Genomic DNA, 136,054 nt, shown 5'->3' on the forward strand with positions numbered 1-136,054 from the left:
AGGACACAGAAAAGTAGACAGTGATAGAACTAAACTAAAAAATTATAGAAGCCACATGGTAGAAACCAAGACTTGGGAGTCAGAAAGTTGTATGTTCAAATCTCTTGTTACTACTAATAGGAATATTTAACCATTCAAGCTTGTTGCCACATTTGAAATTAGGCATAGTAATAACCATAATGCTTACTTCATAGAGTTGCTGTGAGAATTAAATGAGATGATTTGTAGAATGTCTGACGCTTCAAAGTTTCTTTACGCACTACTGAATGGCCACATGGGTTTCTCTTGTCCCTTGGAAATGTTGAGTCATGTCTCCATTTACCCCCTTGCCCAGGAATGCATGAAGCATAGGACAGTATGTTCACTTTAAGGAAAAACATAATTTCAATTGCATACATGATACAAGTAAAAATTTCCTTTCTCAAAATTTCAAGGAAGAACCTGAATTAAAACCCAAAAGTCGTAGCTTGGGCAAATAATAGCAAGAATTTTATGAGATGGTAACAAGCTTTTTTTATAATGTTCTGGTGGTATATAGGACACAGAAAAGTAGACAGTGATAGAACTAAACTGTAAATAAAGAGTTACTGATTTTAACTTTATTTTTGAAAAGATTACTTCATGTAATTGTTTGTTTTTATCTATAAATAGTGATTCTGACCTAGGAGTAATGATCACTGTTAAAAAGGATTGGATTTTTTTTATGAACCTATAAGGTTTACCAGGCCCAATATGGACTATTCCACTGAGAGCAACTATTATTTTATTCGAGATCAGTTCATGAAACAAAACAAGGTCAGATCCCCCAACAGATTCACCTGTTAAAACTTATCAAGCTGTTCACAGTTTTGCTTCTGGGCAAAAGGGATAAGGGACTTTATATTTTCAGAAAGTTTTTCCTGAGGAAACTGAAAGTGCTTTATAGATTTTAAAGGTTGCAAACATTGTATGGAATCTCTTTCAAAATGCTCTTGGTTGTCTCAAAGAGATCATGGTTGCCTGACAATGGCCATCTCTGAGGTAGTTTGTGACTAAGTAGAAAGCATAGATGGTGACCTGGGCAGAAAAGAACAGCTTTGGTTGGAAGTGATGACCTTCCAGATATCTACATTTGATAAGAATTTTCTGCATCAAAACCTCACACCAAAGCCCCTGAGAAGGCTCCTTTCACCTCTAAAAACCACTTTCTGCTTTGCTCACATAGGGCTTTTCATACTTTACATTTATACAGGGTTCCTTAGTGGTCTGGCCTAATTTACTCTCTCTGAACCTGAACTCAGTGGTTAGAGAGCTGCTAGGAATATTACTTTTGGATCAACTTGAAAACTAGTCCACTGTTAACAATTAATTTAAAAGAGGAAATTAATTGTCATTAGCATATGCCTCATCATTTCCCCTTATTTTTAGTTACTGAACAAAAACCCTTTGGGGAAGAGTGTCTCCTCTACTATACCTTACCCCAACCCCTACCTTCTCCCCTTATGCTGTCTGTGGGTCTCAGATGTTTGCAAATTGGACACGGTTCCAGTGGATTGAGGGCTTAGACCTTATGTACCTTTTTAAAAAGGTAATTATCTTTTTTATGAGAATATAATCCATTTATACCAATCATTACATCCTTGTGTGATTTATTTTGAAGAGTTGTGAATAATGACAGAAAGAAAACTTTCTTTAAATTCTTTGGAATTTTGGAGGCAATTTTTAGCCCTAGCAAATAAAAAATTCTGGACCAAAAGCTTATGAAAACTTTAAACATGTGCACTATTGGCTTGACCTCTTAAAAGTATTCATCTTTTTTAAAATTTCAAACTTTATGTAGTTGCTTTTTAAAAAAACTTCACATAGTTTCTGACCAAGGCTAAATTTAACAAGATAATTTAAACTTAAAATTATGTATTTGTTCTTTTAAGGCCATGTCCAATTAAAAAAATAATTCAGAGAAATTTAAAGGTTGGTCTTGAGTCACTCTAAACACTTCGTTAGGCCTCCAGTTAGCTCATTTGGAACTGTGTAGAACTTTCTGGTAGGTAGTGGACATAATGATAGTCTACTACCAATAACATTTTCTGAATCTGGAAGTCAGTACTGTCTTTTGCCTCAGGCAACCAGGGTTTATTCCCTGGAGCCCCCATTTTAGAGGGCCCCCGTGCTGACTCTTGTAAGGCCTGTGACTCCCCATGGGCCAAGGAGTCCTCAGAGCCAAGGGAATGCCCAGATCTTGTTCTGTTATTTGTAGACCACATTTGGGTACCTGGGTTCCCAGAGTTTTCTGTCCAAATGGCCCTGAGCCCATTCCAAGGACATGATAAGCATTTGCCCGGAGTTGATACTCCTGATGGTGGACATACTTGGATGGACATGACTTAAATGTGCAAACTGGGTTGTCTAAGGATGGAGCTTGGGGAAGACAAAGGGGTGGAGCATAGGCGGGAGGTTCCCCCTGGGTTTCAGGATGAAAAAGGGTTTGAAAGCCTGCAGAAAGGTAGAGGGGGAAAGCAGTTCAAGCCTAAGGGTCTCTTCCAGTTTTGACAAAGAGGACTCTATGGTTATTCTCCCGATTTCCCACGTTCCTCTCCGCACCATTGAAAAGAATGTTCTTTAATTAATGAAATGTTGGTTAAGGAAAAGGAAAACCACATCGGTACACAGAGCTTTTCCAGCAGCTTGCTGTTCAGGGCTTGAATGGTTGTGAGTAGAGCAAAGACCCAAACAGATACGTCTTCCATAAAAATCATGAAGATTTCACCTCCCCAAGCTTTCTTTTACTTTTTATTATTATTGTTGTTAAGTTAGCTGTTTTCTTCTACTGTCAAAAGTCTTGGTCAAATTAAAGCAGAAAACTAATAGCCATGCATCTGTCTAAACAAGGCCTGCTAAAACCACAACTATCTCATCAGCCCTTCCTGTTTTGGCATTCTCTATTTTTAAGAGGAACTTTTTTTTTTGTACTTTCCCATTCTTTTTCTTACATTTTTTTACTCCTTTGTCTATTGTTTCAGAACACTTTGCCTAGCAGTTTTTAAAATACCTCTGCTGGTGCACCCAACTTCAGCAGTCCCAAATCGCTGAGAATTCTGGAGAAAGTTCTCATTTGTTAAGAACAGTATTACAAAAGGTAACTTTCTGACCTGGAGCTATTTAGAGAAAGTGCTTTCTAATACAGTAGATAAGAAGACAGAAAATAGTAGCAAAGCATAAGTCCCGTTCTTTATTTTAGATACCTAAAGAAACAATGTTTTGGGTGGGGTGTTTTCTAAACTGTTTTACTTTTCAGTACCAACTAGTGTTGATATGCTCACTTTTGTCAACAAGCATTCAGTTAACTGGATGAAACTGAACATGATTCATTTGATATTTCCAAAGGTAGAAACTAACTTTGTATTTTTTTTTCTTTTTGAATACCACACTGCTGAGGTAAAGAATGTTGTAGCTTATGAGTGAGCACAATAGGGCCAATTAAAACCTGACTGCTCTTCTATCATGTTGAAATACCTGACAGAACTTGCCGTGTCCTTGGATAATGGCATTTTTTTTCCTTCTTAGCAGACATCGAATCAAGGAGATTTCCTGTTTGGTAGTCAAGGAAGGATAAAAATGAAAACGAAAGTACCACATTGTTGATTCTCACCAAGGTATTGAAAATTTTCCAGCTGTTTACAATGTGATATTAATCTTAAGCCCTGCTTTTTTTTTAATGAAACATATCCCTTGTGAAAGAACAAGTATATGTTTGGTAGCAGGCAAACTATGTATAGAATGTAAGGAGTGTGTTTAGTCTACTTTGGTCATTCAAAACTAGATGTAGTATTCTGAGACATCTAATTGACATTGAAGCTTGTAACCCATTGATACTTTGGGGTTATAATTTAGTTTCTGTTGTGATAAGTACTTGTTGACGGTTCCTCCATAGTTTAAATGTTTGGTGGGAGGAATGTGCCGGAGATTTAAGTATTTAACCCACATGTTGGGGGCTGGGAGGAATTTCAGAAACCAGCTGTCCTTTCCCTCTAGAGGTATTGGGAGCAGAAGAAAAGGCCTGCTCCCTGCAGCCAGTTTGGCCCCAAGTGGAAAAAAGGAGGCACCAAGATGAGCCTGCCTGATTTAGTCTTTCCAAATTTATAAGATGTCACCCCACATCCCTGGTTCAGCATAATATGGAGGGTAATGGAGAAAGGCAAAGTGTGTTTCAGGACACTCCTACCCATTGGAAACCTGAGGAATGGGGAGGTAACCACTTTCTTCTGATAGGAGGTTGTGGTACCTTTTTCTCTAATTAGAAAGGCAGCTGATATGAAAGTGAAGCATATGAAATCGCTCTTTTTGTCAGTCAAAATTGTTGCATGATTTCTGATTTCAGAAATTAGATGACCATCTGTGGTAGTCCTTTTCCATCACCTTATGAAACTACCATTTGTCAACCTAGGGTTGGCCTGACGTTGAGGTAGAAGGAATGGGGAACAAAAAAAAGACTAAGGAGGTATGGGGTAAATCAGAGAATTTCTGGAGTCTCCCGCCTGGCCTAGCTATTTACATATCAATAGGTGTTTACCGCTGAAGCTTCCCACAGCTTCCAGGGCAAGGGGTGGATAGAGGACTGCTGTTCTCTCCTCCCCTCTGTTCCTGGTTCTTAATTGGTCTGGCATCTGTCAGTCACCAAGGACTCACCAATGGAGTTCCTCCCAGAAGGAGTGGGAGGGAAGTAGAGAGCACACTGAGTGGGTAGAGCGTGAGTGGAGACCAGAGGACACAGACTGGACTGGGCCTAGCTAGCAAATTCGTGCAAGCTGTGAGTAATAAAAAGCCTTTCCCCCAACCTACTCTATCTCTTGACTTATTTCAGTTTCACCAGTTTCATAGGGGATTCATACTGGGCTGGGAACACCCTTCCCCCTAGAGCTACAGGGGGCAAATATATAAGGGAGACAAATATAATCGAAGAAAGGGGAGACTTAAAGTGAAGAGAAGAAATGAAAAAGTATCAGAGAAGCTGTGGCAAATTATATTTTCTAAAAAAGTTTGCAAAGTTACTTCTGGCCCCAAATGCTCTTCCACAACCTTGCCACCCTCTATCAAGAGAATCTCCTTTACCTCACCTTGAATTTAGGTGGGCTTTTGCAGTTGCCTTGACAAAATAAATGTGGCCATCACTTCCAAGGCCAGGCCATCAAGGGTAATACATCTTCCTCTTGTATAAGATACATGGCTGTCTTTTGAGATGCTTGGCCTTGGAACTCAGCTGCAATGCTGTGAGGAAACCCAGGCCACATTGGAAGGCCACAACACGGTGGCCAGCTGACAGCCCCACTGAGGTCCCAACCAACAGCCAGCATCAAATTGCCAAACATGTGAACGAGCCTTCAGTTGATTCTAGCCCCAGCCTTTGAGCCACTCCAGCTGATGCCAAATGGAGCAGAGACAAGCTGTCCCCATCTAGCCTTGCCCAAATTGCAGACTTGTGTGCAAAATATTTTCATTCTTTTAAGCCACTAAGTGGTTTGTTACACAGCAATAGATAATTGGAACAGAGACCTTTTTCTGAATTTCATGGGGGATTGTAGAACTAAGTGAAGAACAATTGAAAATGGAATGTAATCTATGGAACATGGTCTATTTCATCACATTTACCTGAGTAACAGCTTCAAATAAACCCAGAACCTTCAGAAACATTCATCTGGTGGCTGGTGTCGAGCATAGAAGGATTAGAAGTGAGAGATGATTCGAGAGATGCTGTAAGAAACGTTTTTACAGTTCTTTAAAAGCTCTGCATGGAAGGCAGAATATTGGTCCCCCAAAGATGTTTCTGTCCTGATCCTTGAACCTGTGAATTTATCACCTTCCATGGCAAGGAGTGATTAAGGTTGAAGCTGGGATTAATATTGCTAATTACCTGACCTTCAGATGGAGAAATTATCCTGGATTATCTGGATGGGCCCAATGTAATCACAACGGTCTTTGAAAATGGAAGTCGGAGGCAGAAGAGTCAGTTAGAGTGATGCAGCATGGAAAAAACTGAATTTGTCCTTGGTGGCTTTGAAGATGAAGGGGAGGGCCATGAGCCAAAAAAATAATACAGGCAGCCTCTAAAAGCTGGAAAATGCAAGGAAACTGATTCTCCCTCAAGCCCCCAGAAGGCACACAGCCCTGCCAACACCTTGATTTTAGTGCAGTGAGACCCATTTCAGAATTCTGACTCCCAGAACTGTAAGATAATAATTATGCATTGTTTTAAGTCACCAAGTTTGTGGGATGTTGTCACAGAAGCAATAGAAAAAGTAAAACACTTGGCCTCTAGCATGTGACCAGGAAACGAAAAGGTTATATACTCTTGGTACTTAATCCATTGACTGTGTTTTGGCTGCCTAAAATATAGAAAGTGCAACAACTTGTTGAAAACAGTACGAAAAGTTTTTTTTTAATGTTCTCTTGTGCAAGAGACTTTCTCTTTTAAGCTCTAATCTTGGTGACAGTCATCCTGAATAAACAGACACTACTTAAGGCACCACCATTGTGTTACTAACAGGGCTTACTTCAAATAGAGCAGCGTTATTTATTATGTGTTCTTTGGTGAAGATCTTAAGACCCATCCTCTCTTCATTTTTATAATTTTTATTCTCACTTGTTTCCCTCCTAAAAATATTCTGTGAACTTAATGTGTAGCATTCATTTCTGCAGCCCCCATCTCATTATTGTTTTCACTTTTTTGAGATAAATCACATGCAATAAAATGTAGTGTTTAAGTGTATAGTTTGTTTCAACAAATGCATATGTGTATGTAACTGATGCCTCAATAGAAGTACAGCGCATTCCTACCACCCTAAGTTCCCCTGGGCTCCTTTTTGATCTTCTCCCTCTCCCCCACAACCCGGAGAACCACTAATCTGATTTTTTCCCCCATAGATTAGTTTTGCCTGTTTGTGAACTTCAATATAAATCGAATCATACAGTAGGTACTCTGTTGGGTCTGGCTTCCTTCACTTAACATAATATTTCTGTGCTTCACCTACACTCTTGTGTAAGTCAGTAGCTCATTCCTTTTTGTTGCTGAGAGGTATTCCATTTGATAAAATTCCACAATTTATCTGCTTTCTTGTTAATGGACACGGAGGTTATTTCCATTCTTTAAATGTATTTCCTTTAACTTTTATGAATGAAGCTATAATTAACCTTCTAGCTCAAGCCTTTTTTTTTTTGATAAATACATAGGGAGGGTTTTCTAGTTCCTAAGATAGGTATATATTTACCTTTAAAAGAAGCTGCCAAAGAGTTTTTCCACATTGGCTATGCTGTCCACCCTCTTACCAGCAATGTGTGAGAGATTGAGTTGTGCAGCCGCTTTTGATTAGTGATGTCTCTACCATGGCTATGTGGTATCCATAGCGCTCATTGAATGGCAGTCAGGTAGAGCTGGGATGAAACTGAAAGCTTTTCAATGGAGAGAAGCATATTAGATGGTCTTGGTGCACATGAGGGTCACAGTATGAGAGGTGCTGGTGGCCAGGGGAGATAGAAGGAAACATGGTACCCAATAGTAAAAAAAAACCCAGAATTTACAATCAGAGAATCCGGATGTAGCTCCAGTTCTGCCATTTCATTCTGTGTTTTCTGGGGGAGTTCGGTTCTTGGATTCCCAGTTCTCTCTTTTGCAAAATGGGGTTACTACCTTGCAGGTTTAATAATAATAGCAATGAACTACCACTTGGTGCACACTTATCATGTGTACTTCCCTCTTTTTAAGAAGAAGGAAGTCACTATTACTATGACTGGTACAAACCTCATGCATTATCCATTTTTTCCCTCACAAGGACCGTATGAAATAGGTATTAATATTATTCTCATTTTACAGATAAGTAAATTGTGTCAAACACTGCTTGTTGTTTCCCAATATGTGTTCTCTCACCATATTCCTCCAATTTTATTTGGGAACTTGGTCACCTCAAATAAAAGCTAGAATTCTCAGCTTTCCTTGAAACTAGGAGTGGCCATGTGCCAGAGTTCCAATCAATGAGCTGAAGGTGCAAGTTTCACATATGACTTACAGGAGGTGTTTTTAAAGGGTTGAAGAGTACCTTTGTTCCTTTCTCCTCCTTGTTGAATGGAATATGTGGGATGGCTGGAACTCCAGTAACCACCTTGGACAGTAAGGTTACAGCAACCTGTTTAGAACAGCAGAGCAGCAGGAGAGAAGGAACCTAGGTTTCTGATTATCATGGATGGCCTATCTCAGGACTTTGTTTTCAAAAGCCAGAAATAAACTACTATCTTGTGTAAGCCAGGGCCATTTCTGTTGCTCATGGCCAGATCTAATCCTAACTAATACTGAAATAAGGACTTAAGAAGTTGTTATAAGGAAAACTGTGTCCTCAAGATATTACAAAGATTAAATTGTAACTTGTAAGCCCTTGAAGTAAGTGTTTGCTAGTTGTTAATTAAATATGAGGGCCAGAGAAAGGAGAAAAAAGGAAACTCGTGAAGAAGGAGCTCTGTCTTTTCACCTGATTTGTTCTTTTAGGCTTTATAAGACAATGCAACCAAATTCTGGATTATTCTGAGTATTTAATCTGTGAATTTTCTTGGCCTCTTTTTCTGTCTTCTTTTTCCTTCCTTTACTTACTTCATTGCTTTTTAGTATATACACTGATGAGAAGTCACACTAGAAGCTTTAGGTTCTTATGAATAATGCTCATTAATAAAGACTTTTAAAGAGCATAAACTCTATCCCAAAGCAATCATGTGTGAATTAGGGCTGACAGGGAGTGAGAAGGCAGCTAAAGGAACTGGAATGGCTCTCACCCCACCCTCCAGCGTGATGTTGGAAGGCAGAGCAAACAGGAAGTGGGGTATCACAGGAGGAGGGGCTGGGAGAGACACTCCAAAATGATCTGCACCTGCTCAACACCAGCTCAGAAGGGACAAAGTTCCAAAACAAGAGGCCCAATCTCTTCCTTCCTCCCTCCCTCCCTTTCCTCTTTCTTTCTTCCCATGTTGGGGTGCCCTGGAATCAAATGCAAGAGCTCAATGCAGTCTAGCAGGAGAGATCAAATACAGACAAAGAAATAATGAAAGAGATAATGAAGTTGTACAGGGCTCTGGGGACACACAAGAGGAAGCTTGCCTGGAACTGACACTTCATTCAGTACATATTTATCAGGCACCTACCATGTGCCAGGCCCTGGGCTATGTGCTGGGGCTGATAGCATTACATAGTCCCTGCCCTCAAATGCTTATAGGCCAGAGGACAATACAGACCAGTTAACAGGCAATTACAATCACCTCTTAAATACTATGGTAGGTGGTACAGGGAGCTGTGGGAGCTCAGAGGAGAGCCCCTACACGAGGCTGGGGATTGAAGCATAGTCCCTTGGACAGAGCAACCTCTACACTGAGATCTGATGGAACAGTGTGGATTAGCCAGGTGAAAGTAGTGTGGGGATGGATTTTCAGGGCTACATCTGCAAGCCTCAGAGCAGGGATGAGTAGAAGGTGAGAGATGAAGATGAGACATAAGCAGAAGCAACATTACGAAGAGACATTTTAAAACGTGCTAAGGCTCTGCCTTCTGATATGATGCACTGAGAAGGACACATCACTTCTGTGGTCATCCTGCCCAACACGCAGAGCCTAAATCTAACCAGGAGGAAGCATCAGACAAATCCAAACTGAGAGGCGTTCTATAAAATAGCTGGTCTATTCTCTTCAACAGTATCAAGGCCATACAAGGCAAAGACTGAAGAGCCATTCCAGAATGAAAGAGACCAAAGAGACAGGAATAGTGAGTGATACATCTTGCTACAGTGCAGTGAATGGTTCAGCTGGAGTAGATTCATTGCCAGTTCAGAGGCGCTCATAATCATCCAGGTAAGTGATGATGGTGGCCTCAAATGGAGTGATGGCAATGGAGGAGAGAAGCGAATACATAAATGAGGTATCTAGGATGTAGAAACCAGGGGACATGGTGGTTTGTTATGGAGGTTATGGAGAAGGAAAGTCAGGGGTGCCCTTTGGGATTCTTCCTGGAATGGTTGAGTAGATCTGCACTGAGCTTGCAAGATAAGCACCAGAGGCAAAAAAACAGATTTCAGGGGAAGGATGATGTTAGGTTTAGACCCAACGACCAAACCAGCTCTAGCTACACTGATGGCAACCCGATCCTTCCAGTCTCTCAGGCCCCAGACTTTGGAGATACTCTTGACTCTTCTCTCACATCCCACATCCAGTTCGTCAGGAAGTCTTGTTGGCTCTGTCTTCATAAAATACCAAGTATCTGACCACTTCTCACTCCCTCCATTGATACTGTGCTGGTTCAAGCCACCATTATATCCCATTGGGTTATTTCATAGCTTCCCAACAGGTCTCTCTGCATCTACACTTCCTCTCTACAGTAGCCAGATGCACATCGTTGAAACAGAGGTCATGTCAGGCCACTCTTCTGCTCCATACTCTGCAATGATTCCTGTATCTCTCAGGTAAAAGCCAGTGTCCTTCCAAATGCCTATAAGACTCTTCATGAAATGGCTCCTAACACCACTCTGATCTCACCTCACACTCTTCCCCTTGTTCACTCTGTTCCAGGCACACCAGCCAGTTCCATTCTCCTTCAATTTGCAAGACACCCTTCAGCCTCAGGGCCCTTGCTCTTGCTGTCCTCTCTTCTGGAATGCTCTTTCCCCAGATAGCCATATAACAAACATAAAGCCCTGAAATGACAAGGACTTCAACAAGACAAAATGATTTCTCTCTCTGACATAAAGGAACTAGGAAGGTAAGGTGTTCAGTGGTGCTATGGTGACCCCACGGTGTGCCTTGAGACACTAGGCTCAGATATTTTTGCTTCCACAACTTCAGCCTCCTTTTTAAAGGATACTTTCATGGCATGAAATGGATGCTGGAGCCCCAGATATCATGTTCATATTTCACGCTGCCAGCAGGAGGGTAGGCGGAAAGAAACTCTCAGCTAATTCAGTTCCATTATAAGCAGCAATCCCAGCCCTTCCACAGATAATTCTGCATATAGATCTTTGGTTGCATCTTACTCACAACGTACAATCTGAAGGCTTTTGGAAGGATTTTGGCTCTTACACTGAAAGACCTTATTTGGTTGCTAGGAAGGCTGGAAAATGCAGTTGTTTATTTCAGGTGGCACCCTGCCCAGCTGAAAGAGTTCTGTTACTAAGAGACGGGGGAGAATGGGTACCGGCCTAGGTGGCCAGCAGACTGCCACAGATATCGTTTCTAATCTTGATGATGTCACCATCACCTTATCATTTGCCAGCACAGCCACAGGGCCTGATGCCACACTGCCCATGTTCACCATGCGAGGTGGGCAGTGGGGGGCCTGGGTTTCAAGCCATGCTGGTAAGGTGGTAGGAAGGAGGACCAGGCCAGAGGACAGAGTGTAGAAACCCTGGACCTGTAGGAAAGGGGCAAGGAAATCCACTCAGGAATCAGAGCCCTGGTCTTTGAGGAATCTAAGGCAGAACTGAGGTTTGAGCCTTAGTGTTGATGCTTTTCCTTGTTTCTCTTCCCCTTGTAATTGTTCACACTCAGGGTGGTTTGTGTGTGATTTGCCATGAGATGTAGGTATTCTGCTGGGCCTGGGTGAGAAATATGTCCGTGTTCTGAATTTCTCATATTTCCCATTCCTTTTTCATTTTCATTTCAGCACAGGACCCTTGTAATGCTTTTTAGCCACAGGTGATATTATCTTGGCAACTTTTACAAAGAGACACAAGTGGGGGTAAGCTTTGCCACAAAGAGGTAGAAAGGACTTAAAATTACAATAAACTACAATAAATAGATTTCCTGAGGTGCAAACTTCTTTGTGAAAGGAGTGTACATATACACTTATCTGTTTTAATAAACTAGCAGAATTGTTGAATAAACTAGCAGAATCGCAAGAGTTAAAAAAGAATTAAACATCAGGAGATGACGTCCTAGGATTTGACATGTTCACAAATGCCTTCTAAAACAAGGTGAGCAAAATATACATATTCTAATATATGCCAGAGAAAAAAGATTTCAGGGGAATCCAATATTCTCCAACTCCTGGTTATCTCTGCATGAATTTTACTTTTTGTGGTCTCTTTTTAAAATGATTGGTTTGTATAATTTTTGTAGTGTGCATAAACCCCACCCTCAAACCCAAGGCAGGACAAATACCCAAGGGGTGATTCGTATTACTCAGTGAGGAGGCATGAATGCTCCATGTGGCGTGAACACTGCAGCCTGTGTCACTGCAATGGTAGCACGTGTGTGGGAGGTGGGGGAGCCCCTACTTACGCCAACTCCAGCATTACCAGGAAACTCTGTTCTAACTTTGTCCAAACAAAAGTACCTTTGGGGGAGGTGTGGTGTGATTGGGTAGTTAGCCATTTTGTTGTAGGAATAATGTCTAAGCAGGATGCCCCTGGGTTTACTCTATTCAGAACCTAGGGCACAAGAACCAGACCATAGCAACACAAGTCTTTTGTTCTAGAATTTCCAACTCATATAGAGATCCACCATGCAAATACCTTTTTGGGGAAGATTGGGGCCAGGATAGGGATCTTGTAATGTGGAACTCTGGGCAGAGGAAATTGTTCCAAACTTTTAAGTCAACAGTGATACAGACACTTGGCAAAACGTTTCAATGTATATTGCATATACAACAAAAGAGGAAGGTAGAGGATGGGGGCTTGGATACAGAACAGTGGAGAAATGGAGCCAAAGAAGATGAGATAGCTTTACCAGCATGGAAGGCAGCTCTGATGGTGGCAAGGAGACCATGAGGAGCACAGCAGAGCTGGGCAGGACAAACCTGCTGTGGAGGACGAGCGCGTGGGAGACCACGTGCAAGGTCAAAGCCCAGGTCTATGAGAAGACAGGGTGGGGGGAGTCAGTCTCAACATTTTTCCTTTGGACAATGCCTCTCAGAAAGGTAGAAATAAGCATCTTGACATCTGTTTTGTAGGATCAAACTCATTCCCACCTCAGCAAGCTAACTCCTTCTCCAAAGATGTATTGGTAGAAACAGCCTAATTCTCTAATTTAATGCCCGATAGGATTTCTAGGCTTTTTTCCATAAAGGTCATTTTCTCACTAATGATTTTTCTCTCATGGAAACATACTATTGTCCAAAGTGGGTTACAGAAATCTGATGATTATCCCAAGATATCGTAATTGTCAACGCTTGTTGATTTAAACATTTTGCCGGAAGAAACCCCCTCTCAGCTTCTCATGATGGTTTCATACTGAGGTAGCATATAGTCCTTTCAAAGTTAATCCATTTGAACATACTTTCTTCCCAAAGCAATTACTTCCCATTTCAATAATCCAGGCTGCCTTTAAAACGTCTCCCGTGAGAGTTAACTTGCATATGATTCTTAACCACTTAGTAAACTTTCAAGTGTCATACGAATGCTTTACTTTACCACAGAGGGACATAAATCTACCTGAAAATAAAGATATAAAGTGCTAAATTTTCATCAGATTGGAACTAAAAAAAATTAATGAGACATTTTAGTATTCTAATTCTTGTAAGGTGAGTAGTAACTCTATACAAGAAAATAATTTATCAAGTGATTGTAATTGAATGCTTTCCATCCCAGATTACTTTGACGTTAGTTAAAACACTGTGATGAAAAGGTTGCTTATACAAATGTGTGTGGTCTATTATTTATGCATGTATTGAAAACCGGACAATGGAGTTCAAAAAAAGGTTAGAGTTGAAATGACCCTTTGGGATCATCTAGTATAGTTCCCATTAACTCCTCTGTGACAGAGGCAAGACTAGAATTTAGGTCTCTCAAGTTGAGATCTTCATTCCCTTCATTACACCGAGTTCTTTATTGTCCCTATTTAAATGATTAACTTTTTTGAGAAAATTAATAATTTCACCCATGCTTTTAAAAAATTTTTATCTTTGGATATGATTTTCTAAAACTTGGGGTATATCACTTACTAACTTCTATGGGAAAGGATCATTTCATGATGTATATTATAAATAATTTTTAGGCCTACAAAATAGCTTTTTCTTCCTCAAGAAGAATGCTTCTTGGCAAAGGAATTTTTTACTTTTAGTCTCAAAAAGATTTCACTTGTGTGAATTCTGTAAACTTTCTCTCCCTTGATGGTCACACAGAGCCCCTATTTAAATGAAAGATTAAATTCCCAAACTCAATCGTAGGAAAATAAACATTTAAAGTTTCAGTAGTACAACTTTAAGGAAAATCTAAAGTCCTTTCTTTGTTATTGTCTCTTTCAGATCATAATAAATATTTCATTCCCAATCTAATGGATTTGGCTTGGAGGTACCTTACATAGCCATATTGTGATGTTAGGGTTTGGTTTGTTTTAAAAATTTATAGCAGTTCCAAGCAGAAGTTAGATCTCTTCTCACAACTGCCAATACCGCAGGCCATTTTCTATAAACATCTTCTCAAAAAAAAAAAAAATCAAACACAGATTACCCAAAGAACTAGAGACACAGCTGTTTCTGGTTCTGATCTTAAGAGAAATCAACTTTTGCTTGGCAAAGTGCAAGTGAGAAGGGAATTGATGAAGTCTGATCACCTGTTCCAAGGAATTCTGCCTGGGGATGGAAAAAAACTAGAAAAGGATGTCTCTGACATCACTTTCTTATTTGATCCAAAACTTATTTCCTAGCTGAGATGAGAAAGTAGGAGTAGTGAGAGAATCTTTGTAGTCCAAAATAAGATAAAGAGCCATTTATTTTGTCTTTCTTATTTTAAAAATAGAAGCCTTTTGAATTAAATGTATACTTACCATATGACCTAGCAATTCCATTCCCGGTTATTCAAGAGAATGAAGAACATATGTCTGCACAAAGACTTCTACTTTTCTTTTATTCCTAAAATCCCTAGACTGGAACCAAACCAAATGCCATTAATAATGGGTGGTATAGCCACACAGTGGAATACAGTTCAATAAAAAGAAACGAACTACTGGTACATAAAACGGCGTGGATGAATCTCAACATGATGCTGAGTGAGAAGCCAGAGACAAAGGGAGAAGTAAAGTATGATTCCGTCTATTTGAAGTTCAAAAATAAGCAAAACGATGCTATGGTAGAAAAACATCCAAGTATGGTAGAAAGCAGGCTTCCAAGGGACAGGTATTGGGGGACTGGCTGAGAGAAGCACAAAAGCCTTTGGGGGAGCTGCTGTGTCTTGACTGGGAGCAGCAGTTATATAAGTAGATATCAGGGTTCCTCAACTTTGTTGCTACTGACATTTTAGGCTGGATGATTGTTTCTTGAGAACTGTCTTATGCATTATAGTTATTTAGCAGTGTCTCTGGCCTTCACCCACTAGATGCCAGTAGCACCTCCCCTTATTTCAGATGTGACAACCAAAAATGACTCTAAACATCGTCAAATGTCTTCTGGGTGACAAAACTACCCCTGGTTGAGAACCACTGATGTGGTTCGTCAATCCTCATCAAACTGTGCACTTAAAGTAGGCGCACTCATTTTATCATATATAAATTACATCTTACTAAAATAAATAAAAATAAACTCTTTGGGAAAAAAAAAGAGTAGCTTTATAGTGAGGAAACCTGACAAACACTGTCCCAGCCAGGAGATCAAGGTCAACACCATCAGTGATCAGTCGTATTGATGGTATGGACCCTTGATAGCATGTGATGAGAATTTCACTTTCTTTCTGTGGTCTTCCTCCCCAAAACACATAACCCCAGTCTAATCATGAGGAAAACATCAGAAAAATCCCCATAGAGGGCAGCCTGAGCAGTTCTCAAAACTGTCAAAAACAAGAGAAGTGTGAACAACTGTGACAACCACCAAGACAGTAAGGAGACATGACAGCTAATCTAATGTGGGATCCCAGATTGGATCCTGCACTCGAAAAAGGACAAAAGGTAAAAACTAAGGAAATCTGAATAAAGTATGGACTTTGGTTAATAATAATGTATCAGTAGTAGTTCATTAATTGTGAAAAATATATCTCACTAATGTCAGATGTTAACAATAGGAGAACCTGTATATGAGGCATATGGGAACTCTCTGTACTATATTCTCAAATTTTCTACAAATCTAAAGCTTTTCTAAAATAAAATGTTTACTGGACAGGAGGCCCTTTTAGCACTGACACTGAACTTAGAGCGCACTTGGAAATCTACAGACTTAACGTTTCTTTGTTGGTTTTGTCTGTGTGTTGCCAAAGACATTTCGTTAAGTCATTGCCATCTACCCTAGACCTAGTCTCATAAATGACCTTAAATTCTGCTTGGGACACACTGGGGTAAATAAGATTAAATTTAAATTTGATGAATGTTTTTGGAGCACTTACTATAAGCCACACATTGAACTAATTATTGGGGGCATGAAGAGGAATGGGATCTAGTCCCTGCTCTCCAGGAGCTGCGGGTCCTGAGGGAGGGCACTGTCTGGTGTAATGGTGGAGTGATTTATTACAGGAATACCAAGGTAGAAAACATTATTTTAAAATGGCGGGGCTTTTTATTCTCTCACAAAACAGATCATAGTAATTTTGGCCTAGGAGGACCCAAGCCTGGATTAAGGTGGTAAAGGGCTATTTTGAAGAAGAGAGAAAATACAGGTCAATGGGAGGTAGGAATAGTTCTTCAATATGCCCATCATCCTTATTACTCTTTCAGTGCTGGCCTGTGGGAGCAGTTGGGAGAGCTGTGTGAGCCATGATACTTCCTCTCTGTATGAACAGCAGAAGGACAGTTGAATTCTGCCAGGTAGGCTTTTCTGCATGACTGTGGGCTGTTCTCCAAGTCTTCCTCTGTCTGTGCTTATGCCCAGGTCTCCACATCTGGACAGATCTGTGGAAGATTTGAGTAGATGTAGGTTAAACTCCTGAAACGTCCTGCATCTCCATTGTCTCCCCTGCAAGGAAAAGAAAACCCCAAACCTCCCAGTATGGTTGGGTCAGGGTAAATGAAAATTCTTCATAAATGGTTAGGTGCCTCACAGTTGCCTGGTGGTTTTTATTATCCAGATCTCTATCGTGACCTGGAATTTCCATGGACACTTTTATCCTGGGCTCCTTTGCAGATTTAGAACAGTACATGGCAGGAGGGAGGTGATGTAGCATGGTGATTAAGGGCACAGACTTTGGAGTCAGTGACAGCCTGGGTTTAAATCTCAGTTTGGTTGTTTACCAGCTGTGTGGATAGAAGCACTGCTTCCACTGGCGGTTCCTGCAAGGATTAGATGCAATATTGTAGAGTTAAGTGCCAAGTATAGTGCCTGGTGGGTAGCAAGCACTGGATAATGGAAGTTGGTGTTTTATCCCATTTCTTCATCTACATTCAACTAGAATGTAAGCTCCATGAAGACAGGAATTTTTATTGCATTCACTGATGTATCCCTAGTACCTGGAACAGTGGCTAGCCTATGGGACAAACTTATTAAATACTTACTGAATAAATGAATGAACCTGTGGGCTTCATTTCAGGTTCTGTCTGCCTTACACAGTACAGAAGACACTCTCATAGGGACAGAAAACTCTGTGGGTCAAGGATATGTATGCAAATTTCTACCAGCAGGTAGGTAATCCATTTAGGCTTGCTACTTGTGGCCAACTAAAGATGGCCACAAGTTTTTGACACTCTTCCTATAGGAAATGGGGTCCATGTTCCCTCTTGAATCTAGGCAGGCCCTGTGACTGCTTTGACCCATAGAATATAGCAGAAATGAGGTTTTCAGACCCAAAACTTAAGAGGTAACCCTCATTTTGTATCTCTTGGAAGCCACCATGTGAGAAGTGTGACTACCCTGAGACCACCAGGCTGTGAGAAGCTCCAGCTACATGGAGAGGCCTTGAAGAGTGGTGCACCATGTGGAGAGAATAGCTAGATGGAACACCAGCCATGGCAAAAGTTTCCAGCTCTGAAGAAAGTTTCTAGCTATGGAAAAAAAATCGTAAACTGTGTGGGTATCAGAGGGGTCAATTACTAATTTGCATCTTCCCCTCCCCTTCGTTCCCAGATATGAAACTGATGACCTTTCCACTCTTAGCAGAGAAGAGAAAGGGGCAACTTTCCTCCTCCAATCCCCGTTCGGGATGACATTATGAAACATATGAACCTAAAAGTTTACCATAATACTTATAATGGCCGCTGCAGTAGCCAGCCACCAAGGTACCCAGGTGATCCTCATTTCTTGGTATTCACACCCTTGCGTGGTCTTTTTCCAAATGAATAGGGCTGGGCTGAGTTACTAATAAGGTAGTGTGGGAATGATGGAGTGTGATTTCTGAGGCCAAGTCATGAATGATGTTGCAGCTCCCACCTTGCTTCTCTTCGATCACTTGCTCTCAGGGATGCGACCTTCCCTGTTGTGAGGACCCTCAAGCAGTCCCATGGAGAGGCCCTTGTGGTAAGGAACTGAGGCTTCCTATGGACCACCAGCATTAATGGGCTAGCTGGGTAAGTGAGCCATCTTGGCAGTGGAACCTCCTACCTCATTCAAGCCTTCAGGTTAATGCTGCCCAGGTTACCGACATCTTGATGGCAATTACATAAAAAGACCCTGACCCCAGATAACTTAGCCAAGCTGCTTCCGGCTTTTCAACTCACAGAAACTGTAAGATTATAGGTACTAATTTAAAGCTTTGGGGTAATGTAACAGACAGCAATAAATAATGTAGACACTCTACATTTCTCTGCTAGTTTGTTCACTCAGGTGTAACTTGAATTTGGGACTCAGAGCTTTAACAACCAAATTGTTTTCTAGCTCTAGGGTGTCTCAGGAAACTATATCCTGCTTTATTGATATTTTGTACTTCCTTTCATGGTAGGCAGACCCCACCTTGTCGTGTGCCCTACAAAAGCCAGGCTCTTAGAGGTGGTGAAACTCATAAATCATCCCAAAGTTGCTTAATGGACCCATGTTTTCTGAAATATATTGCTAATATTCCTATTTCAGCCTTGTGCAACTCTAGTGAAAAAAAAAGACATCCTTTATATGGGGAAATCCATGCGGAGGGCCAGCTAGGCCATATCTTCATATCTTGTCTCTTCCAAGCACAGGCATGCACAAACCTGCACAGACAAGGGATGACGAGGGAGTAAGAAAATTAGAAACTCTTAGCATCAGTAACTAGCAGTAAGAACTCTTAATATTGTGACTTCGACCCTGGTTCCCCTGCTTGCTTCCCAAATAGTATTTTGACAATCACACCAGAAACTTCTCACCTAGGTTTTCTTGGAAGTTACTTTTCTAGAAGAGTGCTACTCCAAGGGTTAGGAATTAATTCATTAGAGTAGGGGCAGTTGTCTACCCGGTAGGGAGGAGACCTTTCACATGGACTTCCTTACTCCCCATCTGTCTTCCTGGACCGCCTCAAGATAAAGCCATCAGGAAGTGGTGGAGAGGAGTCCAAAAAAAGTTCCACTCCATGCTTATGGAAGGACAAGAAGGAAGAGACTTTGATAACGCAGAGGGTAATTTCATCAAGTCTAAGGATTTGTTTGTCACCTGGGGCCAGAGAACCTAAGATTGGGTTTCTGAACTAGGAGCATGTTGTTATCATTCCAGAAAATTTTAAGAGGAGAATTAGCAATGATCTCACCTGAATGGTTTACATTTCTTGTCCTATAAGTAGGACACTGGATCATATGACCTCAAAAATATTTTGATCCAACTCTGGGACAAACAAACCTGGTACAGTTTCTTCTCTAGAAAACATACTACTTTCCAATTTGTATGAGAACCTAGGAGCTTTAATAGCTCCTACCTTTTTTGTTGTCTCATGTGGATGTTGTTATAGTACTACAAGTTGACTGTGCTTTTCTACATCTTCTTTCTCTTCATATAATTTCTCTAAGTAGGTTTGTGCCCAACTTGAATATCTCATGAATATGTAGGGAACAAGTAGTTAATTATGTTTGCATCAAATAAGTTCAATAAAGCTGAACAGGAGCAGCAATAGAGGTTAAAAGTAACTCCAATTCATGGACTAGGGACAGGATGAGGAGGGAGATAATTTATAGCCAAGTGGCAGCTGGAAGGGTAGTGAATTGATAAGGCCAGAGTCACAGGCCTTTAATTGATGGCTCTACCATGTGTATAGAAACCATGTGTAAATAAGAACGAATACTTTGGGCACAGAGCTCAATGTGACTCTGAGATCGAGTCACAGAAAAACACGATGGCAAAAAAAACAATGCAGTTTAATCCTCATAGTTTACGTTGCTCAGTCTCCTACTAGTTGACAATGTTTTCTCTGCCACGGCTTAATGAATGCCTTATTTTTATGACTCAAGTGGAGAAGCTTCCCCAACAATGTGATAACAACAAGACCACAAACCTCTACCTAACAATTATCCTTTGCTGGCATGTTCTGGTCAAATCTCTCAAGCAAGCAAATGAAATAACAACCATAAAAATGATCTGCGTGTATTTCGTGCGGACTTGGTTTCTGCCATGTGTCTCCATTTCTTTAGCTCAGGCTGTATTCTGGGTGTAGGTTCCAAAGGCCCTGTATTTTCAGGTGTCTTCCATGTGGCCTGTCTGCAATGATTCAGACTAAGAGTTATGATCTGCTTAATTTGGCCCTGTTTGTAAGGTCACCATGTGGATCCCTGACACGTGACGAGTGCAGAGAGTTGAGCATCTTCACAAGCACCAGAAGGTGTGTGACACCTGCTAATTTGAAGGAATGGAGACGAGGCATCTGGCTGCCTCCTGCAAACCCATGCAGCAAAGCAGGGTTATATGGAAAGTCTCCCTCGATCCATCCACAGGATGCTGAGCTCATAGAGGAAGATACAGAAACAAACAAACATACATTCCTTTGGGGCCCCAGCCAGGCACGTGTGGAGGTACTCTTACACAATCAGACTCTAGAGTCCGTGTGTATCTGGGGTATGGATGCCCTTCACAATTTGTGTTTCTTACCAACATTTCTGCTTTTCTTTTTATGAGAGTGATTTATTAATCATAGTAGAAAAGTAGGAAATACATCTAAATCAGTAGAAAATAGCAGTTCCCCGATAGAACATCCCTTCAGAAATAGCCACTTTTAATATTTAATATTTTAATATTTTAATATTAAAACTTCTTTCAGTGTGTGTGTATTATGCATTTAATATTAAATATGTACACTTTTCTATCCTATCTTCACACAAAATTAAGTTTTTACCTTCTCATTAAAATTTAAATTGGATGCATACTATTTTATAGTGTAGAGATGTGTGAGTAAGTGAAATGGAGTTGAAGAGATCCCACCCGATTCTGGTCCCGATTCCTTCAGTTCCAGTGGTATGAATGGGAAATAGATCCCAGTTTCACCATTTATGAAGTGGGGATAATATAAGCTACTTCATATAGTTTCTGTAAGGATTAAATGAGATAATATCTGCAAAGCCCTGACATAGTTTCTGTAGATAATAAATGTGAAATATATGTTAGCTAGTATTGAATCACTGCTCAGTTGTTGGAAATGGAGTCTGTTCCCAATATTTTTGCTCTTTATAATGTTGCCATATTTACCTACTTCAAAATTATTTCCTTGGGATAAATTCCTAGCAGTGGAATAAAGGGCATAAACATTTTAAAGGCTTGAGCTGAATGCCTTTCTAGACTGGCTGTATGGATTTGCACCCACACTAACATTGCATAACATTGGTCATCTGGCTCCACCCTTGAGAACACTATGTATTAACTTTTTTTAACTGTGCTCATGTAATAGACAAATAATGATACCTCATTTAAATATGAATTTTGCTGGTTACCTAGTGACACTGAATATTTTTCATACATTTGTCTTCTTTTGTGAACTGTCTGCCCACCAATCAATACCTATTATCACATACCACTTTTGTGCCAGACACTGCTAAATATATCATGGGAACACATTTGTGCCAAGGCAGTCATCATGCTCTGATAATACACCATTTATTGAAGGTGCTCCTCACGTCAGGGACTGGGCTAAGTGCTTAATTTGATAACGTGAAACACTGTGGGTTTCCTGGTTAATAATTAGCCTCCTTTGGCTACTCTGAAGTTTGTTTTGCCACTTCCCTATTTTGGTCACATTCTTCAGAATCAGAGTTGGGGATGCTATGTTTATATATTTGGGATAAGTAAACTGCTATGATATGAATTTAGATTTCATACACGTACATAAAACAGATGGGCAGATGGACTCACTACAGAAGGTATAGAGAAGAGATGTATAGTGATGAATTAATAACATTTGAGTGGCTAGAAGGAGATGAAAAATATATAAACCATATAAACCAAACCAAACAGTTTGAACATGTGTAAAGCTTAATGCAAATTAAGGTGGTGTTCTTTGAGAACGTAGGCTGAAAAGCCTGTCCTACACCTGGCAGCTCAAGTGAAGCATCTTGTGGTAACCACCCACCCATCTGCATACCCATTGTCCAGTTATATCCTAGATTAAAAGATCATCTTTGGTTTGACAACTGCACAGTGGCAGCTTTCTTGCCTATGTAGGTGAATTAGAAGAGTCCAATGACAGGTAAAGGTGGAAAAGTGTCTCCTTACTTCCAATGGTAGGTCCAGGAGTCCCAGGTATCTTGCAATACTTTCAGGGAGTTGTCATTCACCTGGGTGTTTCCATCCCCTCCTGGCATGCTGGCAGCTTCCAGTTTAGCAGGGTATTATTTATTGCCCTCTGCAAGGATATCACGCAGGGGAGAATGTGTGGTCATTCTGCCAGCACATAGTTTCATTGCCATTCATAGCATTCAAAGAATTTTCACATATATGATCACAACGATTCTGGGAGGTGTCAAAAAGCTGGCTCCGCAACTATCACCAACACATGGTAAGACAAAGCTGAGCTTCTTGCTTTGGCACTGTCTCAAAGGTGTGAAGGGAAGGGCAGAGTTTATAGAGAATTGGAAGTTTGGTTTAAGGCAAGTCTTTCAATGCAGGGGGATTTGATTAGGTTTGGGTGACAATATACATATGTCCAGGTTTGGTGAAAACAAGATGAAGATTTTGAGAAGAGGGATTCAAAGAATATCAGCGTGCAAATGGTCTGTTTGATGTTTTCCATTGATGAGTTGATGGTCTGCGGGTAAGATCCCATAATAAACAATGAAACCATTTACTTGGGCAGGGCAGTCCTAGAAAAGTAAAGTAACACTAATGAACACAGTGAAATAGGAAAGTCATGTTAGTGTAGCCAGGAAGGTGTGTGTTGGGTTTTCGGTGTCCAGGCTGAGTGTGGGGTAGACAGTTTGGTTTTCAGAGGAAACATGGTCATAACTCCACTTTATAGATGAGGAAACTGAGGATCAGGAATTTAAGTGGCTTTTCAAGGTCATACACCTAATTATTTCTAGAGAGAGAACTACCGTGAGCTTTTTCCCATCTTGTCCACTAACAACTTTCCCTCAGATGCCATTCATCTTGCCCTTTGTTTCAAGTCTCTGGGCATTGATGAGTTGATAGAGCAAAAGGAAGTTTCAAATTGGTTTTAAGGTTTAAGCCGCACAGTCTTACGTGAACAGATGATAAAATGCTTTGCTGAGAATGGGTTTGTCCAATGAGTCTAAGTGCACTCCACTCTATGTTTCAAAGATACTTTGTGGATGAAGAGTAGGGAATTGTGTCCTCTCTAGAAGTTTGATGTGACATAGTAATCATTAATACAGTACTGGCCACTGTATCTATAGTATGCAGGGAGTGGAAATCCTTCACTGTTTTCACTCTAAGATTTTTCGTGGAGATGTCTTCAACTGGGAGTCAAGGAGGAAGAAAGAGAAAAGGGGAAAACTGAGAGAGTGGGTCCTATTCTCTCTCTCTCACTTGTGCTATGTACATCTGGATTTTCTTTAGTTCATTTTACCTCCATGGCTCCTCTGTACTCCTAGCCCCCATTCCACCTCACCCCCAACTCCTATGTAGTTCAGAATCCAAGTCTTAGTGGGGTAAATGGGATACAGGGTTGTTTTTTTTATAAGTCCACTAGAATGTAAGCTTCAGATATGCAGAGGTACATTCACTTCAATTTTGGATCTCCAGTGCTAAGAGCATACTAAAGGTGCTCAAAGACATTTGTGGAAAGAACAAGTGAGCAGGTAGACGCCAACTACCATTTTCTTTTGAGCAAAATTCGCAATGCAATTCAAGGTGCCACTTTTGTTTCCTTAACTTTGATCCTCGATGTGCTGATTGGCAGTTCTCCTATTGCCCATGATGTGTGAGAAGTTAGGTCATAGGTAGGCAACCAGAGATTGGGTTTGGTGGCATCTCTGCCCTGCTGCTGTTGCTGAGAATGCCAAGTCCTTATCCAGGTGTGTGTGGACATGAAATGAGGGAAACAGAGGCCTGAATAAGAGGACTCCTGGATGATCCCAGGAATGAATACTTTAGCAGAGACTGGAGGGGCAAGCATAAGAGGTGAGGTGAGACTGTGGCAGTGGTACTAGTTTGACTGGAAAATGAATGCATCTTTGACAAGTCAGGTTCTAAGGTTTTCTATGACTTATACTGTAATGTTGTATCCCAAGAAATAAATTAGAACTAATCCCTGAAATTCAAGATCAGAGATTGAGGCACCAGGACCCTCCCAAGCTCACAGGAAACCAGCAAGCATAGTTGTAAGCACAATGCAGCTAACGCTTCTTGTTCTAAAAACTCATCTAAAGATACAAGCAGAAATACTATAGATTTCATAAAAAATGATTAGCCCCCTCAAAGTGATCTAAGAAATATGTTTACATTTTTCGGTAGGAAGTTATATATCTTGATACCTATGTTTCTATATACTTACCTCTATGTATATGTTGTACTAAAGACAATTGTGCTTAATATCTGCTGCATGGAAAAACAATTTTCCAGTGGATTGTAAATTCTATTTATTTATCTGTTCAATAATTAAATCTCAGATCTAATTATTAATTTAAGGGCACATCACTCAGAGTATTAGTAAGAAAAAGTATCTGTTGGATCTAGTTAATTTCAACAGTTGTAGGGCACCAAATTAGTTATGAAATGCAAATATACACAAAATGCAAACACATGAACTAACTGATCATTTTGCTAATTGCTCTGCCATTTTAAAAAAAGCTTCTGTGTGGCAAGTGTACATAAGAAAATAGTGCTACTAGTTATAAAGTTTCTTTGGTCCAAGCCTGATACAAGAAGATTAGGGATAAAATCTGTCACATATACACATGGTAAATTGAGTTTTTGGAGACAATGACTACAATGAGCATTTAAAAATATATATCTCTTTGGTATTGTACTTATATAAAAATAAAAAGTAAACTATTTTCATTTATTTTTTAAAAATAGAATCCCAAGATTAACAGAACAATGGAATGGCCAGTAGAATAGCATGATTTAAACCACTATTTGGTAGTCATGATGTCTTTGTTGGCAACACAGAAAAGTAAAGGCCAAATAGATCTTCATTTGGGGAATTTCAAGGTAACTTGAACATTTAAAATAAATTAGATCTGTGTCAACTTGGAACAAGGTTTTGGTTGTAGGTTCCAGACCTCTAACCTTGCCCTTTTCTTTTTTCACTTTTATCAGCTATTTGAATGCAGACCCAAGAGACACACGAAGGAAATTTAGAAATGAACCAAAGCTAAGAGAGAGAGTTAGGTTGGGAGTGGTACATAATATGTTAGATGATGAAATGAAGATTCAAAGATAATTGTCATAGGCTGGCACTAAGAAACAAAAGTAAACTAACAGATAAATACAAATTTTTCATTAAGGGTTCATAATTTAATCACATGGGCATAAAATGGAAGGGATCTCAGAAATTCTTATAAAAATGACCTGCGGGACTTAATTGGTCTCCATTTTAATACAAGCCAATAAGTCTAGAAAGCTGTCGATGAGCTTTGATTCCTTTGGCTGTATAAGTTAGTGAAAGAAGAATATCCTGTTTTCCCTCCTCCTTTCATCTACACCTCCCATCTACATCTCCTCCCAGTCTACCTCTGGGAGGAGTATTGTCTTGGATTTATCAGATTCTGGGACCTGATGATACCATGTTTGCCAGAGGGCATGGTCACTGTGTTAACAGGTCAGTGCTAGGGTTTGACTGTCTTGCTGCTCTCCATGAAACACGGCTGAAGTGCGAAGGAACAGGGCCTACTCCACAAGAGAGATTCTCTTCCTCTCTTCATTCTCTGCTATCCGTATGGCAGAAATGATAAGCTGACTCAGGTCCTACTGTCTTGGAGCATATCTAACCAACAGTACACTTTTCTTTTTTCCCTTACATGGGGCTGGAGTATGGTAAGATCTAAAACTTGGGGGCAGGTGAGGCATTAGGAGATCTCAATGACAACCTGCTTTGGGCTGAAGGCATTTAGGCTAAGTAACCTAGGGAAAAGTTATGTGCCACATGGCTACATGGTCCAGCCTAAACATCAGAGTATTGGAGGGGAGGCAGATGTTGGAGGTCTAAGACCAGAAAGTGATAAGGATTTATTTAATTTCCTATTTCTATTATTTTTTTGGCTTTGTGTCCCTTCTATGAACCTCTCAAGGGAAGATGGCAATGTCTAGAAGAGGATATACATTTTTTTCGATTCTTTGCTCATAATACTATTCAAAAGCCCAGAACCTTTATCCCTCCACTGTCTCTAACAGCTGGATTAAGAGGACAATATAGGAGTTACTGTCCCTCTATACTCCAGACATATATTTTTGACTCTTTATTGTATATGCCTATTTGAATATCCCATAGGAACCTCAAAACTTATTTTCAATTTCTTTTGTTTCTTTGCACTCTTTCCTCCTGATTCCCCACCACTACCCACTAATTTGCAAATGCACTTGTGCTGTTATTATAGTAGTCCCTGTTCAGTGAAGATATCAAAACCTACCTTGTTTCCTGGCTTCTTGATTCACCATATTTCTTGGTCACTGGATTCTGTCATTTAAAAAGAGTCTTTTGAACATGTCTACTGCTGCCCTTACCTAGCTTGCCTTTACTCTCTGTGTTACGTGGGTGATTTTAAGTCATGACCTATATCTTCATTCCTGCCACAATGCTTGGCACATAGTTTGTGACTGACTCTGGAAAGTAAAGCCTTTGTGATTATCCTCAAATGTTTAATGGAACACGATATTTGAAAGACAATAAATTGGTTTGTTTCAAATGTCAGGGAGGCAAATATTCATTAGTATAAGATAGAACTCAGAGTGACTCCAGCTACGAACTAAACTATTTTATGAAGCTCTGAGCTCTTCATTATAGGGATTATTATTATTCACGCTCGGCAGGCATCAAGGACAGTACTATTGAAGGGATTTTGACTTTGGTATAATGCTGGACGGTATGTCTCCTAGAGTCCCTTTCAACTCTAAGATTTGATAGTTTCTATGTTAATTTTACAGATTTGTGGAAAATCCAAAATGTTCAGCATTTGTTCTGACTGGTAGAATCAACGATAACTACATTTCTTCTCACTGCTTTTCTGTATTTTAAGTTTTCCAAAATAGAAGTGTATTACTCTCATAATCAGAAAAAAATTCATTATGAGTAAGCACAAAAACTTTACTTTTAAAGAGAAAATTTGATCTCCTTCAAATATGAATATAGCTTTTTGCTATAGATATCAAAGAAATATTTTTGCTCTTGGATATATGCCACCCATTGGCTTGTTGTAGGTTTGGCTGCATACAATAGAAAATAAAAAATTAACAGTGACTTAAAAACCTAGAACTCTAATTCTCTTTTATGTCAAAGAACTTCGGATGTAGACAGCAGAGGTGGTATAGTGGCTATGTCAGGCATCATCACTTCTTTATCTTGTTCAGCTGTATGTGGCTTCAATTCCCAAGGTCCTCATGGTCCAAAATGGCTGCTGAAAGCCAGCATTACTTATGTATTCTCAACAGCAGAAAAGAGGAAGGAAAAGATGATGGGCCTGCCTCTTCATTTTAAAGATCTTCCTAGAAATATAGATAACACTTCTACATAAATTTCACTGGTGAGAACTTGGCCATAAGGCCATACCTAGTCGCAAGGAATTCAGGGGGTGGGGTGGGGGAATCAGAGCTTTGTTCCTAATGAAGAACAGAATAGATATTGGAAAGCTAATAATTATCTTTGTTTCATCTAATGACTAAGAGTGAGCATAATACAGAATCATTTGAACGTGTCACTGGCCACAACTTCTTTGTTAATAATAGTTTTAGGAACTTTCTATTGAGTTCCATTTATTTAGATCAGTCAACAGTTATTTACTAAAAGCTTTCTATTTGTCTCATTTTTTAAATTTGTAAAATGGATCTGCACCTTCCCCATGGGGTTGTAGTGAGTTTTCAGTGGGATGGTACATATGAAGCACCTGGAAGAGTACCTTGGAACAGATACATATTAAGTGGTCAATAAATGTTCATAATTATCTGATTACTATGACTACCTGTGACCGAATACAAGTGAAATTGAAGGCATAGTTCCTGCCTTAGGTTCCTGCTTTTTCTGGTTGAGAAGACAAGCTTACATGGGCGTGAAATAACTTCAGTATGCAAATAAGAGCCAAACGTTATGGAGTGGAGTGTATGTTTCTGAGAATTCAAAAACTGAAAAAGTCCCAATAAGATGTGTGTGTATGTGTGTGTGTGTGTGTGTGTGTGTGTGTGTGTGTGTGTGTGTGTGTGACATAGAGAGAGAGGTGCAGGGAATATTTTTGAAGACTTAAGGCTTTAGCTTTCATGACAGTGACTTCTTAATTTCTTCCCTTGAGCGGCCATGTAATTTGGTGATGCCTCCCCGAGAAGCTAAGTGCTGGCCTACAGCATTGAAGGCTGGCAAGGGTCTTTCTAATTCTTAAAAGTTCCATGGGAGAAGCTACAGGCTCCCTCATTTTCTTTCATGCTCATTTGTAAAACTATTAGTATTAGCTTCTTCAGGGCAAAAACTCATGAATTAACGTAAACATTTTTTTTCTTAGTTTAAGAATATGCTACCTTACTAAAAACTGCATGAATTGGGTGAACAACAACATAAGTACGGGGGTGAGAATGGATAACCTATTAGACAGATAGTGCCTGCATTTTTGGCGGGGGGGAAGGGAAGTCTTTCCTAGTACTGCATTCTATTTTACGCAGTACATTTGCTAAGAGAATCCAAAAGGAGAAATCGGGCCTATTGTCCTTCATTCCAGCAGTATTGAAGTCCCAATTTCATCTTTTGAGGCTCTTAAGGCGCCTACTACATAAAAAGGAATGGACTGCTTGCTATTCAACCATAGCTGGAATAGCAATACCAATCATTATATTGTTATCTATTTGAAAAACGTGGATTTTACTTGGAGATGGTATTTATTGAAGCCTGCAAGAAATCCATTTTCTGTCTACCTGGCAAGAGCAATTTGAAATGGAAAATTCAAGCTCAGAGATCAGTTGAAATTTGACCTTCTCTGTATCGCCATGATTTTGGTATGATGATGTATGCAGGGGTGGGGGGAAGGGGTGTCCATTGGCTCCCATCCTGTGCTGGATTCATCTCCTGCTGCACAATAGGGCAATCTAAGAGAAACCATCTCCCGCTTTATTAAAATGGGGGAGCGTGTGGGATGCTGGGCTGATGCGCTTAAAATGCATTGTGAAGCATCATGGAAATTTTGCAAAAGACTTTTCTGTGGCAATAATTCTATTGATAGAGTCAATGAGAGTTTTGTCTGTGCAAGAACTGCAGGATGGGACCCCAAGTCACATGCTTTCAAAATTATTCTCCCTTTGTTGGCTATCACAAAGGATATTTTCCCATGAAAACAAGATCTTTTGTTTCTTATGAATTCATTCTAATTTTGAAGCAGGCTGCTAGGGTTATTGCGTGTTCTTCTTGCACTGGCAGGTGGCCTGAGGGAGCTGGCGAGATGGGCTCAATCATCTCTTAAGGCTTTTCCTGGTCTTAATGTCATTCACTTCTCATCTAAAACCATAGTCCTTGATGTTCATTTCCAAAGGAAATAACAGTGAGGTCACCCATGGTGATTTGTTTCTGTTTGCCTTTTAAAAAAGCAGGCAGGATATCTCTGCCTTCCTCGTTTCCCTACCTTTTTGCAAAAAAATATATGCATAGAAAATATAGTCAGGTAGTGAATGTTTAGACAAGTTAGAGCATCATTTTCCAAAGGAATTTATTACATTGTATGTGTGAAGTTTGGTATAGAAAACAAAACAGCTAAAGTTCCCTCATCCTGACTGCTCACACTTGATCCACCCAGGGTGCTGTGTGAAAACATTTAACAGCGATTTGGCAAACATTTATGTAAAAAATCTGTAGATCTATGCTAACCACTGAGGATTCACGATAGGTAGGGCTTAGGCTGGGCCCTCAAGGAAGTCCCACAGAAAATGCTCTGGCAGCACGACAGCAAAGAGATGAATTCGAAAGTGTTATAGGAGCTCAGATGAAAGGAAATTCAGCATACACACATGAAAGACTGCTGTCAAAAGTTCACAATATATTAAGCTGGCATAGGAAACCTCTGTTTAAGTTTCCTACATAGCCTATTGTAGAAAGCCTCTGCCAGGCCGTTTGCACTGAAGTTTTTAGTAAGCCCAATGTTACAGCAAGAAATGAGAGGGTGCAGGCTTGCTGTGCTACAGGATGGGGGTGCGGGCTATGGACATCCCTAAATAGTAACAGTAATCTTTGGGCCATGCCTGTGCACATGTGCACATGCATGCACGTGTGACCACCAGACTCCCAGAGGGCATCTATGTGGAGCAAAGGAAGCTGAGACGAGGGTGCCTGGTCCACTCACTTAGTATCTTTGATCTTGAGGACATCTATTGGACTTTCTGCTGGTTCCTCACCCAGCATGAGCTCTCATTTTCATCAGCCTTGGAATGTGCACTGGCCCTTGATATCCAGAAAAACTCATCTATGGTGGCTTTTAGGGGACAGGGTAGGGCAAGATACCATTGGAAGCAGAGATGACTTGGGAATATCATACACAAACAATACATGGTGTCACTTTGGGATCAAATACAGAAGACTTTGAATGGGTGGAATTTGAGTTGTTTACTTGGTTGGAGATCTTCCCCTTTTCTGTTGGAAGCAAGGATGGAAACCCTGGCCTATGGGGTAAACTGGGGAAGGAAGCGTTCTTGGCCTTAGCACAGGGGTCAGGTGGAACATAGGGATCAAGGCAGCGGGACATTTGGGCAGTCACAGAGCCCGGTTTGACTGCAAGTTCTTCAAGGGCAGGCCTGCAACATTAAGAGGGGAGGCAAAGGTGCTGAGCCAAGACTTGTTGCAATGGCAAGATGACCATGAATCGGAAAAGGGGACACATCATCTGCTGAGACACCCAATCCAAAGAAGAATAGAAAAGAGATAAGTGGTATAAGCAGGGCATGTGATTTTAGTAACGACAGGGCTGAAATAACCAGAGAGGGATTGCATTCAAAATAAGGCTTCTAGTGAAGTCCAGATTGCAGAGAGAAAACTGTGCTTTATATCCATAAAGCTGCCTGAGACATTCCAGGTCTTTGGCTTGCATTAGCTGCTTATAATACTGCTTTATCAGACTTCAGAACGCTCTGTTCACACACTAACCTATAAATGCATAAAAGTCAAATTCAGTGCTCCATATAGGGAAAGAAGGTTGTCCTTTTCATGTGTTGTTTTGAAGAGGGTGTTAATGAACTCCAAGTGGTTCATTCCAGGGGGACAAATCTACCACAGTTCCTTATGAGAGCCCCATTGAGAGCAAGGTAGCACCCACTATTTCCTGCAGCATAAAGGGCCTTCCATGTGAAGGGAAGCCCTGAGCAGGATCTTTAAAACTTTTCCTTCTCTATTCCTGTCCCCTCCCCTCTCCTCATCCTAACTCTGATGTCTTTAAGAAAAGCACTTCGGAAAATACACAATAAAAGCAGCCAGGGGGAAAAGCCTGCCTGGAATGTTCTTCATCAAAGCTGCAGGTGGCCAGTGGGCCAAGGCCTTGTGGAAAACGCTCTTGCTTGCTTAAGTGTCAAAGTCTTTGCTTTGGACCATTTATTTGAAAAATCTCCTTGACGGAACATGATGAGTCTTCTTTCTCTCAGGTGATATGCAGCTGCACCCGACCCTTATTTTGTAACGTGCAAGCTGGCACATGAGTCTTCCTAATTTCAGCTGTTTGAATGAGTGCCACCATAAATGGACTGCTATGGCTTTCGTAAAGAACAGAGCTCCACAGGCTTTAGGTCCAAAACTCCAGGGGGACAAATCTACCACAGTTCCTTATGAGAGCCCCATTGAGAGCAAGGTAGTACCCACTATTTCCTAGATGCCAAAGAGGCAAAGCACAGCAGACCTTCCAGAAACATGCATCCAAGCAGGGGCTGTTACAGGACAGGTCCTCTGTGTTTGACTGGCTGGAGGTACTGCTATCAAAAGCCCTTTTAGAAACTAACGATCTTGCAAACCACTTGGTTGCTACAGCACTGCGCAAACAAGATAATGAAATGAGGACTTAACTGGGCATTGGCAGATCACCACTGAAGGGTGCTCCTAGCTTGTGCAGTCAGCAGGGGGCTCGAGTCTGCTTGTACCGGGTCATGTGGGCCATTTGTGGAATTTTTGAAGGTATCTTGAAATTGGCAATGTTGGGAGTATTTACATCAGTACAAATAACAAATGCTACAAACCAGGGCTGTTTGTTCTTTCTTTCAGTGAGCTAAACATTTACCAGCACACCCCTGGCTTGCCTCCATTCCTGCAAACCACTAAGCTAACTAAAAGGCTATAGAAACAACATGGATAAATGTCACAGACATCCTTCTGAGTGAGCGAAGCCATACACAGATCATATACTGTATGATTCAATTTTATGAAGTTCTAGAACACCCCAACTAGTCTATGGTGAAAAATACCACCATGGAATTATCTCTGGAGGGGTGAATTGAGTGAAGGGGCATGAGGAATTTTCTGGGTGATGAAAATATTCTGTATCTTAACGTGGTCATGTGTTGTACAGGTTTATGCATTGATCATATGCTCATCATATTATCTACTTAATATCTGTGCAGTTTGTTGTATGTAAGTTTCACCTCAAAAGAAAAAAAACTGCAAATAAATACTGAAGGCTATTTAGTGACTTTGCTTTATACAACTGTATGGGTTAGTAATTTTGAAATTATTTGTGTGTTTTAGGTGTAGTAAATATACCGAGAATAGTGAGAGTCAGGCTTCTCACTGTTGGAGAGAAAAGGTCCCCAGGTAGGGATCCCAGGATAGAATGCAGACTGTGATAAAAAGAATTTAACTGTCTTACAAATGTACAAAACAACCTCACTGAAAGGGGATGGGAGAGGAGGTGCTGACATAGTAACTTAGGAGATGGTTGGCAAATGAAAGGCAAAAGGAACTACACATAAGCACTGTACCCACAGGGGTTCAGATGAACAATTCTGATTCTGGTACACATACATACTGGAACTGAGCAAGTGTGTAAAGGGATAGCACATGGTGGGAACCAGGTTCTCACTGCTGGAGGGAGAGTTTGCAGGTAAGCAAGGGAAGGGGCCTACAATGACCCATGTGTTAATGGATTTGAGTTGGAGACACAGGTATGAACTAATGTTTAGCTTTAATAAAAATACAAAAGTTACATAGAGCAATATCTGTATATTTGTATATACACCGGTTAGTATACACTTATATATATATCTTGTGTTAGCTGCAAAGGACTAGAAGCAGTGACACCCTAATTAGGGAACAAAAACACATCTAATGCCAAGATCTTGGTTTTTAATACAATATTCCAATAAGAGAAAATGCGTCAAAGGATTATGTCTAGGACTAAAGCAGGAAATATACAAGATAAGCCCAGAAGATCTTATAGTGCCAAAGAGTGAAGATATGCTAAAAAAAAAAATCCATTCTATGAGCATGTCAGAGGGACACAGGAGCCAACTGAAAGGGATCCCAATGGCCAAAGCTATAAAAATGTGTGCAATAGAACACAAGTAGTGCTGGATTAGAACCAAACATGTAAAATAAATATCCACAAGTCCATACTGATGTAAATAAGTTATTGAGTAAATAAATGAGAGAGAAGAGACAGTTTTCCCATGCGGAAGAATTCCAAATAATTTACGTAGACACTCCACCCTCTGGGAGGGGGAGCATAACTCCACATACTTTAAGTGTGGGCTGCACGTAGCAACATCCTTCCAAAGAGGACAGTGACGGAAAGGAGGAAAAACTGGAGAATCCTGACAAACACTCTCTCAGCCAAGTGATCAAGGCCAACATCAACAATGACAAACCCTGCTGATAATATGCACCCTTGATATGGTGTGATGAGAAAGCACTTCACCTCAGTGGTCTTCCTCCCCAAACCCCAAAACCCCAGTCCAATCATGAGAAAAACATCAGACAAATCCCAATTGAGGATCTTTCTGCAAAATACATCACCAGTATGCCTCAAAACCATCCAGGTCACTAAAAACAAGGAAAGCCGGAGACATTGTCACGGAGGAGGAGCTTAAAGAGTCATGATGACTAAATGGAATGTGGGGTCCTGGAGGCTATCCTGGAGAAGAAAAGGGACATTAGCTAAAAACCAAGGAATTATGAATCAAGTAGGGATGCTTGGTAACAATAGTGTATTAACATTGGTTCATTGCTTGTAACCACATGCATGCAAGATGTTAATGCTAAGGAGACTGGGGTGGGACATACGGAATTCTGTGTGCTATCTGTAACTCAATAGCTACAATTTTTCTGTAAGTCTTGAATAGTTTAAAAAAATAAAGTCTATTCAAAAAGAAAGCCCTCAGACACAGACTGCTGGCAATCAGCATGGGTGTGTCAAGGATGTGTGCAGGGCGCTAACAACACCAGGACTGTCCCAGGGGCCCGCCTGTGGGATTTTGAAAGTACACCTCTGTCCCAAAGGTCTTTTCTTAGAGAATCTGCGCTGAGCAACTTCTAGTTTGCCAGCAGAAAGTGGGCTCTGATTAGAGCTTTCATAGCAGTCTCAGGAGGACGGCAAGTCTGTGTAGACTCCCCAAAACCATGTGAGGCAGAGGCTGGGGTGCCTGCCTGTACTGAGTGCAGCCCACACAGCAGGTGGGGCAGCCTGCCTGAATGGAGGGGACAATGCTTATTCCTGGGAAACATAACGATGCTACCCAGTCTCTGGGCATTTTTCTTGGGGGCTTTATAAGCATCTAATTTGGATGAACCAAGAGGTTCTGCCTTGAGGGTTTCATTACATTCTCCCCATAGGCTATGATCTGGCAATTTCAGCCAAGAAAGTTCCTGAACTACAGAACTGAGGGAAATGTTAGCATGAGATTCGCCATCTTAACAGCGTCTCCATTTTTCCAAAGAATGGAAAATTCCTGCCTGAGCTGAAGCCATGAGAATACCCTGCTTGGCCCCTATCAACCCAAAGGTTATGTCCCTAGCAAACCCTAGCAATAGTACCTGAAAATTTTCCTGCCTCCCAAAGTACTTCCTCCCTCTGCCGCTTTATCTCCCCCAGCCTGTAAGCAGACAGGGGCTTCAGCCCTTTGCTGGAGACCCCCTCCACAGGCTTATCTCCAATGAACCTGTGTTGTCATCAAGCCTGCCTCCTCTATTTTCTTTCCTAACCTAAAAGCTTACAGGAAGCACCTCAGTTCTGCAGATCCTCAACAGGCTGTTGCTGCTGTTTGTGGAATTTGAATATCTGAACAAGGTACTGATTCTTTTAAGTGTCTGGAAGAATCATGAATGAACAAAGGTCTGTGTTTGCACTGCACAGGTGGCCAGGAGCATAGACCTCCCTGCTCATAACGGTCTGGTGTGTTTTGATCAAGACTGACTGAATGGTTAGGCAAGCTAACTGACCTCAACCTGGTCATTATGCCTTGAAGCAACCATGTTAAACACATGGTAAACTCTATGTTCCAGGGTACCAGTCATATATGGTCACTAGCTGGCACTATTTGAGAGGGGCATATAGGTCGTGAGTTTTCCAACTTCCTTTTTGAATTTTAAAATTGGTAGCCTGTTGTCTCCTTGCCAAAAGGTAAGATACGAGATGACAATTAACATAGGCCAAGGGTTACCTCCCTTTTACCTATTACTTCTGGGAAAAATACTATTTAGTTATGTGTTAGGCCTATATCAGACCAGTGTAAAATGAGAGTAATTAAGATGGACACAGAAGAACATTAGTACTTCTGACTCACCCGACAAGGATTGCCCTCACCAACAGAACTGGGCCTTGAAAAAAAATTTCTCTCTGACTCTTTGTCTAGTCCATTCTTGTGAGCAGGTATCATCAATAAAACTTCATTCCTAACTGACTTAGTGGCTCAGGTCTTTGTATACACATACATAAGTCCAGAAGAGTTGATAAGGGATGTCTGGCTCTATACCTATTGATCTATGATTGGGATTTACTGCTGCCTGGAAAGTTCTACCCAATTTCAGCTCCTGCACTGTACCCAGCTGAGGGAATGATAAATACCACTGTGCCTTTGGGGCTATCACTTTCAAGAGTGGCATGAATAATGATAAAAGACAAACATGAATTCCAGAAGAAACTTGAATTGGCTTTCCCGTCAACACTACTGAATTGTGAGATGGGGACCTACTGAGTGTGCCTGATAAAGTGTTGTATAACAATGACTATGCTGTGCAAAGGTATGTTTCACTGTGTCTGGAAAAACAGGAAGATGTCCTCCGGAGGAGCCTGCTTTTAGAAAAGATTCTTGAGTTTTCCTTCCAAGGGAAACAAAAGCAGAGAGAGAATCGAATTTGAGAGGTTTCAGAGAATGTTCAGAAACCATCACAAACTACAAGGTTATGTTTAGAAAATCCTCCGACTACTCTTATCTTCCTCACTACTCAAAAGAAATGACTTCATTTAGGCTTTTGGCAGAGTAGCTTGGGTTATTTTGACCCATCTAATAGGTGACTTGAGTCAAAGTCAAAGGCACTTCAGGACAAGGTACATTGGCATTCTTTTTACTAAACTGGTTAATATTTGTAAAGACAACAGCGCCTGGAACATAGTAAGTCCTCAGTATACAGCAGCTGTTGTAGTCGACCTTTTGATGCCCTTCCCCATGGCCAACCTCTGAGTAGGCCTGCAGCTGCCTGTGAGCTCCTGTGCACATCCACAGGGGTTTGTTGTCAGTGCTGCGCTTCCTTGGTTTCTGTGCCCATGAGCCTTGTCAGGCACATCCAGAGCTTATTCACTTCTGGCAGAGGAGCTCAAAAATTATGGGGGACTAATGGGCCCCAGGAGCAACCTTGACCAAAAAGAAATGGGACTGGGAGCATAAATAGCCCAGTTTCCCTGTCATTAGGTGGAACAGTTCTGAGGCGTGTTCTACAAGGTTCTTTAGGGGGTCACTGGCAGGACTGAGTGCCGGTTGCCCATGGCAGGAACCCATTCATTAAAGCATCCTTTTCTTGTCTTCTCTCCCTTTCTCCACCTTCTCAGTTGTGCTTTCTGGGATCATCTCCTAAATAAATAGCCTGAACCTAACTCCTTTCTCAGAGTCTATTTAATTGGGTAACCAGAACCAAGACAAGTATGCTTGGCCTTAACCACTGCTGAGCACGGGAAGCGGAACCTAAAGGATCATGGCACAAAACTCATTGTTTGTGGCTACATGATGATTTAGCGTATAAAGACAAATGGATGCATGCTGATTTTTGGATTCATAGGAAATAACCAATTACTCAAGCAGTAAGAAACAGGCTTTTGGGATAGTGGCTATAGCTAGAAACCAAAGAAAATGCACATATATACCAAAATGCAAGAAGTGGCGACTGCATGGTAACATGTAAGCAACTCTTGTGCTCATGGGCCATAAACTTTGTTACTTACATCATGTTCTAACACGGACAGCAAAACGTGTACAGTCTGTATTACTGTGGCCTGCAAAACTGCCGTTGCTGCATAGAAAAAAAATAGACAAGCGAGAAAAGCTGTTCAAGGCTTTTAGTTCAGTATAAATTCATTCCTCTAAAGGAAAATGCCATCCTAAACATTTTTTACTTGCAAAACAATCTTCAAGCTATAGAGCAATTTATTTCACATGACATTTACAGAAAATCAACAGAAGTAGCTTTTATAACGTGTGAATCCACAAATCATGTTTCTTCGCTCCAGTTATGCATTGAAATCTCTTGAGGTCTCCTCTGGAGCTGTCCCTGGGAGAGGGCCTTTAGAGATGATTGTTTCTGTTCTCATAAGTATCCTTTTCTCAATGGAAAATTTATATTATTCCCTACTGGGGCACCACTGCTTTCTCCATTCCCAGGCCCACAAAGAGCATCATTGACAAGGGTTTCTACATTCTGCCTTACTGCTTCCATTGTCTCCATTTCATATGGTGTTTTACTTGAAACAAAGAAACAGAAATTTTTAAAAAGAAATAAAGAAAGGCAAACTGAAGAAGTGGACTCAGTATTAACAGAATGTGGTTTAACTGATACAAAAATAACCTAAACATGAACCTTGGGGTGAGTTCAATGAATGCAATTATAACAAGATCTAGTAAAATTTGGAGACAGTATTAGTGCCCAACCTTAGCACATTGCTATTCCAAATGACCCTTTCACTCCTTCTCATTCACTCCCTTCAATACTTGGGGATGGCTTTCATAATGTCTGCTGGGCTCAGAGGTAGAGTGCACTCTCACCCAGGGATGCATAACCACAGCTTCGACTCTTCAGTCCAGATTATTGCTTTTTACCATTTAATGCTGGTCAGCAGAAAAGAGACTGTAAGCAATTACTTTCTGATGGCTTGTTCAGAAATAGCCATTATATTTAACAATTTAGTTTATTACAGATTTTATTCTAATTAAGCCAGATCCTTGATCAGAAGGATTTCTGGTTTTGAGCAGGGACACTTAGTTGCCAAAACAAAGGTATGTTAAAACAACATACTGAGCAAGGTTTCAGGCGAATAAGGTGGTATTGGAAGGGCAGGTGGCATGCTGCCAAGGAAATGTAGGTGAGGACAGGGCGTGGTTGTCTGCATGGATTAGGTACAGTGTCCAAGGCATCTGGATAATGGTCAGTAAGAATGCAGTTCCCATCTTGGTCAGTTCAGGCTGCTGTAAGACAATAACATAGACTAGGTGGCCTAAACAACAGATATTTATTTCTTATGGTTCTGGAGGCTGGAAGCCCAAGATCAAGGTGCTGGCCTGTTCTCATCCTGGTGGGCCCACTTTCTGGCTCACAGATGGTTATTTTATTGCTCTATCTTCACATGCTGGAAGCACGTCTCTGGTCTTTTCCTCTTCTTATAAGGGCACTAATCCCACTGTGGGGGCCCCACCTTCATAACCTCATCTAAACCTAATGACCTCCCAAAGCACGCCCCTCACTCCAAATACTGTCACATGCAGGGATTGGGGCTTCAACCTATGAATTTGGGGGAATGTGTTAATTGTAGAGCACCCCCAAAGACAGGTTTTAATTGAGTGTCCACCAGCCCCAAAGAGGCAAAGTTCCTCCAGCTCTACTCCCTCAGTTAAACTTTTCAGCCCTGTAATAGCCTTTAGCAAACAAAGCCACTCTGCAAGTGAGCTGGGACTGCTTTGAGTTCCTTGGGAAGAGTTTGGCCAGAAGAATTATGTGGAACCTTTCAAACTCAATTACAGGGAAAAGAAATGTTTATTGAAAGTCACCATGGCCTTCTCAGGAGCATGGGTCTCACTAAACCAGAGCCTGCTGCTGCTGCTTTTTTTGTGTGTGTGGAAAAATTCACATCAAATTATCCATTTTAAACCATTCTTAATCTTTTTTGTGCTATGGATCCCACTGGCAGTCTAGTAAAATCCACAGACCCCTTCTCAGAACCATGTTTTTAAGTGCCTAAAATAAAATATATAGAATCTCAAGGAAGCCAGTTATTCCAAAAGTTTGTTCTCAGAATTTTAAGATCAAATATGTGAAACTATAATATATGCCTTTCTTAATTAATACATTAATAGCAGGAGCTAGCAGGCAGGACTAATACCTGGTAGAATTTCAAAGTAGTGATGAATAAAGGTGGTGATTTAGCTGCAACAACTGTAATCTGGGGTAAAAATATCCGTGAGGTCTCTTGGTGGCAACAGTTTCAGGTACTGGAAATAAATGGCACGGTTTGTTGCCTAGATTCCTAAGAGAAGCAATTACTAAATGTTAGTTAGAGGTTAGTGAAAATAAAGTAACATTTTTTTATCCGAGTTTATGGACCCTCTGAACTCTTAACTCAAGATTAAGAAGCCCTGCATGAAATGCAAGCTCTTTTGTCCGGTTATCTAGATTAAGGAGCAGATTCTGCTAAAGGAAAGGAAAGCCGCTGGAGCCAAGAAGGGAGCAAGAAGCAAGCTGAGGCCGGTGCAGCCATGGTGGCAAGGTGGCCACAGGGCACCGTAAAGGAGCGATGCCTACTGTACTGCAGAATGTCGTTTGCAGCCTGTGATGCCATTCACTTCTCTGTCTCCCTCTGGGCTCTTCAGTAAAGTCTGGTATGTTCTGGAAAGTATTATGGGAGTGGACTTCTTGCAGCCCTTGAAGAAGGGCCTGATATACACACTTGAGAATTGAAGACTGCTGGCCACTGGAGAGAAGCGAGAGCCCGGGAACCTGTGGGCATCACGGCAGTCCTGCTGGCTTTGGACTCTGCACCTGGAGCTGGGGGCTTGGCTTACCTTGACTGCTGAGGAACAGAGGCCCCAGTTCTACGTGGTTTCTAGAGAATAGGTGGAACTACAGGAGGTGTGTCTGACCCAGGGAGACCCAGGCCCTCCCACCCTCTTCAGCAGCCCTCTGAAGACTGGAAGCGCTCTGCTTTGGATTGCTCTGCTCCAACTACCATTTGCTTACTGTCCTCTGTCACCATACTGCAGGCTGTCTGGGTAAAAGAAAGATGGTGACACTGCAGGTGGAGCACTGCCAAGGGTTCAAGAGCATGAGTGAGGTGATAGAGTGGGCAAGCAATCACACTTCAGCATCTGATCCCAGTTTGAGCTCTGGCACTGCTACTTAGCATGAACAAGGCCCTTCCCATCTGCAGGCGGCAATTCCCTCCTATGGCAAATGAGGAAACAGTTATACCTGATTCGTGTGGCTTGCATGAGGGAGGGTTCGACCTAATAACGTGGGTGAAGTTTTTAGTGCAGCTTGTGGCACATTAATAATGTAGATGTTACTATTATTATTATATCAAGCTTCCTCTTGTAAGAGAGGTCAGCCCCAGCTTTTTAAATTTTTCACAAAAAATTAACAAAATCCTTACATAAAAGACTTTAAATATTTCCAATAACACCTCTTTCTACTCTCTTCCCTATCCACACACACTCCCACTCTTTCCCTTGGCTTTCTCTTCTTTGCCTTCCTTTGGAATGACACAGGTTAAATTTTGTTCTGAAGGATGAAAGATTTCTTGAGAACATATCCTTACCCTTTGCCCCCCACTTGCTACCTCTGTAAACTCCCCCTCCTCCCCCAGTCCCACGTACCCATGCCTCTCTTTCTTCCTGCAGTAAAAGAACCAAATCCAGGCCTCCTGCTTGGAACTGCAGAACATTACCATCAGGCTGGTCCATTAAATATCATTTGAAAGTCAATTTTATCCCAGAGTGGTAAGTAGTGTGCGTGCTTATGTCTTCATCTACCTTAATTAGGAGAAGCAATTTGCTGCACATTTCTTCAAAAAAGGAAAAAACTGATCGAATTTGAGCTCCTGATAGATTGTAACACAGCGTATGTTGTGGTGGCACAAAGATGTGAAACCACTTCCCACATCTAAATTATGGCTTGGTCTAAAAACAGTCCAGCCTTATGACTTGCGTGTTTTCTAAGTAACTTGTGCAATTGCCCGTAATTATGGAAATCGGGGCTGTCTCCTGAAAGCCAGCCCCTCCTCATTTTGTTTCTCGGCCCAGAATAGAAAACTCCATTTTGAGTCTATCACTGGAGATGTTTCCATCTCATCATATTTTCTGTGATTCTGTACCATTAACAATCTCAAGACCATTTTCACACATCTCCTTTTGCCAAATGGTTGGAGTGTCTGAGAAGCTACCGTGCTGTTGAACGTAGGTGTCTGCTTTTCTCATTTGTTTCTTTTAACTAGGCCAGACCAATTTTAACTCACATGGGTGCCTCCGAGTTGAGTCCTCCTGAGACTGGCAGGTGCCAATGGCACTGAGCTGGCACTCAAATGGCCTGGGAGTGTCTGGAGGGCTGCAGGGACAAGCCCATCAGAAGTCTTTATATTTGAGGAACTAAGGAGCCTCTTAGGGAGGGTACAACTCCTAAGAGAAGGATGAGCCAGAAAGGAAGCAGCCACTCTTAAGGAGCCTGACCCAGTAAGAGAGCTGTGAACTTTAGGAGGAGGTGTAATTATGAGTACGTGCCTCATGGTCACTGGCACTCTAAGATGACCCCTGTCAGCCTCTGAACTCATGTCTGGGTCCTGCTGAGAGACAAGCGGTCATTCTTGTCTCCCCCTACCTCATTCCATTTGCCACAAAGAAGCCAGATAACTATTTTCAAATCATGTATCAGATCATGCCACTCCTCTGCTTAAAAACCTTCTGTGGCTTTCCACTCCACATAGTAGTAAATAAAACTACCCTTCTGAGAGCCCACAGGATCCTCACTAAGCAGCTTCTGCCTGCTTCTCCCATGACATCTTATACTTCTCTCCCCTTTATTTGTTTCATCCTACTCCTACTCCCTGTCTGGTCTCACTCTACAGTCTTTATGTTTGTTGTTGCTCCTGTTCTAAATACTCTTCCCTAGAGGGTATCTTCTCATCCTCCAGGTCTCAATTTAAATATCAGCTCCTTAAATAGTCCTGAGCCCTCTGTCTAAAGTAGTTGCCCTTCTCATGGCCTATAACTTTTTCACATCACCCTTTTTGTGCTATTTCTAGCCCTTATCGTAGGCCGACATGATCTTGTTTGGTTGCTGATTTATTGTTTGTCTCTTCCTTCTTGAGGACAGGGTCTGTCTTAGTTTGGCTTCTCTTTCAGGAGCAGAGCCTGAGACAAGGGTTTGGTACAGGTGGTTTATGTTGGAGGGCAGGGCTCCTATAAATATTATGGAAATAAAGGGGTTTAATATAGGAATCAGAGTTTGCATGAATATGGGAGGACATAAGAGAGTGAAGGTCATAGAGACCGAAGCCAGAAGGTCAGGGAGATAGTCACTGATGAGCTCAGCCTGGAGCAAAGCACCAAAATGGTTGGTTCTCAAAAAGTTCTTTGGGAAATTGTATCACATCTGGCTTCCACCACTTCTCATGAATAATAACCTCTTCTAATTTCTTCCTTTCCAATCTCACATAGGTTCCTGTCATTGGCAAATTCTAACCTATACTCAGGCAGGGAAAATGGGTTGAAGCCTGTGTAGAACTGTTCACTGTAGCCATGGCTGGGATCAGCAATGGGGCTGAATGGTTATGAAGTGCCTGGCACTGAGATGCTCCTTGTCTTTTCACTTCTCTGTCCCAGGCCCTAGAATAGTGCCTAGTGTATCATAGGTCCTCAAAATGTGCTTCCTGAGTGACACAGAAGGGCTGTAAGTAAAAATTAACAGAATTGTGACACTCAATCTGGGAACCCAGTGACACACAAACCACATTGCTCTGGGACCCCTCTAGTAGAGGGTATCTCAAAAATCTGAGTGGCATTCTCCATCTATTGCTCCAGACAGCTGGACTCTACTAGCTCTACAAGGTTCCAGGCCTTAATGGTGGTGCTCAGTGGGAAGTAATAGAACAAATATGGCTAGGAGTGGTAGCTAGACACAAGGATATCTGAGCAAACTTATCCAGGAACACGTGTGAGACAGCCCTAGGGTCTCCTAGAACTACTAGTATAGATAAGGGCAGAGGTGAGTAAAACCTTTATTGTTATTTGTGCCATAAGTCCACTAGTACCATTGTTTTAGCTGGGGAAACTCAAGTAATACCAATATCTTTGAGAGAACATGTCATGAACAGCACACATAAGGATGGGGCATATCACTTAAAAGTTCAGAAACTCCTAGAATATGTTGGCTACCCATGGGATTCCATAAGACAGTGAGAAGTCATACTGGCCAAGAGGAGGAGGAGGAGGAGGAGGAGGAAGAAATGAGTTTGTTTGTTTTAACAGTGTCATTCCTGTGTCTGTTGCTAGTGTGGCCATGGAAGTCAATGTGAGTTCATAGGCCTAGGCCCTGAAAGAAATCAAGTGGTGGAGAGACAAATTAGAATATAAATCAAACAAAAAGCATGAGTGATGTATAGGGCAATGCATTAAAAACCCCTATACCTAATGCAGTGAGTATGAGCCTGCTGAGGTCTGGTGATTAGCTGATGAGACAGATGAATTCTGTTCCATGGATTCCACAATAGAAATAGATGCTGTCCCAGAAGTTATTCAGATAAAATTTTTATAAACATCTCTGCAATGTCTAGGTAGTTTAATTCTCAGCTTATATTTGAGTCTTCCTTAGGCATGAAGACTTGTCTTCATAACTTTGAGTATGCTGATTTAATACTCATTCATTCCACAAATATTTATTGAGATCTTGCTATGCGCCAAACAATGAGCTAAGCACTAAGGATGTAGCAGAGAACCAAACAGAGTTAACGTTATGCAAAAGAAATGAAACTATATATCCACAGAAAGAGAGGTACACAAATAGTCATTGCATCTTATTCATAATAAACAAAACTAACCCAAATAATAAACAAAACTATCAATGGGAGAATGGATCAACAAACTGTGGTACATTCATATGATGGAGTACTACTCAGCAATGAAAAGGAACAAACTACTGATACAGGCAGCCTCATGGATGAATCTCAAAAAATATTATGCTAAGTGAAAGAAACCAGTCACAAAAGACTACATCCTGCATTACTTCACTTACAGCACATCATCCTGGAAAAGGCAATGTTGTAGGGACAGAAAGCAGATCAGTGGGTGCCGGTGGCTGTAGGGGATTGACTGCAAAGGAGCACAAAGTAGCTTTGAGGGGTATTAGAAATGTTTCATATTTTGATTTTGGTGGTAGCTATATGACTGAATACATCTGTCAAACTCATTGAGTTCTATACTTGCTAAGGCTGAATGTTACTCATGTAGATTGTACTTAATAAACCTGACTTTAAAAAACAAGAGCTTATATTCCAGTAGGAGAACAGATATTAAGGACTAACTATATGAGATGGAGCAGACCCATTTGGTGCCCCCAACAGTTCCCATCAGCCCACCTCTGATTTTACCCTGCCCTAGGGGACACTTCCTGCTAGCTCATGCTCCTCTCATGTCACAGTGTCTCTCCTCAGACATGCACTCCATATTATTTTTAATTTTTTCCTGAAGCTTGTCTGACACCTTGAGACTGTGCAGCCCTCAAGCAAGTTGCTTAGCTGTGGGGGTGAATTAACTCTTGGGGGTAAGCTCAAGGCTTCAGGCCAAAATTTTGGGAGGCATTCTCTACACTTTTCAGGGAGTTCTAGTGGAACTGAGCCTAAGTGACCCAAGTTCACGGTGGCCCAAGTGGCAACTTTGATAAAGCTCCCTTACCATTGACTTTTCCTTCTTGCACATTTCATGCTCCCCATCTCCTTACTCCTGCTTCATGGGACTACCTCCCAGATAAACTGCTTGTACCAGAGCCCTTGTCTCAGGCTCTGCTTTCATGGGGCCCAAACTAAGATATAGTATAATGTCAAATGATAGGAAGTAAAATAAAACAAGTAGAGGGATGAAGAGGTAGGAGTCCTACTACAGATAAGGTGAGGAAAATTTTCTATGAAATGGGGGCCTCTAAGAAGAAATCTGACCACAGTAAAGGAATGAGTCACGTGGCTATTTAGGGGAAGAGGAAACAGTAAGCCTAAATACGGAGCATTCTAGAAATGACAGGGAGCTCACTATAGCTGGGACTCAGTGAGGAAAAGATGAGGGCCTAGAGGTAGTAGGGCAAGATCATCCAGGATTGTGTAAGCCACAGAAAGGGCTATGGGTTTCCTTCTGAATGAGTTAAGAGGCCACAGGAGGGTTTTAAGCAGAGGAATAAAATGACCAGACTCAAGTGTTTAAAAGGACAAGTCTGGCTGTTGTGCTGAAGGGAGACCATAGGGATCAATCATAGAGAAAGGAAGAACAACCAGGAACCTGCTGCAACAGTGCAGGTACAAAAATGATGGTAGATGAGATCCTTGTGGTAGTGGGCAATTTCTGCCGAGGAGTGGTTAGATTCTGTACATATTGTGCAGGTATAACTGACAGGATTTGCAGGTGGATTGAATGTAGGATGGAAGACAAAGGAGAAGATTCAGGGTTGACTCAAAGATTTTTGTCCTGACCTATTTGAAGAGTGGTGTTTTTTTTTCACCACCCTGGACAAGACCCCAGGAGGAGCAGGTGTGGGTGAAGAGAAGAAAGCTTCCGGTTTAAGACATACTAAATTTGAAAAGACTAGTTGATACCCAAATAGAGTGGATATACAAGACTGGAGGTCAGGGAGTTATCTAGAGGTTTAAACTTTGGAGTGGTCAGCAAATAGATGATGCATGAGACCTTGAGGTTCAAGATGAGAGCAGCTAGGAAGTAAGTGTAGACAGAGAAGGGGTCCAAACACTGCATGCTAGTTCACTCCAAAATTGAGGGATCAGGAAGATGAGGAATAACTGGCAGAAGAAACAGAGAAGGAACATCAAGACAGGTAGGAAGAGATACAAGAAGGGGTGGTGTGGGCAAGGCCCAGAGAAGAAAACAGTTCCAGAAGGAGAAACAGTGCTGATGGGTCAAACTGGGGAGGGGGCTGAGAATTCGTCTTGGACTTGCTTGTGGGCGTTATTGGTGACCCTGCAAAGAGCAGTTTCAGTGGGATGGTGAGGAGGAAGGCCTTGCTAGAATGAGCTCAAAAAACACAAGAGGAGGAAGTAGAGGGAACAAATAGAATTAAGTCTTGAGTTTTGCTGGAGTGGGTGTGGAGAAATGGGGCAGTACCTGGAGAGGGATGTGGGGCCAAAGGAGGCGTTTGGGTTTTGTTTAGATTTCTGATATCTGAAGAAGCTTTTGTGCAGAAGGGAGGCTCTGTTAGGGTGAGCTACCTTAATGATGCAGGAGGAGGCAGGAGGGAGGTCTGGAGTGCCTGGAGGGGTGTGGGCTATCCAGTGTGTGCAAAGATTGCTTTGGTGTGAGGAGCATGGATCGTCCATCTGCTGTGATGGGAGGAAAGATGGAGTATATAGTCACAGAGGCAGAGAGCCTAGGAAATTTGGTAGGGGTATGGAAGTTCTCTTCTGATTACTTCTATTTTCTCAGTGAAATAATTAAGATAATCAGTGAGAGTGAAGATGAGAAAGGGAGTACTGGAGATTCGAGGAGAGATGAGAAAGAGTGGAATGGTTGTTTTAGAGACAGAAGGAACAGACTGACTTGGGAAAACATGTAGCATGCTGGCATCATCACAGACCTACTTGAAAATGTGTGGTCCTGAAAGTAAAGTGAGACCAGTCATCATGGCACTGCCTCCACTCCTTGTGTGCAGGTGTCAAGGAAGCAGAGAGCTGGATTTAATCCGTACTGGCGTGTGAAGGCAGGGGCGATCGGTGAGGGATGGAGGTGGTTGAAGTGGTGCAAAGGCGAGTGGGTGTTACGGTGGGATTAAAGCCAGGTGAGGAGAGAAGCAAGGCTACAGAGGTACTAAGGCGAGTGAAAAGCTGGTAAGATCGGTGGATGAGAACTCCCAGCAAGGGACAAGAATTGTTGGAGTTGGGAAATGAGAGAGAGTGATGTTGAAAGGCAAGAGCTGGTCACTGGAGAGCAGAAAACTTCAAAGTGAGATTATGTTGGGTTGCAGTCATGGGTAATGACCCTCTAGGATGTGACCATAGTTACAAGTAGCTGAGATACAGCAGAGACACAACTGTTGGCAGAGGAAAGGTCAAAGAGCTAAGAAGCTAGAGCTGGAAGGATCATCAGCGTTGGATATCGAAATCACCATGAATTATGATAGTTGCGGTGGTGGAGAGACAGGTGAGCCAGATGCTTAAATATTTAAGAAATGAGAAGGAGAGGGGCAGGGATGAGAGATAGTATAAGTGAGAGCAACAAGGCATTTTTCATCCTTCACTTGTGCTGCTCACTATGCTATATAGTGTTTTTGTTCCACCTCTCCCTACCCTGCTCCTAACTAAGAATGCTGTGAGCTCCTGGAAGGAAGAGCTCATGTTGTTACTGTTTTTGTAGCTAAGCCAGTGTTAAGCCTGGAGGTGTTGGTTACTTGATTGACAGAGAGAGCAGGACCTTCTTTCCTGAGCCCTCTTCTAGAATTTCTAAAATGCCAGACACATGTCTAGATGTGCTTCAGCCCTGGTAGCAACTGCACTGTGAATGATGGGATGTCCAGGTCAGCCCTCTGTTACCAGTTACTCTCAGGGCTGTCAGTGCAGGTGTCCAAGCAGAGGAGATGGTTTCCTCAAATCTACATAAGTACGGACCAAAGGTTAGGCCTGAGTAAAACTGGGGAACAGTCAGCATTGTTTCTGATGGTTTTTTGTTCCACTATGTGTAAATTCCAGCATGTAGCTCCCTACTCCTGGGATTGGACCACTGCATCATATTGTTTAATTTCTGCTCAAGCAGTGTGTTTCAAACTTAAATCAGTTACAATCACCTGGGGAAACTATGAAAACTATTAATTCCTGATCTTCACCCTGTAATTAAACCAAAATCACTGGGATAAAGCCCAGGGATCAGCATTTTTCAGTGCTTCTCAGGAGCTTTCCAGAGGTTCAAATTTGAGAAACCCTGCTTTAAAGTGGTGGTTGGCAACGTAGACTGTTCCCGAGTGTTTTTATTTTTTAACAGTGACCTCTTCATTGGGAGTCCACTGTCATGCCCAAAGGAGCTGATCTCTAGTAGTGGAATCTGGGGCACCTGGAAGGACCATATTATGATGCAGAGGGCTAGTCTGTAGCTGTTAAATTTTGCAAGTCAAGATGCAGTTGAGAACATGGTACCAGGTGTAGTCAGATTTTCATGGCTTAATGGTTCTCAACATAAGGTGGTCTCCAGAGTAGGAGCAGCAGGATCACCTAGGAACTCATGAGAAATGCAGATTCCCAGGCCTCATCCAGGCCTTCTGAATCAGAAAGTCTGGGGGTGGGGTCACCTGTGTATTCGCAAACCTGACAGGTGATTCTGATGCCCACTCACATTTGAGAACCATTGTTCTTCTAACCCATGAGCCCAAGGTAGAGCACACTCTTCCCATGTGACTGAGCTCAAGGTAGGTTGACCTTGTTAAGTCTCTGGATCCATGGCTCCTTATATCTGGTGCTCTGAGATGTTTTGAGTGTGAGAGATGTTTTGCTCTGATGAACTATGCCAGGGTGCAGGGCTGCAATGGCGTCTGTGTTCTCTGACTCTACTCTGATAAGTAGTGGAGCCAAAATCTTTGTATAGGGAGAGCTCTCCCTCTCCCCCAGATGCCCTAAACTCTCCTCAGTGGACAGTTACCCCCATGTTTGCGCTCAAAGCAGGTCTAGGATAATCCATTCTGACAATACAGCGAACCATTTATTTTGACAAGGAGGGTGGCCTTCTGATAAGCTTCATGAACGCTCACCTCTTGGTTTCGATTTCAATGCTAAAAGCCATAGGCGAATACCTCCCAGGTATTGCCTAGGCTATCCCATCACAGCTGTCCTTTCCTTAAAGAATCTCATTAATTTAAACACTTAAGTAACACAGAAGTAGGAGTGTCCATCGTATGCAGTCACATACAAATGATTTGGAATTACTTCCCTCACTGCCTCCTTCATTAGCCCAGAAAATAAGGGCTCGATTGAATTATACAGGAGTCTTACATTGGCTGTTGATTATTTTTAAACTTGTTCTATTATTTAAAAGTAATAGAGATTGTACAGTTTTATATGATCTGATTTTTATTCATATTTGAAAGTCATTCACATCAAATTAAAATTCCTTTGGGCCCTTTAAAATGCCTTAAATTAAAGTTTATGATTTAATAACTAAAGGGTACAGAGGGAATGCAAACTGCCTTTCTGAATCATCAGTGATATGGAAATTTCCAGAAGATTCACAGTCTCTCCAAATTACAGTTTCCTCTGTTTAGCAGACACAGTGGTGATGGGGAAGGACCCAGGACTGTGAGCCCAGATACCTGGGTTGCAGTCTAGGCTTTACTGAAATTGAGTTAGTGCAAAGAAAAGAGCTATGATACTTGGTCACTGTCCTTGAAGGACTTAGAAAACCAGAGGGCAAACATATAAGGGAGAAGAGGAAAAAAATAAATATATAAAAGGCTGGTAGTATCAAGCAAGTCACAGTGAACACAAACTGCTGTACTAACACAAATGATGTCTACTAGTTCTAGAGAAAGGCTCTTCCTTTTTCCCTTTTCTCTTCCTCCCTCCCTTCTTCCCCTCTTCCCAATTTCCTCCCTTTATCCCTCATCCAGTTCTTCCCTCCCTTCCTCACTCCTCCCTTTCCCTTGTCTTCCAACCCATATAACTGAGCAAGAACAATCATTAAAGATGTCTTGGTCCCAAAGGTATGGGAAGTACCATCCATCCTTAGACCAGAGCTAGAGCGGTGTCTGCCCTGGGTCCTGAGGCTTTAGATCCTTGCTAGCAAACGTCTGGTCTGTACACTAGCAATGAAAGCAGCACCTGGGAGCTGGGAGGAAGTGAGGACTCTTGGCCACCACCATTCTAGATGTAAAGGCTCAGAACCTGCATTTTAACAAGCTCCCCAGGTGGTTCGGCCACACATTACAGTTTGAGAAACATTTTAGAAGCTCTTGTCCTCTCCACCATGCAAGGGGATATGCCCACTCAGAACCTGCCCTCTTTCTAGAACACTCTGCAGATTCCTGGACCTCTAAATTCCCCGCTTTGGAGCGTGAGCTGCCTGCTGCATTAGGGCCTACGAGGGGCTGACTAGTCAGTGTGGGCCCCTAGGCCTGAGGGTGGCCTGGTGTGGTGTTTTGGAGGCAGGAAGCAGGGAGTCTACAGGAAGCTTGGGGGGGAGACTGAAAGATTCCCAGCTGCCCACGGCATCTCAGTGCAGAATGGATCCACAGGTGGAAAAAGGAGGGTAGCTGAGTGCCAGCTCCCTCTGCTTCTCCAAATGCCACTGTGGAACTCCCATGAGCCTGTGGAACTCTAAATTCACACCTGGCCTTCCAGGTTGTTATGACAGTTTATTTGTCAAGCTAGGAGGAAAGCAGCTTTTCACTTGCAGCCTTTGTTAGGTTGATACATTGCACTCAAAACATTCAAACTGGGCCATTTGTGCACTTGGCTCAGTCCTGCAGATGCTGGGGCGAATGTGCTGGTGATGGGTGAGAGGGATCTGAGGTCTCCAGCCCAGTGCGCCCTCCTTCTTTTCCGGAGATGCAAAGTTAGAGCGCACATCTGTGAGGCTCTCTTCCGGAAGCTGCATTCCTCTGTGAGCTTAGAGACCCTTCCTAAACCCGGAGGCCTTCTATTCAGGGCATTTCCTTTAGCGTTTCCTTATAGGAACTCTTTGTCCATCCTTTAATCAAACCTTCCTCTGGCCTCTCTTCAAATTCTCTCTCGCTCATTTTTAAAAAGAAATACAACAATCTTTACTTGGCATTGGGATTGGGTATCCTGACATTTGTTCATTACAGTTCCTTAGAAAACAAACCAAAAACATCAGAAAAAGTTAATGAGAAATCCAGACCCAGCAGCCCTATTTACATACTGCAAGGAGAACTCATGCAGGCATATCCCATGCACACATGCGGGCGCACGCACACCCCAGGAGACAGCTTTGTGGGGGTGTAGGGGCAGGTTCCACGTTTCAGCAATTTTAAGACCCGCCCCCCGCCTGAAGTAAGAGTGCCTCATACAGCCAGTGGGGTAGAAAGAGTGTGGTTGGCAGCTTTATTTTTAGCCTCAGGATGTCTCAGAAAAGATTCCTGCATCTGGCAGCTGATAGTGTCTTAGATTCAATGAGATTCACTTTTGGGGGGTTCCAGTTCATAACAGAAGTAACATTTTCTCAAAAGTGCCCGCTCAATGCAGGGTGTAGAGCACAAGTCTTGGGCCCCACCCCCAAAATTCTTATTTGCTACGAGGGAGGTCCAGGGATCTAAATTTTTAGCAAACACAGTGATTCTTATGCCAGTGATTGGCAGGCCGCACTTGGAGAAATCCTGGTGTGGAGAGAAGGGGCCTCACTGTCCCTTTGTGGCCTACTTCTGTTTATATCCCAGGTCATGCCTGTCAACTAGCCATACAGATACTGGTGACTCATGGTGTCTTGGAGCTCATGAAGTCCCCTGCATTCAATTTAATAAACACGTATCAGGCCTCAGCTGTGCATGGAGGAATGTAATAGGCACTCGGAATACACCAGAGTATAAGACGTGGTTCCACATACCAGGAGCTTGGACACCTCTTCTATTTACATAAGGTCAAAGCTCTCATTAATATAACTTAGGAATATTTGTTCTGTTTCATGGGTAGAGTCCTGCATTGGAGAGAAATAGGCCCAAAACAGAATACTGATGAATGATGCAGTATCTATTAACCACACTATTAAATGTATCTATAGTTACAAAATAAAACATTCTAACAATCCTGACTGTAATTACAATAAATCTTAGTCAAAACCCATCAATTTAAAGCATAGTGAAAAAAATTTCAGCCACCAAAAATGAACTTTTGAGCTCCTGTGAAAGAATTTTTAGAAGACTATCAAGGAGCCATCTATTACGAAAGACAAAGTCTGTAGAGCTACAGTTATGTGGTAATGGGGAAAATACCCATTTAGGCTATATTATCCAAATAAAGAAGGAAGCCTTCTTTCTTTCTTTCTAGCCTCAAATTACCCAACTCATTTATATGTGTTGTGCCCCAAATTCAGGGTAATCATTTGGCCTTGGTTTTCTTTGATCTAGCTAGGATGTGGAATTAGAGATGTAAGCAGTTCTTTTTGTGAAATTCCACTCATAGTTTCTGGATCTAGCTTGTGGCTGACATCCCTGGATAGAACATATAAACCTACCTGGACACTGTTGTCAAGGTTTCTCTCACACAGTTCACTGTGGAGGCTATGAGCCTTGGAGGAAGGCTGTTAGTTAAATCCCTTTTAGTCATAAGGTTTAATGAGACTGCTTTTAAGATATATTTGGGAAATTAATGGAATATCTATTTTCTTTTCACACCCTCCCCCACCACACACACACACACACACACACACCAATTTCTGATTCTATCTCAGAAAAAAACAAAGCTGTGTTTGTGATTTATTATCAGAGTGAAGCTAATGATTAAAAACCTCTCCCAGGCTAAAGTCTGGGGAGGAGGGATTCTGCCCCAGTTCACTGGGAGGACAAGGATAAATTTCTCATTTACAGAAATGCATCTAAACTGTGCAAGAGCTTCCACCCTTGTCTGAGAATAGCCTGACCCTCCGTTCTCCACTCTCTCCCTCCCCTCCTGCTGCTTTTCTCACCTCTAATCAACACTCAGAGGAGACCCAAGTGACCATAAGTTGAAATTCGGGGCCTCCAAAGCAGGCTCCAGCAATGGACGCCATCTTGCTTTTGGGATTGTGAAATCAAACTATGCTCTAGCCATCCCACCACAGAGAGCCTCACTTTAGAGCTCTCAGGGCATTGCACAGGCTCATTGCAGCAATCAATTTTAGGAGGATCTCAAGTGTGGGACCACTGAAAGCAGCCCCAAGCCTGGCATTTCTCTGCTCTTGCCTTGATGGGAGATCACTGTTGCACCAAAGCATTGTAGCCAGGAAGTCCCAGTCTCAGGTTACCTGGCTTGGTGTGGGAGCTCCCTGCACGCAGCCTATGACTGACTTGGGGAGGTAGTGGGGGCTGGTCTTCAACTTGCACCGCAAGCAGCCTTTACCAGTTCACACCTGCGAATGAGGCAGCCAAGAGGTGGTTTAGGAAGTAGAGAAAAGGTGAAAGGTAGCAGGGTGAGCCAGCTGTCCCACCTCTCCTCTTCTTCCTGCCCCTGATGACTTGCATTTTCTCCCAGATAACTGCCATTCTGGTCTGCCAGCCACTCTTAAGAATAGAAGCACATGGCTTTGGGCAAGAGAACTTCTCTGCACGTCAGAGGGGAGGGAAAATGAAAATGATGCTGGGACTAGGGGCTGCCTCTTTAAGAAGTAACTCAACCGTGTGGCCTGCCAATGGGGGAGAGGTGTGACTTGGGGGTGAGAGAGGGTCCAATCTCAAGTCAACAAAAATCCAAATTTTTCTCCCTCAGCTTTATACTCCCTCTTGTTTTCCTAGGCTGTGTATTACCTGCGCACACACACGCTTTCCCAGTGGAGGACTTCTCTCCCCAACACGCCTTATTGGTGGCCATTCAGACCCTGATTACATGCTTCCAATGATGGAGATCTCACTCTCTTGTGAGGTTGCCCGCTACAGCTCACTATACAAACACCCCAGGGCGATTTGTATACTTGCAGGCAATAGGTTTAGTGTCACGAGCTCAGCCAAGCTCGTCCCTCTGAGGACCATGGGCTTGGACCAGAAGGGCTTTGTCTACTTTAAGATGCAATCGCCCAGTTGTCTTCCAGGTCCACCACCCACTGGCCTCTGATAGCTGCTAGTTCCCAGGGAGTCTAATGTGATGGCCATTATGTGTTTAATGTAAACAACTCTACTTCTGTTACAACTCTGTTTGCTTTTTGTCTTTGCTGAGTGTCAGTTCTCCCGGTATTTCTTGGGGTCCAAATAGTCTAGGTGGGAAGTCATTAAGTAACTGAACAAAGAGGGGCATTTTCAAACGAAGGCAGATGGAGGCTGGAGTCATACAAAGGACATTTGATTTGGATTTTCCCAGAGAGTCTAATACCCATTTGCCATGTTTTATGTTTAATTTTCACAGGTGTGTCTTGAGGGAAGAGCCTTTGTTTTGCTCCATTCTCCTCTAAGCTTTCTTGGCTATTTTTCACTAATGGTTCCAAGGACATTTCTTTTGCAAGACTTTATCAGCTAGGGTGCTTTCCAGTGTCAAAAAATCCGAATTTGACTACCTTATGGGAAAATGAGGGAGAGTGCTGGTTTACATATCAGAGCAGTTCAAGGTAGAGGCTGGCTTTCGCTAAGGCTTGATTCAGAGGCTCCAGTACCATCGCTGAGACGATCTCTCTCCATCTGGAGGCTCTGCCCCACTCTTCTCCATGCACTGGCTTGTTTCTCAGATTTCACAAGATGGTAGGACACCAGAGGGAGCTTCTCGATATTTTGTCACTTCCAAATCTTGCTAATTCAATCAGAGGGAAGCTTGGGGCTTTGACAACAGCTACCAGAAAGTGATGCCCTTCCTTTCCTCTTTTCTACACCCTGGTGTGAGAGGTGGAGCCCTACCTAGAACATTTGGACTTAGGTTCTAGGGAGGAGTCTATGCCAAAGCAGAAATCTGGGGCATTGCTGGAAGAGGAGGTAACAGATATTGGGAAGCAAACTGAATGAGTTTGTAATGTGGACAGCTAACAATTTTCTTCTTGGATGCTTCCAGCCCCTCAGAGAGTCTCATACATACATACATATACATAGGAAACAGCCAGCACTGGCAGCTGCAGCTCAAATACAAGGGGATAAATCAGGAGATTTCTTGGAATAGAACACCAAGAAGAGTTTTGAAATCAGTGCCAAAACAAGGAGGATGAGAGAGGGCATTCCACTCTGCATGGAGGGAGAGGAGGAAAATGAGGAGAATCAGAGAATATAGTGTGAAAGTAGTTTGGCCACAGAATCCTTCAGAACTCTGTCATGATCACAATAGCAGTATTTTGCAATAATCTGTGTTGAGTATAATACCAGATGCTATCTAGGTATATTACAAGTATTAATTCATTTAACATACACCACAACCCTATGAAGTCAAAACAATTATCAACACCACACCCATTTTACAGATGAGGAAGTCTAAGCCCAGAGAAGCTGAGCAACTTGCTCAAGGTTACAGAGCCAGTAAGTGGCAGAGCTATTATTTAAACTCTGATAGCTCTTAACCCCCATATTATAGTGTCCCCAATGAATACACAGAAATGGCAGTATCCTGGTGACTCTAGAGACAGGAATATGGCTGAGGGAATGGCTGAGCCATTCTCTAGAGCTGGCAGCCTAGAGGACCTATGAGGACAGAAGAATAAGAGAAGGAAAACTCATTTCTTCATGACAGACATGAAAAGGGGACAGTTGTGCCCTGTAGGACACCATAAAGTATCAAGGTTGCTGTATAATAGGTGAAGTGTCAGGGAGTGAAGAGAGTGGATTAGCTCTGGGGGTTTTCCAGGCTAACCACTCAACTTGCAGTGTGACTGTGGATAAGCCACTTAACCTCTCTGTGCCTTGATTTCCTCCTCTGTGAAATAAAGATGACTGAACCTTGCCTCCCATGCTCTATTATTATGGAGCTTAGACAAGATAACTCAAGACAAAACACTTTGTATAGAGAGCCCTCCCTCCCCTGTCCTAGTCAATGCTTTATACAGGCAACAGAAAGCTTATTTGCGATAATTCACGGCATTGTCAATGGCATTGTCATTGAAGGACTTTTATTAAAGAAAAGCCTGTTTTTCTAAAGAATAGGATACCATATCTTCTGGAAATAACTTACATTCTAAAATTATATGTTCAATGTACACAATTTATAAAACAAAACTGAGTATGAAAAGAAGAAAACAATAAAATTGCCCAGAATAATCCACTCAACATTTTGGTTAATATTTTTTTCAGTTGGTTTTCTATGCCTGTCTCTGCTTTTTTTTAAAAAAGCTAATAATGTTCTGATTAAATATTTTATCTTACATCTATACCCTTTCCTTACCTCTTTTTGCAACCCACTGTTTTCCTTTTATTATGAATATAATCCATCCTATTAATCTTGTACAACAGTGGTTTCGAAATTTTTTGACCATGATCCATTGTAAAAAATATGTTTACATTACTACTCAGTAAACACACATACTCACTCATACATATAACTGAAACTTGCCCTTAAGCATATATGGCACTCTCTGATATTTTCTATGCCATATTATAATGCAATAGCATGTAACAACAGCATGTATTAGAATACTCTTCCAAGATTCCCTAGTGGATTACATGACCCACATATAGATCACAGTTTATAGTTTGAAAACACTAAGCTATAACATTAGTTTCATTGGATAGATGGCAGCCCATTTGTAGAAATACATAATTATTGAACAGATTTCTAAATGTTTGACTTTTATATTGTTTCTAACATTTTCCCATTCATTCTTTTGTCCGTTAAATTGTTCAAGAAATATGTATTGAGTATCTAATGTGTGCTAGGCACTGTTCTAGGTACTGGCAACCCAGCAGTGAACTAGACAGATGAGGTCCTCATGTTTTGCAATTACATTCTATAAGGGCCAGGGACACAGGCAATACACATATCTATAGACCAGGAAACATCAGGATAATGTGATGGGAGCTGTTTTAGGTGAGGGTCAGGAAAGTCCTGTCTGTGGGGTGGCATTTAAGCTGGTGTTTCAGTACCAAGAACATATTGTTGACCTACCTCTTGAGTAGATCTAGAATATGAGAATCAAGGTGGGAGGACAGCTAGCAGAAAGGCCGTAGTGGTCCAGAGCTTGGAATGTTTGAGGATCAGAGGATGGCCAGAAAGACTCCAGAACAGTGAGCAAAGTTGAAGAAGAGGGGGGGTCATAAGAGATGAGGTTAAAAAGGTTGGAAGGGGTCAGATCATCCAGGACCTTCTGAGACAATCATGTCTTTGCTTATATCCATTGGTATGTCTTGAGGGAAAACTCGAGAAGCCTCTTTGAATAGCAGCAGCTGTGAGCAGGGAACATTGGGTGGCAGGGAGACTGAGGAGTCCACAAAGTTTTTGGAATGAGGGCTTCTGTGCTAAAGAAGATCCAAGTTGTGCTGGAAGAGGAGGAGCATGGCCCAGGCACAGGACCTTGTTCTGTCCCCACAAGATCTTTCATGCAAGATTTTAAGCTCCCAGAAAATAGGGTCTTTGCCTAATTCACTGCCATGTTCTCAGCACTTAGTGCAATGCTTGGTCCATAGTAGGTGGTCAATAAATGTGTAAGCAAGGAAAGAGTAATTTGTGACAAATCACTACTGCACATTCAACTTTTCTCAAATATGACCCTCTGGCCTCATGCGAATGGGGGAGAAAGGCCTTCTGTATTCAGATGGGAGAGTATTTCTTTAGCTCCTCTCTGGGAGTCATAGATAATCTCTCAAAGGGCATTATTTATTTTACTTGGTCTTCTTTTTTTTAATGAAATGATGTGACTACTCAGCAGCTGCTTTTTGCAATGAAAAAAGATAACACATTGTGATTGCCAGAGACAGATGTTGAAGATGCCTCGAAATCTGATTTTTCCACATCAGGGACCCTATTGTGTACTGAAATAAATTGGCGGGGTTATTGGAACTTAGATCGTTGCTTTCTTTGAGGTGGAAGCAGGGGTGGTGAGGAGTGCCATTGAAACAGACGCCTCGGAGGAGGGCCCCGCCTTGCTCCTCCATCACGCTCATCCCGGCTGGCCCTGGGTAAACATGGATGTGGCCCGCAGAGACATTTCATTCTGGTGGTTAATGAATGCCTTTTTCCACTGTTTCCAAGTTTCTGAGTAAATGGTCTGGGCCCAGTGCTTTGGAATACAGAAAACATTCCAAAACTCAGTGCACAGTATGAGGAATAAGGAGAGATCAACTTAATACCGCCCTAAGGAATCTGTACTTACAAGCGTGGTCACTGGCTAAGAAAACTGCTTTAGTATTCATTGAAATAATTTTTCCTTCTGGAAAAAGAAAAACAAATGAACAGCCTCTCTATGGAGAGGAGGCTTTCTTCTTCTTTCGGCAAAATTGTCCTCTATTGTGTTTTGAGCTTTTTATTGAAGCATGGTATTCATACAGGAAGTGCACAAATCATAAATATACAACTTGGTGGATTTGTGTAAGGTCACCACACCCATGGACTCAGCACCCAGATCATGAACCTGAGCACGACTGCGCTCTAGAACATCCCCTCAAGCCCCGTTCCAGTCTCCTCCCACACGAAAGGTAACCATGATTTTGTGTTTAGCGCAATAAATCAGTTTTGTCTGTTTCTGAGCTTGATATAAACAGTGGAATCTGGTGGTATATGCTCTTTCGGATCTGACTTCTTTTGTGCGGCATTGTGTTTGTAAAATTCTTCCATATTTTCACACATATAGTTATAGATCAATTACTCCCATAGCCACAGTCATCCATTGTGTGCATTTATCCCAGTTTTTTTTCCTTTCTACTTTTGATGGGCATATGGGTAGCTTGCAGCTTGTTACTATTACAGCCAATGCTGCTTTAAACATGTCTTTTGGTGAATCTATGCACCCATTCCTTCGGGGTGTATTCCCAGCAGTGGAATGGCTGGTTCGTGTCTATCCCACTTTAGACGCTGCCAAACAGTTCTCCGCAGTAGTTGCACTAATTTACACTCCTATTAACAGCACAGGAGAGCTCTGGCCTCTGTCATTTTGCTGTCACATCATCCCTCCCTACCTCCTTACCTTGGGTTGCTTTCAGCTGCCACCACTGTGACTATCTGAAAGTGCTTTGACAGGATTTCACTTGAAAAAGGCTATACTCTGGGGTTGTCTTCCCTTCCCTGTCTCAAGCATATACTTTCTGTAGCCACAGCAGTGCAGAGCACCTGGCATCTGTTCAAGTATGAAATTAATCTTTACATAATGCTGGCTGGGAGTGGAGGGGGTGCAAATAGGGGAAACCATTCTGGTTATTGAGATTTGCTTTTCAGGATTATAGTTTCAAAATGTCCCTGATTCCCAGGATATTAAAGTTTACAGAAGGAATGAGTGAGAGCTAAACTTCCTTTCTGAAAAGGAACACAAGCAGTTATTAAAGAGAGTTATGAGAATCAGTATGAATTGTAATTGTGGTTAGACAGCATGGGTTCAAACCTGGCTCCATCACTTACTGTGTGATATTGGACAAATTATGTGACATCTCTGAGCCTCAGTTACCTCAATTGCCAAATGGAGATACTAGTATACTAGATAATAGATACTCATGGGGTAGATTTGTGGGGACTAAACAAAGTCACACGTGGGAAGCACTTAGAACTCCTGCACATGGTAAGTGCCCTGTGTTAGCCGTGTTAGTGCCTGTCTTCAGTCTTGAACCCTAGAAGCAGCTCCTGAGTTGGAGATTCTTGTTCAGGTTCAGTGGAGGGAGTATTCTCAGGAGAAGGGGGGGGCAGGGAGTAGGACAAGACAGGAACAGGAGCTAAACAAGGGTGTAGTCCAGCTGGAGTCCAGCTTTAGCTTAATCCCATGGTGGCTCTTGGAGTATAAATGGCACCAGAGTTGTCCCACCTTGAAGCAAGGGGGTGGGCTTTTTCTGCCCTTATTTCAGTCAGTCATTGGCTGTGAGCTGCCGGGGGTGGGCCTCGGCACCCAGCAGTGAGTGGGGGCCTCACTCTGCTCCAGTTAGCTGAGGCCAGTCCTCCGGAGAAGGGGGCAGCTGTGAGCCCTTAGCAGCCAACAGCTCACAGCAGCTGGCTGGGTGCACCTGCCAAAAAGCAGATCTGAGTCGGGGCACCAAGACGGTCTGTTCTTCCTAACCAGACTTTCATTTGTGGTAAAGTCAGAATAGCCAAAAGACCAGTGATAAAGTCTTTTAGAGGTAAAGCAGGTAGCTTCCTGGACAGTCTTTGAAGATGTCTACATGTGCCCATGAGCTCTAGAAGTCTGTGCCTGCGTGAGTGATGTGTGTATGTGCGTGTACGCACTCTCACACTAGTGCTTGCCTTGGTATAGGCTTAAAGCACTATGGCTCCCCTTGTGATCCTGTCCCTCCCACTCCACTGGCACCTCCCTTAGCCCTGTTTCTTGGGACACTTACCATTCTAGACCACCACTTTTAATCTAAGTTTTTCTCTGCCTTGTGGCTATCTCCATCCCTGTGGGAGAAATGAAAAGAAATGTACAGAAGGCATCATCTATTTGAGGCTCTCTGGATCTGTGATGCTTCATAGTGAAATGTCACCATACCAACAGCTCATGACTTAATCAGCATTTAGATAATGTGCCCCTCTCTGTGGGAGATGGAAGCAACTGAGCTCTGCCAGGCGCGTGTTTGATTTCTAGGAGGTGGCCCTGCCGGCCGTGGCTCTCTCTCGGTAGCCAGATTTCCACTCACGCAGGACGAGGCAACATTAGAGCAAGATGAATCACTGTGGACAAATAGGAAGCTGCTTACTTCTCAGGCTCTGCACCCAAGGAATGCAGGGGAAGCCTGGCAACACCCTGGTGCCAAAGGTGGGGGCTGGTTAGAGTATACAAGGAAGCCAGTCTCACACTAACATATGTGTTTCCTAATTTCAACCCAGTAAAGTGGGAGAGGTGCACCCAGACTGCTTGGGAGGTAAAATCGAAGAAAGGAAAAGATGTACAGTAGCATTAAGCTGAAATCTGGAACACATACCATCTCCAAGCATTGGTTTGTTAGATAGTCAGCAGTTTGGTCATTTGTTCATTCATTCGCTGGTTCATTCATTTGTTCATTCATGTATTCAGCGAATATCCTCTTTGTGCCACCTGTCGGGAAATCAGCTACAAAAGAAGTGATGAGCACTGAAAGGCCAAACCCAGCAGCAACTGGGAGCTCTAGCGTGTTTCTCACTAGGATCAGGAGCAGAGCTGACAAGTTTTTCTAGCAGAGGGCCTGCTGCTTCTGATATACATGAGGTCTGTGGACCAAACAGAAGGCCAAAGCTGAACAAAAATTAGGTTTTGTGTCCCAGTGCTTTGGCTGTAATAAATGACTGCACAAATATCTGCCAGCTTGTTCACATATTCATTTGACAAACATCTGAAACCCTCCAGGATGCACCAGCTGGACTCATTTCTGACTCTTCAAGATTATTTTCATAATCTGCATGTAGTGGTTGCTCTGCTTACATATACCAGAGTCCAGCTGGATTGGTGAGAAGTTAAAAGGAAAGCTTGATGGAAAAAATGAAATGATTCCATCAAGACAAATTGCTAATTGTTGTTTGTAAACCTTTCCCCAAGGAGGTTTTAAGTGAGGTAGTGAATTTTCATGCACTAAGCAGGAGGTTATGTTTATGTCTTTACCCCTGAGGAACAACAGAGAGCTGGCCAATGTTCCGTGTGATTGTTGGTCACTACGTGACTCAGTGGTCAAAACAAAACCCATGGGCCCTGACTCCTGAGGCCGGTGCTTCACCATCAGCTGTAACTTCCTCATTTCTTTTTATGGCTGGTGAATTTGGCTCTTTAGAATGGCATCAAATGAAGCTAGGGCAGCCATTGGTTCAGCATTAGAGTTAAATGGAGGCAGCATGAGCCAGAGAGGGAGTGTAATATACTAGTGCAGTGGAGGCAAGAACAGCAGTAGCTATAGTATGAGTAATAGTAGGAACAGGAGCAGTAACCATTTATTTTATGTATCAAGCAGTATTTACCGCTTACCTGGATTATCTCATTTAATTCTCTCCACAGTTCAGGATGTAGCGTCTGGCATAATTCTCCAGTATAGGCCAGCTCACTTGTGCAGGGTCACAGTGGTTTAAGTGGCAGACCCAGAACTGGAATCAAAGTCTGTCAAACTACAAAACCCAATTATCTTAATTATTTTGCTTGATCATCTCTCAAGAAAGTGAGCTTTGGCTTAAAAAAAAAAACTGCCAGTTACAACTCTACAACAGTGGTGAGGCTATTTTGACACTTTGTCCTTTGATTTTCTTCTCTGAAAAATGCACACAGCTCAGAGGGGTTGGGGGGATTAAGTGGATTAATTAATTTAAAGTCTCTGGCACACAGTAGGCACTCAAGACATGAGAGTTCCCTTTCTCTCTGCATAAACCATTTGGATTCCTTTGCAAGCTGGAAAGCAAGGAAACGTTAGCTCAAATGAAAGCTTTCCAGAGGTCTGAAACTCCCACTGCCTGTTTTCTCAGCTGCGGAAGGAGGCCAGTGAGGAGGCCAGCCCTCAGCTGGGTGCCGCTCCAGAGTAAGACCTGATGTCTGACAGGAAATGGTGGCAGGGGATAACTTCTGTTAAAGGGCCTAGCCCATGTGAAAACACAAACCAGCATATTGCCATCTGAAGATTTCGTCTATAACCATGTGATTCTGTAGTTACTTTGAGAGAAGAGAGCTAAAAAACTAAAGCTGTAGGCCAGTAGAAATCTGCTCTTTGGATAAAAGAGCTCCTGGCAGTTTGAGAGACTCTTTCCCTGATTGTTTGTTGAGGCTTCCAGAAACGGAGCCCAGGGACTTCTCATCTGCTGTGTTATGATTGGGTGCTCTGTCACACTCCCACCCTCAACCCCCTGTGACACTCCCCAGATGGCCTTCCTGCCAGCTTAGCAAACCAGGGCACAGTCACATCCCCACAAACCTGCTGAGAACTTCCTGTAACAGAGGCCACTTGAGGAATTCTTCGTAAAGTCCTGGGTTTAAGTCATGACTCTGCCTCAGGCTAAGCCAAACTCCCATCAGTCTTGACAATTGTATTTAATCTTTTCAAAGAAGTCTTTTTGCCTTTGTACAGTTTCTCTATTGTGTGTAAGGATCCTTTTGCTTGTCTTTGCTACTTCATTCCTTCTAATTTCTTTGTTTAATTTGCTGTATTTTCCCTTACTTCTTCATATGAATACTGAGATCACTGACTTTCAGTCTTAATTTCTAGTTTATGAATTTGAGGCTATACATTTCCCTGTAAACATGGCTTTAGCTACATCTCACAAGATTTGCTGTGCTATATCTTCATTATTACTCAACTCAAAGTGTTTCTAATTTTACTGTGATTTCTTCTTTTACCTAAGGTTTATTTAGGAATAATATTTAATTTCCAAATATTTGACGATTTTCTGGTTATACATATTTTTAAGTTGGTTTCTAACTTAATTCAACTGTGGTCAAGGAACATATTTAAAGGGATTTCAATTGTTTGAAATTTGTTTTGATGTGTTTTATGGCCCAGCATATATTTAATCTGATAAATATTTCATGTACACTTAAAATGTGTGTGTGCATGAATTTTGTTAATTGTGTGGTTTTAATCTCCCATACTGCTCCTGATATTTTGGCCTGTTTTTTCTCTCTGAGTTGTGGAAGGAAGTAACTAAAAGATAGAAATTGTAAAAACAATCCAAGTCTCAGAATGCATTACATATAATCACATTTTTCATTCCTTGGAATTCTTTTAGATAAATCCCTGCTTGCCAGAAGAATATTTGGGAAAGGGTGGTCCAAAGGCTTGCTGGTGGTCTTGGAGTTTTAAGAATAAGTGAGTTACATTAAAATTTCCCACCATGATTGTAGATTTGTCTGTTTTCTCTTTATTTCAGTTAATTTTTGCTTTATATTTTGAGGCTTTGTTATTATATACATATAGGATTGTTTTGTCTTCCTAGCAGACTGACCCTTTTCATTAGATGTCCTTCTTTATCTCTTTTACTGCATCTTGCCTTTAAGTCTACTTTTTTTTGCTATTATTACAGCTATACCAACTATAATGGGGGAAATTGGAAAGAGAGTGTCAGATTCTCCTCAGGGCACTTCTTTCTGGGATCCTGGCTGCTGTAGTTGGAATGCTTATGTCCCCCCAAATTCATATGTTGAAATCCTAACCCCCAATGTGATGGCATTAGGAGGTGGAAACTTTGGGAGGTGATTAGGTCATAAGGGCAGAGCCCTTGTAAATGGAACCAGTGTCCTGATAAAAAGAGACCCCAGAGAGCACCCTCACCCTATCTACTATGGGAGGTTGCAGCAAAAAGATGGCCATCTATGTGCCAGAAGTGGGCCAGATTCCTCACCAGAGGCCAAATTGGCCAATGCCTTGATTTTGGCCTTCCTAGCCTCCAGAATTGTGAGCAATAGATGTTTATTGTTAAATGTTTTTTGTTATAGCAGCCCAGGAGGACTAAAATACTGGTCTTTCAAGTCCTGGCTGCTTAGGAAGCTCTCAGGCCTTCAACCATGTTTTTTTGTATTTCTGTCCCACTCATTTAGTCCTTTCCTCTGGAGAGGCTAGGCTGCTAAAGACAACTCCAGCTGATTGGAAGTGGATGCCTAGGTGAACCTGGGTAAGGCTTAGTTTTCTTATTAGTAAAATGGGGGCATATGAGATACTCATGAGGCTGTTTTAAAGCTTATACATATGTTAAATAAATACAAAGCTAAAATATGTTAAAACTTATGCACAGGCTTACATATTTTGTAAACCTAAAACCTATTTGAATACAAGCTACTCTTATTAAATATTCACATGATTGCAGTCCCTGACAAAAACTGGGGGTAGGTATTCATATAGGGCAGTTTGTTTATGTGGCCAGGTCTACCTGGGGGTGTGAATAGAAGGTACTATGTTTCCTGGGAACTTTGGTTGTTATGACTGCAGAATTTATCACTGTTTAGTGTAACAGGTTACCTTCTTGTGGTGGTAGACAGTCCCAGAACACTGCTCCAAGGGTTTTCTCTGAGGGCTCACCTTTGAAAACCCTTGGCCATCGGCAAGGCTTTTGGACCACCCTTTCCCAAATGCACATCTTTTTGGCAAGCAGACATTTATCTAAAAGAATTCCAAGGAATAAAAAATGCAAGTCTATGTGCTTCATCCTGAGATCTAGGCCACTGTAATCATTTCTGCCCTGTTAGTTACAACCTTAGGGTTTATCTCTGACTTCCCTTCTGAGCAAGTCTTGCTCAGCTCAGGTGATATAAAAGTTGTACAATTTGCTGGTCTATTCTGAGTAAATATTTGCATCAGTTTCAATCCTAATTCTTATTGTCCTGACAGTTCTACATTTACCCACAAGTTGTGGAATTCTCTGGCTTTTCCTCCCTATGCAAGGCAGCACCATCCTTGCAACACCAAGATGATTTTGTCTGTCACTTGAACAGTGGTTTTGAGAAGACCACTTCACCTCTTCTTTGGTGAGTGGTGGATGATAAGACCTGTTTCCAGTCCATCCTGCCTAGCATTTGAAATATCCTACTTTATACCCATTATCATGTCCACTATTCTAGGAGTCCCAGAATCCTGATGTCTTTTTGTCTATAGGAAACCCACTGTGACTTGAATCTGCCATTAAGGTCTGCATAATGCAGCCACTGATCAGGCATCAAACACACTTGACCTACAAATGTTAGCTCAGAGGCATATTAGTGTGATTCAGGATCACCCATTAAAAACTAAGCTCCAACCAGCCTTTTAAGTTGGCTAACAAGCTCCTTGTCTGTCCTGATGAAATAGAACACCAGACACTACGGGGGTGAGTAGGAGGGAAAGTTCTAGATGCTAAAGCCACGATTCTCATTTGGGAGGTGTGGGGGTGGGGAAAACACTTTCAAAATGCAAATTCCACGCTATACCTTAGGCTTACTAAATCAGAACTCAGAGTGGAGGCAGCTCTCCCCCAGTCCTCCTGTCCCCTGTCCAAATAAAGACCATGGTGCCAAAGCCCAGGGGGGACTGAGGGCACTGGCATTTGTGGGTGGTGAGTTTGGCACCATTTTGATTTTCCTAGGGTTCAACAGATAGTCAAGAATGAAATTCTTGGACAATGAAATTCCTAGGTACGAGAGACCTGGTTCCCCTACACTATTCACTCTCTGACTGAAAGTTGTCGACTTAATCTCTTAAACAATTTCTTAAATAGGATATGTGGTAATGGGGATAGATGGTTGATAAAAGTTTAGTGCTTGACTGGGTGGTTTCTGTGGTTGATGCCGTTGATGTGATCAATGAAATGATGAAGAATTAGGTGTTATTATCTGTAGTGCCTTTGGAGATTCCAAATGAAAAGTGGCCGGCTGGTTTAAAGATGATTTATACCTAAACTTCCTCGTTATGCTGACCATGAACCTCATGGCTGAGTTGGCTTCTCTTTTACCCATTCTCAAAATTTTGGGAACGTATCTTTATAATTTTTTGACTCTGTTAGAAAGAAGTTTGGGCATACGTATAAATTGGCTTCAAATGTTCATTCCCTGGATCAAATACATTTTTAGACAGCTATTCCAAAGAAATCAATAAACTTCCCAATTTTGTTCTGTATCTGGGACACTTGTCAATACTAAAATATTATTTGGATGAGGTCAGAGATCTTTTCTCATTCACCATTAAATTCTCAGGACCCAGCACAATGCCTGACACAAAGAAGGTGCTCAATGAATGTTTGCTAAATGAATGGATTGATAATTAAATGTTACCTGCATGTCTCTGGATAAATCCTTAACTTGTCTTGCCCTCTGTTTTCTCTCCTATAAAATGGGATTAATAATACTTAACCTTTGGAATATTTGAAAGAAAATAGGTGTAGTGGATGCTGTGATTTGCCTCTTTTAAAGGACCGCCTTTAAAGAAGGAAGTACTCATGCCTCCAGCTGTTGGGAGGGTTGACAGCTGACAGTCCTTAGCTGAGTCCCTCTTTGTGATTTGTCTTAACTGCAGAGAGCCACCTAGCTCAAGGTCATGTCCTATTCTCAGGACATCCTACACACAATGGCTATCTGGCCCAATCTATAAAGGCTCACTGCCTTGTCCTAACTCAGGACAACTCTGATGAACTCCCTCTGAATCAATTGAGGCGTTCAGTGGAACTGCATTGCAGGCCAACTTCTTGGTCTCCTGCTTCTTGCGCCTCAACTCCCCAGGTGTTGATCCTAAGCCCTAATGCAGCTACTGCATGCTGATCTCTGTCTCAGAGTCTGCCTCTCCAGGAATCCAACCAGAGACAGTAGAACATAATATATGCTAAATAAAACGCTTACTGGGTTTGACAGTCAGAGAGAGGCAAGGATGTACTAGACACTTGACTGATTCTCTCAGCCCCAAAACACATGCTTTTGTGACCTCTGACTATCCTAATCAAAGTTTTTTCCATTAAAGCCTTGTGGGTGAAGGTCAGGGAAGGAGTAGTCGTCATGGGGTCCAGACCTCTATCTGGAGGTATCCTTCCTTCTTCAAAAGTTTACATTATGCCATTTTGGCATTTTTTACAAAAATACCTACATTCGTACCTGTTTTTGCTAACCAAAAGAAATCCAAAGAGGATTTTTGCTTTTGTGAAAAGAGGTGAAAAACGAAAATAGTGTTTGTTTTGCAGCAAGCCATTCAAGAGGCAAGTGTGCACCCTGAATGGCAGTGAGAATGGCCCCACCAAGCTCCTTCCCCAGAACTACACTCAGCCTCTCAGCATTAGGCTGCCACAGCTTTGAACTGTGTCTATGAGCATCTGTGTTTTATCTCCATTTTTTTGTCACATCTATTAGCAAGATGTGTAGTAAGGTATCGGAAAGGTTAGTTTTTGGCTCTGGGAATGCTCAAAAAATTTTCCGTATAAATTAATGGTACTTGCTTCTTCCTTTTACACCATTTCAGCTCATGAAAGTTTTCATAGGAACCTCTACTTTCATATAGTGGGGAAACCTGGAGTGTCAGAGTTAAGCAAGCAAACTTTGGAATCAGATAGCCCCTGAGTTCAGATGTCAACTCTGCCATTCACCAGTTATGTGACCTTTGATACATCATCCTTCTTGCCTTCAGTTTCTTCATCCACAAAATGGGGATTTTAAGAATATCTGCCTCTTAGGGTTGTTATGATCATTAATCAAATAAAGGAGGTGCAGCTCATCGCATAGGGCTGGTTAGTGCTTAATAGAAGGCGCTGTTATCATGATGTGATCAATGGAGATTTACAACATGATCTGGGCTGGGAAATGGCAGTAGAGATGTGGAGAGTTGGGCTACAGTCAGGTAGGTAATTGTGAATATCTCTGTGGTAGACACAGAGATGCATGGCCCAGGCCCCGGTCTGAGGAAGGCCTTTTGTACTCCAGCGGTCAGCTTGGTCAGGATTTGCGCCAGCTGCAGGGAGCCACCTCAGCCCAAGGGTACACCCTTGCCTTTGCAATGACTGAACAAAATGGTGGAATAAAATCCGGAGCATTTCAGCCGAACACAGGACCACTCCTGAGCTCCCCAGGGGAGAGAGCATTGGCTGAGACTTTGTCCAGCCTGCTTTACAGCCCGGCTTTTCCCTCTGCCCAATCCTGCTTCCTCCACCTCCCTTCTTCTCCCTCATAAATAGGCTTCATCCCAAACTCCATCTCAGGGTCTCCTTCGGAGAATCCGGCCTGTGCCAAAGTCTGAAAGCTACAGTTAAAGGGTCACTTCAGGCCCCACCCCATAACCTCCCACACTTCCTTTGTTCATCCTTTTATCTTTCCATCTTATCCCTTTGTCTGTATTTTGTACTCTCCATATTCAGAGCATTTCGTTTTAATGGCCTGTTGTACACAGCTTGTCCACGAGCTGTCAGGTCTTGGCAGAAGCCTATTTAGACAAGTTGTCAGGTTGAACAGGAGAGGAAAAAAATCCTAAATCAATGTGTTTTCCCATGCAATCACACGTGGGCTAATTTATCTGCAGCTGTGTTCTACCCTGCCAGTTTGGCATGAGGGCCCTCAGACAAGGGGGCTGCGAGTTGGCTGATTAACAGAGCGGTTTTTATTGGGAGAAGGACAACACAATTGTTTTATGGTAATTATCACCATTTGAACCTGCGCACACGCTCATGGGGAAGATTAAAGGAAAAGCTCTGTATGGATAATGAAGCAACTCGAAATGCGCACAGGCTAGAGGGCTGCAGCTATTAGAATATTAACACTCTCTACCTTGTGCAAAGCCCCTGGGAGGTGACAGACTGGCTAACTCTTTAAACAGTCCTTGTGCCTTATCTGTGGGACTGACGGAGTACATTCTGTTTCTCGAGTTGGGAAAACAGCAGGGTAGATTACTAGGGTGACTTAGAGATAACAGTCAAGCCCATTTCAAGGCTAAGAACAGAGCCAGTCTTTCTGGGGGTGCTGAATTAGGCCATGAAACACCCTCCTTTACACGTCACAAAATCAAAACCAAAACAAAACAAACAAAAAACACGCAAGCACACACACAGAAGAGAGATTTTTTTTTTTAGACAGCATTGTGGCTGCGGTGGTTTCAAACCTGAGACACACCACAAACTACAAAATGCTTCCCAGGTGAATTGAAAACTCCAGCTGAAGAAACACAGACTTTGGCTTTTTGTTCTTTGATATTTGCTAATTCTCTCTGCCTCTTTGTCCATTTGCACTGTCCTGAGTTTTGAACAAGGACAGAGTGAGATAAGTCTGTCACTGCAGGGCAAAACAGCCAAGCCGAGAGCTATAAAAATGGATTGCTGATTGGAGATGGCTGTTGTCAAGCCTTGTGGTCTATGATTAACTTGAAAGAATCTTGCTGAAATTGTTCAGAACAAACTCTTGGGTCTGCAGCTGTAACTGTGGCTAGAATTAGATATAATGGGGGCTATGACTTTTGGAGATCTTTCCAGTCATTCCTATGCCTTCCTCTGCTTTTTATTTTTATTCCCTTTGTAAGTAAGAACCATTAAATGATACCTCTCTCCTTGTGGCTGGAGCAAGAGAGTGGAAGGGCATGTGCATTTCTGACAATTATTTTGTTAAGAAAACCCAGGCTCAGGAATCAAAACAGCTCTCTGCCCCCCAAACGAAGAAGACAAAAGAGTGGGCATCCTGGAACTCCCACCCAATCGTGAAATGCTTACCCCAGAATGGAACATGAGAGAGCTGAGCTGCTGGAGGGCATTTTAGAGCCCACAGCCGGGCTTTCATTTTGCTGCCATTTCTAAAATGTCTTAGGAAGACAGATTTTATAATTGAAAAATCAAAACATTTGACTTGCAAATGTAAGAGTTCATTTTCCCCTTTGTAAGGCCACTGAAATTTTTTGCTAAGGGATAGAAAATCAATTCTTCATTAGAGGAAGATGCTCAAATTAAACAAGCATTACCATTTGTTTTGTAATTATGGACTCGGAAAGATGAAACTGGTTCTCTGATGGGATGCAGAACCAGATAACTCTCAGCTTTAGCTTTACACCTGAGCTGTTCTTTTTTAAAATCATCATCTGGTTTCTCCTGATTTGTTGTAAGTTTGTAGAAAACCAGTTTTGGTCTCCACTTGGTTTCTCTCAAAATCACAAAAGATCATTTATTTATTCACCAACTTATATGGTGTAGCCAACAAGTGTCAGGCACTGTGCTAGTCCCAGGAAAATATTGCTAAAAGGCACAACCTTTGCTCTTAGATTGCACACAGTCTAATGGGGGAGTCCACACACAAAAAAGGGCAACTACTGGGCACTGTGGGGGCCAACAGTGCCAGTACTCTGACAGGGCTTACTTTCTGCCAGCCACTAGCTTAAGTGCTTATGTGTATTAAGTCATTTAATCCTCACAACAATCCTACAAGGTAGGTAACATTGGTCCCAGATTTTACATGGGGAAACTGAGAGGCACAGAGAGGTTATTATTTGCCAAATATCACACAGCCAGTAAGTGGCAGAGTAAGAATTCAAACTCAGGCAGACAGGTTCAAAATGTGTGCTCTTCACTTTGACACTGAGTGTGTGACAGTCAGCTGGGGTTAGGTGGGATTATGGAGGGCATGGGATAGGAAAGAGTCAAGGAAAGCACTCGAGAAGAGATGACATAACAGCCTTAAAAATCCTTCCACTGGCCATGCCAGGATGCATGTGTGTGGCATCCTCATCAGCGTGCAGGTCAGAAAGCTGAGGGTAAGGAGAGAGATCTTCCAGGACCTGGTTCCAATGAAGCAGGGTCCCCACTGCCCTAGGATGGCAGTGCTGTGTGGCAGTGTTTCCATAGCTGTTGTCTTGCAAACTCCGTGCTCTCTGAGATGATCATGGAGAGTCTGCCAAACAGGTTTCCAGGATCAAGGAAGTTTGGGAAGGAAGTTTGGTTCAACAAAGGTAAATGGGTTTCTTTACTTCAAATGTGCAAGGCCCTTTAACACACTCATGTATACTGTGACACAAGAGGGGACAATGGAATCTGAGCACAAATTCTTTCTCTGTAAAAGGGTCTATGAAGATTTCATAGAACAGGAGGGGCCCAGAGAACAGTCTGGAAAATGATGTCTCCCAGGCGGCATGCAGGGGCTTGGGCTGGCTGGAACTCTGAGGCCTGCTCTCCTCCTTGACTGGATGGGTGGTTGACAATGGTGGGTTCCATGTTTAATGCCTTCCATTCTGTCAGTGGTTCAGATTCTCCTGCTGATTCCTTCTAACTAAACCTGCCCCTCCCTTCCTGCCTCCTTTCTTCCTTCCCTCCCTCCCTTCTCTGCTTCCCTCCTTGCACGTTTATTATCCGTATTCCATGGGGGTCACAGAGTTACAGGTTGTAGTGCAGTCATTCATGACTTCGAGTCCATATCAGAGTTCTGAACTGGCTGGCCAAACTCAGGTCACGTGCCTGCCCCTAGCTGGTGAGCTGAGGGGACATAGTTATTGTAAGGGACATGTGTGGGGGCCTTGTGAAAGACTAGGTAAGTCACATGTCCTGCACAGGTGTTTTTCAAATCCATGATGTTCTTGCTGTAATTAATAAAACATTGTGTGTAGATACTATTGGGATTCATAAAATATATCTTAATTTATACTGAATGAGCCCTGCTTTTGTCATTATGTATTTTGTAATCAATACACAGTATAAGTACTATTAGCTTGCTGGTGTCTCTGGATTTCTTGATGTTGGAAGGGGCTCTCGTATCCCACTGAAACCTCAGGCTTCAGAGTCAGCCAAACTTGGGTTCAAATCCCACGTGGGAAAAATGGAAGTTCCTCTGGCCAGGATCCTCACTTGACCCTAAACTACTTGATGATGTAATTGGCTTACTACTAGGCCACTGCTTCCATACCCGTTGGCAATGAGCTATAACTGACTGAGTCACAATAGGAAGCAGAGACAGAGGTGAATTACAGACCTGCATACTCCTGGATGCAGATGTGATTCTAGTGCTTGATCTGCCACTGTGAGAATAAAGCCAAGTATAAACCCTTTTACACCAAGAATGCTCCGTTGTCATTTCTCAGCATCACAGGATCGGCAGTAAACCTGCCCGGGGCTGAAACCCTCAGGCGAGACTTCCCGCTTCTGCCATGATTAGCTGGGTGACTTGGGGCAAGTTGCTTAACTCTTAAAACCTTAATTTCCTTTACTGAAAACGGGAATCATCATACCTGATTCATGGGTTTCTATGGAGATTAAATGGAGTAATGAATGCAAATCATCTAACAAATTGCACAATTGTTCCATAAATGATTATTAACACTTTTATGAAAAAGTAGAAGAAGAGGAGGAGAGGAGGGTGACAAAAAGACATTAGCCATGAGCTAATCAGGGGCAATAGGGGCGGGGAATACGAAGGAGATTAAAACCAGTCTACTCTGCTATTACATGCCCTCTGCCATATCTTCATTGCTGCTGAGATTTAACATAATGTCTTGCCAATGGGTTTCTGCCCCAGGCAAGTTCACTATGGATTCAGTGTGACCAAAGAAATGACAGTAGAATGTTCTTGGGATGAAAGGGTTATACCCAACTTTGTTCCCATGGTGGCAGGTCAATCACTAGAATCCTGTCCACTCAGAGGGAGTCTGCATGCAGCAAGCTGGTCTCTGCCTCTGGGCCTCTCTGCCTGCACAGCCGTCCTCTGGCCCTCTGTCCTTGGCGCTGCCACCACTCCAGCCTCTGCTCTGCTCTCCTGCAGCCTTGCAGCTGTGCCACTATGTCACCCAGAGCCCTGGATGGAGCTCTTTATATAGAGTCAATAGCAACATATCGCCCACACGTGTGTAGTGAGCTGGCTGACCAGGGCCAGGTGAGAATCCTGGCCACAGGAACTTTCATTTTATCCACATATAATAAACCCATTGACTGAAGGAATGACCAACATACTTCCAAGTGTGCTGACCAGGGTGTGGGAGACATTTGTTATATTTTGGCTACTCCGCATCTAAGTCCCCTTCTAGGTTCTGGATGCAGGTGGGAGATGAGGAGGTGGGTGGCGCCCATCGTTCAGTGGTGGCCTCCAGTGGCGATGGCAGTGTTCAGAGGCAGCAGCGTCAGGGTGCACTCACCAGCCCGCCCTGACCTGCACCGCTGGTCACCAGCTTCGTTTGCTCATCTCATCTTGCTTTTCTCTCAAGTTGCAAGTGAACCAACATCCTACCAATAAATTCCTCTTCAGCTTCAGTTATCTACAGTCAGTTTCTGGTGTTTGCAACCAGGAGAGCTGCCTGGTATACCCATGATGTAGACTCAATCTCATCTGGCTTGTCTTAGATGTGCAGGCTCCAGATTTGATGGCCAAACCAGAAACTTTCTGCATGGCCCCATTTACCTCACAGAGACTTTGTGAATGACCTTCTCTCCTGGCGCCACAGTCTGTCTGCCTGGGTAGCTGGTGGCAGAAAACCCATCATGCCACATTTCTTTTCTATCCCTCAATGTCTGTTTCTAGCTGTCATGGGGGAGGGCAGTGGAGAAACCACTGTGAAGTCTGCTTAGGGCAATATACAGCAAGGTCCTGCCTGGGCTGGTGGCTCTGAGCCACTGCTGAGTCATCTTCACAGGGCCACTTCCCCCTAGACAAGATGACAGCCGTCAAACCCATGCCTGGGCTGGGGTTAAGGCTGACTCTTGTTAGTCTGTCCTCTCCTCCCTCCCCACCCACATTGTACACCAGGGATCAGCCCTCTAGGGTGACCTATGGACATCCCCCACCCCACAGCTCATACTGCTGTTTGTTATGGGAAAAAACTAGGTAAGAGTGAGTGCGCTCTCAAATCCCCAGCTCCCTGAAAGTGCGCTATGGATCCCAGACGCCGGCAAAGCACTCTCGATTCGTTTTCGCATTTCAGCTGTTAATTATAAGGAGGAGAATTAGGCATATAAAACAAATTACATTGGCAGCGTTTGCTTCACTTGTGCACCACGGGGCCCAGGCGCCCCTAATGAGATGTGACTACAGATCATCGTGCTTCCTGCAAACAGCCAATTGCTTCTAATGTGGCAGAGCAGAGTCTTCCTTGTGTTGCCTGAGAATTAGCTACAGGTGTAGCATTTGGCTTCCATGAGCACCAGCAGGCCAGGCAAGTTGATTAGGTCAACAGTAGGATAAAGAAGGGGACGAGAGGCAGACACCCAAGGCTCTGGAGCTTCCTTATAATTTCCATTAGCTGCTCCTCCTCCGCCCACCACAGCCACCCACAATAAATGCATAATCTAAGCAAAAACAGTGTATCTCTGTCCTTTCTATAGAAAGCAATTCTGCGGCTGCCACAAGATGCAGGCAACGAATGTTGTCTTTTATCAGTGTTTAATAATTTTAATGTCCCAGCAATGAACAATCATGTCTCTACCATGGGTTGAAAATTGTGGGCTAATTGGAAAACATTAATGTTTTTCTTAATTAGAACTAATTATAAGACCCTCGTGACAAAATAAGTCCATGTGTGAGATTTAAGACTTCACACTGTGATGTTAAATTTCCCTAAGAAAGTTTGTCCTATCCGAAGTACCTCTGGTGACCTATAGAACATGTGTGCCAGAATAGCTGTGCCCCTTGTGAGCATGGGTCTTCCAACAGTACTGAGATCAGCACAGGTAAAACTGGCTTGTTGGCAAACAAAGAGGGCAAACATGATACAGGGCCTGAGGGTCTCTTCTGTGTGGAGAAGGGGCATGACCTCTTGGTCAGCCTGCTACTCATGGTTATGGGATCTTGAGCCTGAGTTCTTTCATCTGTAAATTGAAGGGGTTGGTTTAGAGTTTTCTAAAGTTCTTCAAGCTTGAGCACTCTGGGTTTCTCATTTCTCAGCCTTGAGATGCTGTCTTGAAACTAACTGTTGGACACCAAAATTGAAATAAAGCAAACTTTTTGAAATCAAAGAATGGAAAAGTCCCAGAGAAATGACCTTGATTGGACTTCCAACTTTGTTTCCAACTTTCAACTTTGAGATAGTCAGTGTATTTGATTTTTTTTAAGGAAGCAAGGAAGCAGTTCTTGAGCTAAGTCAAATACCCAGTTCCTTTGCAATCAACCAGTTAGCAACTCATGACTACATATAGCTTGGATAAATCAAGCTACAGTGTGTAAAACCAAAACCACACGTGCATGTAGACATAGCCATCATGTGCTGTGAGAGTACCCAGCCGTGCTCTGAGGCCTCTGTGTTCTGTGATCTCTAAGGATGGATGCAGTGGAGAAGAGGAGGGTCTGTGGTCAAGTAAGCTTTGGAAATGCAGAATCCAAGTTGCACAGGTTTCTTGATAAAGGCAACTTCAGAGCATTTGCCAAGGGAATTTGTAACTTTCCTGGAACATACAGTTTGCAGTGTCTGATCTTACTTGACTTTGGGATCCCTATTTATTGGCATATGAACAAATCATGTTAAGACTAGTGTCTGCAGAATTAGTTTGTGAATAATATGCTATGCCATTAGAACAGCGTATTTCAATATTTCACCTGAAAGCCCAAGCAAAACAAGTTGAGAAGAAGGAATAAACCAGAAAAATATGGGAAAATGTGGACTTTGGTAAGTTTCCTTAGTGACAGGGTTCAGACCAGTTTTTGAAAGAATTCACCATTAAGAATCAGAATAATTATTAAGTCACATTAAGTACAATCAAATGATTTCTTATAAGTGGTAAATGCAAACCCCAATGATATGTTAAGTAAATTTGAGATTTTTAGAAGAGGCAGAATCCTTTTTTACCCTTAGAAGACTTTCAAGTTGTTCTGATTGAGAGAGCTATAGAAAAGATAAATGATTGATAGTGATTTTATTTCTCCACTTTAATAGCTAGTAAATAAAAATCTATTAATGTAAACAAAGAGTCCTATTTTCTTTGTGCTGTGCAAGAGTGGGGGTAAATTTCTAAGTATCATGAAGGGAATTGTGGGTGTAACTTTCTTGTTACTACTATCATGAGCTGGGTAGCAAATCTGCTTTGTAAATGACCGTTAAGAAGGCTTGCTCTAGAGAACAAAGATGACCCCTGGAATGTAGTTAGCAAGACAATAAATAATTAAATCTTAGAAGTTGAAGTTCTCAGAATAAGGACATTTCTTAAGTGGGTAGTAAATTATTTTTTCCCAAAGTCCTGTGGTTACGTATGCCCATCAACAGAACAGATGCCTTGGGAAGATATGTTAAGTTGAATTCAAGATTTCATTCTACACATAAAGAATTTTTGTACTTATTTGTTACAAATACCGTACAAGACACAATTTATTATTTTTGATTTTGGTTAACAATAATGTCTTTGTTCCTCTTTCTTCTTCCCTTTCCCATGTTGCTTAGCACCCATTCTCAGTGATGTCAAAAGATGGCAGGAGGGAGAAAAAAGGGATTAAAAAGAATAGGATGGAATAATTTATCAGAAGGAGTACTTCCTGAATACACTGTAATTTTGTTCTCAAGTAGGAATTCTAAAACTTCACTGAGTGAATCTTTTGTCTCCTGGGAAAAGGAGGTTTTCCTTTCCTGGCTGGTCAGAGCTGGGCTCTGCCTCACACCAGACCATCCCTCATCAAAACTGCGACTGCTAGGCTTCTAGTTGAAAAGACACTGGATTTATGCTGTGCAGCATGCACAAATGGGACATCGGACTGTAAAAGCTGATGGATTGAATCTGTGGGAGGCTGCCGAATGCCAAACGAGGCGCGGCTGGGGCTCCTCAGTGCCCACAGCCAGCAGCGGCTGGGCTGAGCGGGTCCCCTTCGGGCAGGCTGCACTACTTAACCTCTCTCAGCTTAGCCGCGGTGACACAGGCCAGGGGCAGCCCAAGCTGTTCGGGGCTGTGCACTCACCATGTATGACAGACCCCTTTGCTACCTGCTCCTGCTTCCCCGCAGCAGAAATCTTAACTAGAAAGGGTGGAAAAACCACCCTTCTACTCTAACGGAGACAGCAGAGGTGAAACCTGACTTGTATTTCATATTGTAATGAAAGGATGGTTACATGCCAGCCGGATATTAAAACCATAAATACTATAAAAGATGAGTTCTCGAACACTGTTTCCTCAGAGCAGTCTTTTCTTATCCCCATCTTAACTAGGTGGGGGACCCTCTGTTATATAATGCCCTGACTTCCTCCTTCATGGCACTCACTGGTGTTGTCATGAATTAATGCACTATTTGAGGAATCATTTGTTTCTTATGGGTCCTCAAATGTTTAACGTTAATTCTTTAGGGGTAGAGACAACCTCTGTTTTTTTTCTCCCTAACACCAGAGTGCAATGCTGTTAGAGCCCTGCCCTGCCCTCCTCACCCCTCCTTTTCTCTTCATGAATGATTTAGTCCTAAAGCTATTAGTTGGCACAGATCAGGGTAGGTGTCAAGGGTGGAAATGCATGGTGGTGGGGGTTGGGGGTAGAGGCCTAGACCTGGATGCCAGAGCCCTGGCAGGGTGAGGAGAGCTAAGTGCCCTCATCCTACCTAAGGATGGGCTCAGTTAACTTGTGTCCCATGACAGGAAACTCCTAGCCTACTCAGCCATTTTAGGAAAGGGGGAGAGGACCATCAAATTATGGGTGCAATTAGACAACACATCTGCTGGATTGATTTTTTTCATTGTTTCAACCAGTTCTTGTGGCATTGTAGAGACAGATCACTAGTTAATTTAGTTTGATGGCCAGTAGTGTCTGTGCTAATTGAATTTTTGACTGGATGTTTGGGAGTCATAAAAAGATATGTATATTTGTGTGTGTGTATGTGTGTATGTGTATGAGTGTGATGTAGAGAAAGACCACAGCCTTTCAAATTGGACAGATTTTGCTTTAGGCCTTGGTTTCCTCATTCATAAAATAGGATTGATGATATTGCTTGTGAGGTTGTGACTTATATAAAATAAGCCGTCCTAGTCATACAGGCTCTTGTCAGAAGATGCTTGAAGACAGGGGTGCCTCATACTTTTTGTGCCATGGACCCCCCTTGGCAGTCATGTGAAGCCAATTTCCTCCTCAAAAGAGTGCTTTTAAAAATGTGTCAATTACATAAGATTAAAAAAGGAGCCAATATAGTTATCAAAATATTAATAAACACATTTGTGATGTAGTTATTTATGTATTTTATTGATATTCAACAGCAGTTTCTAGTGACAGGTCTAGTAACTACCAAAATTTTGAAGCAGAGATGGACATACATGGTATATTGAGATATTCTGGGCAACCATAATGATACAGACAAATCAGTGGCATTTACTGGTGACAAAGACCCAGCTACTACTAATCAAACCATAGTCTGTTTCCTACATTCATAAACAAAGAAAATACTAAATTTTAACTAGAGGTTAGTGAGTATAAAAATGCCAACGTTTTTCTATCTCAGTTCACAGACCTCTGAATTCTACCCTCCAGTCCTTCCATGGAGCGCCAGTTAAAACCTCTGCTCCAAAATGACATTGACTTATGCAAATCTTTCTATGCCTTTTACCTTCCCCGTAAGTTAGTAAATAGTATCTACATGATGGCTATGGAACTTTCTGTCCTCCAGGTGCCATCACGGGCCTGTCTTCACCTGGGGATTCCGGAGGCAATGCCTATGGCTGCCTGCATTGCCCTCTGTCATATATTTGATGTACAAGGGTGTGACCCAGAGGAGCCCGTGTCTGGTTAGGCATAGAGACCTTTGAAATGTCCAAAATAAGTTTCCTTTGCTTACTTATCAAGTATGTGTGTGTGCCAGTATCCTTTATGTTTCCTAATTGCCATCACTGACCATGCTCACCAGGCTTGCTTCTGAGAACATGCTGATGTTGCCATAGCCACTTGTGTTTAAAAAAAATGAGCTATCTGGCCTCCAGCAAGCTATTTGTCCTCTGAACTTTATTTATAAACACCCCCACGGTTAAAGCATCTGTTTCTTCCTGTTAATTTCTCCAGCCCCAGTCTTCCTAGCCTGGAAGTAGAGTTTCAACCTGTGGGTAGGCCAGGCGAGAGTAGCAGGTAGGCTGCAAGCTAGGCTGGGAAGGAAAAGCTCACCGCAGGCCCCACAGAACAAGCAGATGGAAATGCAGGGGGTGCTCGGTTTCCCGGCCTCATCTGGCAGTTTGGGGGAAAGGAAAACAGCGAAGCCCTGAAATGATTGTTCCTCAGCTCAGCCTGCAGGTGCAGAAATGAAGAATCCAGGAAGAAAATGAAGGCCAGTTTCTATGTGAGGAAAAAAAATCTACAAAAGTTGGAATAAAATGTCTTTTTGCTTTTATCATTGATAAGAATAAATAATATATGTAGCTTCTTCTGCATGAAAACTGGCCTCTCACATCAGCTCAGGTCACATGTTTAAGAAATACCATGGACCTTGCAACTTGGTGGCTACTGTTGTTATTCTACTCATTGCTGTGTCCACTTGCTGAGCTTTTCACAGACTCCTTCATGCCTCTGTTGGGGGTGAGGTGTGGGGAAAACTGGGTCGCTTGGAGCTGAAAACAAAGAAGAAAGGAGAGAAGTGTAGTTTTGTGCTGGCTTCTGCGGTGAGCTGGAAATCACCAATGAGATGCCAGAGTGAGGACTCCCTAAGGGCACTCCTTGATGGATCAGATTAACAGTGGAAATTGTCCACTGAGAGAGCAGAAAGAGCTGTTTGCAGGTAGAGATGGAAAAACATGGCATGCTGGAAGCTTCCATATATGTCTGAGGAAGGGATTTCCCCTGCTAAGGCTCCAAGAGCTCATAGCAGTTCCAGGCCTCTGGTTAGAAGAGGACAGAAGGATGAGAGCATGATGAATTAAAGTACACAGGTTGACCCTGAAATGATCAAATGAGGAGGAATGAAACCCATCAGCCTCCTTGGCAGAGAAAGAATTGTGCGAAATGCTTAGAGCCAGCATTAAGGACCCTGTCAGGCTAGTTTTCTTAGCTGTCTAGTTTGGCTAAAACCTTATGCCTGATTTTTGCCATACAATGTAGTCAAATTTCAGGGCTCCTGGAATGGCAGTGAGCTTATCCGGGCAATAAACTTTCCCTAACAATAAATTACAGCTACACTCAGTCAAGGGCATGTTATGCAACACAGTGTGGGCCTTCTGCAATAAAAGAATAGAGAGCAACAGATTCTGTACTAGTGACACTGGGACCTTGCCTCTACTTCTGTTTCTTTAAATAATGTTGTCCTTTCCTGTGGACAAAAGTCCTTCCTCACTGTAGATAATTACATACATAAAGAATAGAAGAGAGAAAGGGGCAAATTAGCCTGTAGTTTTACTCCTCATGCTTAACTGCCCATGTTCAACAGTTTATGTGGGTAAAATTGCAATATTTCCAGAATCTCTCACCTGGCTTTTGTGTATCTCCATATCAATAGGTGTTTCCAAGGGGTGGAGAGAGGTAACATCTCCATATCAATAGGTAATTACAAGAACCAGCTAGGCCATATCTGGACCGGAGAGGATGGGTGAGGTCCCTTCTTCTGCAGCTGGGTTGCAAGAGACACGGGAGAGCAGAAGTGGATGGCTGCTTGTAAGCAATAAACGGATTTCTCCCACTTTATTTCTCCCTTTGACTGATTTCGGTTTCAAAGGTATTTTGCCTGGGGATTTTCCCGCCGGAGTTACAGCTTATCTTGTTTATTTCTTCTCTTGTATTGGCTTCAGTTTCATCTGTAAAATTTCAGATTGGACGAGATTTGTTTAATAGCTATTTGTCGAAGGGAAGAGAGGCTGATGGAGGCCAAGCCTTTGGCTCCCAGTTGCTCACCCTTCGGGGGATCACACAGTGTTCTCAGGTGGTTACTTGCCTGCCCTCCCCCTACTGCCAGATGAGTTAAATTGATTGCCCCCAGCAGTTGGACCCTCCTGCTTGGTGCCCCCTTTCCACTTTGGATGGCCCTCTGTTCTCACCCTGCCAGTTCCCTAAGCTGAGCGCTCAGTACAGTTGTTTTCCATGATGATTCTTTTACCCAACAGTTTCGAATCCCTACTTTGGGTCAGGCCCAATGCCAGGTGCTTTAATATACATTATTTCACTTTGACCTATTATTCATTTGTATATTTTTAGGGTGGGATACACAGTGCCTGGTACACAGCAGGCTGGGTAGAAAAAAGATATTTTGCAAGGAACTGGAGCACTGGAGTTAGACTGGGTCTGGCTGTGTGACCTCTGGCCAGGGATTTAACCTCTCTAAGCCTCAATGTTCTCATTTATAAAATGGGTGGAATGAAATCTTTAATAGAGGCTTGTGATGAAGATGAAATGAAATGATATGTCAAAAATTCTGGCATATACTGTGTGTTCCATATAGAGAGAATGAATGAATAAATGAGCAGTTAGAGTCCAAGAAACCAATTCGAGGGCGATGGTGAGTGTTCAAGTGCAAGAGGATGAAACAAGACTCAGTCTCTGGACCTCCAGATTTTCTCCCTTCAAATCTGGTCTCAGGAGAGGTCCTAATGTGAGCCAGTGAATTCTAGGTATGAGTTTAAGTTGACATGCTTCCTCTCAGACAAACATTTGCATTTTAAATCAAAGTTTTAATCGTCTGGCTTAAGTAATATTTTGGATAATTTCAGAGAGTTCAGTTTCCCCTGGAGCCCATCTGTGAACTCCGTGCCACCCATTAAGAACCCCTTATTTCTCAACAAATCTTGATTGGGAGGTCACAAGGAAGTAGCTAAGAGACTTGCTGGGTACGATGCATTTTAAATGGAAGCAAATCAGGATATGATTTTAGTAATTGAGGCATGAAGCAATAATCGCCTGAACTCTGGTAGTGCCGGTATGAGTAGAAAGGAAAAACAAATCCTGGAGGCTTTAAATGGTGAGAATTGAGCATGGAGGCCCAGTCAGATGTAAGGAGAAAGAAAGAAAGAACAGTTCAGAGAGACTTCAAGCTTTGGCCCTGAACAGGGGAGGTAGTCACGCTTCCCTTGAGAACCACGAGGCAGCATAGAGAGGAGCTGACTCTCTGGGGAGTGGTTGAGAAGCAGCCAGGTTGGGGACAGGGATGTCCACCAGACAGTTGGTGTTGCAAAATCCTCCAGGAAAATGGCTCCTTCAGGCACTGACTCATGATTCTATGAGGATTGGAGGGAAAAAAAACTGGAAATTTGATTCAGGGATTTTTACCTTAGATGTAAAACTGGGGGAGTCAAGAAGGTGGATAAATTGCCAGAGGGAAACCTTGTAGAAAAAAGCACTGAATCTTGAAATAAACCCATATTTAGTGGCTAGGCTAAAAGAAGTCAAGAGACTTCAAGAGGTTGAGAGGTTGAATGAAAGGGAGAGAGAGACAGAGAGGGAGGAGGTAGAATACCAAACTGGGGGACATCTCAGCAGAGAGTGGACCACCCAGACAGGAAAGAAGGAGCATATAGACACATCCCAAAAGGCTTAGATGGAGACTGACAGAGGAAAAAAACCAGCAACTCTTCCCTCTCTTTCTGCTGATGTTCAGACAGCATTTGGGTAAGACACAAACTGAACGCCAGCCCAGGAGAAGGAGGGGGCACAACACAGGGAATTCTAAGTTTGCTTGAGTTTCAATCCAGATGACCAAGGAAATCGCTAACATGTCTGACAGCCTATTAGTGATCAGACTGTTTTCTGCATCAGACAGGTGGGAGCACCAGACAGAATTTAAGTCCAGTTTATAGAAAAAATTTAAAAATTACGATTCAGTATCCTTGAGTCAGTGACTGTAAAATTCATACTGTCCAAACCATAATTGTTTGAATGCACAAAATCATTTATTGTCTTGTCTTTTGTCAGGGGTATTGATAAAGAAATGTCTTATTTGACTCTCCTCATGAGCCAGGTAAGGCAGGTATCGTAATTCCCATTGTACAGATGAGGAAACAGAGGCTTAGTGAGACAAAGGAATATTCCCAAAGTCACAGGGTTAGTAAGTAGACATGCAGGAGCCACAACCCAGGGTTTTGAACTCCTGATTCTGTGCTTCAGCTATACCAGAGCTTCTTCCAAGGATAGACTCGAAGGTTCTTACCATCCCCTTAGGAGTCTGTTTAGGTTTATATCTTCCATGTTATATAACCCTGGTTATAGAATCTAATGGATCCTTTGGGTTAATGTGCTACTAATTATGCTTATTAATTGCAGTGAAATAGAGGTGTGCTCTGTGTGTATGTGTGTGTGCACATACATGCACATGTGCACCTGTGCACACACTCTGGGGAAGGGACAATTCAAAGATAATTTTGAACTGTGTGCCTTTTAGCATCCCTCAAAATTCAGGATAATGTTGCTGCCAAAAGCATCAACTCACTGTATGAGCTGGGGCAACCCCCCGCCCTTCCCCTTGCCTCAGTTCCTCACCTGTAAAATGAGGACGATATTATCTATTCTGTAGGGAGGCTGAGAAAATTAAACATGGTCATTTGTGTGAAGTACCCACTCTCTGATCATCCTGCTGTAAGTGCACAAGACACCGTGGCCACCGTCACCAACACAAGCAGTACCCTGTGGAGGGTGGCTCAACATGGTTGCTCTGCTTCCAGGTCCCAGAAAATGCCAGGGTTTTACTTAAGCCACTTGGCGATCAGCCGTAGCCTGGGGCTGGCCAGTCCTCTCCGTCCCTTCCGCAGCCTTGAGAAAAAGCCAGTCAGGGTAAATGGGAAGAGACAGATAGAAAAGCAAGGCTTGGGAAAGTTATCTGGCTGGATTCAGTGGAGAGCCTCACCTCACAAAAGGATTGTTCTGGGGAAATCTCGTACTATCTCCTAAGAAAGAAAGTGATCAGTGAGATTACTTTCACTTCACCCCTTTAGACCAGCCCTTTCCAAGGAGTGGCTACAATCCTACTGGCACAGAGTGCAGAAGGGCAGAGAGCCTAGGGAGATCCAAGAGGGCATAAAGAAGGAATCTGGAGGCTGCCAGGTAAGCCAGTGGGCAGGGAGCAGCCCCAGCCCTGGAGAAATAGGCCAGGAAAGGCAGGCATTTAAAGAAGGAGCTGGGAGGGAAAGACTGGTAAGAGGAGGGATGAGGGGTGGACGGGTGCCAGCAGCAGGGATAAGTGGTAACATTTTCATCAGCTTAAATAAAAATATAACAGATTTTCCTGCATGACCCTAGGTCTGGGTTTGGGAGGCAGTCTTCAAAAGATGAGCTTGGAAAATGGTTTGAGTAAAGCAAAGTGAAAGTGTGACCTTCCAAGGAGATACACCCAGAAAGAAGTCAGTTCCCGAGCTTCTGTCAAGATGTTGTTGGCTTTTCCACATCCTGGTCCATGGCAGGCGCAAAAATAACTCATTGTTGATGGAAGCAGTGAATTATGTACACACCTCGTACTGGCCATTGGCAGATAAAGCCTTGGTTTGGGTCACAGGTAGAATGAAAGACTGGGCCAGCCCTGCCAGTTCTGCTTGAGCTAAATGAAACCACGCCCCAGTGAAGAAGTGACTTAGACAAAGGTAAATCATTACCATGCCATTTGCATTGCACCTCCGTGTGTGAATTAAGTCTTCCAGCTCTCCAGATTTTGATAGGGGTGAGAAATAGGTGAGGTTTTTGGGAGGCACGGGGCAGACAGCATGACAGTGCCCTTCTTCTGTGAAAACCTCTGCAGAAAGAGTAAGCTCTTCTGATCAAATGTGGTGTTGTCGGTTTATATCTGTGATGCTTCTGGAGGTGTTTGCATTTCAAGCATCTTTTGGTGTGGAAAGAAAAGTGTGTCCCCTGCTAAAGAGATTTCTGATATCAGGGAGCAGCAGGTTGGGAAGGGTTTTGTAAGGAGGGTGGGAGATCCCAGATCCTTGGAGGATGAGCTGTTGCTGCCTCCTGCACCCCCATCACGGCTGGGCCTGGTAGCACCCCATGGTATTCACTAGGCCTTAGCAGCCCTGAGTACAGCACATGGATCTTTCTACCACCAGCTTTGGTTTAAGAAGACAGGTCATCTGCCTTTGTACTGGGTAGCTGGGTAAATATCACCGAGGATGTAATTCAGAAGGGGCCAGTTTGTCTGGAGCAGCCGAGGAGCTTTCCTAAGTGCCCGTAGGAGAACATGGTGCCTGTCCTGTGTCCCACTGGGTCCTATTCACCCTTCAGAAACCAGCCAGGCGTGTGCCTTCTTATTTCTCCCCAACGTCTGGCTTGCCCTAGTCCTTGTGGAGAGTGCCTTTTGTTTTCATTTACTGGTGTCTACAGTCCATCTCAGCAATTTTCACACTTCGTTAAATACCAGAATCACGCATGAAACTTATACCTATAGGCAATAACGCTGCATGGTTATTTCATACTGGGCATTATTCTAAGGAGTTTACATATATATATATATATATATATATATATATATTCATTAATTATCACAACAATCCTGTGAAATAGGAGTAAAATTATTATCTTGACTTGGCAGATTGGAAAACTGAGTCAGGGTGGTACAGTCACCTGCATGGGGTCCTACAGCTACAATGGGGTCAAGATTCAAAGTGTGGAGCCTGCCCCAGAGTCCATGCTTCCTCCTTACCAGGCCACTCCACCCCCAAGAGTCTGCTATGCAGAGTCCGCATACTGATCTCCCAAATCAGGAGCACCTGGGGTAGAGCCAGACATTCATATATTGTTAAGGCTTTACAAGAGACCAAGATGGGGACCAAAGGATGGGGGTCATCAGAAATCATGAGAACCAATTCAGCACTTGGCCAAGGAAGAATGTGTAGAATTTTCCAGGGAACTCATAAATGCCCTGTAAGTTTCAAACTTCTAGGACAGAGAAGACCCCATACTTGCTTTCTCCTGTAGGACAGAGAATGTGTCTTTGCTCATTTACCTGGTAATTCATTCAACAAATTGTTACTACTGTGTGCCAAGCACTATTCTAGATCCTAGGGAACATGGAGCTTATATTCTATATGTGGGGGGCAGATAATAAGCAAATGAGTATATAACATGCCAAGTAATGATAAATGCTAAGAAAAAAAATAATGTAGGGTAAAAATGTAGGTGGTAGGATTGGATGGAGTGGGGATGTGTGGATGAATTTAGATGGAGGGGTTTAGGGAAGACCTCTTGGGTAAGATGGTATTTGAGCATGCATGTGATGTGAAGTCAGGAAGGAAGAACTGTAGACACAGGGGAAGAATATTCTAAAAGAATAGCATGTGTAAAGGTCCTGAGGTGGGTGTAACTTGGCAGGTTTAAGGACCATCAAGGAGGTCAGAGCAGCTGGAGCCCAACAGTGGTAGGGAAACTGGTATGAGGTGAGATTCTAGAGGGAGCCAAGGTAGGGTGTTGCTGGATTTGCTGGTCTAGGTACAGATTTGTATGTTAGCCTATGTGAGATGGGACAACTTGAGGAGGTTTTGAGTAGAGAGAGAGAGTGATCTGATTTTCCTTTCAAAAGGACCAATTTAAAAGAGAATAGACCAGTTTTTCCGAGTACAGTGGTTGTCAAACTTGAATCCCCAGGAGGGCGGAGTGCTTGGGCCCTGCTCCCAGAGTTTCTGACTCAGGGTAGGTCTGGGACAGGCTCAAGAATCTGTGTTTCTGACAAGTTCCCAGGCGATGCTGCCGCTGCCTGTCTGGGGACCACGCTTTGAGCTCTACCTCCTTAATTGATTCTACCATATATTCTTTTCCTGTAATTTTTGAGGGAGGGCCAGGCAGCTAGAAGGCCTCTCTCTGAACCTGCAGGGGCATGGGGAGGGTGGTACAAATGAGGGCAGCTCACGAGCTTGCTCTGCTCCTCTGCCTTTCCATAGAAAGGCTGAAGCCACCCCTGACGGAGGGGGACCCTGGGCCAGGGGGACCTTTGGTCTCCCCTGCCAGCATCGCAGGTCATTCTTGCGTCTGTGCTTCTCCAAAGGCAGTGGTGTCCACCGCGTGGTGCCAGGACACTTTCATCATCCCAGTCCTGATCCCTAGTGCCCCTTCTCTCATCTGGATCTCCTTGCCCTGCTCAGAACCCTGATCTCCAGCTTTCCCCTGTCTGGATGGCCCTTCATGATAACCCTGGCAGGCAGCTGTGGGGCCAAGGCCTCCCCTTTGAGGCTGATGTGTCTTTGATTTCTTGACAGCCTACCAGCAGAACACAAGCAAAGCAGGGCAAAACCTGGAGTCCAAGGACCAGCTCTCCACATGACACATGCCTGTAGTACACGGTGACTGGCAGGTAAGGGGAAAAGCTGTTTGCAGTGCCCAGCAAGCTGGATGCTTGTTCTGAAAAGCCTGCCTGGCCTAAAAATATCACAAAGGGTGGGAGGGAGAGAAAGGAAACTTTGGCACAGAATATTTTCAAAAAATTAAAAATAGAAAGGCCTTTGGTCAGTGAGAGTCGCCAGTTGCTGTCTCGCTCACCACCTACAGGGCTTTTAGGATTCCCAGCAGCCAGCCACTAGCCAGCATGACAGGAACCATGAAATTATTTCGGGGAATGCAGTGAGGCCGCCAATAGATGGACAGCAGACGCAAGTGCAGAGAGCCGGAAGTGCCACGTGATGGGCTGAACTGACTGGGTTGACAATGAGCTGGTCTGGGAATTAATGAGATCCAATAGATGTGGGGTTCACCTCCAATCTGATGAACCACTTTGTCAGGCTTGCTTAACCATGTTCTCAAATCAGTGAGATTGTACAGTCTACAACAGGACTCTCACATGTTACTCCTCTTGTCTGGATACTATGATGCTGCCTTCTGTCTGTTGTCCTACCCACATCCCCCACCCCACTGCTTTTCCTGCAGCCTCTTCATGCATTCTAAGCTCTGGCAGATAAATGATTTGGTTTAGTTTCACTCTCATTGTTTCTTAGAAAATGCCTGGCTTAGCATGGCAAACCAATATCCTCCCCATGAATGAGTTGCCCTGATCAGGGACCTCAAACGTAGCTAGCTAGATCTGACCCAGCACTAGCAAGATCTTTGGGAGAAGGAAGCTGTCATGTTAGCAGAGTCCAAAAGGACTGTACCTCTGCCCAATTCTAGGAGAAAACATGGCACCTGAAAAAAGACCAGACTTATGCAGACGAGGAAACTGGATTTCTGCTCTCTAAAGGAGTTCAGTAATTCAGTCCATTAAGATGGGCACAGTTGGGACGGTCACATATTCTTAAAAAGGCATTTCCCTGCGGAGAGCCAGGCCAGAAACACAGGCAGGCTCTGAAGGCTGTCTGAATTATTTTCCAGGTCCCCTATAACAGATGAAGCACAGAGGACCCTCAATAAATGTTTGCTGATTTCAAGAAAATGGACTTTGGGCTTGGCTGGCATTCATGCCAAACTATGAGACTCACCATCAAGGCTGTTGCATTGTGCTGGAGTTTCATCAGTGAGGAGTGTGATGAATTGTCTTAGGGTACTCAGAGGACTGGCTGATTATACCCCCAACAGTGCCTGGGTCACAAATTCCCAGCTGTCAAATTACCAACTGCATGCCCAGGGTCAGGGCCAATCCCTCCCAGAGAGACAGTTGGCAGGGCCACTGTGTCAGTAATGTCACGTACCCAAGCATGACCTTAAGCTGCCCTCAGAGTCCAGCCCCATCCTGCTCAGCTCTTGAGCTCTGTTATCAGGCCTGTGCATGCTTGAACCCCTCCTCCCATAGATGAATTGGGTTGTATAAGTATTAAAGGTTGCTGGATTTCTATGGCGCTCTCTGAGAATTTCAGAAGGCTCCATATCACAGATATTCTTCAGATGTAAAATGTATCACAAAAGATGCATCAAAACCCACGAGGACTGTATGAAGGTACTTATATAAACGGATAACCTGGGCAACAAAATTTGCCTCTTAGGGAGTTGACTTTGGAGATGAAAGATATGGGAAATTCTAATGTCCTTTGAACAGCTGTGTTGGGAATTTAGAAAGATGGTATCTTGGGTACAGGCTTTTTAAAGGTACACTGAACCCTGGGAAGCATCTGATTCAATATATTCAATATCTAAGGTTCAGAGAAGTTAAGTGACTTTCTCAAGGATCATCACTAGCTTAAGGCATCTTAGTGTTAAAATTAGCAACCTGGGCTTAGAATGGAAGACAATTTCATAGGTCTTTCCATGGTACCATATTGCAGTTCCTTTTAATGGCTGGATATTCATGATTTCAAAAGCAGCAATGGGGACAAGATTATGAAAGAGAAGGTTTACTGAGAAATGTTTGTGTGCTTTGCATGATACTAAATACTTCATACATATGAGCATATCTAATTCTTAAAATGTTCCTTCGAGGTGGGTATTAAAAGCTAGATTTTGCAGGAAAGGAAATCAAGATCCATGGAAGTGGCTGGACCAGCATACTGATTTGGGGCACATTAATTTGCCTACAAAGACCATACTTAGTCTATGTTACCACACCCCCGACTGCCCATCAGATTAGCCCAGAGAACTCAGCAGGTAGGCCTCTGTGCTGGTAAACTGCCAGAGTAAAGGGCACTGAGTTAGGACCAGGGAGATGTCACCATGACTTCGATCCATTGTAGAAGCCTGCACAGTCCTTCTTTGATGATCAGTGAAGCCATAGCAAAGTTAAAAATAGAAAAGTTACTAGGAAAGAATAATGGATTATAAAACCTAAGCCATGAAACAGTGCTGGCCTCATCCTAAGCCCCTAGTTGCTGCTTCCATCCTTTTTAAATTCACCCACTGAATGACAACTTCTTTCTCCAATATTGAAAGGGCTCTTATAATATTTGCAAAATGGCTGAATGAAAAACAAACTTAATTTCAAGAGTCTCAGAGCGCAAGACAAGTACCAATAGGTAGAAAGTAAAAGAAGGCAGCTTCAAGGTAAAAGGAAGAACTTTCTAGCAAGTTGATCCGTGTGACCGTGTGATGGGTTACTTCAGAATGAACTAAGTTCTCTCCCTTGGATGTGCTTAAACAAAGGTTTGGAACTACACTGGGGATTTGACATTAGATAAATGTTGACTTGGATGGTCTCCAAGGTCCTTTAAGTATATGAGAGTCCATGACATGGCATCAACAATGAGAGAGGATCAATAGTTGATTGGACCCTTTGACTTTTCTAACCTGTCACTGCAGCACCTCTGCTTGGTTTGCATCATCACCATTAACGCTGATGAACGCTGTAGTGAATCTTAATCCATTTTCACTTGGAAACATTTCCCTTCCATCCGAGCCAACTCTGGTCTGCCATTCAGCACCAAAAGAAGGCTTTAGGAAAGAAGAGCCAAGCCCAAGAAGTACGTATGGTTGTGCTTGAGGGATGGGGGATCTGAAGGGTAGAGAAGGTGGAAGCCGCAAGGAGGCGGGACTGTCTGAGTCCTTTGCAGGTAGTGACTTCTGCTTGCTGAAAGTGGCCCAGCTGAGGTCTGCTATGACTAGAGCTAGGGAAGGACTCAGATGTCATGTGGGAATTCAGGTCATTGCCTCTTTCAGGTCCCTTCCAATCTAAGACTCTGTGTTTTTTAATGAGGAGCCATTTGGGCACAGGAACAGAGCCACCAGCCTTTCCAGGTGAGACACCCTTCTCACTTTCTCCAAAGTAGTGCATCTACTGAAGTAAACTATATGCCAATCCTATGACCTAGCAATCCACTTATTGGTATGTACAATAGATGTGGGATTTGATGTCCTCCAAAAGACATGATTAAGAATATTCATGGCCACTTTCTTCGTAAAAGCTCCAAGCTGGAAACAACCTGTCATGTACATCAACAGTAGAATGGGTAAGAAAATTGGGGTGTAGTCATACAATAAAATGCCATGCAGCAATGAAAAGGGGGTGAATACTGATACATACAACATTGATGTGTCTCATAGACATAATATGGAGCAAAAGAAGTTAGACATCAAAAAAATACATACCATCTGATTCCATTTATATGAACTCTCAAAGTCATTTACAGTGAGAGAAGTCTGAACAGTAATTATCTGGCAGGGTTGGTGGGGGTGGATAATGGACTGAGGTAGGTCATGAGGATGATTTGGGGATAGCTGGAAATATTCTGTGTCTTAATTTCATGGTGAATAAGTATAAAAATTCATGTAATGGTGATCTTTCTATTTTACTGTATATAAGTTATATCTCAATATAAAAAAAACTGGAAAAGAAAAAAAAAGAGAGATAGCACTTTCTTTCCCATGGAGACTGGGTTATGTTTTTGAATTCTGCCAGCATTCCAAGTTAAGGGAAATTATCCTATCCTGTTGCTTTGGTAAACTGGTCCTTGAGCAAAAGAAAGTATTGGACTGGTGCTACTGTGACCACTAATCATGGAAGATAATATAATGTTATTGTATAGATGTCAAAATGCCCTGAATTAAATTTTGGCTCCTAGTTCTGGGTTCTGTTTCTAGGTGTGTGTGCCTGATATTTTTATCTTCCAGAGCCTCAGTAATCTCATAAATAAAATGGTGATTCATTCATTCATTCATTCATTCATTCACTGAATTCCTACTATGTGCAAGGCACTGAGCTAAGTGTGTGGGGGAAACAGATACCTCAGACTCTCACAGAGCTGAGAGACTCATCTGAGCTACCACATGTAAAATCTCATCATGAAGGGAAAGAGCTGCAATAACACCAGAATTTATTAAGACATGACAATTATGGTAAATGCCTGATTCAGTACAATAAAGTAATTCTTTACCCCAGGAAATTAATACTTTTGCTAACTATTCTTCTCAGTCCTCTGTGTATACAAACATTTGCATCTAATTGGAAAATTTACTCTGTACTGAGATTTTTCAGGTTCAAAAGCACCGCTAGATGCTAATGTGATATGAATTGAGAAAGATTTAACATATAGTCTAGTGAGTTGGATATAATATAGTTCTTCAACATTTGGAAACCAAACATGTTTTGTGCCCGGTGACTTTTCCATGTGCTGAGAAGCTACTGAATGAGTAAGTCACAAATGCCAAAAGTAAGTATAGTATGATGTCATTTATATGGAGTTTAAAAACATGTAAAATAATGCTATACATTGTCTCTGGATGCATGCAAGCACATCAGTGATAGAACCATACCTACCTATGAGCAGGATAAATTCACAGGAGAGCCATGTCTTCAATGGTGTTGCCCCCAGCAGAGCCTGAGCCAGTACTTGGGTGCAGGGCACTTACTGAGTGGCATTTATTTCCCAAGGAGTAAGAGTAAAGGAGCAGGGAGACTGAGACAAGAAGAGGGGAAAATCCAGGAAAGGAGGTGTTATGAAACCACTGCTTTAGAGAAAAGGGCTCAACTCCACTGGGACCTCTGGGAACTGGCTGTCCTAAGGGCATTTATACAAGGCTCCATCCTCATTGACTGATGTTTCTCCTGGGGGTACTAATTCCCTCTACTTTCTCCAGGTGCCTGTGAAGGCTGAGTGCACATGAGGGTTTTGAGGAAAACCTTGGAGTAAAGTAGTAGAGAGCTGTGGTGGGTTCTGGGTACCACTGGTATGGCTGAAGGCTGAAACCAGGATTGGGCTGAGGGCAGGGGATGCATGGCCCCACTCACTTCTGTTTTCAGTGCTTACCTCTGGATAAAAAGGAAAAGGAATGGGAAGAGAAAGGGATATACAGGGGGTTTCAACTGGATCTCTAAGTATTATGTCTTGAGAAAATGTGTTAAGGAAATGTGGCAAAATGTGATTCTTCAAAAAAGTTGGATGGTAGGTGTATGGGTGTTCATTATATTCTTGATACTTTTCTGTACTTGAACTATTTCAAAATTTAAAAAATTAGGTTGCATCAGCATTAATTTGTTTCAGGGGAGCTCTGATTGAATAATTATGCAGAGCAGTAACATGTCAAATAGTAATATAATTTGCCACTAGTTCTTAAATTAAGTTAATGTACCTAAGGATAATTTTGATGGAATTTGACTAACAAAATATTGAGTTTTATCCAAAATGTCATGGTTTAATTTTTATTCTAGTTGAGAGATCTCATTTGATAAACTTTCGATTATATTTCCAGTTGTCTTGCCAGAGCCCTTTGTAAACAGGGGGTGATTTCTCCATTTTCTGGTTGGGGAAACTGTAACTCAGAGGAATTTAGTAATTCATTCAAGATCACTCAGCAGTAGAAAGACAGGAGAGCACAGCAGGAACCCTGCCCTTTTATTTCAATCTGTGACCGCCCCCCTCCCTGTCCAACCCAGATCTTAGCAAAATGATCAACAGAATCGTCTAGGGAACACATACTGGTGTGGGTGCAGCGTCGTTGTCTGGATTACACACGCATGTAATTTGGACAACACTGGGGAATATTGCAGAGGAGTGTAGGAATTACAGTCTCTGCATTCAAAGGTTTTGTAATCTATAGAAAACATGAATAAACATATCAGCTGTATCAGACTGTCCATGTCTCCCACATGTTAGGAAATGATCTCGGTGGGTTTTTTGCCTTCAGAATATCAACGGCAGCTGCCACCACACATATTCCCTGAATATCCACCTTGTGCTGTTGTTAGCAATGCTCGTTTCCAGACTATCCCAAGGTTACGGAGTTCCTCTTTCCCTTCCTTTAGGTTTGTATCCACTACATTTTGTCCCTTGAGGTCAACAGGCCCTTGTCCAAGGACAATTTGTTAGCAGCAGGTGTTTCAAGGAGCAAGCCAACTCAAAACCCAACAGCCACAGCACCACCAGCAAAACCAACAGAGCCCAAACCTGAGGAAATGCCCCCTTTGTGAGGCTGCTGTAGAGACTTCAGGGCTCCACTCAATGCAAGCAATTCAAGTGGTTGAACTTGGAACTTGGACTCAGAACCTTGTTTTCTGGAAGGAACTTGATCGACTGTTTAAATGGTCAACAAGGAACAACAGCTGCAGACCTCTGGGCTTTTGACATTTATGACTGATAGAAAATGCCATGTGCACCCCTTGATTTACATGAAAAAAAGCCCAGTGCAAAATTATAGCTGAAAGGCTTGTTTTTCTTTCTGCCACTTCTAACTGAATGGTGTCTTAATTGAGGCATTCTTGTGGCACAAAGGCAAGTGACTTGGCCTCCTCTCTATACTTTCCAGATCCATCACTGAACTTGAGTGTGATAAAATATCCCCTTCAGCCTTGTCCCCCACCCGGGAGCCGTACCCTAATTTCCCAAGCTGCTCTCCAGTAGTTGACAAGCCCAGCTTTCCATTTGGTCTTTGAGTTGTCATAACTGGGGAGTTCAGAGTTATAAGAGACAAGCCTGGCTCACTGATGGCAGTAAGTTCTCAGTGTCTCCAGTGGAGACCTGGTGGGAGGAATCTGGGCATCCTAGATGTCTGTGTGTCCTCATCACGTCCTACTATTGACATGATGCCGCCATGGTTAGATTTTTTTTCCTCTTCTCTGGTTACCCCTTCTGCCATCTTGGTGTTCCTTAGCCCTCTCTGGCAAAAATTCTTAACCAGGAATATGAGTCCCGTGGCAGATGTTGGTGTCCTAACTGTGGGCTCTTACTCTTGTCATTGGGACCACTCTGATGGTTCCTTACTGTACCTACCTGCATCTCTCTGCCCAAGGGTGTTCTTTGGCCATGGAACATGTTGTTCTTGGCCCTGCAGGGGTAGGGACAGGGTGGAGAGTGGGTCCGAGGTAACCAGAATGGCCAGAGAGTTAATGCCCCTGGGATGACCCTCAGCTGATGAGGGATGGGATATGGTAGATGAATTCCTCAGCTTCCTTGCTGGGTGAGTGGGACCATTCTAGGGTGTGCTCCACAGGGTTTTTCAGAGGGACCCCAGCTGACTTGAACCCCATTGCCCACCTGTCCCACACTAATGTATCTTTATTGGCTTTCTTCCTTCCCTGCTCATTTCTCCCCTCCCTCTCCATGTTTTCTGAGATCACCTCCCAGATGAACCTCTTGTATCCAAATCTTTGTCCCAGAGTCAGCCTTTGGAGGAACCCAAACTAAGACAAGTTCCTGAAATTTCATGCAAATTTTTCTTTAGAATTGTGAATGTGAAAAACCTTCATTAACTTTTCCAAAGGATCGATGACCCTAAAGAGACTAAGAACCAGTACCTAACCCTTGTGCCCCAGTCATCTCATCTACTCCTGAGATCTAGACACAGAGAACCAGGTGCTTCCTCTATGTTCCCCACTGCAAGTCCCACACGCACCTCACACTTACATGTTTGTGTCAGATGCTGGGCTGTGCCCCACTTTGGTGTTCCACAATGGGAGCATGTCCTAGGTTGAATTTCCCAGAAGTACACCCTGAAGTGAGAATTCCTGGGAAAGCAATTTACTCGGAAGTATTTCCAAGAATAATCAGTAGGGAAGTGGGGAAACAGGGGACAGAGGGAAAGAAGCTGATGCAAGCTCCATTATTAAGCCAAGTTCCCCAGAGAGTAGGTAAAATTATTCCAGTACCGATTCCAATGTGTGGAGGTTTCCCCCACACCACCAAGCAATTCTCTAGCACCAGCTGGGTGTCCTGTAATTCAGTTCAATTCTGACACTATCTACCCAGAGAGAGACCAGATCCCTCAGATTAAGGGTTCAGTCCTACAACTCTTCTCCCCTACCCCCAACTTCAGATGCCAATGGCAAGTCCAGGCTGTCACCTATGCTTCTGGCCCACCACTATAAACCAGAGGTTCCCACAACCCCCTCCTTGGATTTCATTAATTTGCTAGAGCAGCTCACAGAACTCAGAGAAACATTTTACTCACTGGATTACCTGTTTATTAAAAAAGGACATAACTCAGGAACAGCCAGATGGGAGGGATGCATGGGGCAGGGTATGGGTAAAGGGCGCAGAGCATTCATACCCTCTCCAGTTAACACACTCTCCCCAAATCTCCATGTGCTCACCAACCAAGAAAGCTCTACAAACCTCATTCCTTTGGGTTTTTATGGAGGCTCCGTTTACATAGGCATGATTGATGAAATCACTGGCCATTGGTCATTGAACTCAATCTCCAGCCCCTATCCCCTCCCCAGAGGTCAGGAGGTGGGACTTTAAGTTCTATCCCCTCTAATCACATGGCTGGTTCCCAGGGCAACCAGCCCCCATTCTTAGGTGGTTTTCAAAAACCAACTCATTAACATAACAAAAGACAAACTCTATGAACATTAGGAGATCTATGACAGAAATGAGGCCAGAGACCAAATACATATTTCTTACTATAAGTCACAATGTCACAATGGGTCACTTTGGCTCAACCCCAGAGGGGAGCTCTGGGGACAGTGAAGGCCACACCTCAGAACTGTCCCAAGCAGGGGACTCGAAAACTAGAGTAATTATACTTATTTATACTTTAAACTTATGGAGGTTTTATACGCTCATTAGTCATTGGTTAAGGGGAAGGGTGAGGAAAGTCCCCAGGTGCTTTGACTTTCTTTGATCCAGGCAAATCAGGCCCCAGCAGCCTGGCAGGCAGTCCTCTGCCAAAGGGACACCAGCAAGGGTGATCTCGGTGGGAGTGAACACACTTTGAAAGCAAGCATGTGAACCTGGGAAAAGATCCAAAGGGATGTGGGCAGAGCCTAGTAATGTCTGCTATGGGGCTCTTAGCACACTGGGCTGTAATGGCCTGTTAACTGCCTGTAGCCCCCTGCCCGACACTATGAGGCAGTGAGCTCCTTGCTGCCAGGGCCTATGTTTTCATCACGGTCAGTCTAGCACATAGCTGGTGCTCACTAGGTGTTTGTTGAGTAAATGAGTGAGTGGATGAATGGGTGAATGACTGAATGGGCTGCTGAATAACATCCACCTATAACAGTAGCCTTTGAAATGGGGACTTTCTACAGTGAGAGCCCCAGCAGATAGGTATAGTTTTCCTACATTTAAAAATAATTTGTCCTTCTTGTGAGAGAGATGTACATTTTTTTTCTGAAAAAAAGGAACTTTTTTTCAGGGACCCGGGAGGATTGGGATTTGGGCTCCAGGCGCACCACATACTTCACAGAGGTCTAGCTTTACCATCTAGAGAGCCCTGTGCCAGCAGGAAGCAGGAACATCAGACCCTGAAACAAGAAAGGGATAGATAGTTCTGGAAGTCTTCAGGTCCGAGGGCAGCCAGGAGCTGTGGTCTGTTAGTCCTGGAAAGGACAGCTGGAAATAAATCCACCGACTCTCATTGTTGCAGAGTGCAAGGAGTTCATTTCCTTGCCCACAGCTTCACAGACTGCCTGGAGCTCTCAGAATGACGAATGGCAGGGCCAGGTTCTCACCCAAGGCTGGAAGCCCCCACCTTTCCCCTCCACAACCCCATCACTTATTGCCACCGATTCACCAAAACTCCTTCCTGTGCTCTGAATTCCTGCCCTTTCTCAAAGCACTTTATTCAATAGTATTTTTCAAAATCAAGTTTATTGAGAGATAATAGACATGAAGCAAAATGTGCCAATTTTAAACATCCAGTTCAAAGGGTTTTGTCAAATTTATATACTCATAATTAATATATGGTATGTGTAATCACTGCAGTCAAGATATAGAACATTTCTAATGCCCCCTAAATTTCTCTTGTGTATATTTGCAGCAAAACCCACCACAATCCCCAGCTCCATACAGCCATTGATCTGCTTTCTGTCACTATAGATTAGTTTTGCCTATATCCAGATATCATATAAATAGAATCATAGAAGGATTTTTGTATGATTTTGTTATCTAGTTTTCTTCATCCAGCATAATTATTTTGAAATTCTTCCTTGGTGTTACATGCCTTAGTAGTTCATTCCATTTTGTTGCTAGTAGCATTTCATTGTATGGTGTACGCAAATGTGTTCATCCATTCCCCTGTGGATGGACGTTTGGGTTGTTACTAGTCTTTCACTATTGTGAAGAAAGTTGCTATGGATGTTCTTGTACAAGTGTTTGCATGGACATATATTTTCATTTCTTTGGGGCAAATACCTAGAAGTAGAATGGTTGAGTCACATAGCAGGTGTATGTTTAACTTTATAAGAAAGTGCCAAACTGTTATTCTAAAGTAGCTGCAATAATTTCACCATCTTAACAACAATGTAGGCAAATTCTACTACTTGATCCACACCCTTGTAAACACTTAATATTGTCAGACTTTTCATTTTTAGCCAATCTAGTGAGGATATAGTAATATCTCATGGTTTAATTTGCATTTCAACTAATGATGTTGAGTATTTTGTCATATACTTATTGGCCATTTCTATATGTCTTTGGGAAAGTGTCCATTAACATATTTTGTTCATTTTTTAATTGTTTGTCTTATTATTGAGTTATAAGAGTTCCATATTCTGGGTACCAGTTCATTATGTAGATCAATAGGTAGATAGATAGATATTAAAGTATACGTATAGCAAACATTTTCTCCAGTTTGTGGTTTGCTTTCTCATTTTCTTAAAGATGTCTTGTGAAAGGCAAAGTTTTACATTTCAATGAAGTCCATTACCTATTTGTTTTTGATCTATGCTTTATTGTTATCTAGGAATTTTTGACTACCTCAGTGCCACAAAGATGTTTTTATTTTTCTCCAGGACTTTTATTATTTTAGCTTTTATATGTAGGTCTATGAAATCCTTTACCCCCCAAAAGTGAGAGGGCAACAACTTGTTGCCCCTTAGCTCCTCAGTGCACCTGGGATCAATCTCCAGTAGCATAACTGCCATGTGCCTGGAAATGTAGAACTGCAGAGTAACCTTCAAGGACGTGCTCTCTAAAGGGAACCCTGCAACATTGTGGTGGGAATGTAAATAGGTGTAGCCACTGTGGAAAGCAGTATGGAGTTCTTCAAAAAACTAAAAATAGAAATACTGTATGACCCAGCAATTCTACTTCTAAGAATTTACCCAAAGGAAACAAAACCTCTGATTCAAAAAGGTATGTGGACCTCTATATTTATTTAGATTACCCAAGATATGGAAGTGATCAAAGCGTCCATCAGCAGATGAATGGATAAGGAAGATGTGGTATGTATGCACAATGGAATATTATTCAGCCATAAAAAAGAGAGATCCTGCCATTTGCGACAACATGGATGGACCTAGAGGATATTATGCTAAGTGAAATAAGCCAGGTGGAGAAAGACAAATACCATATGATTTCACTTTATTGTGGAATCTAAAAACAGAAAAAAGCCAAAATGAACAAAATAGCAGTAGACACATAGACACTGAGAAGTGATTGGTGGTTACCATGGGGGGGGGGGTTGGGGTGGATGGGTGAAATAGGTGAAGGGGATAAAGAGGCACAAAACTTCAATCATAATGTAAATGAGCCATGGGGATGAAAGCACAGCACAGAGAATATAGTCAGTAGTTCTGTTCCATCTTTCTATGTTGACATTAACTACACAGGTTGGGGTTTGGATTCAATACTGTATATAACTGTTGAACCACTATTATACATCTGAAACCAGTATATTATTATATATCAACTATACTCTAATAAAAAATATACTAAAAAATTAGATGCTCTCAAGAAGCAGTGTGGAGCACTGGCCATGTGAATGTAGAGCAGTCATTTGACCTTTCTGAGACTATACCTTCATCTGTAAAATGGGGATAATAAAACCTCGCATGCAGGTAGGTGCCAGCATGAAGTGGGAGCGTGAATATGAGAAAGCACTTAGCAGGGGCTGACCTACGGAGGCCCTCACTGAGCAGGGGCCATTCAGTTCGCCATCCTCGTTGCAACTCTGTTGCCTCAGCATTATTTGAATGCTATGCAGGTGGCCTGGCCGGGTTTTTGTAAAACTGTGCGGATGGCATGTGTTGATGGCTCTCTGCAAGCTCATTTGAAGCTTTGTAAAAATAGGGCCCCTGCTATATTTGGCAGCTCACTGCTCTGGTATGAAGGGACTTTCAGGGCCGCGCCGATGAAGCAGCTGAGCATGGCTCAGGAGTGGCCACCAGTGAGCGATGAGTCAGGACACCTTTGGCATGCTTCTTGCAATATTTTAAAAATGAGTCCGTGTGGGAACCTTCTGTTTGTTCTTGGGAGCAGGGACAGATGCGAATTATGGGAAGGCCTTACTCCTTGCTCTGACAGATTATGCGGTCACATCACTTCCTCCCCAGCCTTCCACAAAGTCAGAGACTGTGCCCCTAAGTGCAATTGAACAGAGGAAGCAGGACAGATGGGCTTATGGATATATTTTAAGGCTGTGGTTTTATGCTTTGGTCTTACTTTCTTTCCTCTTAAACTTTACCTGTGCAGCTGAATAAACTTTCTTTCCAGAACCGCTTCCAGAAAGTAGTGCTTTAATAGTAGGAATTCTGACTGGGTGCCTGGTTTAGTTAGTCCAGTGTACACGGTGGCAATACACAAACCCATTGGTCAAGCTGTGGCCCCTTCTGGGCCTCAGTTTTCTCATCTGTAAAATGGGGGTAATAATAATGCCTTATATGTGTGTGAGGATTCAGTTGGTTCTTACAAATAAAGAATTTTGAGGAGTGCCAGGCAGAAGGTGACAAACACTGTAAGTGCTACCTACTATTATTGTTTTATTCCACTTGAAATTGCCTTTTTTCCCTTCTGTGAGTATGTGTGCACACACATTGAGTATCTGGGTGACTGGGAGGGTCTTATCTGCACTTACAGTTTTCCCTTGATCAACTGAGTATCTATTTTGGAAGTCCTTAAGCAGTAGGCGATTAGCAATTAACAATAGGCAAGATTCCTCTTAACCTTTGTGTAATGTGCTGAAATTCTCCTTGCTTCAATGACGTTTTGCAGCTTCCCTCCCCCACCCCAAGCAATTTCTTGAGAGCTCCAGGAAGTTTGGGTTGAGTAGATCATAGAAACATTAATTCCTGTCATATCCTGGGGTAAAGGACCTCTCCTCCCTTCTCAGTCGTGTATGTCCTCCCACTGTGTGTACTTCCTTCCCTGGCCCCCTTCCCTCTACCGGGTCACGGCAGACTAGCCCTCCTCCTCTTTGTTCTCTAAAATGTTGTGCAAGCCGTGGTCCCATCAAAGTAGTTGGAGAGGTGGGGAAAGTTTAAGTGTGCCTGGGGGTGGGGGGACGGGAAGGGCAAGTTGTTCAGTTCCAAAGTGTCGGAAGAAAGTTCCTGAGTTATAAGCTGGAGAGGGCTTAGCCCCTGCCACCTTCAGGAAAACATGCTCACTGCAAAGAGGGGGTACAAGGGCTGAGGTCTGGGTTCTGAGCTTCAACCAGGGTCTGCTTACCCTAGGATGGTGAAGGCAGAGGCCGCTACCCCGCCCTGGTTCTGAAACCACAGGTCTCTCACCAAATACAAAGCCTGCAGCCAGGGCGGTAATTCCAGAGCCCCATGCTCAGAGGGGCTCACACTTGGGGTTTAGAGCTCTTGAAATTCTTAATCATTTTCTCACTGAATTTGTATTTTGAAAATGGAGTCCGATGGCACAGTGGAACACAATGCTGCTGGGGGCTTGGGGCCTCAGCTCACTGTGGGCCTGCCTCCCGCCTGGCTACTTCCCCAGGATGGATTCTTGGCCAATTGCCACCCTAACTCTACCCTGCGGCCACTGCCACCGTTTGACGTCTGCCCTTGTAGGAGGCCTGGCTACAGCTGCAGGAAGGCTGGAGCCAAGAGCATGTGGTCTGCCCAGCTCGGTGGGGCCACCAAAGTGGTTGTAGCCACCTCTGTGCTGCACTGGCAGTGCCATGGCACACTTGGGCAGGATGGTCTATGGGTTGGGGTAATGCATGCATGGGAAGAAGAGATGCCTGGCTCAACCTTCCCAGCCCCTGGCTGGGGCATAGCATGTTGGTCCCCATCTGGGATGAGGGGGATCTTGGCAGCCAGTGGGCCATGCACATGCATGTACACACATACAAAGTTATAAGGTGGGGCCCTCTGGCCCCCTGTGAGGGTCTGCATTCCCCCACAGCTACCCCTATTCCCAAGAGAGTGGGACATTAAATAGTAAATTAAAACCACCAGGACAGGTCATGAGAAAAACTACAAAAAAAAAAGGGAAAAGCTTCATATTTTAGGATCTTTAGTGACATTTGTTTTTCCTTCTTTTGAGCAAAGAGCCCTGTGTTTTCATTTTGCACTGAGCCCCACAAATTAGGTAGCCAGTCCTGGTGCCCAGATTTAAATGGTCTCTGGCCATTTGGGGCTCATTTTTTCCCCAAGTCCCAGCTGATGGAGAGGGAGAAGGGAGCACGGATGAGGTGCCACCACTGTGTGAAGTTGCCCACGGGGGAGGAATACACATCACTTCTATTCACAGTTCCCTGACCAGAACCCAGTGTCAAGGTCACATCTAACTGCAAGGGAGAGAAGAAGATCTAGTTGAGTGGGATGTCCAGGAGGAAGAAGTCAATACTCATGTTGGTGAGCACTGGTTGTCTCTGCCACATCTCCCAAACACGGGTCTCATCTTGGTAATGACACCATCTTCCATCTAATCATGGAGGCCAGTTGTCTCACAGGTCCTTGTCCTTCGTCACTTTGAAACCCACGTCTTCTCAAGTCCTGCACAAGTTTTATCATTTCCTTGATCTGTCCACTTCTCTCCATTCCCACCTCCACTGTCCTGGCAGGAGCTCTCCTAGTCCCTCAGAGATTTTCCAACACTTCAATCACACACCATTATAAGTAAACAAGTTTTGAGCACAGGCTTCAGGTAGAAGAAGTACCTTTCTTTAGAAATAATATCCATGCACCATTGTTTTTCTGAATTTTAGATACTAACAAAGCTTCATTTCTTTCTATTGCTTCAGAACAATACAGTTATATAGTTTCCCGCCTACCTCAGTAGATGACATCTTGGGTATTTCCTGGGATGTGGGTCCCTGTCATTGACATTCTCTGGCCCAGAAACCTGCTGTAGACTTAGACTTGTCCCTTTGTTCTCATACTCCCATCCCGTCATCTAATTTCCTCCCTGTAGCCATGCATTCATTCATGCACCACTAGTTCTTGAGAGACCACCATGTGCTCAGCACTGCTCTCAGCCGTGGGGTACACAAGACTGAGAAAGTTCCTGCTCACCTTGAGTTTATTCTGGCAGAGTTGGTTGGGAGACAGAAATAAACAAAATAAATGTGTCAGGTGCAGCAGAGAAAGGGGATAGAGAGTGACCCAGGGGTGGGGGTGACAGGGTGTTATTTTTGAAAAGGCTCTGATGAAGAGGTGACATTTGAGTCCCAAATGAGCAGAGGCTGAGAGCCACACAGCAATCTGGGAAGTGCAAATACTCAGCAGTGGGAACACACTCAGCTTAGGCAAGGGACAGCGAGGAGACCAGTAGGCTGGAGCAGAGTAAGCAAGATGGAACTGGCAGGAAAGGGGGTTGAGGAGCCAGGAAGGGACCACTTCCTGCACAACCTTGAAGACAGTGGTGCAGACGTTGTGTCGTGTTCTGAGAAGGGTAGGAAGACACTGGAGAGTTTGAGTAGAAGGAGGCCGTGGTCAGTTTTACACTTTAGAAGCATCGCTGTGGCTATTGTACAGACAACAGACTGTGTGAAGAGGGGGCAAGGGAGGAAACAGGGAGGCCACTTGGGAAGTGATTTCAGAGATCAGCTGAGAAGTGATGGTAGGTTGGAATAGGCTGGTGGCAGCGGGAGTGGGGAGGTGATCAGATTTGAATTGTATTTTGAGGGTAGGTTAATTCTGATAATGCCTCCTTTATACTCAGATCACTTTGTTGGCTTCCTAGTGCCCTTGCTCTTGGGATAAAGTCCAAAAATCATTAATGAGGTCTATGGGGCATCCCAGGGCCCAGTCCCTGCCCACATCTCCCTCCCAGGTTCTCTATTCACATACTGGTCCCTGCACCTGGAATGTTCACCCCGTCCCTTAGTGAACTCTTAACCTCTTTTCAGATCCTATGTCAATCCTCAGTCCCTCAGAAGACAGTTCTCCAGCTTCCCTTACTACCAGATGGCACATCTCTGGCCTCCCTAGTGCTGCTGTCTCCACCCCACTTCCTAGGGCTCCTTTACTGTCCTTTGTGTGACCGTATCTCCCCTGGCAGACTGCCAGCTACAAGCGGGCTGGAACTCTATTGTTTTTGTTATTGTACCTCTTGCCCCAATGCAGTGCCAGCACACAGTAAACTCAATAACTTTTGTTGAATAAAGATGTAAGTGAGGAAGTGTAGATGGATGAACCAGAGAGCTTTTTCAGAAGCATGCTTGAGTTGGTCACTTCCATGGGGATCTCTCCAGAAAGGCTTGGGGAAGTGGGAGCACTTTCAAGGCACTCATTCTAGCAACTGGTTTGGTACGGGCCTATGCCCTAATATTGAGTAAAAGTCAGAACTAAAGTCTCATGTGAAGTCACAAGCTAACAATGGCCTGTGGCATGCATTATAACTTCTGTTTTATTCGTATCTTGACTTGTGTAGGAACATAAGAAAATGGTTCATTCTTCTATCCACTGCCTTATGAAACATAATTTCTTAGCTCTTCTTCACTCCTAGGTGAAATCTCAGGCAGGTCCCAAAGGTTTTCAATCCCCTTCAGTCTCAAGTGCAATCTAATCTCAGTAAATAAAACATTCCATCCAGTCTAACCCCAAAACTTCAATATTTTATTCAATTTCAAGCACCTCCTCTTTCCATCCCCCACTCAGGCCTGCCTCCAACTGGGGCATGTGCGAAGGGGGAGGGAGGCAGAGTGATGTCCTTTGCCCTCTCTTTTCCTCCTTTCACTCATTGCCCCAGCCTTCCTGTGTTGCTGGGAATCTCTCACTAGCCAGGCCTCTGATGAGGGTGAGCTTCCTTGGGCTGGCTTCTCCCTCAGCCTTCTGGCTTTGGTACAGTCCATCCCTTGATGAGCTCAGCTGGCCTACAAGGGGTTCTCCTGGGCAGAGCCCTCTTGGGACTGCTCCGTCCAGATCCTTCCAGGGTCTATATCTGGTTCACAGAAATGTGTGTGCATTCTAGACCCTTCCAACACTGAAAGTGCTGGTGGTTCCCAGGGCAGCCACCTCTCCTCACTGCTTCCAGGGGTTTCCCCAGGAAGGAGTCAGACGGCTGCTTTTATGTCCCTTAAGCTCCAGGGAGTACATGTCAGAAACTCAGTGGTTGTCATCAAACCCTCCTCAGCTGGTTGAAGGTGAAGAGAAAGTACTCGATCCCCCTCACTCATGGCAATGTGGGGCACTAGCGCTCCAACCCCTCTCTCCTCACCTTCAGCTTCAGACAAATCACTTGGCCTCTCTCATATGGCCTGAAGTTGGGTAATGGACAGGGTGACATCCAGAAAGGGCCACCTGTGTTTGGTTTGTAGTCTTTTATTTTCCATTTATGTAAAAATTTTTTTGAACTGTAACATTCATTCAGCAAAATGGGCATATCACAAGTGTGCGACTTGATGAATTTCCACAAAATGAGCATACCTGTGTAACCAACAGAGAGATCCAAACAGAAAACATCCCCAGTGCCCCAGGGGCCCCTTCGTGTCCCTGCCAGTTATTACCCCTCCCTCAGGGGTGGTCGCTATCCTGACTTCTAGGACTGCAGATTTATTCTGTGAACCAGGAAAATTCTGAGAATGAGAGGGGCCGTGTGGTGCCTTGTCCCCTCAAATGGACACCATGAACTCCTTCTCCTCCTATAAACACATGCTGTGTTTCCATTCAGAGGAAGTAACCATTCTCATACTCCCTTGAATCTGGGCTCATCTGTGACTGCTTTGACCTGGGGCACTGGACATGTGAGTGAAGATGCCAATCCTGAGGATGGTCACCCAGTGAAACCTTCAGATGACTCCTGCCCTGCTGCCATCTGACTACAAAAGTGGGGATTCTTACCCTTGGATCTGTAAGCAGGAAGTCTCTTTGGTCTCCGGCTCCTCTAACCCATCCAAGTGCAGACAATGGGACTCCCTAGAGCAGAATTACTAACTGCTTTCTCCTTTCCCTCAGGTGTCTTTTGCCTCCTCAAATAAGCCTTGACTCTCATTTCATCTACAGGGCTTTGGCATGGAGACCATTCTGTTTCTCCCATGAAGCAAAGAGGCAAGTCTTATGAACTGATGGCAATTAACCATAATGAGGGTGCTTCAATTTGATTATAACATGGACACTGAACATAGGCTATCATCTGCTCAGAAACAGACAAAAGTCATCCGAATGACAGACTGGTATGAAGCCCAGTGATGCCAGGCTACCATAAAGAGACTCAGGGCAGCTTTTATGAGGTGAAGTGTAAAGTCATGGGAGAAGGGCAAATAAAGAGTGCCTGTTGGCTCTGCTCTGGCCCTACCACACTTCCCCTCCACACTCCCAAAGCAAATAGCTGATGGGCTGCCAGGCAACTGCCCCAGAGCACTCAAGGACAGAGGAAACTAAGAAAGTCTTAGCCAAGGCTGGATGGGAACCAATGGTCGAATCATTTGAACTCATCCCTTGGAGAAGAGCCATCTCTCCTTTCTGCAAACTAAGAGTTTGTCTTTTTCTTTTATGCTTTGATGTCAAGTAGCAACATCTCTAGGTTTTACTGTCGCTTTTTTACTTGGAATTGAGCCTTCCTCTCGTGTAACTATTTTTTTTCAAAATTGTATTTGAAAAAATGCAGGTTAATTGTAGGAGAAATATGCAAATAGAGAGCAAGATATAAGCAGTTATTGGGATCTATCCTTCGATGCTCAGATATGAGATGCCATATCAATCCTTATTCACTTTTGCCATTGCCATTTGGAACGATGACCATATCACTTGGAACTTTCTTTTATTTGAACTACAAAACTGGTCATTTATCAATACTTACATGCTTGCAGAATGTGTCTGTGACAGGTCATATCTTAGGAGGGGAGCAATTTATATCCAAAGTTCATTTGGCATTTTGTCTCTGGTTATACTTTTTACAAGGCAAATAAATACTTTGCTGACATTGCATCAATGATTTGAAGTATTGTGATTGCTTAGGGTTCCTGATGTGTCATGTGTATTTGTATTCTGTGATATGTTTCCCCTATTTTCCTATTTTCTAAAGTTATTTCTTCTGAGCCTTAGCTGGAAGAAATGCCAAAAATATGAAGAACGTGGAAGAGAGGACAGGGAAGTTAATACAATGTGTTTCAACTATCTGCTGCTAGGTAGTAGACCATTATGAAATTTAGTAGCCTAAGACAACAGTGATTTATTATATTCTATGATTCTGTGGACTGGCTGGACTTAGCTGGGTAATTCTGTTCTATGTGGTGTTGGCTGAAGTCACTCATGTGGCTGCATTCTGCTAACGGCAGGTCTGGAACTGTCAGTCTGGAGCTTAGTTCTTCTCCACATGTCCTCTTCATGTTAGTCTGGACTTCCTTACAGCAAAGTGGTCTCGGGGTTCCAAGAGCAGGAACATAGAAAGTGCTAACCACTTAGGGTTTCTGCTCAGTTCTGTGAAGCTAAACTATCAATTCTATAGCATGTTACTGGTTAAAACAAGGTCAGCATACGATTCAAAGGGAGAGAAAACAGATTCCTCTTCTAAATGAAAGAAACAGCATGTACATGGAAGATGGGAGGAATTGTTGATAGCCATCTTTAGTGACAGTTTACCAACATGAAAGGGAAAACAAAGAAATTGAAAACACCCATAGAAAATGAAGAAAGAAAATGCAAGAATATAATAGGGATATTCTTCAGATAGTCATCCAGTCACATGTATATTCCCAACATTTAGCATAGTGTCTGGCATTTAGAAGGCTCTTAGTTAATACCTGTTAAGTGAATGAATTTATAAAGCCTCAGTGGCAGAGACTAGCTAATTATCCACTAAACTGATTCCTCGTGTTCCTGGGCACATGGACAGACTTCACTCCCAGGTTCCCTTGTGGTTAGGATTGGCCTGTGAGTTCTACGTCATGAAAATTGAGTGGAAGCATCATTTTCAGGTTGGACCCATAGAAGCCTCTCAGATGGTATCCTGCATGTTCTTTACCTCTTCTGGATTCCTGGAATGGAGATGATTCTCCTGAGTGACCTTAGAAGCCATTTTAAAGATAGTTAAGCAACAAGATGGAAGGAGCCCAGGTCCCTAAATCACTACTTTGAGGAGACCCACCTGATTAGGAACACCCATATTACATGGTTATATTAGCAATAAATAATCTAATTTGTGTTAAGTTAGGGACATTTTAGCATTTATTTGTTACAGCAGCCAGTGTTATCTGAACTAACACATCTATATGTCCAAAATCTCCTACCATTTCGAGGGCTGCAATAAAGTTCAAATTCCTTAGAAGTGATGTTCGTAAGCTCTAGTTGGCATAGTGCAAAGTATATTTGGAACTACACTGGGGTAGGCAGACTTCTAAATGGCCTCCAGTGATTCCTGCCTCTTGGAGTTTATATCTTTGTATAATCTTCTTCCCTTGAATGTGGACAGACCTAACAACCTGTTTCTAACCAATAGAATATGGCAAAGATGATTGGAGGTCAAGCCCACGATTAGGTCACAAAAGACTGACTTCCCTCTTGCTAGCGGACTCCTTTGCTGGCTTTGATGAAGCAGACTGCCATCTTGGGGAGGCCCATGTGGGAAGGCACTGAGGATGGTTTTTACTCCACAGCCACTGAGAAACTGAGTCCCTCAGTCCAAAAACCCTCAAGGGACTGGAGCCTGTTGAGAACTACGTAAGTGAATTTGGTAATGGATCCTTCTCCAGTTGACCCTTGAGAGGAGACTACAGCCTTGGCCAATTATCTTGACTGCAGTCTTGTGAGAGACCCTGAAACAGAAGATTCCTGTCCAGATTCCTGACCCACAGAAAGAAGGAGACAATGAAAGTGTGTAGTTTTAAGTTTCTAAAATTCAGGGTTACTTGCACAGCAACAGACAACTAATATACTCACATACTTAGGTTTTTATCTGGGGTTTACCCACAATTTACTGACACTGGCAACCTTCTAATTTCAGACAGACAATCTTAGAGATAAATACATGTTGAAGTGTTTCTGGCTTCCATTTGCATTTTTAAACCATGAATTTTTAGAAAAATTGCCCTATCACAACACTCTGGTTACCTAACCCATTATTTACCATGAAGAATCTTCTACATAGTTGTTTAAAATCTGTTTGGTCTGGTGTTTGAAATGGTTGCAGAAAATGTCTGTGAGAAGTGAAAAACAGGGAGAGGCAGACAGAACTGAAACATGAGTGGTGTGTTCTAAATGACCTAGGCTGAAGAAATCTGGAACATTCCACATCCATGAAACACAGAAAAACCAATAGATGCTCAAAGAATAACAGGGAAACTCTAGGAAAGATATTTGTGCCTTCATCCTGATCAACAGCCTGGTTTCAAGAGATGAGTTAAGACCTGTGCAAAGAGCATGGAGCAGTCTGTAAACAAAAGAGAGAAAAAGAGAAGTCTAGCAGCAATGGGTCAGTCATTCAACACTATTGACTGAAGCTGGGGAGAAGTTGACCCTTCTGGATAGAACCTGTCCAGTTGGTTCCCTACTAACCCTGACACTGATGCCATATCCCTTATCCTGCTTGTGATAAGTGTTTCTTTTCTCTGTAATTAGAGATAGGATTTTGTTTCCACATCTCTGTTGAAAGTGTCACAGGGAGAGGATCTAGAACATGAGGGCCACATGATTTCAAGACAAAGAAGGGGGGCATATATCATACTGGAAATGAAAATCAGGTGTTTAAAAAGCAGATTCAGGGCCTGCTGTACCCACTGATGTTACCCACTTGGTCCTGGAAGGCATTTGATTGGCAACCTTTAATTTAACCTTTCTGCACTTGATTATCTTCATCTAAATAAAGGGATTAAGCAAGTTAAAACTTGTGGTATATGGTTTTCCTAAAGTTTTATTACTCAATGACTCTTACGGTAGAAATTTCAGGTCAGAAAGAAAACCCATTTGGGAGGTTTCTTTAAAAGGACAAAGATGCCTGATTGGAGGAAAACTTTGCAATTAACTTGAAACATGATGCTGCAGGGCAAGTTGAAATCATGCTAGAAGATGAGGATTTGCCTTAACTGTACCCTGATATCATTCTGGTTTGGCTAAGCAAAAGGGAACTTGCCCTGCTCTGACAGCTGAGTCTTGTCCTAAGAAAAGATCAACTGGAATCTACCTCATCCCCAGTGACTCGGCCTTTCTCAAGTGCTGAGTCACTTGGAAGAGACTGAGGGTGCTGAAAATATCCAGTCGGCCAGGCTTTGAACTATTCTTAATTTGACACTCATCTATGAGCAGATCCCAACATGAGCTCTCCTTCTACAGCGATGTTGTTGAAGTGTGTGTTGGACCTCTTTATTTGATCCTTTAAAAATGTGCTCCTTTAAAAAACAAGCTCGTCATCACACTAGTTGATTCTCCCCTCAATATTTGTTTTGACCTCTCCAACAGCCCATATTCACCTGATAGCCAAACATATAAAAGTCTTTTGGTGTCTCTACTGAGTTGGTTAACAAGGATCAAACTATTGACATTTACTCTAGGACTCATTCTTGTTTTTCTTCTCTCTTCCCTCAGCATACTTTCTATGATTTGTTCTACCCCAAGGTTTCATTTACACTCTGTATGCAGATATCTTCTAAATGTATCTTTCCTGTCACATATGTTAAACTCTAACCCCACTTTAATCACCTCCAAGCCTATAAGCTCAACATGCCCCAGAGCAGAACTCATCATCTTCCCATTCAAGCTCTTCTTCCTGACTTCTCTGTTTTGGTTAATGGCACCATCATTTACCAGGATGTCACCCATGACTTTTTCCTTCCCCTTATTCTCTATAACCAGTTACTATATGTCTTGCCAATGGGTTTCAGCCACGGGCAAGTTCACTATGGATTCAATGAGACCAAAGAAATGACAGGAGAATGTTCTTGGGGTGAAAGGGTTATACTCAACTTTATTCCCATGGTGGCAGGTCATTCACTAGAATCCCATCCACTCAGAGCGAGTCTACATGCAGCAAGCTGGTCTCTGCCTCTGAGCCTCTCTGTCCTTGCAGCCATCTTAGTCTCTATCCTCAACACTGTCACCACTCCAGCCTCTGCTCTGCTCTCCTGCAGCCTTGCAGCCCTGCCACCTTGTCACCCAGAGCACTGGGTGGAGCTCTTTCTATAGAGTCAATAACAACGTATTGCCCACACGTGTGTAGTGAGCTAGCCAACCAGGGCCAGGTGAGAATCCTGGCACAGGAACCTTCACTTTATCCACACCCTACTCTGGCAATTTTTCTTACAACCATTTCTTGTGTCTGTCACCTCCCCTCAGATCCCATTCTTCCTTCTTTGCTTCAATCCTTATAATCTCTTATCTATACCATTATAGTGGACCTTTGGATCTCCCCAAACCACATACTCTTAGGACAAGAATAAAAATCAGGGCCAGAATATCTGTTACAAAACTGCCTTTCTCTTGCTCTGCCCCTAACCAACTACTGGAGTTCCGGATCCCCTCAGATGGGTTCTAAATGGTTTTGGTACTCTCCAGGAAGTGTTTCACATCCAGTCTGAGATCCAATCTTCTTGGCCACTCCACAAGAGTTGCCATTTTTCTATTCTCCTACTTTGGCTTGCTCTAGTGATGTGACTGTCATCCTTGTCAAAAACAGTAGCTACTTTACTGCTGCTGATGTCTACCAATGCCCAAGGCTTTGCCCATTGAGCCCACTGAGGAGTTATTGCTGCTGATGCCAGAATCCAGGACATTGTTACCCATCCTTGTGGAGATTGTGGACATCAATGCTGCTAAAGGCTAAGTTCTTGCAGTCCAAGGGTATTTATGTCAATGAACTGCATCCTTTTTAAGATTTCATTTATATCTTATTGTAGCCCTCTCATCTGAGGACCTTGGGTATGAATCCAAAGGTCTGAAACAGAAGACAATCTGAGTGGCAAACTGAACTTTCCTTAGAATAATTACCCTTCCCTTGCAACTTTATCCTGTAGTCCTTGAATAAACATAGCACATGTATTCTTTTCTCCCTTAAGGAGATTTATTTCCCAGGATGCACTTCAATCCCTCAGATGTATCGTAAGTAAAGCAGTATCCACCCTCCAGCCCTCTAATAAAGCAGGCTTGAACCATGGGAAGAACACAGTGTATATGCTCAGGAGTGGTCCATTGAGAGCCAATAAACCAAACCACATTTTTCTATGAAGATTTTTTAGGTAAAGACAATGAACTTACTGACAAAGCGGAAAAAAGGCTTTGAGACACCTGTTCACACTGTCTTCAGAGTCATTGCTCTGAAAAGCAGAACAACCCATTTTTAAAGCTTCCCTGATTAAAATCTCCCTTGATTAAAATCCTCAGTGGTCTCCCAATGCCTAAAGAGCAGTCTAAGGCTTCAACAAAGCATGTAAAACTCTTCAGAGTCCAGTCATGGCCTCCTCCAGCATTGCTTCAGGAACCAGAAAAAGTTCCCCACCCTCAATGGGTTCCTGATTATTGTGTGTTTGTCCATGAACCACGCATGCAGTACAGCAAAAAGCATGTGCTGTAAGTTCAACAGGTCAAGACTCAATTCTACCTCTGCATTTACCAGCTGTGTGATTTTAAGAGAGTTACTTAACCTTGCTAAGCCTCAACTTACATATCTGTAAAACAGGGTTAATGATAGTTAATTCCCATGTTGTTGAATGATGGTCAGGAATAAATGAATTGTAAGTATTTTCAACCTGTCTCCTCCAGTATCTCCTAGTGGGGAAGTCTCCGTTGCTGACTTGGCTGTTGAGGCCTTTGCTGGCTACTCAGGGTAAGGAGGGAAGGAGATGGGAGCACCATTTGCAAGCACAGATTAAGTAGGGAGAGAAAGGGGGAGAAAGAGTCAGACAAACCAGCACAAGGATAGGGGCTAGATGGTGAGGAGAGAGGGAAAAAATAAAAGACCGATTTTGGAAAGAGCAGTGTGTGAATTACATTTTAATTAGTCTTCCTGCATGTTTCATGCTAAAGTTCCCTCCTAACCATCATCTCAAGAGATCTTCAGTGCTTTTAAAGTCTTTTGGTAAGTTGATTTTTGCTTCTTTTGGGTCAGCTGAGACAGAGACTGGCCTCAAGGCAACCCAATTTTATTTGGGTTACACTTAAAGCCATCAGGTTCCTCAGGACTACAGGGCAAATGACCAGTGTCTCTATAGGGGAGCCAAATGATGATGGAGGTGAGTATAATTCATACAATTTTCTCATTCAGCAGTTTTAGAAGTTGCCTTTATCTTTTAATGCCTTTATCTTTATCTTTTAACAGACTACCTGTGTTCAGATCCTTGCTCTTCCACTTAGTATGTGTGAAAACTTGAGCAAAGTACTCACATTCTCTGGGTCTCAATTTTTTCATCGGCACACTGAAAAAATAATAGCTTATCCCATAAAGGGTTGTCGTGGGAATTAAATGAGTTAAAACATTCAAAGAGCTTAGAACAGGTCTTCGTACACAGTAAGCACACTACAAAAGTTAGCTATTCGAGTATTCGAGTTCAGAGCATACAAAAAGCACTGGAAGTTTATATATACAAACACATCTCTGTATATACATATATGCATGCACTACATATATATCCATATACACACACATATATATGTATTATAAAGACAGAAAGAGAGATGGATGATACTTAAGTAATTAACGCCAAGAGCTATTTCCAACATTTATTTATTCATTCATTCAATAATTTTTGTTGCACTCTATGCGCCCAGCTAAAAAAAAGCAAGACTCTGAAGATGTGCCAACCAAGTGTTGCAGCTGCTGAGGCCAGCACCATCTCAGACCCTAGAAAACATTTGAGGTTAACAGAAAAATCAAGAAAGAGCAGGGGAGAGAATGAAGTGAAATCATTTGCCCAGAGTCATTTGTTTTTCCAGCATAGTTTCGAATAGAGCAGGCCAGTCTGCTAGCCTTTATTCTCTCTGCTTCTCCACCTGTGCAAGGGAAATAGTCACAGCTGCTTCATAAAGGGATTGTGAGGATTTGTGAGTTAAATATGAACTCTTGCTTGTACAAGGTTCATCCTGCACATTCCGTAAAACAACCCTGATTTTGAGGCAGAGGGCTAATGACAAAGGGCACATTCTCTATGTGCCTTGCCTAGGTGTTACAGTCATGTATTGTTTTCTATTGGCACTCATTCAGCAATGCCCTTGGGACTCCCCCTGGCTGGTTCTGTAGTTGAGGTGGGCTCGGTGAGGGGATGGGAAGGTAAAGTCACAACTCAAGGGTGGGGACAGGAAAGCAGGTCTGTGAGTTCTGCAAACTACCCATGTGTCTAGGGCCAGCCGCTTCAGTGACATATATGTGGAAGAAACCCAGTGCAATAGTCCTCTGGCACTTGAGCCCTTTGTTTATCAGCATCCTGTCTCTTGGCACGTTAGTGAAAATAAATGTGAGAGCCATGTGTACTCAGAATTCTTGCTTCTGCATAGTGAGATCTCTGTCAACTCCCAGCCCTGTTTCATTGGGAATTAGGTTCAATGCCATGATAGCACAGGTGGGAGTGAACAATGAGAACTGTTTTTAGAAAATCTTGACCATGGCATCCTCCTGGAAAGATCATGTCCAATACTGCTTTTGCAACTTCACACCTGTAATGTGTGTGCTGTATGGGAAAGGGTGGCAGCGTAGTAGTATGGACAGTAAAACAAACTCATGGTCTCTCCCCACTTTGAATCAACCCTCAAACTCTTGCCATTTGTCTCCCTAAAATGAAAATCTCATCTGTGTCATTGCCTTTCACATGAACCTTCAAGGCTCCCTTTTGCTTTTGGAGTTAGAACTTCTTCACATGGCTCAGTACAGCCTGTCTTTTCCATGTCATCTCCTGCTGTGCCCCCCCCCCCCATTCCCCATAATCTCACCTTCCAGCATGGTTTGGGGTTAAATGAGTCAGTCCCCCTGGTGGCTCGGGTCATACATTTTAGATCCAGACTCTTGGTTTGGATCTAGGATCTCACTGGCTGTATAGCCTCAGACAGTTATTTGCCTCTTTAGGTTTCAATTTCCCCCATCTGTAAAATGGGAGAAATAATAGTATCAAGAGGCCACTGTAGAGAGTAAATGAATTACAACAAATACAGTGTTTAAAGTAGTGCTAGACACAGCAAATGTCATAAAAGATCAGGCAGCGGTATTATTATTTACAATGATCTGAATGTGACATTCTCTTTGACACCTTTGTGCCTTTGCACATGCAGTTTCCACAGCCTGAAACACCCTCTCTGCCTTGTATGCCTAAACACTACCTTGCTTTCAACACCACTCTCAATGTCATAACCTTGCCCCTCCCTTTGCACATCCCACTGTCTGGCACTTACAGCAGATCATTGCAGCTTTTTAAAAACAAATCTGTCTTCCCCTGTAAGAGTATGACTTCTTTGAGGGCAATGGTTCTCTTCATTTTTGTATCTCTAGGTCCCAGAAGTTTTGGTGTGAAACAGGCTTCCAAAATTATTAATGGGTCTATACATAAAAAAACTTGTATACAAATGTCGATAGCAGCACTATACAGAATAACCAAAAAGTTGATACAACCCACATGTCTGTCAACTGATGAACAGATAAACAAATGTGGTCTGTCCATATAATGGAATATCACTCACGCATAAAAAGGAACAAAGCACTGATCCATGCTAAAATGCAGATGAACCTTGAACTCATTATGCGGAATGGAAGAAGTCAAGCACACAAGGCCACATGTTGTACGATTCCATTCACAAGTTATATGACATGTCAAGAAAAGGCACATCTAGAGAGGCAGAAAGTAGGTTGGTGGTTGCTTGGAACTGGGGGAAGGGATGCAAGGATTGGGGGGAATAGGTACAGAGTGGGGTCTTTATGGGTAATGAAAATGCTCTAAAATTGAGTGTGGTGGTGATTGCATAGCTCTGAATGCATGAAAACTATTGAATGGTACACATTAAATGGGTCGATTGTATGGATTGTATGGTATGTGAATTACATCTCAATAAAGCTGTTACAAAAAAAGAAAAAAGAGAGGTATTGATTGAATGAATGGGCAAATGTGGGGGGAGCTGTTTTGCATTTGTGTTCAATGCAAACACATCCAAGAGTGAAATCTCAAGTGTGTACCTGGGTGAGCAGGGGCTGCGTGAAGGCTCCTTGCCTTCCAGCCTGCCTGCTGCCTGTCCCCCTTCTCAAGCACTTGCCTGCTTGCTCCCCTTGGCTCCTCCTCACTCCTTTAATGTTTCCCCTTTGATCTCCTACTTAGATGTTCTCTTCCTCCTTCACATGCAACTAGTCCCTTAGGACAGTTTGTGCAAGACCTTCAAGGGGTGCAGCCTTCTGGGGGAAACTGGAAACATCCTCTTGTGGAAACACTGCTTTACAGATAAAGAAGTGGAGGCTCAGTGGGGCCAAGGACATTGTTTAACCTCACGCACTGAGTTGCTGCTGGAGCTGACAGTAGAATCCAGGTCTTTTGTCATCTACCTCTTCAGTGAAATTCCCACCATGCTGCCTGACCTCCTACGTACCTACATCTATTCCAGAATATTCTGGAAGCCAAAGCAGGTGGAAGCAAACCACATACTGAATGGCTCACTACATATTAGGCACTTTCTGTTCATTCTCCTCCAAGAATATCTCAAATAACAGCCCATCACATTGAATTCTAAGGGATTTCTAAGATTTCTTTCTTGTACTTTAGTTTTAATAGTATGGAATACATAATATGGTAGACTGCAGGACTGGAAGTCCAGAGATGTAGACCACAGTTCTCAAGTCTGTTACTAACTAGCTGTATGAGTCAGGCAAGACATTTGGCTCCCCTGGGCTCAAGTTCCTCACTGCACAATTCGGGGCTGGATTACATGACTTCTTTGCTCGCTCCCTCCCACCTTTCTCTACAGTTCTGTAATTTGGCAACTATAGGCTGAAGTAGAGAGACAATCAGTGAAGACTTAGAGCTCTTTTCAGTGTTGGGATATTCTTCCAGAGGTGTGTGTGGTAATTGAATCTGACTAGTATGAACAGTTGTTCAGCAGCATATGGAGACAGGAATAATTGAAGAAGTATTTTTTATTCAATCTGTGTATCATTATGCTATTTTGGGGTATGATTGCTGCGGTAATAAGGGATAGAACCAAGATACACTGAAACAAAGGCAAGAGATAGGCCAGGCACCTTCGTTTCTCATTTTAACTCCCATAGCAACCTTTTAAGGAAAGGGGTATTCACCCACTGCACAGATGTGAAAAATGAGGATTAGAGAGAGAGTCTAACTTTTGCAGAGTTGCAGTGAATTATGGGTGCTGCGGGGGGGGGGGGTGGCACTAGGTCCCCCTGACTCCCTGAGTTATGGTTTTCTTTGCCCTGTTGGCCTCCCAGACAGCAACTATCTGAACAAGGAGTCGGGGATGGAAAAGGCCTCTATTTTGGAGCCTAGGTCTCTGCTACTGTCATTACTTCTACCGCTTCAGTCTTTCCTATAAGATGATCGATTAGGTGCGTTCCTTGGTCCCAGCTAATTTCTATCTGAGATAATCTCTCTGTGGCATTGATTGACCTAGTTTGGCTAGGCAGAGTTTGTAGTTTAAATGGGAGTTGGAAGAAACCTACTGGGTCTAATCATGAAGTAGCATCTGGAGTCCTTCCTGCCACTTGAGGCTGTTGAGCTTGCTGCAATTGTAGACCTAGTATGAGAACTGCCAGTGGGAGACAGATCATCTTAATAAGAAGAACCCCTTTCCTGGGGAATTTTCTGAAATTCGAAAATTCTTTGTGTAAGTGCCCCAAATTGCAATACACACAATCCAAGTAATTCCCGCCACCTTGTGGCTTAATCCAAAACTCACAGAGGGGCTTTAGGTGACTGAGGCTCTTGAAATAATAGGCACTATTTTGTGTGTATGAGTTTGTTTTGGGGGGAAGAGAATCCACAGTTTTTATCAGATTCTTAAAGGGCTCCATCAACTAAGAAAGGCTAAGCCCCTGGCTGGTTTCATAAAGCCTTTTCTGACCCCCCTGTCTCTTAGGGCCATTCCTCTTGCAGAATTTGTGACCTCTTTCCCCTCTGAGAAGGGAAACCTGGACCTCCACCAGCCACAGCCCTCCCAGAGGCAGCCTGGTGGAGAAGGGATGATTGAAGTCAGTAGACACATGCTCCAGTCCCCACTGCCCTACTTCTGTGTGTGTGTCTATAGATAAGCTGCTGAAATCAGGGCCAATGGTCAGCAGATAAACACAGGTACAGCCTTCCAGGCTGTTAAAGCATTGAAACGCTTTATCTCTGGTTATGAATAGCTACGTTCCCACCCTCCTGGGCAACCTGGCCCCTTCCAGGACTCCCACCTCATCTAGAGAACTAAGAAGGTTTTGTAATTGAAGTGTGATTCTAAGTGTGGTTCAAAAGAACATATGGTGGTTTAGACACATGGATGTCTTTGTAAGATACAGCCTAACATATAACTCTTCTCATTGACACATAGATTTAAAATACATCCTTTATAGCACACAGTGTTGGTGGCTGGCCTGTGTCCCCTTAGCACTCACTGTCCGGTCCACACCAATGACATCCTTGCATGGACCAGAGGCTCTTCAACTGAAGGTTTGCTCTTGGGCCTTGTTGGGGGGCAGCCTGGAGGTACTGGGGAGCTAACCCCCTCGGGAGCATCTGTCCACCAATTTTGGATGGGAGTTCATTGTAAGTCCCCTAGCTTTCCCCCCTCAGGTAGGACAAATCCATGCCATCTCCCAGAGGGCCCCACCAGGGCTGAACCCCGACTTCCCACTGTGATCATTCATGAGCCCCATATTGGCCCTTTACCCCTCCCTGTCTCCCTACCTCCCGGCCAGGGCTTCTTGGGGTCACTTTCCAAATCAACTACCTGCACCCAAATCCTTGTTTCAGGGTCAGTTTCTGAGGGAACCCAGCCAAAGACACACTTGAAAATAAATATTTACACATCTGTTAATGCATACATAATATTTTATAAATGTTGGCAGAAGAAAATTTTTCTTATACAATCTCCTTCCCTACATCAATAAAATGGCAAATTGAGAAATGTGGGATTTAATATTCCACAGTGGGCTGTCAGCAATTTCAAAGCCCAAAGATGTCTGATAAAACATGTAATTTATTCAACCTCATTTCCTATGATCCTCCAATATTTGCTTAACGGTATTAATACTGTGGGACTCATCTGCCTTAGTTGGAAACCCTCTCCTTAAATTCTTTTTAAAATTAACTAACAAAAACTTCTAACACAAACCTCTGCCTCAGAAATGTGTGTCACCCGATATTGTTCTATGCTGTGGAAGGAACCTAGGGAAGGAGATAGACTCTTTACCACTTTTCTCACCATCGTGCCTGCCCTTTATGAACTCTCCCCAGCCTTCCCTCAGCACCAACCTACTTGTCAGGAGAGATATCAAAGTTAACATTTTTCATCCATGACTTCAGTTTCACGTTATCCATGGTTGCTGGACACTTCCCAAAATTGGGCCACAGCAACCCAAACCGGCTCACTCCTTGATCCTCACTCTTTTAACACTGGAAATATCCAGGAAGGGTTAACACATGGGCCCTGACACAATGCAAACGAACATCTAGTTTACAGGCTCAGCATGGTGAGAATACCTACGGCTCTTCTCTGGGATGCGTGCTTGTGCATCCATGGAGGGAGTGCTGGGAGAAAAATGGGTAGTATGCTGGCAGAGAAGAGCCACTATCAAGCTCTGTTGCTGTCCATCCCTGTCATGTCTGCCATATCTCAAACAGCTATTGCCACATGCTGCATAACAAATCACCCTAAAACTCGATGGCTTGAAACAATACTTTCTTTCTTGCTTCGTTGTCTGTTCATTGGCTGGAGGTTAGCTGACCCAGGCTGGGTTCAGCTGGGCTTGATTCCAGGCTGCAGGTTGGAACTGGGTCTTGCTCCTCTCATCGCTTATCCTCCTTGGATCAGCAGAATATATGTGTTATGTTCTTTTCATGGTACTGAGAAGCACAAGAGGGAAGCCTCATTTCAAGCCTCTGCCTATGTCACATCCGTTAATCTCATTGGTCCAAGTCAGTCACACAGTAAACAAAGTCAAGGGCAGGGAAGTACTCCACCCACAGTAAGGCCATGGCAAGGTTGTGTGTGCAGGTATATAGTAACAGAGTACTGGAAAACTGGAGGCAATGATTTGGTTTACCACATGTCCTCGCCTGGGCACCCAGCACTTTAGACAGGCCGCCTAATACCACTGCAGTAGCTTGGCATTGTGTGTTCTCATTTCTGAATCAGCCACTAGACTGAGAGGCCAGGGATGGGCATTTTAATCTTTGAGTCCCTGGGACCTAGCAAAATACTTAGCACATAGGACCAAAGCAATCCAATGTGAGCACGTGGATGCTTAATAAATGGGTTCTTCAGAATAGAAGAGAATAGAATTGAAATGACTTGAGGAAAGCCTTACAAAATGTGCCTTTTATCCACCCATTAGACATTTTTCCCTTAATACAGTATGCATAAAGTCCCTACAAGTTTCATTTGAATCTTCTTACATTCACAGTAAGATACAACTTCAAATCATCTATCAACTAATCTTTCTTTTAAACATGAGATTTTTGAATGGCAACATAAAAGAGTAATTGTGAATGTTGACTTTCCCAGTCTAATCTCATTGTTCAGTTAGGCCCCCAGTCTCTTTTTATTCCCCTTTGGTAAGAACTATCATTCCTCACTCCTTAAGAGTCAAAATTCTATAGTTTATTCTTTTTTGTTGAATTCTTTCATTATGTCAAATTTGTTTCTAAACCATGCACCATTATCTATCCCAGAATGCTTTGGGACCTAGAATGATGATAATGTATAATTCAGCGACTCCTATCTATCTATCTATCTATCTATCTATCTATCTATCTATCTATCATCTATATTGGTTTATATAATCCATATACCCTTAAAACTGCGATGGCAACCTTTAATGAGAGCTGAATATATGCCGAGCACTGAGCTTCGTCATATGTGTTACCTCACTGTGTGATGACGAGGCTGAGGATGGGGTATACCAGCTACTGCCCCAGTCCGGCTGTCTGATTCCAAGCCCTCACACTTAACTGCTAGGCTATATTGCCTCTGGATCTTTGATCTTCAGAGTGTTGGCAAGAACATAGACCATGGGCAGGAGACCTTAGCTCAAGTCCTTCTCCCTTTCTGACTCCCTGTGTGACCACAGCAAAATCATTAGACCTTTGTGAGCCTTGGTTCCTTCTTTTGTAAGTGGGAGCTCACAATTACCTTATTTACCAAGCAACAGAGTGGTAGGTGGAATTATTTTAGAAATGTAGCATCTTGCTTAAATCCTAAGGGATCCTTTACTGTCTTCTCTTCTAGTGTCCCCTAAACTCCTGCACTGGCCATCCTTCCATCAGAAGTGATTTCCTTGCTTTGTGTCCTCTCCCCATTTGCTGACAAGGTGCATTCAGTCTTCTGTCCTGAGAAATTTCATTTCCCTTGAGCCTTCCTATTTGTTTGTTGAACAAATCACAGATCACTAGCAATGTCATATTCCCAGGCTTTCTCAGTATTTCTTGATTCATTTCCCCCTCGTCCTTGTGGCTTCACTATGTTCCCAGGCTCTCCCCTCAGAATAGCTGCAGATTGTGTCTGATTGTGTCTGTACTTGCCAAAGGCCAAATGGGAATTTGAGAGCCTCATTTTTTTTTAAAGTCCGTATTTTGTCTACTTGACTCCAAATATTTGATTATTTTGAAAAGATTAACAGTCTTATTAAAATAAATTCTTTGACCTAGTTATTCAACCTTATCATTTCTGTTTGGGACTTTCATGCCTCTCTCCATCCCTCAACACTGGGGATACAGTGGTGAGACCAAACAACATCGTCCCTGCCCCCTATGTATTACAGCTCACAGTGTGTGTGTGTGTGTGTGTGTGTGTGTGTGTGTGTGTGTGTGTGTGTGTGTGTTTATGATCGAACTGGTGCTAAGTAGTTCCAATTAACTTGTGTTGGTCTAATAAGAAAACCACAAAGGCAGACCTTATATGTTAATGGAGCATTTGTGCCAAATGCACATTGCTTGAGCCAAGGTTTCCTAGTAATTTGAAAGTAATGTGCAAAGCACTGGGAAGATTGAGCCATTGTTTGACCTGTGCTGGTGTAGGCACACTGTCCTCTCTCAGACTCAGTGCTGGTTGCACTTTAGTTTCAGCGAGACAATATTACCCATTGTTTTAAATCAATGTCATTAATTACAATTGTACTGGTGTTATAGTCCTAGTTACATTAATTTGTGTTTAAGGGCTTCAAAGATGTAGACACGCTGAAATGTAAGGAATCTGTGGTCTTATGGTTGTATGTAAGGAGCAGTACTTTAATTAAATACTTTTATTTGAGTGAACGTCCAAAAGAAAATGTTTTTCTTCAAAAAGTCTGGACATTACTCACATTTGAAAAACATAAAAGTCTGAGATTTTTCTCTGAACCACCACCAACAGCAGATAACAGTGGAGATCTGTCCCTCCTCCACCTCTGCCATCTCTAGCTTTTACTATATAGAGTTATATTGTATATAACATAGTCACCTATTACTATGAAGAATATGTACACACATGTGTTAGTGTATATGCAATATGCATGCATACCTCATGCTACATCCATAGTTCATATCCAACGCATGTGTATGGTGCCCTGGACGATACCTTAAGAGATGTTTTCTGGGAAATAGGCTATAGCTTACATACTGGATTAAGAATCCCCATATGTGATGTGGCTCAACTTCAGTGGCATTTGTTTTAGTATAAATTCTTGCTAGTGGGAATGTAAAATGGCAGAACCATTTTGGAAAAGTTTGCAGTTTCTTATAAAATTAAGTTGAACCTAAGACCCGGCAATCCTGCTCTGAAATATTTACCAAAGGGAAATGGAAACATGTCCACAGAGAGACTGGCAGACAAATATTCATAGTGGCTTTATTCATATCAGCCCAAACATAAGACAGTCTGAATGTTCACAAACAGGAGAATGGTTAAAAAATTCTCCGATGTGCATACGATGGAATACTACCTTGCAATAAAAAGAAATGAACTGATGCACAAAACATGAATGAATCTCAAAGCGATTTTGCTGAGCAAAAGAAACCAGACACAAAAAAGCACATACCATATAAGTCCATTTATATGAACCTCTAAAAAAACACAGATCTAAAGTGTAGTGACAGCAAGCAGATCAGTGGTTTCCTGGAGCTAGAGGTAGTATTAATTATGAAACAGCACGAGGAAAATTTGGAAGATGGTGAAAGTATTCTGTATCTTGACTGGTGGTGTTTACATGGGTATAGACATTTGCTAAAACTCATGAACTATCCGTTTAAACTTTTGTTTTTTGTTACTTCCATCGCACATGGTTGATTACAAAAATGGAAAACAGTTTCCAAATTAAAAATGAACAATATAGTACTCATTACCAAGACGATGTCTTTGAAAGATATGCCATGCTGAGCCCTGTGGTTCAGGTGCTGCTAACATCCCACCGCCTTCCCTTGTTTCAGAAGCACACACCTGGTGCTTACCTGTCTTTTCTCAAGTGACAAAACCAGGGGCTGAAGTCAGTCTAGGAACCCTGCCACTTTGCGTCCAGCCTGGTTCCAGGATTTCTTATCGCTACCTTTGTAAATGTTTCCCTGCTTTCTCAACTGAGATCAAAACAGACCTGCAGGTGGCTGCCTTTGTGACTAAGGCTGAAATGTCTGCCATCTCAATTCAGAGCTGGCACCGCAAAGGGTGCTTATATGTATGTATATGAGTAAGCCTAGATTTTTCATTAGACTAATAATGAATCTCAGTTCATTTCCTAGAGCTGCCATTCTATACCTGCCTTGTTTGGCAGGAGTCCTTGGGCCCAGAGTAAGTTACTTTCGTGTTCCTTGTTGCTGGGTTTGTCTGTGAGCCCAGCTATAATGGAAGCTACTCTGATGTTTGTGTCCCACGGTATGGGAAGGTAAGCTGCTGGGAGTGTCGCCTGCCATCTTTTTCCTTGCTTGCTAACTCCTTCAGCAGGGAGAACTGCTGACAGCTGAGCAGGCTGCTGCCTCATTAGGATTCAATGGGTGAGCTGGTTCTGTTTAACTGATGAGGGAATTCTTGCACCAGGGAGGTGGGGGAGAGGTTCATTCTGTCAGAGAGCTGTTTTCTTCCTGCTTTGCGCATAAGGGGAGGGGATGGCTGGTAGACAATCGAAAATGGCCTGTATGGGAGATACCAGAGAATACCAAACCACTCTTCCACCAAGAAACAGTAAAAATCATTTCCAAAGACCTGCTTAATTTAGCATGTCACACACACCATGTCTTCCTTTTTGAAAAATGACAACTATACTTGATTCCTCTCAGAGAATGGAAAGTCTACAGCAAGTTGGCATTCCTTTACTCCTAAAAGCTCCTTAGGCACAGGAATTTTGGTCCTTCACTGAAAAGGATGGAGGAAGAAGAGCCTGTTCCATTAGAGCCCACTGAAGCCTGTGGTCACACCAGAGGAAACCCCTTTCCACCATTGATTTGTCTGACTGTTGCAGAGCAAGACCTGGGTTTCTATTTTCACTTCAAGCATTAAACCATATAACTACAAGATGTCTTCAAGACCATCAAGACAAACCAAGTTGTTTTGTGAAAGCTGAAGCCAAGAACTGACATGAAGAGTCCCCCGGGTGCGGAACAGAAGACTCTCTGAGATCCCTTCCGATCTGAGATCCCGAAGGGTGTACATTCTTAATAGGGAAGGTTGGGCCTTTCTGAAGTTGCACCATGATGACACCAGATTATAGGCTCTAAAGCAATTGCTCCTCTCTTCTGAGCTAGATTTGAGCCAAGTCACTTTACGATGATGGTATGGCAAACCCAAAAGGGTGGACACATGCAAAATGATCTTATCAGTCCCAAAGGAGGTTGAGCTCTTACTTCTGAGTCTCTGAAAGGCTTTGTGCTGCGCTTGCAGCTGTTTGGGAGAGGATCTATTTTCCACAAGATGACAGGATGCATCAAATGGTGGTTTTGTTCAGAAGAGGGAGCTGAGTAGCTACGACAATCCGAGTGAAGTATAGTGTAAGGGAAGGTTGTTGGCCAGGCTGGTGATATGGAGAGAGTATAGGAGATATCCTCTCTCTTTTTAAAAAGACTTCCTTCTCCTTTAACTTTCTCTTTCATTTTTCCCTTTTCTTTTCAAACTAAAAAAGAAATACGTGTTGGTTGTGAGAGATTCAGACAATACAAAAATGCATTTTCTACCAGCGTGTATTGCTACATAACAAACCACCCCAAAACTTAGTGTCTATAAAGAACAACATATAGTTTGCTTTTGAATCTGCAATTTAGGCAGAGACACCCTGACTCTCCACCTGAAGATGCCTGGGACCTCAGCTGGGAAGGACTGGGAAGGACTGGAAAGCCTGGGGTTTGGCTGGGCCTTTCTCTTTCATGTAGTCCCAAGGTCACTTCATGCGGGCTTTCCAGCATGGTAGCGTCAGGGTGGTGAGTCTCCTCACATGGCTACTGGCTTCCCCCTGCAAGCATCCTAACAGGCCTGCTGAAGTTGCGAGGCTTCTGCTGACTCAGCCTTGGAAATCCCAGAACATCACTTGCCCTGCATGCCATTTGCCCGCCAAGTCACTAAGGCGGGCCCAGGTGCAACAAGTGGGGCATAGAGGCCACCTTTCGATGGGAGGAAAGGCAATGAATTTTTGACCATCATCAATCTACCACATGGTTCTACTTACAAATGCTTAATCCCACACCCTAGAGGTAACTTCTGTTAACACTTCAGTGTGCAGTGAGCATGTGTAGTCTCTGAGAGTGTAGGTACTGCTATTTCACATGTAGGAATCTGTGCCTTGGGATCTGGGTTCAATTTTGGTTTGGTTTTGTTGCGATGTGGTAAGGGATGGAAGTAGGGCATACATAGGCTGTAAGTACTACAGTTCTGCCATGGGCTTTTGCTTCTCCCAACCCTAAAGCCGTGCTTTAACAGTACTGTTCTCTGGATAGTTGAATTTCTGCTGAGCACCAAAACATCCATGACTATTCTCAGTGGTCTCTGTGCTGGTTTGAGTAACTCAAAGAGTTACAATTACATATATCATCTTGTTTTGTCTTCCCCGTTGCCCTACGAGGTCAATACAGCAGAACTGCATTGTACCATTATTACCAACTGGTAATACTTCTAGCCCCATTTTTCAGAGGAGTTCAGAAAGGTTAAGTAACTCACTGAGGTCACTTTACTAGTAACTGGCAAAGCTCAGCTTCAAATTCTAGTCAGCCTGATACCCGAACCCATGCCCGGAACCCCTTCCACTCACCCTAATGTTATAAAGGGAAATACCAAAGTCCTCTGGCAAGTTATGTTTCCCAGGGTGAACGCAGCAGGCACAGAAACATGACCGTCTGATTCTGATATTCTGAAATGTTAACCTCCCCTGGTGTGTTTTGTGTTGCCTATAGCAACAGTCTGTTGCTGCTTCCACTTGTGGAAACTACTTCCTCAGGCTTGGCATTTTGCATAATCTAAGAGCAGTGGGAACATTACCGAGTGAAGGAGGCTGGAAAAGTCCAGTGGATTTTCTTGCATACTACAAGATAAACTGAGAACAACTGGATCCTAAATTTGGACTGGAATATAAATACTTCAAGAAATGGTTAAATTAAGTATAGACACAAATATAATTTCAAGCCATCGTGACAGGGTGGTTTTTTTGTATGAATTACTACCTCCCTCCCATTAGAGCTATGAGGATGCTATGGGTGCTTCATTGGGCTGATTCTGGAGCAGTTTCACTTTATCTTTTGTCATCTGTTTCTTCCTTATGCTCTGACTTGATTCAATATTCACATGCCACCAGTTCCATCCAGGTAGAACCTGGTCACATTCCTACTGAGAAGTTGAACCATTGAGATCAGGGAGCTTTCCCGCCGTCTGTTAGCAACTGTGCAATGTTCAGAGCAGAGACCTTCTGCTTTCTTCTATGTGGACTTGCCCAGCTGTGTTTCTGTTGCTCTAGCTCTTTCTGTCCTCAGGCAGTATTGCTTAAATCCATGTGGTGCTGGAGTGTAGCTCTCAGGGCTGCCACAGTCTACAGAATAATGAACTCAGCTGGGGCCAGCTGCACAATGCTTTCTGCAAAAATGTCTGCTGCCCCTGGATGTCTATAAATGGCCTTGCCCAATGAATGTCTGCCATTGCTAAGAAGGAATGAATTTGGGTATATAGCTAGGGTTCAAAGAGAGAAAAGAAAAGCTTTAGTATAGAATGTTGCCTGGAAGATTTGCTCCCATTATTTATTAATCCTTTTACCTGTAGCTCATTCTTTTGTTACTGTATTCATTCAACAAACATTTTTTAAGGTCTTCTTCTGTGCCAGGGACTGGGTGAATAGATATTGGACATGAAAGTTCAAATAGAAAATGAACTCTGGGCCTATGCTCTGCTTGCGTACAATGCACTGTGAGGCTACAATATCCATATAGCAGGAACGTTTTCTTTTATTAAGTGTTCCTTGTTCATTTCCCTTTCTCTCTCCTAGTCTCTTCGTGCTGCCCAGTTTTACAGAAATTGCATCATTTAGGTTTTGCTGTTAAATTATTAAATTCACTCTAAATTTCTATGACTGTTCCTGTGAGTTAACATTATTATTTCAAATCAAGTTGCCCTTTATTATGGCTACTTACTCTTTGATCTCTAATCATTTTCAGGATCTCTATTTTATATTCTCCTTCAGATTTTTCTAGCATTTCCAGTGGTCAAGCTGTAGGCTTCCTCTTTGTTGCATCTACCAGCTATCCCCTATGGTAGTTCATTTCCTTGTGTGGCTAGTTATTTTTTTTATTGTGCATCTAACTTTAGCTTTTCCTTCCCTCTGTGGGTGTCCCTGTAGTCTTCAGACTGATTTCACGCTTACTTTTGCCAAGGTTTTAGGGACCCCACATCCTGGACTCATTTTTATGTAAATTTCTCAGCTTGAGTTTTCTACATCCACAGGTAGAATCGACTCAAAATTTGCAGACCCGAGGCCACAGCTACTACATGTGGAAAGGTGTTAAAGCCCTGGCTCATCCCTGGAGCCTATATGTGGGCTGAAGCTTCTGGGGAATCCATGGCATCAGTGTGCTTTTACTGCTTAGCTTTTATTTCCCTCTTCTCATCTGGAATTTGAGGGTTTCTCTTTCAAGCCAAGCTTTGTGGTTTTTTTTTAATCTGGGGAGGGATAAAGCTATACTTTATCCAGACTTCCTATGTGTTATAGCAGGAACATTTTCTTTTATTTAGTTCATAACATATTTAAACATATTTTGAGTACCTATAATATTCTGGGCACTGTGCCTATTTCTGTATTGTCATTGTTTGGAACCTATGTACGTTTTCCAACATGTTTCATTAGAAATAACATTTTAGAAGATGGGGTGGCCAGTGCTGCTGGAGACTGGTACAATGACAGCAGCAAATAGAGCTGATAGCTGATAATAGCAAAGAAATGAGACAATGAGCTACTAGAAACAAATACAGAACCAGAAAACATGATGTTCTGGAGTCAAATGGTGTGAACAAACCAAAAGACACACCTATATTGGACATCTGCATCATCTTACAACATAATGATATGATAGCTGATGTTCACAATAATGTCCTGTTGAGGAATCTTCCCCTAGAGGAAACTTGAGCTGCTGTCACTGCCCATGTGTTGAGCACATTTTGGTATCGTGTATTAGCCACCTAAGGAATGTGAGAGCTCATACAACTACAGGTGTGGAGATGGGATCTTGTGTAGCAGTGGTGGAGAAACTTGAATGAGTCATCAGGGGGAACATGGCTGGGAGAAAATCTGTTGATCATCCAATGGACTTGGGTTATGTTAATCGTATCTGTCCTACAAATGAACTGAGAACTAGGCGTTTCCCACTGCCTGGAAACTGGAGTTGAGTGGGAGGCCCAATAGGAACACTGGCTTTTAAAATGAAAGAGATGGAATTCAGAGTGGTGGAATTATTAGTGCTGTAAGAAGGAGCTGAAGGTAGTCTCACAGATTCCAGGGAACATGGCAAAGCTGCCATTTAAGTCTCAGGCTTCCAGCAAGCTTGGGCTGGTTGCTTAAAATAATAGGCAAGAAGCCCAGCTTCACCTGAGGCCAGAAGCAGCCTTGGCAATTTGCAAGTGAACTCTCTTCAGGCCACTGGAACAAGACAGACAGAAGGGGTCAAGAGGGAAGGGAAGAATTCCAGCTGCCAGAGGATCATTGACATCAGGAGAGCAAATATGATGCCTGCCAAGGCATTGGCAGCTAGGCAGACAGCGCCTTCTTTGGCTGGGGCAAAGACCAGAGGGGGCACTCCAGTTCTGGGCTGCTGCAGAAGGTATAGGTGGTGCAATTCTGAGACTGAGAGGTGTCTGGTAGGGTGCTAAGCAACTTACCTTGAGAGAGGTAAAGAGAAAGTAGCCCTGAGACCTAAGTTGGTGACCAGACTGGGTTGGCTCTAGATGAACTTAAGTGGGCGAAGATTGTTTCCAGCAGCTTCCTTTTTCCAACCAGCTCCTTTCTCATAGGGTCCTCTCCTCTTATTCTCTGCTCAGTTCTGTTTCTCTTTGGCTGCATTGAACTTCTCCTGTGCCCACGACTTTGCTGAGACTGTCCTCACTAACATCACTTCTCAGTGCTCGTCTTATTCGATGCTATGCTGAGATTGCTTAGATTGGAAATGTAGTGGGTCAAGGAGATAATGGGAGGTGAGGATGTGGAGATGATAAAGGTGTTTTATGAATTTTCTTCTGAGAGGGCACAAGAGATATCTTCTACCAGCATTTGGAAAACTGGGACCTCATGGACACTAGGGTCTTGAGTTTAGCTTGGTTGCTTCCTTCCCTTCAACCTGTCCTGGTAGGAGAAATGAGTAGTAGCAGTAGGTGACTCTTCCTTCTTGTGAGGACAGGGCTCAGAAACCACAAATATGTTGACTCTGCACTCCCAGGTCCTAGGTGACATGAAATAGTACTGATTATTTCTATTTATGTAAATTACTTCTCATTTTTGTCTCTTACCTTATGAGGCAATCAAGCTGACATAAATTGTTGAATGTAAGTCAGATTAAGTTATAAGTTGTTTTGCATTTCAACTCTAAACCCTGACACTTAAAGTGAGCCACAAGATTAACCACAGGACAGTTGAAAGCAGAATATATGAATTGATAGTTCTGTTCCACTTAGACCTGTCAACACTTATATTTCCATCAATCCAAAATTATTCATAATAACCAGAAAAACTGGAAACAACTGAAATATCCATCAACAGGTGAATGGATGAACGAAATGTGATAATTCATGCAATGGAATTCTACTCAGCAATAAAAAGGAATGAGCTACTGATCTACACAACAGTATGGATGGATTGTAAGAACATTACATTGAGTGATAGAAACCTTGCCTAAGAGCGCATACAGTATGATTCCATTCACAAGACCTTTTTCTAGAATATACAAAACTAATCAATGGCAGTAAAAAAAATTAGAACCCTGGTTGCCTCTGATTGTTAGGAACAGGGATTTACTGGGAAGGGAAACGAGAGACTTTAACTGTGGCAACCATGAGCCGGCTGTACATTGCAACCATTACAAACTTCAACCACTTCAATTTCTTCCATGATGATGATGTTCTTTATCTTGATAGGGTTTGGGTCACATTGTTTAAGCCACTGTCAGATTTCATCAAACGGTAATGTAAGATGTGTGTGGATTTCAGTGTGTATAAATTTAACCTCAAGAGGAAAACAACCAAATACCAAACTTCAGTTAATGCTATGCATGTGAATGTATTTTGGGGGAGGTGAACAATCTTTTGCAACTCACTCGGAAATGTATTCAAAACTAACACGGGCTAAAGGCTAGATGTGTAATAAAGCAGTTGTAGCAAAATGTTAATTGTAGAATCTAGGCAATGGGTATATGGGTGTTCACTATAAAATTCCTCCAACTTTTCTCTTTTTGAAACATTTTCACATTAAAGGGAAAAAAGCAAATCAACTCAAAATGAGCCTAACTCGGGGGCGGTTTGTGTCTGGAATCCTGAGCCATGCCCTGGCTGAGTCACCCTCACTGCCAGGCTCAGCGCTGCCTGCGCCTCCTGCCCCTCTTCCCTTCTGCCATTGTTACAGTCTAGGTTATTCTTTCCAACCACCTAGGCAACCTCCTGAAGCCAGTTTTTACCACTGGGGCTGCCTGGGGGCCATCTGTCCTGCCTATTCCTCTTCCAGTGGAGTTGTAGATAATTTACAAATGTACAACTGTTGAACAGAAAATACTGGGAAGCACAATATTTCCCTGAAACCTGCCTATCATTACTCTTGATTGCATGAAGAGAGAGATGCAAGGACCTAGAACTTGATAAATTGGCAAACACTACTCTCACTTTCCTCCTTCCTTGCCCCCTCCTCTGAACTCTATTGAATTTGTCATGATATGATCCTTCATCTCTCCAAATGTTATTGTAAAACCAGGAAACATACATTCTCTGGAACTGACATTCCCATCTCATGACCTCATTTGGCCAGAGGTTCAGCACCGACTTGCCTGGAGGTTCACATCCCCCCTGCATGGGCTGAGTTGACACCACATGACCCATGACCTTCCCACTATTGCCATCTTTTGCACATGGACATTACACAGAATGCCAAGTGTAGGTCAAAGGAGACTGCCAGAAAAACATTTTTTAAAAAGTCTTCCTTCTTCTCTATGCTTGTCAGTTTGAAAACAGAATACTGCATTCAATATTTTTCCATTGCTGTCTTAAACCTTTTGTGTGGGGAGATGAGACATAAATAAATAAACACATAAGTAAATCTTTATTTTGAGACAGGGAGTTGTAAGTTAACCCCTGCTTTAACGTGTAAAATTGTTCCTATCTGAAATGGAGGACGAAGCCACTAGGAGAAAAAGCAGATGGCCCACATCTCAATTTCTAAGGTAATCAAAAAGTATTTTTGCTGACAGTTAAGATGTGGCCTGGAGTGCCTCTCTTTCTGAGGGTCAGATTGGGCCACGGAAGGAAAGCCAGGTTGCAGCAAGGAGAGCCAAGTGCATTTGCAGTAAGACCTGAGAACAGACGTGTAGCCCTGTTTCTGTGGCTGAACTAATTTGTATCTGTTTAGTCAACAAATATTTATTGAGCACCTACCATGTGCCAGGCATAGTTCTTGGGCTCCCAGGCCCTTGTGTGTGGTGCCTTCTATAGCTGTTATTTCTGTGCAGTTCAACCCTTCTGCCAGGCTTCAATCCTTTTGACTGTGTTTCGTTCTATTCATCCCAGGAGATTTTTCACCTCTGTTGTCTTAGTGGGTGAGTTAACAGGCCCCTCGTGGTTGGTTAAATGCAGATGTGCTGTGATGTGACCGGAGATTAGATATGGCCCAAGTGATAGACCATGGAAGGTGGCAGGGACAGCAGCCATGGGCTCAGCCTCCTGCCAGTTGGCAGCTCTAACTCCCCCATGAAAAGCCTGGCAGAATCTGATGGTGCCAGTCTAAGAGACGCCAGGCTCTGGAAAGAGATGAACTTTCTTTGCTGTAACCTTGGAATTTGAGTGACTACCAACAGTTAGCTGACATCCCCATGCACTTGTATTGCTGGCTTGCTCAGCTGGTGGGCAGTGTCCTGTATGCCTGCTAGCCTGGGAGAAATGCCTCAAGTTGACCTACTGATGGCAATTTGTTGGCAGAGGCAGTGAGACTGTGGCCCTGTGTTCCAGTCCAAGGCCTGCTAATGGCCAGACTCCCCAGGTGAGAACCCTTTCCCCTTTCTTTTTGCATTGCCATCTCCATTTTTTGCTTGTCTACTCCAGACTTCCCCACAAAGCCCAGTCTGTAACAATGCAAAGGGCAACCATGAGCCGGCTGTACATTACAACCATTACAAATTTCAATCCCTTCAAATTCTTCCATGAGGACCTAGCTCTTCTACAAGCCAATTTCTTGTGCTTAAAGCATTTTATAAAAGCTGGTGCCCTTTCTTTTCTGAATTTGCTTAGGCTAAGGGTGCATAAGCATCTGTGTACATTGGTGTGTGTCCTAGTGTGTGCATATGTGTTTGCATGAAGAATGACTTTTGAAGGCTCCATGTCTTAAAAAGAAAAGTAGTTTAGCCTAAAATAAGAATGGCCATGAAACATCAGGAGCACTGATGATGGAATGATGCTATCTGTATCAGTTAGCTTTTGGTGTGTAACAAATCAACCCCAAATGTAGTGGCTTAAAGCAACAATCATGTATTTGCTTAAGATTTTGTTGCTTCTGTTTTGTGCTGGCTTGATTGGGACTGGATGGTCTAGGATGGCCTCACTCAAATGTCCAGAGCCTCCATGGGGTTGGGTGGGACAGGTGGGATTGCTGGGGCCTCTCTGTCCACATAGTCTCTCGTTCTCCAGTAGGCTACCCTGGGCTTCTTCACATGGTAATATAAGTGTTCTCAGCAGCAAAAAAGAGCAAGCCTCAATGTCTAAGTATTTTTTAAGCCTCTGTTTACATTATATTTGCTGAATCCCATTGGCCAAAGCATGTCAGATGACCAAGCTTGGACTTCAGTGGGAATAAAAGAACCTCAATTTCTGGATGGGAGGAGCTGCAAGAATTTGTGGCCATTTCTTTACAATCTTCCACACTGTGGATGATGACATGGGGAATAAGCACAGATTTTAGAGATGGAAGACACGATCAAATCACAGGTCATCTGCTTAATAGCTAAGTGACCTCGGACAATCAGCTACCTCTTCTGAATCTCAGTTTTCCCGTCTGGATATAGGGGAAATAACCACACCTATCTCACTGGATGAAATGAGACCTTTCATTTACCCTTTTTTACAATAAGCGTCTGCTGCATGCATGTACCAGGTTCAGGCTATGCCAGGTATGGGATGCATAGTAAATATCATAGTCTCACCCTCATGGAGAAGCCAATATAGTGAATATTATAGTGGAAAACTACAAATCATGGCATAAATTGCCAGTAGTATGTATCACTTCCTGGTGGCTAGTCTTCTTTTCCCCCTTTTTTCCTTTGCAACCTTTCCTGTGCCACCACTCCTAGCATGCTGCAGAACCCTAAAAGCCCACCTTTCCCTAGCAGTAACCTGACATTACAGGGTGGGGGACAGAGCGCAGACTGGCTCCACTCTGCTTTTACAAGTTCATTCATCCATCATTGTTGTGCAGAGGAGGTTACCAGTTTGTTGAGCCTGACTGGGAGACACACCACAGATCTCTGAAAGTCTAGATGCCACCAGAGATGATCCTGTCTATTTTGTTTATCTTATAGGTGAGGTAACTGAGGCCTCAAGAGGGGACATGATTTCCACAAGGTCACACAGCTAGTTGGTGTTGCCACTGAGATTCCTAATATTGATCTCAGTGGTTTTCTGTTTGTGTCTGTGCCTCCCTTTTAGACTGCCAGCCTCTTTTGGTCCCAAGTCACACACACACACGCAACACACACACTAAAGCTTTTAACAGTTAGAAAAGGATAACAAATGGAACCTGCTCTCTGTATCTTCCATGTGAGTAAAAAAAATAATTGTTTTCATTTACCTCCCCACATCTGACCAACACCAAAGAAGTAAGGTAAATATTAGTTGACCAAAATGTACATATGCCTTTGGCTTAGAACTTACGAACTTCTTTCATCTGCTCTCCACCACAAGAGGAGGAGGGATGGGGAGAGGGTTGGGCTGTATTTGAATCTTTATTTTAAAGCTGTGGAAATCAAGGTTCAGACAGGTTGAGTGACTTGTATGAGGTCACAGGGGAGTGTCCAGTGGTCTGGACAGGTCCAGAATGGTGTTCTTTCCACATTATGGGTCCCACTGAGCATAGCTAGTCATTCCACATCAGTGGCTTCTGTATATTGTGAGTGGGTTTTCCTGGTGGTCAAAATGAACATGCTTAAGATTTACACCGATTGGGTGAAATAATTCTGGAATGGGTGTGTGTGGATTGCTTTTGAAGTCTGCAGAGAGAAATTTAAATGACTGTAGATGCAGTGGTATATATATAATTATCAACAGAAAAGGAAAAGTGTTCAGGATCATTGAAAACTCTCTCTGTGTTTACTACACACCCCAGATCTGTGCTCCTTTTTATCTAAAATTTTCACTGACGTATTTTGGAAAAGCATCAAATGCACCTGGTATTTTATAGAATTAAGAAAAATATTATGTAAAATAATTTAATGTACCAACTTTACTGCTGTGCTTTAGAAAGGACACGATGAAACAATCAGAGGAAAACAATCAAATCAGCTTTAAATCATCTGGAAGATCAAACTGCTCCCATGTTTCTCTTCCAAAGTGAAGGTATTTGTTTTTCAGTATTTGGTTTTCGATTTATGCAACAGTTTTCTGACCTGGGGAAAGATGGGGTCTCTAACTTTAATTGTTTTTTAATGACTTCTGAATTGTCCATTCTGTGTTCAGATTTAGTTA

The 136,054-nt window shown here is 42.8% G+C and overlaps 1 long non-coding RNA gene across 3 annotated transcripts; it reads left to right on the forward strand.

Moving 5' to 3' along the window:
- The first annotated feature begins 22,738 nt into the window (after nt 1-22,738).
- Nucleotides 22,739-89,463, forward strand: LOC118909248 (uncharacterized). Of its 3 annotated transcripts, none has more exons than XR_005023540.2 (3): nt 22,739-22,784; nt 87,897-87,991; nt 89,002-89,463. It is a non-coding gene; the product is annotated as an uncharacterized LOC118909248 (long non-coding RNA). The 3 variants fall into 3 exon arrangements; XR_008995109.1 differs by lacking the exon at nt 22,739-22,784 and adding an exon at nt 87,381-87,460; XR_008995110.1 differs by lacking the exon at nt 22,739-22,784 and adding an exon at nt 87,500-87,656.
- Nucleotides 89,464-136,054: the final 46,591 nt, after the last annotated feature.

Source organism: Manis pentadactyla, chromosome X, assembly GCF_030020395.1.
Source record: "Manis pentadactyla isolate mManPen7 chromosome X, mManPen7.hap1, whole genome shotgun sequence".
Classification (NCBI taxonomy): domain Eukaryota; kingdom Metazoa; phylum Chordata; class Mammalia; order Pholidota; family Manidae; genus Manis; species Manis pentadactyla.